The sequence below is a fragment of the Nomascus leucogenys genome, chromosome 18 (genome assembly GCF_006542625.1).
Source record: "Nomascus leucogenys isolate Asia chromosome 18, Asia_NLE_v1, whole genome shotgun sequence".
Taxonomy (NCBI): domain Eukaryota; kingdom Metazoa; phylum Chordata; class Mammalia; order Primates; family Hylobatidae; genus Nomascus; species Nomascus leucogenys.
The window spans coordinates 45,582,816-45,726,994 of NC_044398.1; positions in this window are offsets into that span (position 1 = coordinate 45,582,816).

Here is a 144,179-nt window from a genome sequence, read left to right on the forward strand (position 1 = left end):
TTCAAGATCATGAAAAGCTTCATACAGTATATGTGGGATTAGATATTGAAAGAGTCAAATCCCAAGGGCTTATGGTATTAACATTTCCATTTAAGGGGAAATATGATATTAAACTTTAAGTAAATTAGAGATTTGCCATGCTTCTTTTCAGAATGAGACAGCACTATCTTTCATCAAAAGGGCCTTATTCTGAGAGATATTTATGAAAGAGAAAATATTTAAAATACTCTAGTATGCAGAATTTTCATTAGAAAGATTAAATTTAGGCCATGGGGAGAAGAGACTGAAAAATTTAACCACCTAAAAATCCAAAATAAGTGCACAGATAAAATAAGATAAAACAAAATGCAAAACATGAAACTGTGCCAAAAAACTCCACATGAAACAAAAGAAAAACACTATTAGTAAATAAAAAGAGGGATAACAAAATGTTTTTAAAAAATCAAAACTCATGTCATAAAGGACTAATGTCTAACAAGTTCTAATGTATGACAAGCTCTAAAAATTTGGAAGAAGGAGGAACCCTACGCAAAAATAAGTAGAGATCAGGATAAATAATTTTCCAGAAAAAGAACCGACATTTGAAACATGTAAAAAATATGCTCAAACTTTTTTTATAAGTTTAGCTAAACTTATCAAAACTAAACTATGATGAAAAACTAAAACTAATAGTTTTAAACTAACACTATAATTTTTTCATATATCAATAATTTAAATGTTTGATAAAACAGAAAACTAGGGAGGGAGAGCATTGGGATAAATAACTAATGCATGCTGGGCTTAATAGGTAGGCGATGGGTTGATAAGTGCAGCAAACCACAATGGCACATGTTTACCTATGTAACAAACTTGCACATCCTGTACACGTATCCCAGAACTTAAACAAACAAACACACAAACAAAAAAACAGAACACCAATATAAAGAAGGAAAACATGATTTTATTTCTGGTGGTATTACAAAATGTTAAAATCAGTAAAGGATAACATTTTTCAAAATTATTAATGGATTTACTCTTTCACCCAGCAATCCCACTCCTAGGAATTTATCATAAATGCATAATTTCAAATATACAAATTAACATTTGCACGAGGTTATCATGGAAGAATTGGGTGTACAAAATATTGTAAAGGAATTGTCTTCCTTTATATGACTACATAAACTACAGTCTTTCCACACACAGAAATATACGCAGTCATCGAGATAACTGAAGTTCTCCATATACTTACAGGGAAAGATCTATAGGAGCTGCAAGGTGCCTATAGATGGTAAGCTATCATTTATGTAAAACAGGTAGAAAACAAGAACACATGTTCATGTGTATTTATAACTGCAAAAAGAAAAGTGAAAATATACACACAAAACTAACAAGGGAAATTTCTTATATGGCAAGAGGTATAATGGGATAGACAGATACAAGAATGAAAGCTGGAGTTTTGGCTGGGCATGGTGGCTCACGCCTGTAATCTCAGCACTTTGGGAGGCCAAGGCGGGAGGATCACGAGGTCAGGAAATCGAGACCATCCTGGCTAACATGGTGAAACTCCATCTCTACTAAAAATACAAAAAAAAAAAAAAAAAAAAATTAGCCGGACACGGTGGCAGCGCCCTGTAGTTCCAGCTACTCGGGAGGCTGAGGCAGGAGAATGGCGTGAACCCAGGAGGCGGAGCTTGCAGTGAGCCGAGATCAGGCCACTGCACTCCAGCCTGGGTGACAGAGCGAGACTCCATCTCAAAAACAAACAAACAAACAAACAAACAAACAAACAAAAAGAATGAAAGCAGGAGTTTAAAAAAACTCCCTTCTACACTTTGGGAGGCTGAGGCGGGCAGATTACCTGAGGTTGGGAGTTTGAGACCAGCCTGACCAACATGGAGAAACCCCGTCTCTACTAAAAATACAAAATTAGCTGGGTGTGGTGGCACATGACTATAATCCCAGCTACTCGGGAGGCTGAGGCAGGAGAATGGCTTTAACCTGGGAAACAGAGGTTGCAGTGAGCCGAGATTGTGCCATTGCACTCCAGCCTGGGCAACAAGAGCGAAAATCCATCTCAAAAACAAAAAAACAAACAAAAAAGCAAACAAAAGCAAATGCTTCTATATAGTTTTCTTTGGGTAACAAATATTTCATAAAAATGAAATATTACCTATTCAAAAATGAAATTAGGCTAGGCATGGTGGCTCACACCTGTAACCCCAGTGATTTGGGAAGCCAAGGTGGGAGGATTGTGTGAGGCTAGGAGTTCAAGTCCAGCCTGAGTAACATAACATTCATCTCTACTAAAAACAAACAAAAAAACACACAAAAAACTACAACAACAACAACAACAAAACTGGGCATGGTGGTGCATGCCTGTAGTCCCAGCTACTCAAGAGGCTGAGGAGGGAGGATCGCTTGAGGCCAGGAATTAGAGGACACAGTGAGCCATGATCACGCCACTGCACTCCAGCCTGGGCACAGAGCAAGACCCTTTAAATAAATAAATAAATACATACATACATACGTACATAAAATTAACTAAAAAAGCAACAGTATAATGCACATTTCAAAGGAAAAACAAGAGCACCTACTTGATGTGGATTAATTCTACAAGTCAGGTTTTCTCCAAATCAAACTTTTTCATTATAGTATTTGCCAGTGTATTTTCCTGCTGGATATCACATTATTCCAATAGGTAGAATGATAGATGAGAGAGAGAGAGAGAGAGAGAGAGAAAAGAGAATGAGAATACCAGATTGATTCTTCTTTTTAAGTTTATAAATATCATGAGGCCAACAGGTATCATATTATTTTGTAAATATTCCTTTTATTATTCCAAATGAAACCACATATACAGCACACACATTATTTCTAGTGGGAAAATGTTATGAGTATCTTACTAATGTATCTTTGGCTGGTAAGATAGTGGCTTTTCTACTTAGTACTTTAGAGAACTTTAAAAAGTATTATCAGTAATGTGCATTAATTTTATAGTTAGAAAAAGTCAATAACAGTTGCTGTCAACATTTTATTTCATTGCCAACCAACCTGATTCAAAGGAAAACCATTAGTCTATGGCAAATGCAATTACCCTGAGTGTGTAAATGTCATGTGGAGTGAAATCTACGACGACCATATGAGCATCAGCTTTCTTATGGTGCAGAAGGTGGCACACTCTCCTAGCAACATCTAGAAGCTAAACCAGCCCTGCCAGCACCATTAAAATACTGGATTGTTTGTAAAATGAGAGAAATTTCCCAGAAACAAGGAATACTGTGGGCCCACCAGTCAAAGCTGAATTCTGAGTCCTCTATTGTACTCTTTGCTGATGATATAGGCTGCCCATTTCCTTAACAAGCTGGATTTGTTCATTGGAAAATGTAACAAATAATTTCAAGGTTATGTCACTGTTGGCAAGTGCAGTAATGCTGGTGAAAAAAGGAAGTTTTCAGAACAAGGCAGAGACTGAATCTTGTTTGGAACCACCAGCCTACAAAGCCTGCAGTAGGGCCATGTTCAAATTCACAGGACTGTCTGATGCTCACAGATATGGAATATCAACTGGCTTTTATAATGACATAAATTAAAAGAGATTAATTTGTTCAAATTCAGCTTCTATGAGTAAGGAAATAGCTTTGAAATACACATTTTATCTAGTGTCTCTATCCTTTAAATATTTGCTTGCTAAAGGATTCATTGCTTTGCTTCCAGTCACAGCCAACTTTTGATTATTCAGCAGATGATCCTTTGCGTGCTTTTGAGTTGTTTCCTTTCTCTTGTCTACTTTTGTAATTTTATAGTTTATTAGTCCTTCCTCCATTAAATAGACAAAGAAAGAGAAATTGAGGTAAGCAAAAACAATTGGTTATAGGCCAATTTTATGCAAATGTGCTGTTCCCTGCCCATGGATAATTACTATTGCTTTTCGGTCAAATTTTATGATGACTTCTATGGAAATACTTTTTTTTTTTTTTTTTTTTTTTGTAGACAAGAGAAAGCAGAAAGGTCTTGCGCAATGTCCTGAGCCATCTGATTCTGCCCTCCCTTTTGCCTGTGTTTTGCTTGGTGACCCTGGACAAACTATGTGTTTCCCTGTCCCCTTATGTTTTAGAAGATAGTGACACTGCTGATATTTAAAAACACTTTCAGAGAATTGAGGAAAATAATTTAAAATGCCTATGAAATATACCCAAGAACACTTAAACATGAATTTAAGGACACATACAAGCAGATTCATTTCTTCCAAGGAATTTTAAACTCTGATCCTTGTGCACAACCACCAGCCTATTAGCAATGCAAGTAAACCACAGCTTGCTCTATTACCAAAAAAAAATCCATTTTTCTAAGCCTCTGTCAGGGCATATTATTCTGACAGATAAAATCACATTACAATCAACTCTAATTATGTACAAAATATGATTGTTTATGCTTTCGATTGTAATCGGGACTTGGGAATTATTTTTTAGAGACTTTTTCTGTTCATAGGGTATTCTGTAATTTGACCACTGCTGGCTTAATTATAACGGCATTTGCCAGAAACATTTGGACTAGAGTGACTTCCTATATCTACACCCTAAATGAATACATGACCTCCCTTGGCTAAGAGGAACCATCAAATGCATGATTTTGACAAGAGAAATAAATGTTTTCACTTTAAAATTTAGCGTTAGCCAAGGGGAAAAAATATTAATTTTCTTTTTCTAGTCTTGGCAAGAAACGGGGAAGGGAAACACGTGCCTAAAAAAGATGGAAAAAAATACTATCTTTGTTCCTTTGGCCTACATGTCCTCATGCAATAAGACATCCTGACATCATTAGTGAGGATCGGTGGCTGACACAGGGGACAGGAGGGGGTTTCACCAGAAAACAAAAGAAAAGAAGGAAAAGAAGAGGCTAACAAAAACCTAACAATTTGTTTTTTGTTTTTGCTTGGGTTTTTTTTACACTCAAGACTCAGATATCTGTGGATGTGGAGCAGTTTGAGGTAACTAAACAATAAATCCTGTCTCTTCACATTATGTCTGTTTCTGACTAACACCTCTTACTTCCTAGATGAGTAATTTTGTGAATATTTTAGAGAAAACTTAGCTGTGGAAATCTGGATAGGCTTCTTTTTTTTTTTTTTTTTTTTTTTTTTTTAGATGGAGTCTTGCTCTGTCACCCAGGCTGGAGTGCAGTGGTGCCATCTTGGCTCACTGCAACCTCGGCCCCCTGGGTCAAGCAATTCCCCTGCCTCAGCCTCCTGAGTAGCTAGGAACACAGGCCCACACAACCACGCCCGGCTAAATTGTTTTTTTTTTTTTTTTTTGGTATTTTTAGTAGAGACTAGGTTTCACCATGTTGGCCAGGCTGGTCTCGAACTCCTGACCTCAGGCGATCCGCCCGCCTCGGCCTCCCAAAGTGCTGGGATTACAAACGTGAGCCACTGCACCCGGCGGCTGGATAGGCTTCTTAATGGACTACATCAGCTAAGAATCTATTTCAGAAATCGGCTGGCTTGGTAATTGAATAATAGCTTTCACTGGTGATCCATGAATGTATGGAACTCTTTATAGCTTCTGGAGGAGGAGTTTGGAGGAAAAAGGAAATCAAGCCTAGGAATACTAAAAAAAAAGTTATATTTATATAACTGCATAATCCTATTAAGGAAAATATTAAAATTTGAAACAATGTAAAACTCGGAAAAATCTAAGGCAACTAAGACACTGTTGCAAAATGGGCTGGAGGATTATACAGAAAACCCTATTGAACATACACAGGCATACATCATTGATACGGGTTTGGTTCCAGACCACATGAGACAGTGAATGTCACAATATAGCAAGTCACACATATTCTTTGTTTTTCTGTGCATATAAAAGTTATGTTTATACCATATCATAGTCTATTAAGCTATTGAGTGTGCAATGCCATTATATCTGTAAAGAGATGCATGTATCTTAATTTAAAAATACTTTATTGCTAAATAATGCCGGTGATCATCTAAGCCTTTACAAGTCATAACCTTTTTGCTTCTGGAGGATCTCGCCTCAGTTTTGATGGCTGCTGCCTGATCAGGGTGGTGGTTGCAGAAGGCAGGGGTGGCTGTGACAATTTCTTAAAATAAGACGACAATGAAATTTACCTCATCAATTGAGTCTTCCTTTCACAAAATATTTCTCTGGAGCATGTGATGCTCTTTGATTGCATTTAATCCACAGTAGAGCTTCTTTCAAATTTGGAGTCAGTTCTCCCAAACCCCACTGCTGCTTTGTCAATTGAGTTTATGTCATATTTCAAATCCTTTGTTGTCATTTCAACAGTGTTCACAGCGTCTTCACCAGGAGTAGTTTCGATCTCAAGAAAACATTTTATTTGCTCATTGTGAAAAGCAGCTACTCATGCATTCAAGTTTTATGAGATGTCAGCAATTCAGTCACATCTTTAGGCTGCACCTCTATTCTAATTCTCTTGCTATTTCTACCATATCTGCAATGACTTCCTCCACTGAAGTCTTGAACCCCTATGAATCATCTATGAAGGTTAGAATCAACTTTTCCAAACTCCTATCAATCTTGATATTTTGGCCCCCCCTCTCATGGATCACAAATATTCTTAATGGCATCTACAATGGTTGATCCTTTCCAGAATGTTCAATTTACCTTACCCAAATCAATCAGAGGATTGCAATCTATGGCAGTTATAGCCTTAAAAAACGTGTTTCTTAAATAACAAGACTTGAAAGTTGAAATGACTCTTCTATTCATAGAGCTGCAGAATAGATGTCATGTTAGCAGGTATAAAAACAACATTAATCTCCTTATTCACCTCCATAAGAGCTCTTGGATGATCAGATCCATTGTCAATAAGCAGTAGTATTTTAAAGAGAATCCTATTTTTCTGAGCAGTAGGTCTCAATTGTGGGCTTAAACCATTCAGTAAACCATGCTGTGAACAGATGTGCTGCCATTCAGGCTTTGTTCCACTTGAGGAGCACAGGCAGAGTTGATTTAGAGAATTCTTAAAGGCTGTAGGAGTTTTGGAATGGTAAATCAACACTGGCTTCAACTCAAAGTCACCTGCTGCATTAGCACTTTACAAGAGAGTCAGCCTGTCTTTCAAATCCAGGCATTGACTTCTCCTTGTTATAAGAGTTATTTAAGTCCTAGATGGTGTATTGTTTCAATAGAAGGTGGTTTCGTCTACATTGAAAATATGTGTAGTGTAGCCACCTTCACCAATGATCTTTGCTAGATCTTCTGAATAACTTGGTGCAGCTTCTCCATCAGCACTTGTTACTTCACCTTGTGCTATGCTATGGAGAAGGCTTCTTTCCTTGAACCTCATGAACCAAACTCTTCTGGCACACAGCTTTACTTCTGTAACTTCCACATCTTTCTCACCCTTTATAGAAGAAGAGAGTTAGAGCCTTGCTCTGGATTAGGGTTTGGCTTAAGGGAATGGTGTAGCTGGTTTTTTATTCATGTATCATTAAAATTGTCTTGTATTTATCAATAGCCATTAGAGTTTCTGAAGCCTCAGTGTTTTCCTCTTTTTATACGATATACATTTTCTTATATGTTTATATAATGTTATCATATATGTTTTATATAAATAACATATTTCACAGGAATGCATATTAGATAACCTTAATTTTTTAAATATCTAGGGTCTGTGTCATGCACGACACAGACTTTCTCCATCAAACTTTCTCCATACCAGCAATGAGGCTGTTTTACTTTCTTACGATTCCTGTGTTGACTGGAGTAGCACATTCAGTTCCCTTCAAGAATTGTTCCTTTGTGTTCACAACTTTACTAACTGGTGCAGGAGACTAGCTTTCCATCTTGTCTCAGCTTTCAACATGCCTTTTTCACCAAACTTAATCATTTCTAGCTTTTGACTGAAAGTGAAAGACGTGTTTCTCTTCCTTTCACTTGAACACTTAGAGGCCATTGTAGGGTTGTTAACTGGCCTAATTTTAATATTTTTGTGTCTTAGGGTATAAGGAGACCTAAGAAGAAGGACGCTGAAAGGGAGAGAGGGTTGGTAGAGCAATCAGAACACACAGCCTTTACCAATTAAGTTTGCCATCTTTCATGGGTGCAGTTCATGGAATCCAAAACAATCACGATAGTAACATCAAAGAACACTGAGCACAGATCACCGTAACAGATATAATGATAAAATATTATGAAAGAATAAAATGTAATAAAAAAAAAGCTTGAAACATTATGAGACTTACCAAAATGTGATACAGACACACAAAGTGAGCAAGTGCTTACTGGAAAACGGCCCCATGAGATTTGATGGACACAGGATTGCTGTAAACCTCCAATTTGTGAAAAACCTAATATCTGCAAAGCACAAAACAGTGAAGTGTAATAAAACAATGTATACCTGTACTTTACTTCTGAATTATTATATACATTTCATATTTCTATGGCTATCTATATTTCATATTCAGAATGCTGTTAAACTCACACATGGTTTACACTTTAAGTAAAACTCACTACCTGAGTAAGATCTCTCTGGCCCCTCGTTTCCCAGGATATGAGGTATACTGACATTTATCTCTGGTAATATTAGCAGAAGATGTGCTAAGAATATAAAGTAGTATTTAAAGGACTATTTTATATGTTGACCCTCTTATAATGAATTACAAAGTAATATGAGCCCCTTTAGGTGGAAATTTTTCATTGTAGTGATTTCTATTTTCTGTTTCATTTATCTTTTCCTATTTTTCTGTCTTAATACTTGAGGATTGTATGTTTAGGCTAAGCAATGAACATATTTTAACCATACTGGAAGTTTTTCAAAATTACCCTTCAGTCTGTATCTAGAAAATAAGAGTCAACATGCATGACACAGACCTCAGATATTTAAAAAATTTAGGTTATCTAATATACATTCCTGTGAAAAATGTTATTTATGTAAAACATATATGATAACATTATATAAACATATCAGAAAATTTATATCATATAAAAAGAGGAAAACACTGAGGCTTCAGAAACTCTAATGGCTGTTGATAAATACAAGAAAATTTTAATGATACATGAACAATGAAAGCTGAGCTCCTTGGAAAAAAAAGAATACATGGGTCTAGTATATGCTCACAGACATACATGTGTGCCTCAACCTCAATGCAGCTTTTATACAGTCATGCACTACATAATATCATTTCAGTCAACAGCATGTTGTATATATGATGATGGTCCCATAAGATTTTAATTTTTTTTTTTTTCTTTTTGAGACGGAGTCTCACTCTGTCGCCCAGGCTGGAGTGCAGTGGCCCGATCTTGGCTCACTGCAAGCTCCGCCTCCTGGGTTCACGACGTTCTCCTGCCTCAGCCTCCTCAGTAGGTGGGACTACAGGCGCCCACCACCACACTCGCCTAATTTTTTTGTACTTTTAGTAGAGACAGGGTTTCACCGTGTTAGCCAGGATGGTCTCGATCTCCTGACCTCATGATCCACCCGCCTCGGCCTCCCAAAGTGCTGGGATTACAGGTGTGAGCCACTGCGCCTGGCCAGATTTTAATATTTTTACTATACATTTCCTGTGCTTAGATATATTTAGATACACGAATACTTGCCATTGCATTACAATTGCCCATGCAGTAACAGGCCAGGTTTGTAGTTTAGGAGCAGTAGGTTATATTGTATAGCCGAAGTGTGCACGAGGCTAGACCAGCTAGGCTTGTGTAAATGCACTGTTTGATGTTCATGCAACGATAAAATTGCCTCACAGCACATTTCTCAGAACGTATCCCTATTTTTAAATGACACATGACTGTACATAAATATACATACATGCGGACAAAAACAAAAGGGTATCATTTCAGGATAAAAACTTGGGGAAAAGGCACATTACACATAACCAGGAGATCACTCATTAAACAAGTTGTTGCACAGAGACTTTAAGAGGTTAAATCCAAGAACATGAGGAAGATTCTTTTTAGTGAAGGCAGACTAGGTAAATGAAACCTGTGGGCATTAACTTTGAACTCTCTATACTAAACATTTCAAAAATTTGAACTGACTGGACACATTCGTATGTCACATCAACTGTACAAGGAGACTCATCAAAGCTGCTACTTTGTATACAATAAATGATGAGTGAAGGAGGAGGTAAAGAGAGCTACTTTTAAAATTAACGTTAAAGATGCTGGCAATAGTTTCCACATTCATTCATAGACCTTACAGCTAGGCTTACTGCTCCACAGATATTTGAAATAAGATCTTTATAAGAAAAGTGAGGATCTTTGACTGCTTGAGTTTTGGTTTTCTATCCATATGGTATGTATTCCTCTCCTTTCCATCACCCTGCACTGAGGCCTGAGTCACAGACACACGGCACTATGTGGCTACAGCAGCTGCAGCCAAATCACTCACCTGCTTGAGCTCAATTTTCTCACACTGAAATGAGAACATTAAATAGATGCTTTCAATGAGTTTTTAAAATGCAGAATGCATTTAATCTATACCATGGAGTAAACTGGGGCATAACAAAGAGCAACTGTAAAACTGAGAAAAATTTTTGATGAATATGCAAAAGCTATAAATATGAATGAGTGCTATTATAAAAATAATACTAATACTACAAATAAGTAGTATTAAGTGGCCAAACCTAAGTGGTTCTAACCTTATGCTATAGATTATTCCAAGGTTGTACATATCAATGTACTTGTACATACTTGTACATATACTTGTACATATCAATGCTCATAAAAATCTCATGAGGTTGACAAACACATGAGACGCAGAGATGCTACGTCACTTTCAGAGAGTCACATATATTGTACGTGGCAGAGCTGAGAGTCAAACCCGGGCAGTCAGACTGCAGAGTATATGCATGAACCCCGGGTTCTCCTGCCCCACCCAGTAGTCAGCCCAAGCAATTCCATACCTGTTCCAAGCTTTGTCCTTCTGGGATGAATTGAGCCATGTTTCTGGTACACTTGCTTACCTACGTTGCCTCTAGGCACGTCAGAATCTCCTTCCCAAACTCAACTCCGCCAGATTCTAATTACCCTTCAGGACTCTATTCTAGTTCAACCCCTCCCTCAAACCTTTCTCCATGCAGCCACAAGACATAGCAGTTAGAGTTGGTGCTTTTTTCTGAAGTCAGACATATGTGGTTCTCTTCCATCTCTATGTCTTTGCAATGAGAAGCAGAACAGTAATTACTACTCGGTTTGTCATTAGAATTTTATCCAAATACACCTTAGTGCAGTGCCAAGTGAGGAAACAGCACGCAAAGCACATTGGCTATCTTTTCTGATTCTACCCATTCAGAATAAACTCTTCCACCTTTGTAGGGTTACAGAATTACTAGTATGCAAAGGCAAGTCCTATGGGTTATAAACTAGTTATTCTTTTTTTTTTTGGACAAACTTCCTTGAGGAACTGGACTCTGAAGAAGGGAAGCATAAAACATATCCTTGGTGTATGCTCGCAGTCTGATTGAGGAGACAAACAATAAACGGTGATCATAGGATAATGTTATACACGCTATGAGAGACATAAGAACAAAAGTCTGGCAGCAGCAAAGTCATTTATTGAGATGGAAGAAACAGCATACTGAAGCTCGTCATACCTGAATCACATTCTGCACCTGTCCGTTTCTAACCAATGGTGGAAAATTAAAATTTCATGGAGGCTTCAGCTTCTTCATCAATAGAAGTATTTTTTTGTATATTCAAGATGAAAATTAGATTTGGAGTACAATAGGCAAGCATTCATGGTAGCTAAAAGGATCACCAGCCTGATTCAGGACTGATACCTGATGGAGGCTTTTGTCCTCCAACAACATCCAGCCCATGGGAGACCCTCAATACATGAGTGGACGCATGCACTTTTGTGTCAATTTACCTAACCCACGTCTGTCCCGCACTTTATCAATGTTTATAGCCTCCTATGATAAAGAGGAATTGTTTTGTTCTCTCTCCGGCATCACAGATGGAATTTCTCCTTGTTGGAAACCATGGCTTTCTATTTGTATTATATCTAGGTAAGTCATCCCAGGTGAGGGAAAGTGGAGATGCTAAAGGAGTTTTAAAAGTCCTGTCATTCATTTCTCCCATCGTAAGAAGCCTTCAACATGAGTACTGGAAAATCCATGAATGACCCATAATAAGGAGGGAACGTAAAGTAAGAGAGATGAGAAAGAACTTAATCAGCAGCTCTGTTGTTTACCTGTGGCTAATTTTTCCACAGGGCCCTTGCTAGAAGTTATTTATCCCTGCCCAGAATGATACTGCTCAGCCAGTGGAGGGAAGAGAATCAGAACATTAAGACCTGAAATTCAGGGAAAATCTAAGGGATGCATTGGTCCAGAACAAAACCACTTAGTTGATGGTGATATGAACCAATGTAACCAATAAGATAAGTACATTAAAAAATAAGTGATCATCAGTAAAATTAGTAATGCTAATAGGGAACCCAAAAGAAGAGCTGGTAGAACTTGGCAAGGACGTTACTAACCCTGGGCTCTGAAGTCTAAGACTGGAGTCCATTGGAACACTAGAAAATTTATTGTTCAGCAAGTGGCCACAAAGGCCACATGACCTGGAGAGTAGCAGCACATCATATAGCAGGAAGGAAAGATATTAAGGACTAAAGAACACAGACGGTAAGAGAAAAATGCAACAGTAGCAGATATAGCAGCAGTGATAACAGTAGAGAAAATGTATGGTAAAACATCAAGTTCTAGCTTTGTAACAGTTGGATGTTGAATTTATACAAATCATTATGAAAAAGAGGATAACCAAATGGAAAAACTGGCAAAGATTAAGCAAGCACTTAACAGAAGAAGACATCCCAAGGGCCAAAAGGTATATGGATAGGTTCTCAACATCATTAGTCATTAGAAAAATATGAACTCGAACCAAAACGAAATGCCACTAAGTACCCAAAAGAATGAGTAAAACTAAAACAAAACAAAATCCGATAATACCAAGTATTGGTGAGGATGTGGACCAACCAGATTAAACAATTTTAGCAGCATGTTTTAAAGCTAAACTTATGCCTACACTGAGACTGAACAAGTCTACTTCCAGGGAAATACCTCCCCAAAATGAGCACACCTGGCTATCAAAAAGGAATTTGAGGAATCTTTATGCCAACTTTATTCTAAATAGCTCAAAACTCAAGAAAACCCAAATGTCTATCAACAGCACACTGGATAAAAACCTTGCAGCATGTTGATATGTAGAATTACTGCACAGGAACACGAAAGAATGAACACGTGTACACAACATGGCTGGACAAACAAATAAAAAGTACCTATTATTTTATATGATTCCACCAACATGACTTTTAACAACAAGCAAAACTATTCTACAATGGGGTTAACAGAATGGTAGTTTTCATTACGGAGTATTGATGGAACAAAGGAAGCTGCCTGGGATCTTGGCAGTATTTTATGTATTGATCTGGGTGATGATGGCAAAGGTATATACAGGTGTCATGTAGAATTAAACATTTATTTAGATGTAGACTTAAGATTTATGTATTTTACCTTAGGTATGTTATATCTTAAAGGATTTTTTTTTTTTTTTGAGACAGAGTCTTGCTCTGTCGCCCAGGCTGGAGTGCCGTGGCGCAATCTCGGCTCACTGCAAGCTCTGCCTCCCGGGTTCACGCCATTCTCCTGCCTCAGCCTCTCGAGTAGCTGGAACTACAGGCGCCTGCCACCACTCCCGGCTAATTTTTTGTATTTTTAGTAGAGACGGGGTTTCACCGTGTTAGCCAGGATGGTCTCGATCTCCTGACCTCGTGATTCGCCCGCCTCGGCCTCCCAAAGTGCGGGATTACAAGCGTGAGCCACCGCGCCCGGCCCTTAAAGGATTTTTAAAAACCCAAACAAAAAGGAAACAATTTTAATCAAGAAGTCACTTCTGACACAGGAGCAGAAAAAAAGCAAGTCTGAAGGCAATGGCAACTCACAGGAGAACTGAGCTGTGTGAAACTTACTCTAGGCATGCCCGGTTAGAAGAGTTTCCCATTGCCTAAGGGAAGGTAATAAACAAAACCACACCTCCCGCAAGTCATTATCACACCTAGGTCCAAAATAAACAGTTTCACCTCTAAGAGTTTAGGTAAATCTTAACTAACTTATTTTTCTTTTTAAAAGTTTTTAAACTTCTAGGTAATTGAAACGTGGCATTAAACTCTGATGACCTATTTGATGATTCTTTGAATAGGCAGTCTGCATTTCTAATTGCCTCTGTTTCCAATTCTCATGGTAGTTCTCTCAATTAAAAAATATAAACTTTGTCAGAATTATTTAAGTAAATAGCTACATAGGGTAAGCTCCTTCCAGAAATGAAAGACAAATGACCAAATCATTTATTCTGCCTCCAAAATGACTAATTAGCAACTATTACCATTAGATATCTTCGGGTGACCTAGGCAAGCTGGGTGCACAGAGAGCACTGTGAGTCCACGATTGAATCAATTCACCTTGCCTCATGTAATAGCAATGAGAGGTTTTCTCCTATGAGACTTTAATTCCTCTGAGAACAGAAACCATTTCTTATTCACTACCTCATTCCCTTCAGTTTCTAGATCATGTGTTTTCTTCATTTAGCCTCATTCCAGACACGATTTAAAACAGCTTGCAGTGATATGCCCATAACTGTAGATACAGAGGATATAGTTGAATTTTTAAAGGAGAGGAACGAGAAAATACAAGGGTGAGTATACAAAATGGAGTCAACGTGAGACTGAACAGGCAAATGCTGAAATGCTATGTACTTTCTAGGGTCTGCTCAGAAATTCGGCTGAGTTTTCTAGCAGCCAGCTCCGATGCTGGGCACTTGATTGGTGCCCACTTCATGTTTAGTGTTGTTGAACGAACGTCAGGATGGAGACACCATCAGGTGTAACTACACATCAACACCCAGACTCTTCCCTGGCAGGGCTTTTGATTCCTCTGTTTATAGTCTCTTTTGAGTGGGGAGCTTAAACTGTTCTGCTAAAATAAGCCATTTTGCTTCTGATCTTCTGGCTTCCTGCTTCCAATTTGTCCAGAGCCCTCACTTCCACTTCCGGTTTGTTTTTATTATTTGTATCTAATAAATTGGCTTTGAAATTATTGATTCTAATGAATAAATATTGACAACCTTCTGTCCATTAGCAAATAAACTGTATCTTAAAACTTAGTGCAAACATACAATTTAATATTAGTTTCATATGCCATGCCAAAGTGGCTTTTTAAATAATGGTAACAAAAATAAACCTGCTAAAATAATTTATGACCTGGCTTCTGTTACTTTGTGCAAAATTATGTGAAGAATGGACATGATAACATGATAATCTGTATAATTTTTACTCTAAATAATGTGGGTTGATTAGATATGGGGAGAAAAAAAAGAGAGAATGAATTGCTAGTTGTGCACACCAGAATTTTAACAATGTGACACTCCTTATCTGACAGGTAGGAGTGGAGGAAATTAATATTTTCTTTCTTCTCGTGCATTTTATACATTTTTACAAGGAACTTGATTTTTTTGTGATAAAAAACACGTATTATATAACAACTATAACCATCGGTAAGCATAACTACCCAAAAAGAAATACCTTTGACATGTAAATCTTCCATTTTTATGAATTATCTAGAAACCTAGCTTTATTTTATTGTTACTGCTTTATTAGAGTCCAAAAAGAATAAGTAAAAACAATATACTAAAAATGTCATAAATGAATAGACCAGCCAGCATATTTCTGCTAATTTTTAGCCCAATTCACAAAATTGTGCACATCCACGTGCCCCCGGGTGCAGAACCATATCTGACTCTCTTGTCCATGCTGTTTACTTATGTAATAAAATTGTATTTTATGTTTGTCAGGTGAGGAGTTAGCATTCAAGTGCAGCAGTGCCTAATGTAGCTGCCCTTTAATGTTTTATTCTAGGCAACTCAGCTAAGATTTAAAAAGAAAAAAAGAAGGACAAAAGAAAAAAAAAAACAACTAAGAGCCCCATTCTTCCATTGATATAGCAGGATTTAGAGGACAAGTCCCTATTAGTGTTAATGGTAGTTATGTGTCTGAATTTTCCCAACGTTCCCCAAGCTAAATGGGAAAATCTGGCAGCCTCCTCCCGAAAACATATACAGCTGCAATAATCTTGTCTTTTCAGATTTTTCTACAGTAAGTTCCCCCAAATCCTATATTTAATGTATTTCACTCATTAAATTTGATTAGAGCAGAGTTGAATGATTTTTTAAAAAACTCTCAACTAATTGTTGCTTAATTAAGTTGGGTAATTTGTGATTCAAAAAGGATGTTAGATTTCTAGTCAGGTAGGGCTCAACTCACAGTTACTGATGGAAGAAGAGTAAGATACAGAATTGAGTTTCAGAAATCAATGCTAAGTAATAAAAAATTAAAAGGGAGAAGCAGTCTATCAATAGTACTGCTGTAACAAAGGGGATGCTTGTTTTATATTGATCAGCTGCTGTTAAATAATGCATCACTGCTTCCCAACAGTGCAGGATCTTGCGGGGTTGTTTATTGCAAGGGGTGGTTGGACAGAACCGGGCAATCAATATTGGAGCTGTAAGCATACTTGCAAATGCACTTCTGCAGCTCACCATCAAGAGTGATTTCCAGACCATTAAAAGCTCAAGAGCCTGGAAGAAAATAAGGAGACCACAGCTGTACACAATTCTTCACAGGACCTTTTAGAGAACACTAAGATTTGGCTCTTGTTAAGATGGAGCTAACTTGAGAGGTTATTTCTGAATGCTTTCTTACCCTTCATTTACTACATTACATCTACAGGTTTCACAGCTTAAATGAATTATGTGGAATTTACTGGCCCCTTAGATTTATCAGATGCACATCCCTACTATTCAATTATCAACTACGTTGGCAGTCATTTACTAGAAAAATCACCTTGCAATAGGACCTTAACTCTAGGATTCTTCTCCATTTTATTATTTTATAATGAAAAAACAACAATGTCTATTGGAACTGTAGATCCAGGTACATTATTATTATCTTCAGCATCACAAATCCTAGCAGTGCTTAAAATTTAGCAGGAGTAAATGTTTTTACCTCCCATGAAAAATAACTGCACTGGAAAACAGTTATCTGCCCTCTCCAAGACAAGAGCCTTAAGAATTGTCATTTGTTCTGTGGGATCTTGATGGCATAAAAGCAGGGCAGAGCATGCGCTACTTATAAGTTCCATGATGTTAGGTAAAGTCTGCAGCCTTTTGAGGCATCTTTATCCATAAAATGAGGGCAGGAGTGTCTTCCCTTTTTTTCTTTTTAAACTCATAGGGCTTTGGAGACATAAAGAAGCTAATGTACACAGTAGGTTTATAAACTACTTTATTATTTTATGAAGAAAGAGCTAAATAAAAGAACAAGGAAATTCCTCATGGGAACCCATTCCCCCAGGAGTTATTACTAGCGAAACCAATGATAAAAGTTATATTTAGGCCAAGTATCACAGAAATCATATATTTTTTTTTTTTTCTTTTTGAGACGGAGTCTCGCTCTGTCGCCCAGGCTGGAGTGCAGTGGCACAATCTCGGCTCACTGCAAGCTCCGCCTCCCGGGTTCACGCCATTCTCCTGCCTCAGCCTCCCGAGTAGCTGGGACTACGGGTGCCCGCTACCACGCCCGGCTAATTTTTTGTATTTTTAGTAGAGACGGGGTTTCACCGTGTTAGCCAGGATGGTCTCGATCTCCTGACCTCATGATACTCCCACCTCGGCCTCCCAAAGTGCTGGGATGACAGGAGTGAGCCACTGCGCCCGGCCAGAAATCATGTCTTAAAAGAATCCTCCTACTAATAAGTTAATGTCGTCTGGTATTTTATTATTTTATCTTATTTCAGAAATAATGTCAGTTGGTTTAGATATATATAAACTCTAGTGGGTAAATTGTGTTAAAATGGTTTGAACAACCAAAAAAAAAAAAAAAGGCAGAGATAAATGTGGGACCAGCAAAATGCATAAAGTACATATGATCAAAGCATAAATACAATAGATGGGCTTAGTGGTACACTGGAGGAGATTCTCAGCCGCTCTCAAAGGGTAACTGTGCAGATCTTCCTGACTTCACATCTAATGATATTGTGTTGGTAACTTGATATCAGCCATAGTGGGATAATATATGCCTCATAAACCGGCAGATGCTACAAACCAGAACTTTTCTTTTTCCCCATAGCCAGCTGTGAAACATTTACCAGCCCCAAGGATCAGCTGGATGCTTGGCTGTAGACTCCACAGCACCCAAAGAAAAAGGGATATGTCTTCTACACAGCTCAATGTCATAGGATAATCTGAATCTGATCTATGAGGGGAATTTGTGACTGTTTTTGTTACTAAGCGTAGGTATTTCTTGCTTCAGGTTCTCACAAAGAAAATACTTATATGAGGTAGTGGAAAACCCTTTCCAACTTCCTGGTTTTCACCAAGTTCAGCAAAAACAATTGCATTAAAAGTGGGTACATTTTAATATCATGCTTTTAAATTGCCTTTGTATCACCAGTCAAGAGAAATTATTACCTAATTTCTATTACCTAATTATTTTCATTGAAGAGCAAAAGTTATTTTTATTTTTAAAGCACACTGTTATCCAAAACAATCCAAAAGGAAGTCTAGTAACAGTAGGAAATTAAGTAATCTCCATATAGAAAGGAATTGCCAAAGAAGGGAAGAAAATAGAAGGCATTACTCATGAGTACCACCATCTCTCAGAACCTAGGCATGTTTCCTAACTGAATGGCTATCTGAGGTTATTAATTTGATGTGCATTATATCTAGTGAGCCTCAACTTCTATCTTCTGTTAGTGTCAGCAAATTTCAAAGTACCTATGCTTGCTCCATATATGCTAGTTTTAACATAATGGGTATAATTTTAAAAAAATGGTTTTTCTTCTTCTTTCCAGAAATGATAATCTGTGTTCAAAAAAATTATTTTATCTGTGCCTGTGTATTTGTGTGTGTGTGTGTGCACATCTCCAGATTTGTCTGCCCCTATAGCACAATATTGTATGTGCTTTGCATTGAATCATCTTTTATAAAAGTGTAGAGACAGAAGGAAAAAAATAAATTCCATGATATTGGCAGATCTCCACCTTATCATATAAACTAATTTATTTTAGCTAAACAAGTTTAGTCTATTCTTCTTTTTCCTATCTTTAATATAAGTATTATTTGCCTCTACAAGGGTGTCAGCATCATTGGAATTTCAGAAAATGAAAAACACTTGTCAACACTTTTACTTTCCTTCATCTCACTCTTTTATGCATTACAAATGCATCCACTGGAACACAAACACAGACACACCTATCTTCCCTGCCACTCACATGTAACACTCAATTTCCAACTGCATCCTTTAACATCCTGCTAGCCGCTAAGCTGCAGTCCATTCACGCTCTTGATGAAAGAGCTCTGCTTAAAATATTGGCCAACCAACTCTACCTCTTTTACATTACAAAGAAGAATGAGCAAGGGAAGAGATTATCTTTCAGGAGTTTGCCAAGTACATTACTAATTAAAGGGATACAATATATATTTTAATAGCATTATTGGCTCTGGAAAAACAATACGTGCTCATTATAAGACATGTTTAAAAGGAGGAATGTACAAAAAAATAGCTGGAAACTAAAATTATACCCCCAAAAACATAATAACTGCTAATGCTTGAAGACTAATCATCCAAATATCTCTATACATACACACAAAAATATACCTTCAATTTTGCTAAATACAATTATTAAAAATGTTACTTTGCAAAAGTGTTTCAGTGGACGATATTTTGTAGGCATTTCTGCATATTATTGGTTTTAGATTTTATTTTTTGGTTGTTATTGATGATGACATCTCAGGGCTTATTACTATGTAAATAAGGAGAAAATTCGTACATGTTTTAGTAAAGATAAACATAATGATCATGATTAGGAAATTTCAAATTCCTTTATCATTCAAAACATTGCTGGACTGTCTACTTGGTGGTAGAAACAAGGTTGGATCAGAGGATAGCTGGCCTTGTATGGTTCAGATCTCACGAAATAGATACATTTGTAAATGTTAAATCACTACATAGCAGAGTAAGTGGCATGAAGTCCTCTCTCTCTCTCTCGCACTATATATATGTATACATATATATATATATATATATATATATATATATATATATATATGCAACCTTTCAACAAATGGTGGATTGAGTTTACACTAGTGTAAGTGTAAGGGATCTAAGTGCTGAAGAATAAAAAATAAATAAAGTCCTTGCCTTCAAAGAACTTACAGATAAGTAGGGAGATAAATGCAAAAATAGAAAATTTAAAATAAAGGAAAAATGGAATCAAAACCCTTTTAATAAAATTGAGAAAACTTGATGGTTGATTTGGTGAAGAGTTTTTAAAAACTAAGTTTAAGGCCAGGTGCAGTGGCTCACACCTGTAATCCCAGCACTTTGGGAGGCTGAGGCGGGAGGATTGCCTGAGCTCAGGAGTTTGAGACCAGCCTGGCCAACATGGTTAGAACACATTCATCTCTACAAAAATTACAAAAATTATCTGGGCATGGTGGCATGAGCCTGTAGTCCCAGCTACTTGGGAGGCTAAGCCATGAGACTTGCTTCAACCCAGGAGGCAGAGGTTGCAGTGAGCCGAGATCGTGCCACTGCACTCCAGCCAGGGTGACAGAGCAAGACTCCATCTAAAAACAACTAAATTTGAGGTTTCCAGCTTTAGAGGCTCAATGGATGAATGAATAATGCAGGTAGAAATGGAGTGGATCTGGTGGGAAGAATAAAACTTTGGCCTACGTAAGTTTAAGGTGCGTATGGGAGATCCAGGAGGAAAGATGCAGTAGATAATTTAGGAATATAGTTCTAGATTTCAAGAAAGTGTTCAGACCTGGAGTTATATATTTAGACTGTAGCATTCATGTGTTAAAATGTAATGGCTAATGTGATAGTATTAAGAGGTGGGGCCTTAGGAGGTGATTAAGTCATGAGGATGGACCCCTCATGAATGGGCTGGCATTTTGATCTTGAACTTCCCAGCCTCCAAAACCCTGAGAAATAAATATATATTATTAATAAATTACCCAGTCTCAGGTATTCTATTATACCAGTACAAAGGGATTATGACCATATATAACATAATTTTAATAAAATATTTTATACCTCAGTTTTGGAAGAGAAAATAGGTTATTTCTAGATCTTCAGAATGCAAAACCCCTTTCTGGGTATAAATTAGAAGATATAAAATTCTTTTAAAAAATCAAGGTTTTTCAATTTTGAAATAGATTACTGTGAGAGTGAAGTCTCTGTCACTAGAAGAATTCAATTAGTCTTTTATGAAATCTCCACCATGCAGTTATGGGAAATGACCATATTTTTTCTCTAAACTTCTCTATAACTATGGGATCTTACAGTCTAATATTTTTTCCCAGAATTCAAAACAATTAATTTGTTATCCTTATTGTGGAATAGTTCTTAGTGACTCACTTCATGAATGCCGGCATACTATGAGGAAATACTAAAGAAAGAATATGTGTAAGATTGTATTTCCTATACGTGAACAGGGTTCCAGACTCTAAATCAATAACTATGTAGGAAATCTCTGATTACCCAGCTGTGCTACCTGCCCAAATTCATGGTCAATGTACAAAGCTTCCTTCATCAAACTTATAGTCAAGTATAGAATACAGAGAGGCAAATGGTAATTGGAATACAGAAAAAGAAATGAGGAAATAAGGATGCTGTGAAAATAGAAGGTCATCGAACCCAGGTACAACTGGCATTTGGGAGGTCAGAGCACTGCCCCAAGCTATGCTGCTTAGACTGGCGTGGAAAGGATCAGCAGAACTAGGTCGACGACCGTGGGAAGCAGGAAGAGCACCCATCTAGAGGCAGCTGGTGCACAGGCTGGGCAGCTAGAGCTCAAAAATCAGTGTACCTGGAGTACATTGATAAGAAGCAAGTGGCAGAAGACCTGCTCAGCCATTAGATCATGACTGGGCTGAACTTCATCCAAGGAAAAAGGAGACTTTGAAATATTATAACCCCACAATGAACATAAGCAGATGTTAAGAGAAATTGTTTGACTTCTGCCTGGAGAATCAATGGGTCAGATGATAGGAGGTGGGAAATCAATTAAGATACCCCGCTACATTAATCTGGGAGAGAGATCATCACTGTGAGTGAGTTAGGAACAGAGGCATGGAAACAGCTGGACTGGCTCAAAAGGTAGTGACAGTTTGTCGAGAAAAACCATGGACTTCCCTAAGTTCATTTTTTTAATCAATTGAAATATTGGGCCCAAATACAAGTTTTCTAAGTAAAAAGTGGTTACTGTTCTCAATATATTGTAGTTTCCTATATGCCAGCCCGAAACTATTTATCAACCAAATTTACTAACTCTCTTAGGAGTTACTGTCTTTACCAATTACACAGCTTATCTCTCAAAGCATTGGAAAAGCAAGAAAAAAAGGCCTGATTCCAGGACTTATCCAAACCCAGAATCTGAGATGCTCTTTCAGAATGTTTAAATTCAGGGTATTCCCCAAAATGCCATAGAGTCGTTGTCATGTCTTCTGTCCTCGTGTCCAGAAAGGAAGCTGTATTGCGTACCCTTGCTTCTTTCTGCAAGGATTCCCAGACCACTGGAGAGATGACCAAAAGAATCACATCATCTCTGCATACTTTTAATGAAGGATGTATAAGTCTTGTGACCGATACAATTTACCATCACATGGCATAAGGCCAACAAAATATGAGGCAAGTTTCCAACAACAGATTTCAGGGACTTCTGAAAACTGTTGAATTAGAAGCATAAGATTATGGAAATAATTTCCATTGTCAAATTGTGAAGTGGCAAACATTGGGAGCTGTCAGTGTAGTTTTACAATTACAACTTGGCTGAGCTGTTGTAAATGAGCAATTGTAGCCTTTTAAAATACCATCCAAAATTGTGATTTCACCTTCTGACTCCACCTGTCTCCTGTAGCCATTGCCTCGCTCCCAGAACTTCTCACAGCACCTCCTTCCTCAAGCAGCAGCCCTCCTTTGCTATTTCTCTTCACTTTCAAATTTCAGTTTCTCAGCAGATCTGACGGTAGTTTAGACTTACAGGGGAAATGACTATTTTATCTCTTTGGGGTCATTTGTATTGGGCTCAGAACAACTTTGTTTTCTGGAACAAGTCATCTAGTGGATAATTTACACGAGAGAGGGAGAGAGAGAGAGAGAGAGAGAGAGAGAGAGAGAGAGAGAGAGAGAAAGGCTATGCAAACACGGAGCTCTTCTTGAAAATCAGAATCTGTGATTACCACGATCCCGTATCTAGGATAACGCTAAGTTACAAAGAATATATACAATAAAGTTCCCTGGTTTTTAAAAAGAACAGATTTACTGACTCCAAGGAATTAGTTATTTAATCTTAGGGTTTCACCCTCTGTGGGAAGGAGATCTTTTGAAGGCCCACAAAATAATTCAATCTTGTACCTATATTCTGTATGCACATAAGGTCATCTCTGATTTAAACACACACACACACACACACACACACACACACACACACACACACACCCTTCAGTTTGACAGGCCTTCTAGGAATGCAGTCCAGGGGATGTGTGAGTGAGTTGTGGGTGTACAGTTTCTACCCATTAGAGAAGGAGGCTCCCTTCTAGATGTTAGGGGAAGGCCAATGTTTAATACAGACAGGACCCAGTTCTCGTGAAGACAAGCTAGATAAACATCTAGTTGCATAAACAGACACACTGAAATGTAGGCAATTGTTAATGTAGGGGTGTCTGGAGATTGTGAATCTATTATTGAGTTTGATGAAAGATATGGGAGGTATCCAGTTTAGGGCCTGATTATTGATGTGTCAAGAAGTTAGAAATATAACCACATGTCTAGGGCAGTTTGGAAACAAGAAACAGGGACTGCATGTATTAAACAGGTTACTTAGTGTTAAACAATGTGGCCCATTTTTTTTATGTGAAGAGAGGTCTGACTGAGAATTTTAAATGCACATTTGTTTTTCAGAAATACATTTTCCTAATGCATATGTGTTTATGTTTTAAGCCACTTAGAATAAAGCTTTACATCCTATAATAAAAAAGGAAATGAACCAGAGGCCCGGGTGACACTGCTGTCAACTAATCAACCTGAGACTTTTTTTTATGTGGGCTTCTGTCTACAACACCTTATTTCATAAATATGGTGGATCCATTCACATTGATCTCACAACAGCAGTATAACTCTGCCTGAAGGAAGCTCATCTAAGACACATTTTCTCCTTGAGGCACGTCACAGCCTTCCTGTGCTTTGGAACATGAGGCAACATTTCAGGACTGTGCTCAGGGGCCATTTAAACAATGATATCACCACAAAAACACCAAACTCCCACACATACACACACACACACACACACACACAAAATGTAAGAAAAGGGACACTCAACAGACAGTGAGAAGGACACCTGTTTATAGTATGAGTGAAACAAGAAAGCAGACTGGCTCCTTGTTGGATCTCAGCTGGGAACGTGTGTGTTGGGCAATTTAAATATTTCAGCTCCCTGGGCGTGGCTGCAAATGATGCAAAAGTTCCCCGAGTATTGACTTTTGAGATTATAAATATATTTTACCAAGTAGTAAAGTGGAATTCCCAAATAATGAGGTTCAACTGGATGTGAATAACCTCTGGTCAGACATTGAACATCATGCAACAAAAAGAGACAGGAAACAAAAGGACAGGCTCATTTTCCGGAGGCAGTTTGCAGGCTGGGAAGCAGAGAGAGACAACCCAAAAAGAGTTGGTCTTGCTGAGTTGAGGAGGCAGAGTTCAGTTCACTGAAGCTGATGCGGCTAGAAATTATGAGACAGAATACCAGAGAACAGCGAGAGAGAGAGAATGAGATTCACAGGTCTGTTGAGGAAGCCTCTGAATCTCTGACTGGGTACTAACCTAAGCAGATGTTGGGGAAATCTTTGAAGGAACATCCAAGACTGCATCAGATGACAGGAACAGAAGGAACATCCACATAGCAGTCGACCAAACAATTCTTAAACCTAACCTATGGATGGGAATAATTTGTGATTTCTTGTAGAACTGGAGGCATTAGGCAGAGTTCTGGAAAGTGTGTAGCCACTGTAGTGAACAAAGCTAGCTCAACGGCAGAGACTGCTATGCACCTGCAAACCCCAAACTAGAAAGAAAGCCTTGACAAGATCCAATTAATCTGCAAATAAGTGCATGCCAGTGCAAAATGTATCGCTTCTTAATAAAATGAAACAAAATCCAGCACTCAACAATACAATGTACTATGTATGGTAATCAGTAGGAACTTAGAAGGCATACAAACTGAAACATAGGGCTTCTAACAGGAGAAAAAGCAATCAGCAGAAACCGACAAGAAGAGATTATAAGACAAAGATCTGAAACAGCTACTAAAAACATTACAAATGCACTCAAGAATGTAAAGTAAAATATGAACAGAATGAGAAAAAATAATTCAAATAGAACTTTCAGGGATAAAAATTCAAAATTCAGTAGAATTTATACTGTAAACATAATAGACTTTTCAATATTCTTCCTTCGGTAGCTGATAGGACGAGTAGACGAATACATACACAAAATCTGTAGGACTAGAGCACTGAAACTATTAAAGCAATTACACTCATAGTTTAAAAATATTCCACAAAGAAAATTCCAAGTTCAAGTAGCTTAACTGGTGAACTCTATAAAATATTTAAGAAAAATGTTGCCTGGCGTGGTGGCTCACTCCTGTAATCCCAGCACTTTGGGAGGCCAAGGTGGGTGGATCGAGGTCAGGAGACTGAGACCACCCTGGCTAACACAGTGAAACCCCGTCTCTACTAAAAATATAAAAAATTAGCCAGGCATGGTGGCATGCGCCTGTGGTCCCAGCTACTGGGGAGGCTGAGGCAGGAGAATCGCTTGAACCCAGGAGGCGGAGGTTGCAGCAGTGAGCGAAATTGCGCCACTGTGCTCCAGCCTGGGCGACAGAGCAAGACTCTATCTCAAAAAAAAAAAAAAAAAAAAAAAAAAAACAACAAAAAAAAACAACAAGAAAAAAGAAAAAGGTATATGAGGTTTATAGACACTCCTTCAGAAAACACATTTGGAGGGAACACCTCCCAATTTGTTTAATGTAGCTAGCCTTACCCTACTAGGGAAACCAGCAAAAAAGACATAACAGGAAAAGAAAAGTGCAGACCAATAAACTTCAACACATAGGGTACAAAAATGTGTAACAAAATATTAACAAATCAAATGCAGCAATGTATAAAATAAATAGTATAACATGTCTAAGGTAGCTTTGTACCAGGAATTTAACGTTAGTTTAATATTCAAAAATAAAACAATTTACTATAGAATACAAAGAAATACTGTATGATAATCTCTTAAGTGCATAAAAGCATTGAAGAAAATTCCAACACTTACTCATAATTCTTAGCAAAATATGAATAGAAGAGAACTTCACTAAAATTAGTAAAGCAGTCTTTATATAAAATCTGTAGCTAATATCGTACTTAATAGTGAAATATTGGGTGCTTCTTTCTCTAGGATGGAGAGCAAAGTAATGGTGTTCACTCCTTTCTTCTCTTTCCACAACTGTGCTAGAGGGCTCAGACAGCCAAACAAAGCAATGAATGGACACCAAAGGATACAGATGGTAAAGGAAGAAGTAAAACTTCTGTATCTGGAAACAATGTTAGTGTCTACCTAGAATACACAAGGAATTTTCAAATCAACTATTAAGACTGATAGGTGAGCTTAGCAAGGTCACTGGATACAAAAATCAATTAATTTTCATACATTAGGGGAAAAAAACTGAAGTTCAGTAAATGATACTATTTATAATAACACAAAAATGAAATTCTTAAATATAAATCTAACAAAATTTACATTAAGACTTACTTATATACTGAAAACTACAAAACATTCCTGAGAGGAATTAAAGAAGGCCTAACTAAGTAGAGGGATATAACATGTTAATTAAACTGGATATTAAACATTTCTAAGATGTCATCTCCCTAAAATTGATCTATTGATTTAACACAACCACAATCATAATATCATCAGAAAATATGACAAGCTTATTTTAAATTTTTATGGAAACTAATAGAAGTTAGAGTACCTGGAAAAAATTTGGGAAAGAACAAAGCTGGAAAAATTCCAGTACCTACTTTCAAGACTTACTAGAATGCAACAAAAATCAATACAGTGTGGTACTGATGTAAGAATAAACAAATAGACTAATGGAGCAAAACAGAGTCAAGAAACAGACCTGCACTTACATAGTCAATTGATTTTTTAAAATCTTTTGTTTTATGTTCAGGGGTTATGCCCAGGTTTGTTACGTGAATAAATTGTGTGTCACAGGGGTTTAGTGTACAGATTATAGTGTACAGATTATTAGTGTACAGATTATCACCCAGGTAATAAGCATAGTACCTGATAGGTACTATGGTACACTCCATCCTCAAGTACACATGTATCCATTTGTACTCAACGTTTAGCTCCCACTTCAAAATGAGAATACGTGGTATTTGGTTTTCTGTTCTGGTGTTGGTTTGCTAAGGATAATGGCCTCCAGCTGCATCCATGTTGCTATAAAGGACATGATCTCATTTTTTATGGCTGTGTAGTATTCCATGGTGTATATGTACCACACTTTCTTTATCCAGTCTACCACTGATGGGCATTTCGGTTGATTCCATGTCTTTGCTACTGTGAATAGGGCTACAATGAACATACATGTGCATGTGTTTTTATGGTAGAATGATTTATACTCCTTTGGGCATATACCCAACAGTGGGATCGCTAGGTTAAATGGTAATAATGTTTGAAGTTCTTTGAGAAATTACCACATTGCTTTCCATAGTGGTTGAACTAATTTACATTCCCACCAGCAGTGCATAAGCATTCCCTTTTCTCCATAACCTTGCTAGTATCTGTTATTTTTTGACTTTTTAATAATAGTCATTCTGATTGATGTGAGACAGTACTTCATTATTGTTTTGATTGGTATTTATCTAATGATTAGTGATGTTGAACTTTTTGTCATATGCTTGTTGGCCACCTGTATGTCTTCTTTTGAAAAGTGTCTGTTCATGTCTTTGGCCACTTTTTAATGGGGTTGTTTTTTGCTTGTTAATTTGTTTAAGTTCCTTTTAAATTCTGGATATTAGATCTCTATCAGGTGTACAGTTTGCAAATATTTTCTCCCATTTTGTAGGTTGTCTATTTAGTCTGTTGAGTTTCTTTTGCTGCACAGAAGCTCTTTAGTTTAACTGGGTCCCACTTGTAAGTTTTTGTTTTTGTTGCAATTGCTTTTGGCATCTTTGTCATGAAATATTTGCCAAGACCCATGTCCAGAATAGAGTTTCCTAGGTTGTCCTCCAGGGTTTTTATAGCTTTAGATTTCACATTTAAGTTTTTAATCCATCTTGAGTTGATTTTTGTTTATGGTATAAGGAAGGGGTTCAGTTTTAATCTTTTGCATATGGCTAGCCAGTTATCCCAACACAATTTACTGAGTAGGGAGTCCTTTCCCCATTGCTTGTTTGTGTTGACATTGTCAAAGATCAGATGCTTGTAGGTGTGTGGCTTTATTTCTGGACTCTCCATTCTGTTCCATTTGTCTATGTGTCTGTTTTCATGATTTGACATAGACTTTAAAGTACTTCAACAGAGAAAGAGAAGTATTTCAGTAAATAATACTGGAACAACTGAGTATCTATATGCGCAAAGAAAAGAAAAGGAAAGAAAAAAATCTCAAATATTACTTTTTGCCAGAAAAACTAAAAACATCAATAAATAAATCATAAGTCATGCTATTGTGATTGATCATATACCTAAATGTAAGAGCTAAAACTATGAGACTTCTATAAGAAAACATGAGAAAATGTTGGGGATCTTGAGTTAGATAATGATTTCTCATAGGACACAAAAAGCTATTGCTGGCCAGACACAAAAAGCTATTGCTGGTGGTTCATGCCTGTAATCCCAGCATTTTAGGAGGCTGAGGCAGGCGGATGGCCTGAGGTCAGGAGTTTGAGACCAGCTTGGCCAACATGGTGAAACCCCGTCTATACTAAAAATACAAAAAATTAGCCAGATATAGTGCCGGGCACCTGTAATCCCAGCTACTCAGGAGGCCGAGGCAGAAGAATCGCTTGAACTGGGAAGCCAGAGGTTGCTGTGAGCCTAGATTGCACCACTGCCCTCCAGTCGGGGCAACACAGCAAGACTCTGTCTCAAAAAAAAAAAAATTTAAAAAGCTAGTACTTATATTAAAACATTCATAAATTGGACTTTAGCAAAATTAAAACCTTTGCACTGTAGAAGACAATGCTAAGAAAATGGAAAATGCAAGGCACAGATGTGGAGAAAATATTTGCCAAAATATGCACCTGAGAATGGACTTGTATCCAGACTATATAAGAACACTGTTAATGGAAAAATGACTCTGACACATGCTGAAACAGTGAGGAAGACTTTATTCAGGATGATTGTAATAAGTGTCAGAATTATCATAATGGGGAGAGAGATCAGGCTCAACTCTGAATACAAACAAGACAGCAGATATTACAGCCAATGGGCAGAGTGAGGGCTCAGTGGATGGACAAAGATTAAGAGGAGGCACCATAATCACGGGTAGGGGGTTTCTAGCTAAAGGCAGACTAAGGGCTCAAATATTAAGGATCTGGAATGAGACATGTGATCAGGTATCACGAGTGGGGGATTCTCTCTAAACTGACTCAGCAGGATTCCTGGTAAACTGGGCAGGCCAAAACCTGGGCTAAACTGGGATACAGCTAAACTGGGCATGCCAAAAACAGGGGCCAAGGAAGAGGCTAAGAGGAAAAGAGAGTACAGGGGAGCCTGTCTAAAGTTTGGTCAAGGAGAGAGTTTTGTCAAAACTTACAATTCAATATTAAGAAGACAAGTAATTGAGAGGCCAAGACGGGAAGATTGCTTGAGCCCAGGTAATCAAGACAAGCCTGGGCAACACGGTGAGACACCCATCTCTACCAAAAAAAAAAAAAAATTAGGCGTGATGGTGTGCACCTGTAGCCCCAGCTACTCAGGAGGCTGAAGCAGGAGGATCGCTTTAGCTCAAGAAATGAGGCAGCAATGAGTTATGATGGTGCCACTGCACTCCAACCTAGGTGACAGAACAAGATGTAGTCTCAAAAAAAAAAAAAAAAAAAAGAAAGAAAGAAAAGAAAAAAAGGAAAATTAACCAGTTTTTTTTAAAAAAAGATGTGAACAGAAACTTAAAAAAAGAAGGTACAACATGTCAAGTAAGAACATAAAAAAGATGTTCAACATCATCATTCCTTAAAAAATGTAAATTAAGCCCACAAGGAGATAACCACTTTATACATGCTAGAGTGGCATTAATTATTGGACATAGATGTGGAGCAACTGTGACACTCATACTGTGCTTTTGGAAGTGCAAAGCGGTAGCCAATATGCAAAATATTTTGTCAGTTTCTTAAAAAATTAAATATATGGCCGGGCGTGGTGGCTCACGCTTGTAATCCCAGCACTTTGTGAGGCCGAGGCGGGCGGATCACGAGGTCAGGAGATCAAGACCATGGTGAAACTCCGTCTCTACTAAAAATACAAAAAATTAGCCGGGCGTGGTGGTGGGCGCCTGTAGTCCCAGCTACTCGGAGAGGCTGAGGCAGGAGAATGGCGTGAACCCGGGAGGCAGAGCTTGCAGTGAGCCGAGATTGCACCACTGCACTCCAGCCTGGGCGACAGAGCGAGACACCATCTCAAAAAAAAAAAAAAATTAAACATATACTTATTCTGTGGCCTAGCAATCCCACACCTAGATGTTTACCAACTATGTTCACGCAAAGAAATACTCATTTATTGTTTAAGGTAGCTTAATTAGCCCAATTCTGGAAACGACCGAAATACCATGGACTGGTGAATGGATAAATACATTGTGGCAGTGTATCCATAAAACAGAATACTATGCAACAAGGAAAAGGAATCCATTTGTTTGAAGACAATTCTCCATGGGGTTTCTACATGTCTTATGACAGCTTTTGTCTGGGACTATCTTTTCTTGGATGTTTGTATGAAAAACAGCCTGTGAGGACAGACAGAGTGACTGTACTGTGGCACTCTGTTTCCTGACTAAATGTCTTCCTCTTAACCTTAACGCTAGGTAGATTCAACGGCAGCCCCTTATCAGCCTGGTGGAATGATAAACCCAGGCTTCCTCAGTTATGACACAGACCCTATGAGTGTGCCACATTTCAGGGCTACTTGGGGACTTGGAGGACAAAGGGAACATGATGAAACACACGCTTCCTGCTGGGTCATGAACAACAAAGTCCCTCATCTCTGACCCAATGATCTAGGGTCTTCTGCCAGAATCCATGAAACAGTGGCAGGCTCACTTGTCAGCATGTGAGCAGTGTAAAATTTCAAACCCTTCGCAGTCCTGTGCAGAACTACAGATAAATGCAATGGCATGGATGAATTTCAAAAGTATGCTCTGTTTTTGTCACGTTTGTCAAAGATCAGATGGTAGTAGATGTGTGGTATTATTTCTCAGGGCTCTGTTCTGTTCCATTGGTCTATATCTGTTTTGGTACCAGTACCATGCTGTTTTGGTTACTGTAGCCTTGTAGTATAGTTTGAAGTCAGGTAGCGTGATGCCTCCAGCTTTGTTCTTTTGGCTTAGGATTGTCTTGGCAATGTGGGCTCTTTTTTGGTTCCATATGAACTTTAAAGTAGTTTTTTCCAATTCTGTGAAGAAAGTCATTGGTAGCTTGATGGGGATGGCATTAAATCTATAAATTACCTTGGGCAGTATGGCCATTTTCATGATATTGATTTTTCCCATCCATGAGCATGGAATGTTTTTCCATTTGTTTGTGTCTTCTTTTATTTCGTTGAGCAGTGGTTTGTAGTTCTCCTTGAAAAATGGGATCTAATTAAACTAAAGAGCTTCTGCACAGCAAAAGAAACTACCATCAAAGTGAACAGGCAACCTACAGAATAGGTGAAAATTTTTGCAATCTACTCATGTGACAAAGGGCTAATATCCAGAATCTACAAAGAACTCAAACAAATTTACAAGAAAAAAACAACCCTATCAAAAAGTGGGTGAAGGATATGAACAGACACTTCTCAAAAGAAGACATTTATGCAGCCAACAGACACATGAAAAAATGTTCGTCATCACTGACCATCAGAGAAATGCAAACCAAAACCACAATGAGATACCATCTCACACCAGTTAGAATGGCGATCATTAAAAAAATCAGGAAACAACAGGTGCTGAAGACGATGTGGATAAATAGGAACACTTTTACACTGTTAGTGGGACTGTGAACTAGTTCAACCATTGTGGAAGTCAGTGTGGCGATTCCTCAGGGATCTAGAACTAGAAATACCATTTGATCCAGCCATCCCCTTACTGGGTAGATACCCAAAGGATTATAAATCATGCTGCTATAAAGACACATGCACACGTATGTTTATTGTGGCACTATTCACAACAGCAAAGACTTGGAACCAACCCAAATGTCCATCAATGATAGATTGGATTAAGAAAATGTGGCACATATACACCATGGAATACTATGCAGCCATAAAAAAGGATGAGTTCATGTTCTTTGTAGGGACATGGATGAAGCTGGAAACCGTCATTCTCAGCAAACTATTGCAAGGACAAAAAAACAAACACCGCATGTTCTCTCTCATAGGTGGGCACTGAACAATGAGAACACATGGACACAGGAAGGGGAACATCACACACCAGGGCCTGTTGTGGGGTGGGGGTGGGGAGGGATAGCATTAGGAGATATACCTAATGTAAATGATGAGTTAATGGGTGCAGCACACCAACATGGCACATGTATACATATGTAACAAACCTGCACGTTGTGCACATGTACCCTAGAACTTAAAGTATATATATATAAAAGTATGCTCTGTGACAGAAGCCACATAAATGACTATGTACTGTATGCTCCCTCTACTATGAAAATCTAGAAAAGGACAAACAGTAGTGATGAGGAACAGATCAGTGGTTCCCTAGGTCCGGGGTGAAGCAGAAGGATTGGCTACAAAATGGCAGGAAGGAATTTTTAGGGGTGAAGGAAATATTCTATATCTTGCTGGTGCTGGTAGTTTTACAGCTCTATTTTTTTTCATCAAAACTCATCTAACTATACACTTAAAGTGGTGAACTTTATTATCTTTAATTTATACTTTAATACATTTGACAAAAATATTAACAAAGATAAAGCTAGAATATCAATCTTGATATTCTGAATTAACTTTTACCATATCTTATGCTTTTTCGCTCCATTTTGGATCAACTTCTAATTCATCCCCCAAACTCAATGTTAAGTATTAGGATAAGTTAAATAGAGTAAAACATATGAGCATTATGTACATATTTTTGAGGACACATCCATTTTGAAAATATCTGTCCTTCTATAGATGCTCTTTAAATCAGCTTTCTCCTTGGCAATTTAATTTTAAGCACAACTTGGGTGGGTGGGAATTTCAATCTCAGTCACTTTGGGTTTTTTTTCTCTATCTTCACAATATTTTTTAAATCCACATGTGCAAAGTAGAGCAGAACCTAAAAAAAGAATTCTTCGATCTCTGGACCATGTTGATCACTTCTGCTAGGTCTCTTGTGCAAGCCTGCAAGGCCCAGCACTCCTGCTGATACTGTAGGACATTGGCCACTGGAATTTTTGCTGAGGCTGAGTCCAAGTGCCTTGGGACCACCCTTCCTAGATGCATCACGTGACCAACCCTTGTGGACCAGCACATAAAAGTGGTGTCGCGTAGAAACCCAGGTGTTCAACACTTGAGGAACCCGCAGACATCGGCCCTCATTCTGGTCTTGGGAACATCGCCTCTCTCTCCTGCTGTCACCTCCTATCCTTCAAAAGCACTCCCTCTTTTTCACTCACATACACTTTACATAATGTGCCTATGATTTCACAGGAAGATAAACACTTTTTATGCCCTATTAATGTGTAAGAGGCAAAGAAATAAAAGGTCCTGAAAGTTTTCTTGAAGTGGAGATATCAAAATATAGAAAAAAGTACAAATAACTTTTATTCTTAATTCAATGGGAATGAAAAGAAAGTAAATGTTAACATCTCAAAAACTTTTCCCACCACATTCTCATAGTTTCTATTTTGGTCTTCAATAAGAGAACTTATTGGATCTGAATTCTTGGTCCTAGGTCCTAGTACATTTCTCTGAAACCTTCTCATTACGTAATTCCTGAATTAAGTATTCCTTTTCCCGCCCTATGAATTGTATATTGTAAGAGGAATAAATTATTTTGATTTTGTAACATTGCAAAGCCAAGTATGCAGAGATTAGAAGATTCTTAAAAAATTAGAAGTATTTTAAGATATATTTGGTTAACAGAATAACTCAAGCTTCCTTCTCAAACTTGGCATTTGCTCATCCTTCACAAACCACGGCTCTTAAATTATACACTCTGCATAACAGTCATGGTTATAATTGATGGTCAATCACAGCAGACCAAAACAGATCTGCCCAAACAACGTATTGCATTCAAGGCATTCTTCTCTGTTTATGACAAACAGAAATTGTGGCTGCATATGACCATTTCTGAGTTTTCCCATATATTGATATTGGTTTAAAAAATAGTTTTTAAAGATAGCTACAGTAATAGTAATGCAATATAATTTGATTTTACGTGGCATACTTAGAAACTAAATTATAGTAACTCTACTTTTAATTTGTGGGGTAGAGAAGCTATGTGCAACTTTCCAAATAAAACCAATAGACCAAATCCTGCCACAAGATCTTGGCCTCTCTCGATACAGTGCCAACTCTCCAGCACATGGCTCCTTTTAGGGTGGCACTGATAATGAGACATGTCAAATTCTAGCAATGGAACATTATCAGAAGAAAACCCATGCTATGATTGGATGACAGTGGTCTGCCTCTGTGTCTGTAACATTTTATGGCTCATATACAAATGGCAATATGATGTTATAGAGAATATATGAGTGGAGCTTAGAAAAGCTGAGTGCTGAGATGGGGCCACCCACCAGCTAGCTGTGGACTTCGCAAGTCTCTGCACTCTCCATGACCTTATTTTTCTCATCTGTAGAAGTAGAGGATAAGACTAGAAAATGCCCAAGCTTCCTTCCAATACTAAAACTATGAGGAACAAAATGATTAATGGTTTCATTTAGTCAATTACTATCCTTACCTTAGAATAATACATTTACCCCTATAATAAAAACAATTTATTATATATTTATCTTAATAAGTGTGGTCAAGAATTTACAGAATCATGATTGTTATGTTTTCGAGGTTGGGATTGCCTATATAAGGGTAATAACAAACATGATAAGACAGGCATCGTTCTAGCATTTTACATATATAAACTCATTTAATCCTCAGAACCACCCTGTAAGGTAGTCAGTATTGTTACTACTCTTTTACAGATAAACAAAAATATTATAATAAACCTTCCCATTAGAAAGTAGACCCGCCGAACATATGATGCTTTATTGGTATTACCTTAGGACCCTCACATTCCCCTCCTTCCCAACCCACCCCAGCCTCAGCCCTCTTCCTTACTCTTCACACAGCCCCAACAGATAGAGTGATCCCTTGCATCACTAAAACTCAGGTGGAGGTGCATTTGGACAGTGACTAAAATTCAGATGAGAGATGGAGATTATTGGTAGAGATTTTAGAATTCTCAGCTTCCCGGGAGGTTTCAGATCCTGGTTATTGATAAACTCTACCAAATGGAACATACACATAAGAAAAGAGGAAAGCCAAGGCAGGAAACACCAACAATTGCCAAGTGGAAAAAAGAAGAGTGTGCAGATGGTCATCTTCATCACTAATGTCCGCTTTCCATCCACTCCCAGGAAGAGGCCTGTCTTTACCTGCACTAGGGGAGTAGGCTTGGTTATATGACTAGCTTTGACCAATGAAATGAGGTGGCAGAAGCTTCAGGGCCAGATTTGTTCTTTGCTGGGTTTACTTTTTCCTCTGCCACCGTGACCAGCACGGTTCAGAGAGGTCGCCCTGGTTGAGGGGCTACCAGACAAAAACGAGACAACACAATAAATATACAGCATAACGGAAATCAGTCTTTGTTCTCTTAAGCTACTGAGAAATTAATACATTGAGGAGAATAAGGAGGAGGGCCCAGAAAGGCACATGCTGAACAAGTAGAGAGCAGTGCCACCAAAGTCTAAATCAGAGCATGGGGAGAAAAGTCAAGAGCGTCAAATGCTAAAAGAGGTAGAGTTACAGGACAATGGGACCCTCTATTTGATCTTATTGAAAGCACTTTCAATGCAAGAGTAGGGACTACAGCCAGACTGCAGTGGTTAGTGTCAGTGCGAATGCAAGGAAATGAAAATAGTAATGCAGAGAATTCTTTTTAAAAATTAAAGGATTAAGAGAGAGAAGGTTACATAGGGAGATAGAGGGAGAGTTGAGTAACACTCAGTTGCACAGGGGAAGTGGCAGGACATCCCATATTTACTGGACAAGCATCCTAAGGAGCTGGGGCAATTAGGAGTATGACATGCAACCATGAAAAATGATGGGGTTACCTGTGTCCATGTGTAGTCCACAATAAATTATTTTTTTTCTGAGCACACATCTCTCTTCCAGTGAGTTACGTAAATTCGTAAATGCTCCCCTGATACCCAGGTAACGCTCTCATATTTTTTAATGGGCTTATAGATAGACATATGTGTGCACAGACACATGAGGCTATAAGGTAATAAGTATGGTATGATATAAATATATTTGCTTTTTTTGATATCTGAATTAAAATTGAGTCCAAGAGGATCTTAAGCCACAAGCCAGTTCCCAGCCTGGAGTTTGAATCCACATTACAAAATTCAGTATTTTGTGCCGTGGGTGAAGTTAATTAACATCTTTGAGCTTCTATTTATTACCTAACCTTAACCAACACACACACACACACACACACACACAGGCACACGTACACACACATTGTAATTATATAGTCCAATTAAAAAATTTAAAGCATATTAATTTACATGTAATCATCACATTTTGGGAGGCTAAGGGCAAGAGGATCATTTGAGGCCAGGAGTTCAAGACCAGCCTGGGCAACACAGACCCCATTTCTAAAAAAAATTTAGCCAGGCATGATGGTACACATCTGATGTCCCAGCTACCCAGGAGGCTGAAGCAAGAGGATCACTTGAGCCTAGGAGTTTGAGGGTACAGTGAGCTATGACTGAGACCCTACACTGCAGCCCGGGTGACAGAGTGAGATCCTATCTAGAAAAGTAAAATAAAATAAAATAAAATCATTTGTTTATTGTTTCTAGAAGGTAGAAAACAACGGAAGAAACTTACTGAAAATGCAAGTGATACTGGACACAGGCAGCAATCAGTGGTGAAGACTCCTAACCCGGCAAGTGTCCAAAGAAAACACATGGAAGGGAATAAATGGGCCAGTTTTTAAAATTCCTTAATTGAAAACTCATATAAAACATGATGAAAAATTGTTCTTACAATTATTATGCTAACGTCATTATAATCATTATAGATTGCAAATCCCCAGTAACGATTTCTAAGTTTTATGGCATTCTTCATTTTTCTAAAAACTATTATATGACTAATTCTAAATATATGCGAATTTAAGAAACTTTTCATGTAAAGTGTCCGATTCCTGAAATATATGCAATCAAAGATGAGGAGAACAACAGCTTCTTAAACTTGCCAAATGTATATGATACTAAGAAAGGAAATACCTGGGTTTATCTTAATGGTTGAGAACTGAAACTGACTCTTAAATTATTTTGTTGCAATGTCCCAAAGATTATCATTAAAATTTGAATTTAATAATAGCTACAACAGTGTTTTGGACACTGCATATGTCATAGAATCATTACAATAATTTTAATGGGGAGGGACTTCAGAAATTATTCAGTCCCTTGCATAGTAAGTTACTGAGGCCTAGAAAGAGTAAATGACTTAGTCAAAGTCATGCATCTTAGAAAAAAAATCCATTAGCATCAAATTTGAGATAAATGACTACAAATAATAGTTCTAAAATTCTTATAGTCTCATTAATGTGCATCTCATAAGTGGGCTGCATTTATAGTCCAGCTGTAGTTTTCAATTATAGCTTTTTCAGTTCAGTCCCTTGAGCTTAAGAGTTGATTCAGATTCACATTAAAGATTACACCCTTTTGTTCTGTGATATTCCCTCCTTTTGGCAGGCATGAGTCCCTCACAGATGTAACAGGAGAATGCATACATTTGATGCATTGAGAAGGGGGCTCTTATGTCACCCAATTTTTATTGGATCATAATTGATAGATGATTATTTTAAGAAATGGCACAATAATTAAACATACATGTAACTAAACTTACCCACCAGTACACAAAGCACTGAAGAAGCAATCAGAGTGGGTGGAGGCCTAAGGGGACCACCATAAATGAGTCCCCAAAGTTTTCTTGCAGAAAGCATAAAAAGGAGAATGCATATAGCCATAAAAATCTCTGCTGAAATGTCTGCAGAGACATTTAGAAATATATGCATATATACATTCTCTTTTTTAGTTTCTGCAAGCAAAACTTACATTAATAAAACATATTCAACATATTTGCTCTCCTCTAAATTCATCCAAAGCGTGAAACTCCAATTACAAAGAACTATTTTTTTTTCTTAAACATTATAAAGGGTAGCCAGTATAGAAATGGGAGGTGACAAGATGGCATTTGATCTACCAGTCCATCCTCTGAAAAGGAAAATGTCCAGAAAGAAGTCATTGAAGGTGTGTGTGTGTCCTTTGTTACTTAGAGTATATTTCACTCCAAATGAAATGAAATGCTGAGGCTCATAGGCTGCTCGAGTGTCCCTCATAGACGCCAATTAGCACTGGTGCCCAGTGGCAGCCCGGCTGAAGCGCCGTCTACAGGTGCTCACCCATTACACACAGCGGGAAGTTGCATTGCTCTAAAACCACAAGCCACTGCTTTGATGGTTCAGGAGACCTTGGCCTTTTAAACGTATAAACAACCTTTCTTTTCTAATCTGGGCCATTAGAGGGAAATGCTGTGAAAGCCTGTATTCTGAAATAACCAGGTTTGCTCAGAGTCATGACAGTTTTCAATCTTGCTGCCTGTAATAGAAGAATAGCATTCAACTAAAAATAACATGGGTGCGGGATGTGCCTTGGGCACCTACTGAGGCCTACAGGGTTTCAGATTAATTTGAAATTGAGCAAAGGTGGATTTTTCTCTCTGCTTTGGCCCTTTTGTGGGTGTTGTAATCATGGGGAAAATTTGTCCACCTAATGAGCTCTAGGCACAGAAAGAAGAGAAACTGTAGTCAAGATGAAAACACTCATCAGACAAGCCTATGGCTTTTCTTTTCCAAATTATAATTATAATTATTAATAAGCATATATTGATTCTGTGCCATTCCTTAGTAATAGTTATTTTCATCTACAAAATACTCATGTGCAATCAAGTACTATAATTAAAATAAATGAATAAATAATTATGGACTGTGTTTCAACACTTTGAAAGGTGCTAATAAAATTAAAGACAGGCTAAAAGAACCACATTTTGCATACCTTAGGACACAGAAAAGTTTATCATAGTCAATGCAGTTGTAAGTTTTAGATTCATTTTAATTCTTTTGGGGGCAATTGATTGAACTGGTAAGATGCTAATTCAAACATTCCAATAAGTCTTTGAATGTTCTAAAAACTCGTGAAATTTCAGATGTTATAACCATTTTTCACAAATCAGAGCTATATCTTAATTCTCATGTCACTCTCAGGTGTTCCACTTTATAACTTCTGTACCTACCAGAGCCTTGGCTCTGTGTATGCTGATAAATGAGAACAAAAAAAGAGGCCACCCTATGTCCTCCTGAAAACAGAATGAAGCGTAACTCAAAACATGACTTTTAGGTTTGGGTACAGATTGAGGATTCAGGAAGAGAGGAAAGGAGACAACACAGAAAAAGAGCATGCAAAAGGAAATCTATATCTTTTGGCTAAATATGAAACTTTGATACCCTTCCTCCCCATAATTCAAAGCAAGCTCTTGGGCAGGACAATGGGAGAACGAAGGGTGGCCCTAGTAGATCAGGAAAACGAATTAGCAGTGCATGAGACATAATGGATGAATCTACAGGGAAAAGTACTCCTGCTGTCTAGGTCCAAACATCCCTTAAGTGGAAAGGTAGATATTTCGTAGCTTTATTGAGGTGGCCATTTTAGTACTGGTCATTTCATTTGTTAGTTCCCCTTTTAGAAATTCTCTCTCTTCAGAAGAGAAATGTCAAAAGAATCTAGGACACCAAAGGGGCTAATATATATAATTTGTTTTATGACATTAAATATACTACTGCAGATGGCTTGAGATTTTAAGAATATATTCAAAGATGACTCCTCAATGTATGTTATAGAAAATGTTTACCTAAATGCTTAGAAAATAAAATGGCCTAATTAACCGAGAGCTAAACATGAAACTGTTTTGCTTGTGTCATGGTGGATAAATCTTTCTCAAACACTAATGAATACATAGTGCAATGTCTTAATCGTCTTTGCATATATGGAGTTCAGTACTGTACTGGCAAACACCACGTACTTGATAATAGTATGTTGAGTTAAGTAATTCAATCTTTCTGTTAAATAAGATTTGTGAAATGCCCGAGAATACATACCTACTTACATTTTCATATTTTATACACTAGAAAAGATTTCATATCTAAATCTGACTTTTTCCATATCATTATTTATTCTTATAACAACCCCTATAAGTAGGAAGGATAAGTTTTACTATTCTATTTCGTATCTGTTGATCACATACATTCATACAAGTAGTCATTTGCACTGATTTTATAATGAGAAGACTTTTGACATTAGCTTATTTGTTTCATTATTTCCATTTTCCTTCTAAATTTGATCAAAGAAAACACAGGCCAGTTAACTGACAGCCCTCACTATTTCCTTCTAGTTGAGAGTTTACTGTGCATACCACCCACATGCACACACTCTAACTACAATAGTAATTCTAGAACTTTTTGGTCTCAGGTTCCCTTAGCATTCCCAAGAATTATTAAGGACCACGAGCTTGAGTTTATGCAGGTCATATCAAGCAATATTTAAATATTAGAAATTAAAGTGGATAATTTTTAAAAATTGCAGTAATGCATTTAAGAATAAGAACAATAAATGCATTCTACATTAACATAAATGTTATTAAAAATAACTGTATTCTTCAAAACCAAAAAATAGTAAGATGTGTGATACCGCTTTACATCTTTACAAATCTCTTAATGCCTTGCTTAATGGAAGACACCTAGGTTCTCATATCTGTTTCTGTATTCAATATGTTATCAAATATCCTTTTGTTTCAAACATAGGAAGAAAACCCAGCTTCACACATATACGTATATATGTAATTTTAACAGGGAAGAACATCTTAATTGCCTATTAAAAATTCTGTATGAAAATTCTTCTTTGAAATTGCTCTAAAACTTGACAAATGGTAGTTTTTTTTAATGTTAATTGAAAAGTGGGACTGAAACCTTTTCAATTAGCTTTTTCTCTCCCATATTAAACTGCAATGGTCTATCTTACGCTTTGAAGACATCTGTTAACTTACAAATAATTCTGTAACATCATTCATTTGCAATTTGGAAAATGTTGCTTTGCTAAGTTATACGGATCTTCCAAATGTTGACATATTTCACTATTTAATATTTAAAAATTACGGTTGTTAATATTGCCATTGATCTCATCAAAATAGTATTGGGAAGCTATGAAGCTTACAGTGGCAGATACAATTTTTCCAAAATTTTAATTTTCACTTGGAATCTTTAAGTTCATGATTGGACACAAATACTGTCAGTTGTTTTTCTTAAGTAACAGGCTTATTTTTTTTAGTGCCCCCCCCAAATGGCCAGGAAATACTCTAGTGGAACAACCATAGTTTACCTATCAAGTCAGTTTCTAGAGTAAAATAATGTTCTATGTTAAAAATAAACTGGCTAGTTCAGCTGACAACTGACAACTCAGTCACTCAAATGCTTTTCCTGAAGAAAACCATCATTCTGCTAGGGCAGCATATGTATTTTATGGGTAATTTCCATTTGATCAAACAGAATAGTACAAAGATGTACAGCCAAAGGTTGAGATTTCAATCAAATTTATAATTTTTGCTGGTTTGCCAAAGACGTTTGTAAATGAACCAGGCTTTTTACCCCCTGTGAGTATGTGATGGTGAAAATGCAATGAGTACTATGACGGTTTGGTGCTGCTGCCCCAATTCTTGCTTAGGATCATGCCTCCGTTTTCCTACATTGCTTTTGCATCATCATTGCAAATGTCAGCACAGTGAAAAATACAAATTAAAATTTTATATTATTGTAAAGATAGTTTTGACCTGATGGAACCACTGTAAAGGGCTCTGCAGACCACATTTGGGGAACCACTGGTCTACAAAAACAAAAAAGTCATCATGAAGGCAACATAATATAGTTGAAAGAATTTGCAATCATATTGACCTGAATTTGAGGCCCAGCAGTGTTTATAACTACTTAGGTAACTTGGGATGTGTTTCTAAATATTCTTAGACTTAGTTATTTCATCTGTCAAATGGAATTGCAAATGTAACTGATAGAAGGGGTTGGTAAACCACTACCCATCAGTCAAAGCACCTGCACCACTTCTATTTTAGGCTCAGTGACAATGATTCAATCTGGATTTACTGTGAATCTTCATAATTTTTAGTACTATGCCATTTAAAAATATAAATGCATATTTCAAAGCTAGACAATTAAAAGAGAGAAAAATGAGACTATCTTCTAGAGGTGTTTTGTTTATTACAGTACTTACTAGTTACTTGTGGCTATTGAACAGTTGAAATGTGAATAGTTTGAATTGAGATGTGCTTTTTGGGAGAAGCTAATATTTCCATATAGCTCTGTGTGTGTTGCTTTCTTATTATCCTTTCAATTTGAGGAACTCTGTTTAGCATTTCTTGTAGAGCATGTCTAATGATAATAAATTCTCTCCACTTTTGATTATCTTGGAAAGTCTTAATTTCTCCTTTGTATTTGCAGGACAGTTTTGCTGAATAAAATATTCTTCAATGATGTTTTTTTCTTCCCACACCTGGAATATATTATCCACTCCCACTGGCATGCAAAGTTTATCCTGAGAAAGCCACTGGTAATCTCATGGAAGTTCATTGTATAGGATTAATTGCTTCTTTTCTTGATGCTTTCAAGAATGTCTCTTCATCGAGTTTAAGCAGTTTGATTATAATGTCTTGTGGTGTGGTTCTTGTTGAATTTATCCAAATTGAAATTTCTTGAGATTCTTAAATCTGTGTATTTGTTTCTTTTTTCTTTGCCTGCCTGCCTGCCTGCCTTCCTTCCTTCCTTCCTTCCTTCCTTCCTTCTTTCCTTCCTTCCCTCCTTCCTTCCTTCCCTCCTTCCTTTTTTTTTTTTTTTTTTTTTTTTACAGAGTTTCATTCTTGTCTCCCAGGCTGGAGTGCAATGGCACATTCTCGGCTCACTGCAACCTCTGCCTCTCGGGTTCAAGCCATTCTCCTGACTCAGCCTCCCGAGTAGCTGAGATTACAGGCATCTGCCACCACACCCGGCTAATTTTTTTGTCTTTTTAGTAGAGATGGGGTTTCACCATGTTGGTCAGGCTGGTCTTAAACTCCTGTCTTCAGGTGATCCACCTGCCTTGCCCTCCCAAAGTGCCGGGATTACAGGCATGAGCGACCACGCCCAGACTGTGTATTTGTTTCTTTCCTCAGATTTGGGAAATCTGGGATCAATATTTCTTCAAATAAGCTCTGTGTCCCTTTTTTTTTCCCTTTCCAAGACTCCCATAAAGTGTATACTGTCCCATAAGAACCTTTGGTTGTCTTTGGCTTTTTTCATTCATATATCCATTTGCTTCTCTAATTCAATGATTTTATATGACCTGTCATTAAGCTTGCTGATTCTTCTGCCTAATCAATCTGCTGTTGAACCCTTCTAATAAATTTTTTTTGTGTCAGTTATTTTATTTTTCAGCTCTGGAATTACGGTTTGGTTCATTTTTCTAGTTTCTATCTCTGTTGATATTTTCTTTTTGTTCATAAGGCATTTTTCTGATTTCATTTAGATATTTATCTGTGTTCTTTTTTTTAGCTAATTGAACATCAATTTGACAGTAATTTAAAATTTTTTGTCAGGCAGCTCGTAAATCTCTGTTTCTTTATGAATCTTTCTGGAGTTTTATTCTGTTCTTTTGACTGGGCCACATTTCCCTGTTTCTTTGTATGCTTTGTAATTTTTCACCTGGAGTGGGGTGTTTGAAGAAACAAACCACCTCTCCCTATCTTTCTGTACTGGCTTCCTGCAGGAAAAGACCATGAATCAGCCCAGTTGACAGTTTTAAGATCTCTCAAACCTTGCCTGATCTCTTTTAAACCCTGAAGTGTACCTGTGGAACTACAGCCCTAGTGTGCTGCCTGCTGACTTCTGTTGTCAGCAGCTTCCAAACTCTGACACTAGTCCCATCAACACAAGTCAGGCAAGTCCCTCAGACTGCCCCCAGACAAGGCAGAATGGTGGATACATGGTCTATACTTTTGTTTCCTTCTCCGTGTATGAGGGTATTTCCTCTAGTTTATTTTGTACTGTGCCATGTAAGGGAAGGAGCACAAACAGGAATGGCAAGTGACATGAACTTTTCTATCCCTTTCATTGGAATATCTTCTTGATTTTACAGTGGCCTGGTTGCTCTAGCTTCTCAACTGGTCCCTAGAGTTCCCACAGAGGTATTCTGATCCATATTTATTAACTCAGTGTTTTTGTGTGAGTCAGGAGGGCCTGTAGCTTCCTACTTCACTGTCTTGCTGACATCATCCCTTCACCATTTATTTTTGTAAATCAAGTTTTATTGGAATACGTCCATATTCATTGATTCATCCAGGGTCTATGGCTGTTTTTGTACTGCAGTTGCAGGGTTGTGCAGTTGTGACAGAAACTGTCTGTCCTGCAAAATTTAGATATCTGGCCACTCACGGAGAAAGTTGTCAGTGCTTGACAAATACGGTAGACTTCTCATCGCATCCAAAGTAAAAGCGCCAGTCTTTTCCATGCACCACAAAGCCTTCTAAAGTCTGGTTTATATTATGTTTCTGACCATATTATTTAGTCTTCTCCAGTTTACTCTGTCCACCCTAAGCCACACAAGTGTTCCTGTTGTTCCAGGCGTACTCCTACCTCAGGCCCTTGGAACATGCTGTCCCACTTCCTGGGATGCCCTTTCCACAAATATCTGTGGCTAGCTAGCTCCAATGCCTTTAGATCTTTACTCAATTAAAGTAAAGTGACTAGCCACCAAATCTTCTCAGTGACTAGCCACCAAATCAAAATTTCAAGTCCCATTCTTGGTATTTTATGTCTTCTTCTGTGCTTTATTTTTCCCCCTCAATACTATTTATTTATTATCTTTCCCACTCTCTTTTTAAAAAGTTTTCTATCTCTCCCTCTAGAATGCAAAAAGGATGCTTACATGTTTATTTTACTATGGTATTCCTAACAATAAAAAACACTGTTTGGTATATAGTAGGTGCTACCAAAAATATTGAAGTAATGAATGAATTAATGTGAAAATCATCCATGTCATTAAAGCAGATAAAAAAATTAGGTTACTTATTTACTATGTGCTTCATAAAAAGACACCTTACATAAAAAGAGGTTCACTACATACGGGAGCATGTGAAAGCCCAGGAAAAGCACAAATTTAATGTTAAGTTTTACTTCATTTTGAAGTAAAGGTACTCATGTATCCTATTCACAATTTCAAATCCTGTAATCACAGCCCTATAAAATGGAGGAAATTTATTTGGGTTTCTCTTTTTATTTATCCAAAATTAAGAGCTTAACACAAATGGGTAAAATAAAATCTAACCAAAGGCTGTAATTTAATTATGTAATTTGGATACGATCTTTCTTTTGTTTTCTGCACTTTCTAATGCTGTCTTTGGCATCTGAAATGGTTGGATTTGTTAGGATTTTTGAGAGTTTCAACAAAGCAATGAACATTCGATTCTTTTTTCTCAAAATATCACAGTGTTCACAGCTGAGCTCCAAGTCCACATCCTGTAATCCATTTACCTCAGATCTCAGAGGGCCAACTATGTTGTGTGTGGCTTCTCTTATAACCCAGCCATTAAACTTCAATAGGTTTTTCCATTCTTTTTTAATTATATGGTACAGGTTTAATTTCTTTTTAATTTTTTATGCACCTTGGATTCTGTAGGAACAGCGTCACTTCTAAGGTGTATCCATCCTCTCTTTTTATAAGGAGAACATATTTTTATAAAGGAGAAGAAGTATTCAAAATTACACTTGGCATTTGGAGCACAGCAAAAGGTAGCTGTGGTCCTGTTTTATTGTACAACAATCATGTAAACTCCAGCTGTCAAGTCGTCTGATCAGTTCTTCAATAGGAAAAAGGGGCTCAGCTAAATCCTGCCCACATGCTGATGTACACCCGCCTAATAACTGTGTTTTTCCCTCTTTATGAATTTCATTTACAATTACTCTGGGACTTTCAAGGAATATCTTGAAAGAAAGACGTGACTAGAATAGCTGAGTAATTTTATTTTCTGTTTGCAGTGATGGGGGCGTGAAGAGAATACAATCTGTTTTAATTTATACTGAAGCAAAGTGATGAAACTCACTGGCTGCTCCCAGAGTAGTTTTCCAACTTAGTCCACAAAAGTCTTCCCTGTCTTTGAATGTCTGCAATAAAGATCTGTTGGAGACTGATCTTAATCCATCGACAGAGGATGGCGGACAAATAGACCTAGAGGATGACAGCTTTGCGAATTATTACTAAAGAAATTCTCATTAAGTGAAAAACAGAAACATAGAGCTCAAATCGTTTGCTCAAGATTCTCCAGCATCTGCTACTTTTTCTCCCGAAAGCAAGCATCAGAAGCCAGTTCTTGAAAATTCCAATTCAGGTCCAGCTCCTTGGATTCTACACACACACACACACACACACACACACACACGACAAAAATATTTTTATCATGGGAGTGAGAAATGAACTGGAAAAGAAAGTATTGCTGCTTCTGCTGCTACTATTACTGTTGTTACTATTATTAAGGGATAAATATTCTGAAGGGAAAAATCTCCATATCACCGCAAATTGAGAACATCTTCAGATAAAAGACCCAAGTCTTGTTCACTTTTGTATACACAGAGGCTGCCATATCTGACCCATAGTAGGTGGTGAGTACATGTGAATGGATGATGGATTTTTAAAATCATTACAAACTTAGGAAATATAGCCAAATTCAGATTCAGTAGGGATGTTTTACTTTTTTCCTCATCATGCATTTGTCTTCCTGATTTATCACAAAACATTTTCTATGGATTTTATAGGTTCTAACCCAACTAAGCTGTTGCCTGGGCTCAGATTATGAGCATTTTTATCATTAATGTTGTCATGCAATTATTTTACCGATATTCATTAAACTGGGCTCAGCAGGAGAGTGAAGCAAGCTTTTCACTTATAAATTATTCTTAAAGGAAGTGGGGTGATACTTATGTAGGAGCCAAAGCCACGTACATATAGCCTATCAATAAAGAAATCCATGTCAGTATAAGAGATTACTACAGGTAGAGATAAATAAGCAATTGGAAAGACACTTAATATATTATTTGGACAACTCTTTTCAAAGAGTTCATCAAACTATCCATCTGTTTAAAAGGCAGTATTATTTAGTTTCATTTAGCTAAAATAATTTTAGATTATGAAATCTGACTAAAGCAGTAAGGCTGACTCCACAAAAAAAAATTCATCTTGTTATTTTTCATTTAGACTACAAAGGTTTGGATGCAATACTCTTATTCCCAGATATGCCATACTGGTTTTTAAAGTTTCTTATGAAATTGCCTTTTGGAATTCCTAGAACTCTGTGGTTAACAAAATCTAAACGTAAAAGGTTGTCTCAATAACCAATTGCTAAGAGCAAGTAACTCACATTTTTATACTGAGTTTCATATTTTAACTTATGTTTTATCAATAGCCACCTGGACTATGAGATTTTAAAATAGTGCTCTCTGAGATACCCCTAGGATATGGGAACTGTGAAATCAACACACAAATTAGTTACTCCTGCATGATTTCCAGATTGTGTCATAATTAAATCCTCATTACCAGGGCCTTTGTTTCATAATGTATTGAGTTCACTACTGTATGAAACATGTCATGTCATGTAAAAGCAGCCATAAGGTGAGTTGTGTTATAGCAGATAAAATCCCACAGAGATGGCCTCATCTTTGGGTCTTGATTTAAAATAGACTCAGTAAAACCCAAAAGTATTCATCTAAAAAGAATAAATAGCTTTTTAAATATGAAAACTTTATGGATCCCCATCATCATTCAACAATGATTTTTTTCCAGTATTTTGATCATGCTAATATTTATACACATTTAAACATTATGCCAATTGTAAACTGTATCAAATCACATACATCAGTCCTAGGATCGTAAGTAGAAATGTCTCCAACATGATCCCAAGGACTTAAAAACCACTTAGAAGAAACACATAAACCTCACGGATTTGTAAAACAAAGGAATTTCTGCCTAGAATAGTTTTCGGTTATTTAATTTCTGAAACACAATTGATTCAATTAATAGAAAAATTATTTTGTTTCCAGTAGAATGGTACTGATAATGGCTTGAAAGTAGAAAAATTAGTTCAGAATCCCCTCTCACAGATGACTGATTAAAATTTATTTCATAGTATTTATAGAGGTTTAGGTTCTTTAGAGAAGGCCAGCTTAATTTAAAGAAAACTTGCTGATACATATTAGATAGCCAAGGATTCATAGATTTAATAAATATATGATATGCAAACTTCCAATTTGGAAAAATTAAATTGAAGACAAAGGACTACCTTAAGTATAGATATGATTAAGCTCAGATATAAGGATTTATGTGCCAAAAGGCCTAGTGTATTACAGTTGAGTCCATCTCTGTCTGCATTAAAATCTTATAATAAGCCTTCCTCAGATTTACTTTGAGTTTGTTTTTTGTAAAAACTATAGACAATAAATAAACTGAGAAGAATAAGAACTAAAGAAACAGCAGCAGCCATTACAACAATGGCAAAACATTGGTACTACTCCCCTCAATGAAGAATAAAATGCCCAGAGATGGGAGTTAGGCACAGTGACTCTATTTGAAGCTCTTTCTTTGGCAATGTATTTCAGAAACATCTTTTGGATGTTTTTATACCTGTGAAAAGAAGGGAGGAATGAGTTAAAAAAAAAGTGGCTGAGAAAGTGGAACATAAAAAATAGGCAGAATAATCAAAAACGACCCACTTAAAAAATGGTAAAAATGGAAAAATAATACACATGCACATTGTGTATTTTCTATTTTTCTGAGTGTTTTAGGATTTATTTTGGGTTGAGTTTAGATCAAGTAAATATTAAGCAAACTTCGAGACTGGTCTTAAGGCAGCACTTTTTCAAATCTGCTGCTGATTAATGCATGTGCAAAATTCAAATAAAAATTATTTTCAGTGAAAATTGGTTCTACTGCAGCAAACAATTAGTGGTTGCTTTTGCCAGAAGAAGCAAGTGTGGATTCTAACACTGCACAAATACATTTCTACATCCCAGGTGGTATTTGCTTAATTCATTTATCACCTTCATTAGAACCATACCTTGTCTCACAGGGTAATGTCAAAACTTGAATGCCTCTTGTTCTACTATCCCTCACATATTCACAAAGGCAAGGTGTTGACATAAATAATTAAGAACTGATTGAACATAATTAATAACAATTGTTGTATGACTTCTCAATTAATATCTTAAATCTTTCATCAACTTTTAAAAAATATGTAAAGAAATAGTAAAAGAAACTGATTTGACTTTTTATCTCTCCATTGCTTGAAATCTGACAGATGAATAAAGGCATAAAAATCAAAAGATGTGTAATGGGGAGACAGGAAAAAAGGGCAGTAAATAAACAAGGTAGCACACGTATCAATAAGGCCTGCACATGTATGGATAAGGTTGCACGTGTATAGATAAGGCCAGCGGTGTGAGTAATCCACAATAAAAAAAAAAAAAAACACTGGATATGAGAATCACCCTTCTCATGGAAAGTTTTAGATAGGCCAAAAACTATAACATTCTGACCAAGAGAGAAATAATTTTTTAAAAAGCTAAGAAGAAAAAGACTGACGATTTTTTTTGATAGGATGTTAAGTAGTTCTACCAAGAGATGCTTTGATGACTTAAGAAAAAACTCATTAAATGTCAGGTATAATGTTTTTACTTCTTGAAGACATTTACATTTAAGGATGAATGGTATCTGGAAAACAAATGTGGGTTCTTCCCAACCCAACATATTTAGATAATTCATTAAAAGATTAAATCAATAATTTAACTTTCTTACTTTAATAAAGGGCCTGATTAAGTAAAACTTTTTACAATTTTAATTCAAACTGTTTTAAAAACCGATTTTTAAACCATTTTTTGTAATGTTTACTAATGCAGAAAAAAATCTATGAGTATGACACTATTGCATCATGTTTACCACTCATCATTGAGTGAACTTGTATCTGGGTTTAGTATGGTTTCCCAATTATTATTATAAAAATTACTTTAGGCATATATTGTTCACTTCGAGAAACTTAAAAGAGTTAAGAATTGACTTTGGAGATAGATATATAACGGAAACCAAGATTAAGTACTCACAGGAATTTCACAAAGTGAAGGGGAAAAAAATGGAGGAAAAAAGCAAAATATTAAATTTATTTCCCCTAAGACTCTATTAGAAAAACAAAGTGTTCTGTTGCATAGATTATTTGCAATTTAAAAGAGGACTACAAAGAAAAGACAATGCTTTCCCAAGAGAAGTGAGTTGCTAAAGGTAGAAGTGCAGATATCCATATAAGAACATTTCACTCTGGCTTAGGCCACCTGTACACAGATGTGAACCTAGTTAGATCTCAATGCTTAGAATAGAATGGAATGCAAATAAAATTCTCACTGGTTTGTTTAACTGCAGGCAGACTATCTGGGCTTCCTGTGGATGCACTAAATAAGTACTGAATCAAACCAACAAATTTTTCTTTTGTTACCAGGCTGTTAAGCTGTAACACTCTCGCTTTCAAGGCGCCCACTGTTGTGCTGCTTATTTATTCTGACGCATATTTCTTGTCTCACACATACCCAGTTTGTTAAAATTTCTGCCTTTTTTTTTTGACAAGATCTCGCTCTATCACCCAGGCTAGTGTACAGGATTGCAGTGGTGTGATCTTGGCTCACTGCGACCTCCACCTCCTGGGTTCAAGTCATTCTCCCACCTCAGCCTCCTGAGTAGCTGGGACTACAGGCATGCACCACCACGCCCAGCTAATATATATATTTTTGTATATGTTATAGAAAAAGGGTTTCATCACATTGCCCAGGCTGGTCTTGAACTTGTGAGCTCAAGTGATCCCTGGCCATGGCCTCCCAAAGTGTAGGGATTAAAGACATAAGCTACTGTGCCAGGCCTCTGGCTTTCTTTTCAAGAAAATTCTGATTGTTTAAGAAAAATGTAGCTAGAATTTATGTATCCTATCGTCTGAGACAAATTTACCTCTACTTTTTATTTGTCATTAATTAAAACGCTACTTTCCAAAAAATGATGAACTACACAGCGTTAAGCACTCACACTTGAAAGTCACATGGACATGAAATGCTATCCTGGCTGGGCACAGTGGCTCACGCTCATAATCCCAACACTTTGGGAGGCAAGGGTGGAAGGATGCCTTGAAGCCAGGAGTTCACGACAAGCCTGGGCAACAAAGCAAGATCTTTGTTTCTCTAAAAAAGAAAAATTAATTTGAAAAAAAAAATAGTCATGCACAGTGGCATTTGCCTGTATTCTCAGCTACTTAGGAGGCTGAGGTGGTAGGATCCCTTGAACCAAGGAATTCAGAGGCTGCAGTGAGCTATGATAACACCAGCCTGGGTGAAAAAAAAAACAAAGAAGAAGAAAAAGAAATCTTCTCCTCACCTCACATTGATTCCAATATTGGTGACATGGTTTGGCTCTGTGTCCCCACCCAAATCTCATCTTGTAGCTCCTATAATTCCTATGTGTTGTGGGAGGGGGCCCAGTGGGAGATGATTGAATCATGGGGGCGGGTCTTTCCCATGCTGTTCTCATGATAGTGAGTGTGTCTCAGGAGATCTGATGGTTTTTAAAAATGGGGTTTGCATGCACAAGCTCTTTTTTTTTTGCCTGCCACCATCCACATAAGATGTGACTTGCTCCTCCTTGCCTTCCGCCATGATTGTGAGGCCTCCCCAGCCATGTGGAACTGTAAGTCCAATTAAACCTCTTTCCCTGGTAAATTGCCTAGTCTCCAGTGTGTCTTTATCAGCAGAGTGAAAACAGACAAATACAATTGGTCACCTTGGAAAATTTACTGAATTCCTCAGAATCTCAGTTTATAGGGTTGTTCTGAGTATTGAATTAAATTATCCAAAACACTCAGCCCTCAGTCCTTTTTTGGAACATTGTGAGTTAACATGAAATGTTAACTATTATTGTTATTAAAAAATAATGAAGGAAATACCTAAATAAATGCATTAAGCAACCAACAAATTTAAAATGCCAGCCACATAGCACAATATAGCTCAGGGATCCAAAAACTAAATGTGTGGGCCAATCTGGTCCATTGCCTATTTTTGTAAATATCTTTTAAGGTACTGTCTATGGCCACTTTTACACTACAGTGTCAGAGTTGAGTGGTTGTAACAGACACTCTATGACCCTACAAAGGCAAAAATATTTACTGTTTGGCCTCTTATAGGATAAATTTGCTGACATATGGCATCATTCATTACCAACCATCAGAGTCAAAACCATCCAAATCATAAGTCATGAACATTGGTTGCACCAGAGCTATTCTTTTGTACATCTTAACCCCCCTCATTTTTTACTCTGAATTTATTTCTCAATATTTGAAGCCCTGAATATGGCCAATAAATAGCATAACTTTATTTGTGCTATGATCCAATTGATAGATGAAAAAGAAAGCAGATTCTCAAATATCATCATTAATATTAGTAGTAATAATGTTGATATTAGGAAAAATGAATTATATTTGTTTGGAAGTAGACTTTCTAATACTAACAACCAGAATTAGATAGATGTACCTCTGTCACAAACAGCTGGACTAGGGCAAATTTCCTGTTACAGGGTAGAGATGTCCAGTCAAAATTAATCATGGTGTACAAGAGAAGAACTTGTGCTCTAGGTAGGCATCCTGACTCCCAAGAATGAAGGAGAAGGAGAAGAAGATAGGAAAAAGCTCATGCACACCTACCAAGTCCCTATTCTAAACTTTCCAATAAGGCAACTGACTTCACCAATATGAAATGAGGTAAAGGGCTAGAGGATAGGAAATTTACACTAGCTGAGTTACAGCTACATGAAAACATGCATCTGAAGTTGGGAAGAAACAATTTTTTTTTTTTTTTTGAGATGGAGTCTCGCTCTGTCGCCCAGGCTGGAGTGCAGTGGCACAATCTCGGCTCACTGCAAGCTCTGCCTCCAGGGTTCACGCCATTCTCCTGCCTCAGCCTCTCCGAGTAGCTGGGACTACAGGCGCCCGCCACCACGCCTGGCTAATTTTTTGTATTTTTAGTAGAGACGGGGTTTCACCGTGGTCTCGATCTCCTGACCTCGTGATCCGCCCGCCTCGGCCTCCCAAAGTGCTGGGATTACAAGCGTGAGCCATGGCGCCCGGCCAGGGGAAGAAACAATTCTAACAATGAATACGACAAAATCATTGTAAAACCTTAAAAAGGGACCCAAAGTAATTACTACACTTTAAAATGTTTTCAGAAAAAAGTTATTTCCAGAGGTCAATAAGGATGAGCATATAAAACTTATGTTACCACATAAAAATTAGGTGTGTTGGAAAATGACACCACATGCCAATCTGTCACTCAAAATGTATAATTTAATATTGTGGATTACTAAATCATACTCAAAATTTAGCCAAATATTAAAGATATTCTTAATACTTAATGTTCTTAATATTCTTAATATCTGATATATATGCTAAATATTCAGAATTAAACTGGACTGTTTACCTTTTTGTTTCTTACAGATTGAATTGCTTACCCTTCCAATGAAGAATAACGACTCAATGAGGGACAGAACAAAATGGTGGAGTAGTACTCCCAGTGATTATCCATCTGAAAAAAACATCAAATCAAACAAGTATCCACTCATGAAAATACCTTCATAAGAGCTAACGAAACCAGGTGGCAGATCACAGTACCTAGTTGTAGCACAGTAATAAGAAAAGACACATCAAAGAGGGTAGAAAGGATAGTTTTGTATTACTCACATCACATGTGATTAATCCCCAGGCAGCAAAGCATGGAGAAAGATATTGTCCAATTTGGGGGAAAGAGAGAGAAGCATGCACAGAATGTTAAGCCCCAACACCAGGCTCACCACAGTAAAACACACAACTGGGGAGACCCTCAGAGCATAACAGTCCAGGCCAGTACTCATGGACTGAGCCTCTAGACCCACCCTAGCATAAGTGGACCATACAGCCCCAGGCTTCAGGCTTGCATGCTGAACTCTGTCACGCATCACAAATAAGTCCAGTCACTGACCCTGGGGTTCTGGACAGCCCTCAAGGGCAGACAGTCCTTAGTGGCCATGGGGTTCTGAAGTGTCACTAAGCTGCTCTAGCCACATCTGTCTTAGGCTTCTGGACCACCCTAACACTAACACTGCACCAGCCTTAGTGGGCCCCAGACTTCTAGCAACACTGTTATGGCCACAGCTTTCCAAGGTTTCTGGTACACCCCAGTACTGTGCCTGCTGCAGAGGTTTCCCAGACAAAACCAGTCTGCAAAGAATTGAATAAATACCTACTACTTCAGATGCACAGACACTGATGCATGATCACAAGGATCGAAAATATCAGGAAAACATAACATCACCAAAATGGACAAAACAGTGAGATAGTGACTAACTCTAAAGAAACAGACATTTATGAACTATCTGACAAAGATTTTAAAGGAACTATTTTAAGAAACCTCAGACTATTTTAATAAAATACAGAAAAAATTCAATAAAATGGGGAAAACAATAAATGGGCAGGAAGAAAAATTTAGTAGAGAGATTGAAATAATTGACAAAAAAAGAAGCACTGGAGCTGGAAAATAAATAAAATTTTAAAATTCAATTGAGAGAGGTGGAACAAATGGCCAAACAGAAGTCTCCACCAGTCATCCTCTCCCCCACAAAAACACCAGTTTAAAAATATCTTCAGAAGAACCAAAAATCAGGTGGGTACCCGCATACCTGGTTTTAACTGCATATGGCTGAAAAAGGCACAGAAGAGGGGGAAAGGCAGTCTTGAATTACCAATACCTTTTCTCCCCCATCCCCCACAACAGCCACATGGTACAGAGAAAGAATCTGCACACTTGAGAGAGGGAAAGCACAGGGATTGGGAAACGTGTTGAACTCAGTGCTCAGCAGAAAGCAAAACTAGGTTGAACTCAGCTGAAGCCTGCCCATGGAGGAAGTATTGAAACCAGTTCTAGTCAGAGGAGAATTGCCCATCCCAGAGGTCAGAATTTGAGTTCCTGCAAGCTCTACACCACAAGCTAAAGTGCTCTTGGGACCTAAAGAAACTTGAAAGAGAGTCTAGGCCACAAGGACTCCAACTCCCAGACAAGTCCTACTACCAAACTGGGCTCACAGTGGACTTCCAGGGCAGCCAAGTGAGTGCTTGCACCCCTTCTCCTCAACCTCAGGATGTAGTTTCTTGCTCCAGAAGAGACCCCTTCCTTTTACTTGAGGGGAGGAGAGGGAAGAGTCAAGAGGACTTAGTCTGGCATCTTGGATACCAGCTCAGCCACAACATGATGGGACACTAGTCAGAGTCGTGAGGTCCAAGCTCCCAGATGACATTTCTAGACACATCTTGGGACAGAAAGAAACAGGCTGCCTGAAGCTAAGGACCCATTCCCAGCAAGACCCATCACCTGCTGACTAAAAAGGTCTTGGACCCTGAATAATAGGCAACAATACCCAGTAGTACACCATAAGCCTTAGGTGAGACTCTGAGACTAACTGGCTTCAGGTAGGACTCAGCATATTCTTAACTGTGGTGGCTATGGGGAGAGGTTCCTTCTGCTTGAGAAAAGCAGAGACAAATGTAAATTAATTAAAGCCTTGCACCTTAGGTACCAGTTCAGCTATGGGAGAGGGTAGAGCTTTAAACAAGTTCTTGGAATTTCCAATTCTAGGCCTTGGCTCTTGAGTGGCATTCCTGGATCTTCCCTGGGCCATGGAGAAACCCATTGCCCTAAAGGGTGAGTCCCAGGCCAGGCAACATTCATCACAAGCTGACCAAAGAGCCTTTGGACCTTAAGGGAATATCAGCAGTAGCCTCACAGTACTCCCTGTAGGCCTGTGGTGCTGATGGCCATGGGCTGAGGCTTCTCTGTCTATGGAATGGGGTGTGGGGGAGCGGAGGAAGAATAGGAAGGACTACCTCTTGTGGTTTGAATGCCAGCTTAGCTTCAATATAATAGAATACCAGGTAGATGTCTAAGGCTTTTGACTCTATTATCTGGCTCCTAGACAGCATATCTGGCTCTCCCAGGGCCTAGGAGAGCTCAACACCCTGAAGGAAAGGACATAAGCCTGATTATTTTCACCACCTACTGATTATAGAGCCCTAAGTCCTTCAGGGAACATAGGTGGTAGCCAGGTAGTGGTTACAGAAGACCTTGGGAGAGACCCACTGCTGCGGTGGCTTCAGGTCTGACCCAACAGAATCCCACTGATGATGTACACAGAAGTACTCATGCCACCCAACCCTTAGCTGCAAGCAGTTCAGAACAGAGAGAGAGGGGGAGAGAGACACTCCATTTGTTTCAGGGAAAGTAAGGGAAGAGAACAAGGGTCTTTGGCTCATAATCCAGAGAATTCTTCCAGATATTATCCAAGATTATCAAGGCAGTACTTTTGTGAGTCTGCAAGAACCACAGCATTACTGGGCTTTTGGGCCCCCTAATGCAGATATGGCTTAGGTCACAATACCCAAATCCTGTTGATACCTGAAAAGCCTTCCCAAGAAAGAAGGGTACAAACAAGCCCAGACTGCAAATATTACACTGAATACCTAATGTTTCAGTTCCTAGACATTGAAGAACATCCGTATCAACTCCAAATGGGAAAACATGACCTCGCCCAACAAACTAAATAAGGCATCAGGGCCCACTCTTGAAGAAACAGAGATATGTGACCTTTCGAATAGAGAATTCAAAATAGCTGTTTTGAGGAAACTCAAAGAGATTCAAGATAACACAGAGAAGGAATTCAGAATGCTATCAGATAAACTGAACAAAGAGATTGAAATAATTGAAAAGAATCAAGCAGAAATTCTGAAGTTAAAAAATGCAATAAACATACTAAAGCATGCATCAGAATCTTTTAACAGCAGAATTGATCAAGCAGAAAAATTAGTGAGCTTGAAGACAGATACTTGCAAATATGCAGTCAGAGGAGATAGAAGAAAAAAATTAAAAAGAATAAACATACCGAATCTGAAAAACAGCCTCAAAAGGGCAAATCTAAGAGTTATTGGCCTTAAAGAGGAGGTAGAGAAAGAAGTGTAGGAAGTTTACTCAAATGGATAATAACAGAGAACTTCTCAAACCTAAAGAAATACATTAATATTAATACTCTAGTACAAGAAGGTTATAGAACACCAAACAGATCTAACCCAAATAAGACTACCTCAAGGTATTTAATAATCAAACTCCCAAAGATCAAGAATAAAGAAAGGACCCAAAAAGCAGCAAAGAAAAGAAACAAATAGCATACAATGGAGCTGCAATATGTTTGGCAGCAGACTTTTCAGCAGAAACCTTACAGGAGAGGAGAGAGTCATGTGACAGACATACTTAAAAGTGCTAAAGGAAAAAACCTTTTACCCTAGAATAGTATATCCCGTGAAATTATCCCTCAAACATGAAGGAGAAATAAAGAGTTGCCAAGACAAGCAAAAGCTGGGGGATTTTATCAATATCAGACCTGTCCTACAGGAAATGTTAAAGAGAATACTTCAATCCAAAAGAAAAAGGATGTTAATGAGCAATAAGAAATCATCTGAAGTTACAAAAAGTCACTGGTACTAGTAATTACACAGAAAAACACAGAACATTATGAGTGTAGCTGTTGTGTGTAAACTACTGTTTTTGTTTTTTTGAGACAGAGCCTCACTCTGGCACCCAGGCTGGAGTGCAGTAGTGCAATCTTGGCTCATTGTAACCTCTGCCTCCCTGGTTCAAGCAATTCTCCCTGCCTCAGCCTCCCAAGTAGCTGGGATTACAGAAGCCTGCCACCATGCCTGGCTAATTTTTGTATTTTTAGTAGAGATGGGGTTTTGCCATGTTGGTCAGGCTGGTCTCGAACTCCTGACCTCAGGTGATTTGCCCACCTCGGGCTCCCAAAGTGCTGGGATTACAGGCATAAGCCACTGAGCCTGGCCATGTAACTACTCTTAAGTAGAAAGACTAAATGATGAACCAACCAAAAATAATATCTAAAACAACTTTTCAAGACAGTACAAGGAGATATAAATAGAAACAACAAAAAGTTTAAGAGTGGAGGAATAAAAAGTGCAGAATTTTTACTAGTTGTCTGTCTCATTGTTTATTTGTTTATGCAAACAATTTTAAGTTGTTATCAGCTTAAAATAATGGATTATAAGATAGTATGTAGTGGGTAATTTCAAATCAAAATCATACAATGGAGACTGAAAAAATAAAAAGCAAGAAACTAAATTATATCACCAGAGAAAATTACCTTCACTAACAGGAAGACAGGAGGAAAGGAAAGAAGAAAGAAAAGACTACCAAATAACCAAAAAACAAATAACAAAATGGCAGGAGTAAGTCCTTACTTATCAAGAATAACATTGAATGTAAATAGTCTACAGTCTTCAATCAAAAGACATAGAGTGGTTGAAAGGATTGAAAAAACAAGACCCATTGATCTGTTGCCTACAGGAAGCATTCTTCACCTATAAAGACACACATAGGCTGAAAATAAAGTGATAGAAAAATATATTCCATATCAATGGAAACCAAAAGAAAGCAAGAGTAGCTATATTTATATCAGACAAAATAGATTTCAAGACAAAAACTATAAGAAGAGACAAAGAAGGTCACTACATAATGATAAAGGGATGAATTCAGCAAGAGGATATAATAATTGTAAATACATATGCACCCAACACTGTAGCACTCAGATATATAAAGCAAATATTATTAGAGCTAAAGAGAGAGATAGACCTCAATACGGTAATAGCCGGAGACTCATTTTCAGCATTGGACAGATCTTCCAGACAGAAAATCAACAAAGAAATATTGGATTTAATCTGCAGTATAAACCAATTGGATCTAATATATAATTACAGAACATTTCATCCAAGAGCTAAAAAATACACATTCTTTTCCTCAGCACATGGATCTCTCTGAAGGATTGATCATAGCTTAGATCACAAAACAAGCCTTCAAACATTCAAAAAAAGTGGAAATAATATCAAGTACCTTCTCTGACCACAATGAAATAAAACTAGGAATCAATGACACAGAGAATTTTGAAAACTATACAAATGCATGGAAATTAAACAATATGCTTCTAAATGACCAGTGGATCAATGAAGAAATTAAGAGGAAATCTGGCTGGGTGTGGTGGCTCATGCCTGTAATCCCAGCACTTTGGGTGGCTGAAGCAGGAGGATCACGAGGTCAGGAGATCGAGACCATCCTGGCCAACATGGTGAAACCCTGTCTCTACTGAAACACAAAAAATTAGCTGGATGTGGTGGTGCGCTCCTGTAGTCACAGCTGCTCTGAAGGCTGAGGCAGAGGAACCACTTGAACCTGGGGAGGTGGAGATTGCAGTGAGCCAAGATAGCGCCACTGCACTCCAGCTTGGCAACAGAGTGAGAAAGAAAGAAAAAAAGAAAGAAAGAAAGAAAGAAAGAAAGAAAGAAAGAAAGAAAGAAAGAAAGAAAGGAAGGAAGGAAGGAAGGAAGGAAGGAAGGAAGGAAACAGAGAGAAATGAAGAGAAAAATTAAAAATTTCTTGAAAAATAAAAGAGTATGGAAACAGAACATACGCAAACCAGTGGGATACAGCAAAAGCAGTACAAGAGAGAAGTTTATAGCTATAAGTGCCTACATCAAAAAAGAAGAAAAATTTCAAATAAACAACATAATGTTGCATCTGAAAGAACTAGAAAAACAAAGGCAAATCAAACCCAAAATAGATAGATGAAAAGAAATAATAGCAATAAGAGCAGAAATCAATAAATTTGAAATGAATAAAACAATACAAAAGATAAACACACACAAAGTTGGACTTTTGAAAAGATAAAAAATGACAAATAATTAGCCAGATTAAGAAAAAAAGACTTAAATAAATAAAATCAAAGATGAAAAAGGAGATATTACAAAGACACTGCAGAAATTCACAGGATTAGTGTTACCATGAGCAACTATATGCCAATAAACTGGAAAATTTGGAAGAAATGAACAAATTCCTGGGCACATAAAACCTACCAATATTGTACCATTAGGAAATGAAAAACATGAACAGACCAGTAACAAGTGACAAGATAAAAACCATAATAAAATGTCTCTCAGCAAAAGAAACCCTGTAACCCAATGGTTTAAATGCTGAATTTTACCAAATACTTTAAGAAGAATTAATAATCCCACTCAAACTATTCCAAAAAGTAGAGGAAGAGGAATAACTTCCAAACTTATACTATGAAGCCAGGATTACTGTCATACAAAAACCAGAAAGAGACACATTTAAAAAAGGAGAAAACTATAGGCCAATATCACTGATGAATATTTATGTAAAACTCCTCAAGAAAATACTAGTAAACTGAATTCAACAACAAATTAAATTAAGATCATTCATCATGACCCAGTGGGATTTACCACAGAGATGAAAGAATGCTTCAACATGTACAAATCAATTAATGTGATACATTAGGTCAACAGAATGAAGGGCAAAAGTCATATGATTATTTCAATTGATGCTGAAAATGCATTTGATAAAATTCAACATCCCTTCATGATAAAACCTCAAAAACTGGGTATATGTGTACAGAATAAACATACCTCAGCATAACAAAAGCCAGATATGACAGACCCACAGCTAGTATCACACTGAATGGGGAAAATCTAAAAGCCTTTTTGCTAAGATTGGAAACATGAAAAGGATGCCCACTTTCACCACTATTATTCAACATAGTACTGGAAGTCCTAGCTAGAGCAATCAGAAAAGAGAAAGAAATGAAGAGCATCTGAATTGGAAGGAAAGAAGTCAAATTATATTGTTTGCAGATGTTATACTTTTATATTTGGAAAAACCTGAGGACCCCATCAAAACACTATTAGAGCTGATACACAAATTCAGAAAAGTTGCAGGATACAAATTCATCATACAAAAAACAGTAGCATTTCTGTATGCCAATAGCAGACAATTTGAAAAAGTAATCAAGAAAGTAATTCCATTTGCAGTAGCTACAAATAAAATTAAATACTAAGGAATTAACTTAACCAAAGAAGTGAAAGATCTCTACAATAAAAACTACAAAACATTAACAAAAGAAATTGCAAAGGATGCAAAAAATGGAAAGATATTGCATCTTTATGGTTTGGAAGAATAAATATTGTGAAAATGCCCCTAATACCCACAGCAATCTACAGATTCAATGCAATTCCTATCAAAATACCAATGTCATTCTTCATAGAAATAGAAAAAAATCCTAAAATATCTATAGAATGACAGAAGACCCAAATAGCCAAAGTCATCCTAAGCAAAAAACAAAATCAAAAACAGAAACACCCACCGAAACTAGATGAATCACATTACCTGACTTCAAATTTTACTACAGAGCGATAGTATCCAAAATGGCATTGTGCTGGCATAAAAATAGATACATAGACCAATGAAAGAGAACCCAGAAATAAATCCACACACCTATAGTAAAATGTTTTCAAAGGTGCAAAGAACATACAATGGGAACGAATGCTTCTTCAATAAATGATGCTTGGAAAACTGGGTATCTATATGCAGAAGAATGAAACTAGATCCCTATCTCTCACCATTTACAAAAATGAAATCAAAAGGGATTAAAGACTTGAATATAAGACCTCAAACTATTAAACTACTACAAGAAAACAGTAATGAAACTCTTCCAGACATTGGACTAGGCAAAGATTTGAGCAACACTTCACAAGCAGAGGCAACCAAAGAAAAAAAATGAACAAATGGGATCATATCTAGTTAAGAACCTTCTGTGCAAAAAGGGAACAACCAAAAAAGTGAAGAGACAACCCACAGAATGAGAGAAAATATTTGCAAACTATCCATCTGACAAAGGATTAATAACTGGAATATACAAGGACGTCAAACAACTCTATAGGAAAAAAATCTAACAATCTAATTTAAAAATGGGCAAAAGATTTGAATAGCTGTTTCTCAAAAGAATACGTATAAATGGCAAACAGGCATATGAAAAGGTGCTCAACATCATTGATTATCAGAGAAATGCAAATCAAAATTGTGAGATACTACCTTACCCCAGTTAAAATGGATTTTATCCAAAGGACAGGCACTAACAAATGCTAATGGGTATTTGAAGAAAAGGGAACCCAAGTACACTGTTGGTAGGGATGTAAATTAGTACAACCATTATGGAGAACAGTTTGGAGGTTCTGCAAAAAAATCTAAAAATAGAGGCTACCATGTGATCAGCAAGCTCACTCCTAGGTATATACACCCAATAAAGGAAATCAGTATATGGAAGAGATATCTGCACTCCCATGTTTATTGCAGGACTATTTACAATAGCCAAGATTTAGAAGCAACCTAACCTAAGTGTCCATCAGATGAATGGATAAATGAAATGTGGTATGTATACACAAAGAGTATTATTTAGTCATAAAAAATGAGATTGTGTCATTTGCAACAACATATATGGAACTGAAGTTCATTATATTAATTGAAATAAGCCAGGCACTGAAAGACAAACTTCATATGTCCTCACTTATTTGTGGGGGCTAAAAAATTAAACAATTGAATGCATGGAGATAGAGAGTAGAAGGATGGTTACCAGAGGATGGGAATGAGAATCAGGTGGGTGAGTGGAGATGGCTAATGGGTAGAAAAAAAGTAGTTAGAAAGAATGAATAAGACCTAGTATTTGCTAGAACAACAGGGTGACTATAGTGAAAAATAATTTTGTTGTGCATTTAAAAATAACCAAAAGTGTATAATTGGATTGTTATTAACATGAAGGATAAATGCTTGAAGTGAGGGATACCCCACTTACCCTCATGTGATTATTATTCATTGCATGGCAGTATAAAATATCACATATAATCCATAAAGATATATACCTACCATGTACCCACAAAAATTATGGCACAGCCTCAAAAGGGCAAAGTTTCATTTATAGGAGTTGAAAAAGGAGGAGAGAAAAATAAAGGAATCAAAAGATTATTTAAAAATAGTAACAGAAAACTTTCTAAACTTGGTGAAAGATATAAATATGTGTATAGCAGAAGTCTTGCTAACTGTATACATCTTGGCAGAAACCTTATAGGCCAAAGGGAGTGAGATGATATGGTCAAGGTGCTGAAGGAGAAAAAAATGTGCAACCAAATATTTTATACCCAGCAAAACTGTCATTCAAAATTGTAAAGACTTTCTCACACAAACAAAAGGAGAGGGTGTTCATCACCACCAGATCTGTTTTGTAAGAAATGCTAAAGGGAGTTCTTCATGCTAAAAGAAAAAACCCTAATGAGTTGCATAAAAAACTTCTGAATGTACAAAACTTACTGGTAAAAGTAAATACACAGTCAAATTCAGAATAATACTGTAACAGTGATATATAAATTATATCTATCTTTAGTTTAAAAGCTGAAAGACAAAACTATTAAAAATAATAACTAAAATAACTTATTAATGCATATGCCATGTAAGAACATGTAAATTGTGACATGAAAAACTTTTAATGTGGGGGAGAATGGAGTGGAAGTACAGCATTTTTTGGATCAAAGTTGGGTTGTTATGAGTTTAAAAGAAAGTATCATAACTGTAAAATGTTTTTTGTAAACCTAATTATAACCATAAAGCAAAAACCAGTAGATTCCCCAAAACTACAAAGCAATGTATCAAAACATAAGGTTAGAAAAAAATCACTTAGCAACAAAACAAGACAGGAAAAAAGGAACAAAGGATCTATTTTACAAAACTAGAAAACAGGTAACAAATTGTCAGTCATATGCCCTTACCTATTCAAGCCAACATAGTGAAGCCCCTTCTCTACTAAAAACACAAAAATTAGCTGGGCATGGCGGTGGGTGCCTGTAATCACTGCTACTCAGGAGGCTGAGGCAGGAGAATCACTTGAACCCGGGAGGTGCAGTTTGCAGTGAGCTGAAAGTCCACTACACTCCAGTCTGGGTGACAGAGTGAGAGTCCATCTCAAAAAAAAATAAAAATTAAATGTAAATAGATCAAATTATCCATTTAAAATACACCCAGAAGCTTAATGGATTTTTTTTTTAAAAGATTCAACTGTATGCTGCCTATAAGAGACTCACTTCACTTGTAAGGACTTACACAGACTGAATGAATAAATAGAAAAATACATTCCATAAAAATGGAAACCAAGGCTGGGCACAGTGGCTCACGCCTGTAATCCCAGCACTTTGGGAGGCCAAGGCAGGCGGATCATGAGGTCAGGAGATCGAGACCATCCTGGCTAACACAGTGAAACCCCGTCTCTACTAAAAATACAAAAAATTAGCTGGGCATGGTGCCAGGTGCCTGTAGTCCCAGCTGCTTGAGAGGCTGAGGCAGAAGAATGGCGTGAACCCAGGAGGTGGAGCTTACAGTGAACCGAGATAGCTCCACTGCACTCCGGCCTGGGCGAAAGAGCGAGACTCTGTCTCAAAAAAATAAAAATAAAAAAATAAAAAATAAAAAAGGAAACCAAAAGAGAGCAGAAAAAGTAGCATTTATATCACATTAGACATACTTTAAGTCAAAACTTTAAAAAGAGACAAAGCAGATCATTATATAATGACAAAATGGTCACTCTAACATATATCTATCTATCTATATATATATATAGATAATATATATGACAGAGCTTAGTAATCAAAACAGCATGATACTGGCATAAAAATAGACATATTGACCCATGGAACATACTTGAGAGCTCAGAAATAAATCTCCACATTTAAAGCAGACTGATTTTCAACAGTCACCAATGAAGAAAGGCAAATCCCTTCAATAAATGGCACTGGGAAAACAGGATATCCACATGCAGAATGAAATTAGACCCTATCGTATGCAGTATCTTACACCATATATAAAAATCAACCCAGAATAGATTAAAAACTTAAAAACTAAAACTATGAAACTACTAGAAGAAAACATACAGGGAAAGCTCCATGACATTGGTGTGGTAAATGATCTTTTGAATTTGACTCCAAAAGCACAGGCAATAAAAGAAAAAACAGACAAATAGGATTACATCAAACTAAAAAACTTTTGCACAGCAACATTATCAATCAACAGAATGAAGAGACAACCTACAGAGTTGTATATACACACAACAGAATATGTTCAGCCAAGGGCAATAAAGAAAGAAATTAATTCTATCATTTGTGACAACATGGATGAATCTGGAGGACATTCTGTTAAGTGAAATAAGCCAGAAACAGAAAGACAAATAGTGAGTCATCTCACTCATATGTGAAGTATGGAAGAGCTGATCTCATAGAAGTAAAGATTATAATGGCGGTCACCAGAGACTCGGTGGGGAGGTTGGAGGAGGGTATGGAGAAGGAGATGATGAAAGAATGCAAAATTTTAGTTAGAGAGGAGGAATAAGTTCAAGAGATCTATTGTATAACATGGTGACTAAAGTTAATATATTGCTTTCTTAAAAAATGCTGAAAATGGATGTAAAGTGTTTTCATCGCAAAAATGATAACTATGTCAGGTGATGCATAAATTAATTAGATAATTTTATCATTCCACAATGCATATATATTTTGAAAAATGTTGTACATAGCAGATACATATAATTTTATACATCAATTTCAAAATTTTAATAATAAAAATAATGACTCGTTTTATTCATGTAAAAAAAGCATCTATTTTTAGTTTATTAGCAATTTTTAAAGTAGAAGTAGATATAAATTTTTATAAATTTTGAAATATTTTCTGTGGGTATGTAGTTCATTTTGCTAATATTGAAACAGTCTTCCATTCCAAAAATACAATCTTACTAAACATAGCTTCTTATTACTATTAATATACTATTTTTGTTTTAACCTTTAAATATTTTTCCATCCTATTTATTTTAATTTCTTTTGAAGGAGTATTACCCATAAATTTTAATTGCACAGTTTGCCTCTATATCTCCTCAAGTCTGTTATTTTTTCCCCATTTCTTAGTCTTTTCTCCATAATGGAAGATTCCCTATAGGTTAGTTTCTGAATTGCTGACTTTATTTTCTGCAAAGTCAATTGGCTTTGTAAATTGACTCCTTCTAATGCATTTTAAATTTACATTTACTCCTATTTTATTTTAAACCATTCTTTCTTTATAACCATGAACTCTTTACAAATTATTTTTGACTTGTTTCTAACCCAGCTAATATTATCACCATCTGTATTGTTACCATCTCATCGTTTATATGTTTCCCAATAAAAATCATGTTTTCTTAAATTTAAATAAGAATTTAATTACTTTGCTTCTGCTTTTGAATCAGAAAATTGTATTTTTTATAATTTCAACAATCTTTGACCGTGGGTTGGGCAGTCACCACAACCGACAATGACTAAGGGATTAAAATAATATTGTCCCAGTGAGGGTGATAATCCCCATCGGCATTCAGCCTTTACTCCTACAGGGAGGATGACTGTGAGTTCCAGGATCTTTCTAACATCTCAGTGAAAAACTATACCACTCTCTCCAACAGAAAACTTTCAAATTGGCCCTCCAGTCTTTAATGTCTCATTAGTGTTATAAGTAGGAGAAAGTCCCCCAAAATGCTGATATTTTAATAATTTTCTTCTCCAGCTTCTAGACCAATTCAGGTTTTTCCTCATTTTCCACTGTCAAAGTTAGCTCATGAAGAGTGGAATGGAAGATAAAACCGTGTGAATCAAACATAATGTCTTTTTTTTTTTTTTCCCAGGAGACCTCTGGCCCACCATTTATTTTTATTTACAATCCCAGTAGAAGGGACCAGGGTCACAAGTGGGCCTGCATATCTCCAAAACACCATCCGGGTCACCTTAAGGTATGAAGCCTCCCTTGGGTGTACCTGCCAACAAGCCAATCGCTAGTTTTGCTAGAAGGCTTCACCTTGATCATGGCTCCCTGATGGTCATTAATAAAACCCTTTTGATATCACAAGTTTCGCGTTCGAACTTCACAAGACTTGTATTTCACCCATCTGACACACGGGTTGACACTGAAAGGCACACACTGACACCTGTCCACCCAGGGAAATCGGGAGCTCTCTATCTTGGTGAGGGGGTGACATGTAGGCCAGTAATTCTCTAACCAGAGCGTTTCTCTCCACTCACTCATCCTGCGTGGAAGCCCGTCCGCCCCTGCATGCCCTGTGGGGTCCATGCCCACATGCTCGGGAGACCCTGAGAGGTGAATCTCCCTGAACCCATGTGGGAGGAAGGATGCCCCCACACATCACCACCCTCCGTGAAAAGCTCCTTGGTGACTCCTCTGTGCTTGCCTTCCCGTATCTCCTGGGTCTGGGACTGTGAGGAGTGGGCAGTTGACTCAGGTTCACAACCCAGGCCTCTCACACGCCCCTCCCCACCATCAGCACCCACGGCGAGGCTCATAATGTCTTCATAATGCAGGAAGCAGGGCTAGATCATCTTTTGTCTTTTGATAATTTGAATTTTCTCATCAAGAAAGCTTCAGTTTTCTTTACCTGGTTTTCTCTCCCAAATATAAAATTATCATACTTGACTTTGGCCATGCCATTGTATCCTGTGTACATTCCACCATTGTCTAAAGAGGACAGTGACTAAATGACCACTGTCCACCAACTGACCATAGAGCTGTCCACTCTGAGAAACTTGGAGCATCTTAAAGCAGATACCAATGCACCACTTTTTCCTATTACAGCTGTGTGTCTTCAGTTAGGCAAGTGGGAATTGGGTTGGCAGTAAAGCTCCAAGTTTTAGAGACAAAACTTTCTTCCCTCACATGTTGTCCTTCAGTATCTTTCAATTCCAACACCATCAGTTTGTGGGGCTTCCCATCATGGGAGCATTTCTGGAGCACGGAGATCCCTGCTGTTGTGGAGAGGAATTGAGCCCCATACACACAACCCAGAGAAGAGGCCCATGCAACTCTTTGCTTGCCACATTCTATCATTTACTGGCTGAGATTTACACTCAAACAAATCACCAGCCACTGGAATAATTTATTATCCAACACCGAGGCAGAAACATGAGCCACAGGGGCCTCTGATCATGCCAGAGGGCAAGGAAGGTTGCAGAGCCCTGGGAGGGCAGGGTCCTCTGTGGTCTCTGGAAACTGCTAGAATGACCTAATATATTCATGCAAGTCAAGTATATTTTCTATGATTATTCTGTATTCCTGAAGTTGCTACTAGTTTTGTGCCAGTTTTTTTTTTTTGTTGTTGTTGTTTGCTTTTTTTTTGAGAAGGAGGGCAGTGGTGTGATCTCAGCTCACTGCAAGCTCCGCCTCCCGGGTTCACGCTATTCTCCTGCCTCAGCCTCCCGAGTAGCTGGGACTACAGGCATCCACCACCACGCCCAGCTAATTTTTTGTATTTTTAGTAGAGAGGGGGTTTCACTGTGTTAGCCAGGATGGTCTCGATTTCCTGACCTCATGATCCACCCGCTTTGGCCTCCCAAAGTCCTTGGATTACAGGAATGAGCCATCGCGCCTGGCCTGTAGCCAGTTTTAAGAGTCAGAAAGAGTCTGGGGTTTGCAGTCACTTGTAAGGGAGGCTCAAGTCAGCTGACAGTTTTCTCATCAGTAAAATAAGGATGATAAAATAAATCTTGCCAAACTTTCATGAGCTTATTAGCAATTTATCTGAAGCTCCTCACATAATGCCCTGCATTGGCAGGTGCTGAAATAAAATGACTGTGTTTCCTCTGTCACCACCACTGTGCTTGCACTGCCACTGTTAATGAAACTGAACAAAACTATACGAGTAATATAGGTCACACTTGAAAAAATACATGTAACCCTAAATGTTTGAACCGTGGAAGCAACTCCAAATGTATCAACAAGAGTACACTTGGTACATTTCAGATTACAAATGGGATCCGAAGTCAGCACTTAGCAAAGTGACAAAACCCAACAGCCCACTTGGATGACTGTGGTTGGAAGGATTGATGCACGTGTCTTACTTGTGTAATCACTTGGTGTGAGGTCTGTGAACTGAAACTGCCTTCTCTGAACCTTACCAGTTGAGCATTCCCCAAAGCAAAGGGGTTTGGTTTAATTCCAGCACAAGCAACTGAGAAATGGCCTCAGTATAAAGTCTCTGAATTGAATGTATTTGGATTAGTTTAGACTAATTTATAGGGAAATAGAGTGAACTGGATCTAGTCACTGTCCACAAGGCTAAAGGTTGATTCTCTGTTAGAGCTTATCCTAGGCAAAGATCAGGCTGATTTATATCCTGTCTCAAATGTATCCGTCTTATCAGTGGGTGATCCTGCTGCCCCAGGGTTCATGGAATGCAGACGTTGTACATAGACCAAAGGGAAGAACGAGGGTGCACTAAGCCAGAAAATCCAGTGTAAACAAGTCTTTAAGTTCTTTGAGCAGTTATATGTAGGTAACATTGAAGAAAATACGTAAGACTTGTAGTATTTGACTGACAAGTACATAATTTCATGTTCCAAGCCTGCAGAAATATAGGTATTTTAGTATATTCTTATGAGTCTGTATCAGACTTAATATAATGTGTTTCCATTTATATATGCTTCATTATAAGTCATTGTACTCTTTAACACATTATATTCCTATTGTTTGCACTTTAAAAATATTTAGCACTATTTTATTCTGTTTAGAGTATAATTTCTTAAATTCCTAAAATTTAACATTTGCAAAGTAATTTATGCATGTTATCTATTTATTTTGAAGAGATAATCTTGTGAAATTTGTAGGACAGGTAGTTATTTTTTCTATGAACAGAAGAAGAAATAGGCTGTCAGCGGGCAAGTGAGTCATTTGTTCAAGGTCACCAGCTTGTGGTAGCGAAAGGGTCTAGAGATGATTGTCAGGACTCCCCATTCAGGAGACTTTCCACTCCACCCTATGCCTTCGCAGAGACTAGATTACCCAGAGTAAATTCTGGATATGCAGTCAGTTAATCTGCACTGAGGATGAAGTAGTTATCTGCTATATCACTGAGTTTTATATTCCAATGCGGCAGCATTGCGAAAGAAGAGTCTTTAGTGGCACTATTTCCCCAAGAATGATGTAAAATTCTCTTCTTCAAACACAGAAACACAGTACTGTTTGATAATATCCTGGGGTGTCAGTAAATGAACTGTAGATGTAGTCCCAAGGCTGACTTGACTCTCTGAGTCAGAGCTGTGGCTCAGAGTCCCCAGGAACTGCCTTGGGTCTGCACACAGGAACTAATGCCCACCCTGTCCTAATGGGCATGGCGGGCCCAGCAAGCCCGTGAGCAAAGGAGGACCAGGACTGAGGGCAAACGTACACATGCCCCATAGTCTTCTTGAGATGCAGCAACCCCCTGCTGAGATATTTACTTAAAATGGTGTCCTTAGGAAGACCAGGTCCATTCATACAGGCCTGATTCTAGGTGTCCTCTCCTGACCTCGAGGACAGACAGAGGCCAGAGCTTTACTCCTCATTCCAAAATAAAAATGCCCCTAATATGGATCTGTTCTTTTGCATCGTGAATACCTCCCATGAAGCACCCTGACTCTGAGGCCACATTCCAACACCTCAGCGCCTTTGGTTACATTCCTTGGGGAGGGGCTAGGGCTTCACATGCCACATATGATTCATACCAGAGTAGTATGTTTTCATTATCTGAAGCTGAACAGATTAATATACATTTATAAAACCCATTTGTTTCCTGCAAACTTGGCTCAAGGGGATCTTAATAATCCCTCTGGAAAGTGGCTGAAATGACCAACAGCAGCATCTGTGCATCAGGAAGCCAGGCAGCACAGCAGAGAAAAACAAAGGAAGAAAGAAATGCCAGCAAGTGGACAGAGCTTTCTCTATTTTGGTGTAGGGGCTTTCTTTGAACAGTTGCTCAGTGTCACATTTTTAACTAAACAAGTAGCCCTCACATGCTGTTTTGTGGAGCATAAGAACTGCTATACTCCAGGCAGACAGAATGCACTTAAAAATGGTGATGAAGCGTAATATCAGATCTTGCTAATTTCCAGTGGCTTAATAGCTGAAGTGAGGAAATGATGAGATGTTTTCACAGACTCCTTCAAAAACCAGGGTATGTAGGAAATTTTCACCAGAATAGGTGGGGAGATGGGAATGAGGAGAATAAAAATGGGAGAACACAAGCAGAAAAATCATTTAAAACTCTCTCTGAAATTTCTAGATAATTTTTTAGACAAATTGAATCTGGTGAAGCATAGGAGAATCTGTAAGTTGGTAAAAATATCTCCTTAGTAATTGGAAGAAAAGACTGCTATGCCTAATAATATGTGTCATGATGATAGCCTCTAAATTTGAATGAAATACATGGTTTGATAAATAAGTTTTTTTCTGATTTGTGGGATAAATATTGTAACCCTGTGAAAAAGTAAATCGCCTTTAGTTCTGAACTATATAAATCATCTTTATAAAAAAAAGATATTACATTAAATTAGGACTGTTCCCAAAAGTTCATTGTGAACTTTCAATATGAGAAGAGTATAAGATGTGTATTATATTAACTTCAAACAAAATTGCACACTTTGGATTTTTTTGATTATATGAAGCTTTGCTCCGGTGTCTGAATTCTACTCCTGATCTCTTCTCAATTGTTGACAGAGAAAGAATGGGGGCATTAAGATGGGAAGCATAGTGAGGGCCTCCTAAAACATATATGCAATCCTCTTTTGTGATGGTCAGGAGCAAGGCTGCCTGCATTCTACATCAGTATGCTCAACAATCTAGTCAAACCGAGGCTACATTTTCCCTTGCCTTAGTTTCTTCTTTTGTGAATGAAGGGATTGATTTTGTTCATCTTAAGCTCCTCTTCTATGATTTTATAACTGAGCTCACACTGTAGGAGTTGGAAATTCAAATCTTTGGTGGCCAGCTTCTGCATCCTTTGTAGATTTGGGTCTAATTCCCTTTGTTCAGGTAATCAAAAGGGCAGGTCAGGCCTAAAGGGACTCCCCCCACCATTTTGTTCCTCTGAGGTATTTTTGTTATCCAGAAGAAAATGTGAAAAACAAATATGTAATACAAGCTGTTTGTACTATCAATAAAAAGGGGATTATTTGAAAATTTTATTAAATTTTAGTAGGAAATATCTATTATGTTACTCAAAGATCTTGATAAGGCTGCACAAAAAATTTATGTTTGTGTTAAAGTAAGAAAAAAAGTTTCTGCAGACAAAGGTACATTCATTTGTCTGTCAGGAAGTAGAATCTATGCAACATGACATGTTTTCCCTTTAACTTAGCAGCCAGAAAACTGAAAGCCAGATTCAGTGATGAATTATATGAATTCTACCATCTTAAATGTATAGTGGTATCATTCCTCTCTGCTTCCTTTAAACTATCTCTATCGATTGCTCTATTTTATTACTAATTGTCTTTTTATTTTTGACACTTAATTTTAATAATTTCAAATACATTTTTGGAAGGAGACAAACATCAACCATAATAACAATAATATGATTAGTTGAACAAAGTATATAGTCAAATCTTCCAGTAAACTCAAACATAATACTGGTTGGTATTTAAATATTCAGAATATCATGTCATGGGAGAAAATACCCTGAAAAGCATAATTCATCTTTATAAAGGTATTCTACCGTGAATCTTTAAGCCACAATGACCAGAAGGGAGACACAAGAATCATTGCTGGACTTAAGCCTAAGTTCCAGAGCACTTTAGATCACCTAAGAACAACACCGAACTCAGAAAAACTGGATACCCCAATTCTAGCCAGGAAGGCAGCACAGCAAGTTAAGTATAAACACAACTCAGGAACAATTCAGCCAAGTGACTTGCTGGAAACGCCAAAAAAATGTGAAAACTCTGGAATTTCCCAGATATCATTGAACTAAGGCAGAATTACAATGATTCAGGCTCATTTAAATCTCATTTAGAGAACTGGGAACCAGAAGTGTCAGAAAACACTGAGTGTTGCATGCTGATAGCACAGGATGGAGAATGATAGGGCTGCAGTTATTTTTTTATATAAAAAAAAATCTTATGAGTGAATAACACAGTCTTAAAGGCTGATTTAAGAACTACAATTTATAAGAACTGGAATAATCATCGAAACCTAGAGGGAAAATAGTTTAAACCCACCTTCTCTGACAAGAAGCCATTTATTGAATAAATTTTTGCTCTGCTGACATGAAATGGAAATCTTGCCCAGAAAAAATTTAAGAAAGTAAAAGTAGTACACAGAGTACATAGGAGTCTAAAAATTGTCTCCCTGAAAATGAAATCCTTGTATACAACCCTTTTAAGTTAACCTTCCTAAAATGCAATTCTTATTGATTATTATTATGTTCATTCGAACATTTTTCAAAGCATTTAATTAAATATCATAGGAAGAAACAAAGGCAGTTGAGACATAGCACTGTCCCCTGCAACCAAATTCAATTTATGGATTTTGCTTCGTGCATGTCCAAATTCCTTAACTGCATACAAGGGTTTTTTTTTCTATCTCCCCCTTTCTCCCATTCTCTCCCTCTTTCTCTCTCTGTCTTTCTTCTTTCTTTCTCTTTTTTCTTTCATTCTTTCTTTCCCTCTTTCTCTCTCTCTTTTCTCCTTCTCCCTTCCTCCCTGCCTTCCTCCTTTCCTTACTTCTTTCTTTCCTTTCTTCCTCCTTTTCTTTCTTCTTTCCTTTCTCCACTCTCCTCTTCTCCTTTTCTCTTTCTTGGTGCCTTCATTTTGATGTTTGTTTTCTTTATCCCAACCAACCCTCTTAAGGACCCTACAACTCCTCAAAGTGATTTTGTGTTTCAACAAGCTAAATTATTTTCTCTCAACTTTAGAACTGTATTCACATGATCTTCACAAATGCAAACCAATCTCCCCAGACCATCTATCTCTACATGCCAAAACCGCATCCATCTTCCAGAGTCCAACTCAAATCCTTCCCTACATTGGAGCTTGACATGTGACCAATGACATTCAAACCATGCCCCTGTCACTGCCCACCTGTGTGACCTTAGACGACTTACTTCACTTCTCCTCAGCCTCTGTTTCCTCCTCTGTAAAATGGGGATAACACTTACCTCAGAAACTTATCCTAAAGATTACATGAGATAATACTGCATGAGGAAATACCTTAGCACATTATGGTACAGAATTAAAGGCCTACACATGTTTGCTAGCATCATGCTATTTTTGTTAATAATTCTGAAAATGAAATGACCACTTCCTCCACAGAAAACCACAGAATATGTGTTCCTTTCTAATGGCTTTTATTAGAGTTATTTTTAACCTCTTATTTCTTCCACCACATTATACTCCCTAAATGTGTCTTGCATATTGTCAAATATGATCCACAGATATGCAATGAGTATTTTATTTTATTCATTTCTCCTAAAAACAAAACAAAACAAAACAAAATGGGATACATGTGCAGACTGCACAGATTTGTTACATAGGTATATGTGTGTCATGGTGGTTTGCTGCACCTATTGACCCGTCCTCTAAGTTCCCTCCCCCTACTCTCCACCTCCCAACAGGTCCTGGTGTGTATTGTTCCCCTCTCTGTGTCCATGTGTTCTCAATGTTCAACTCCCACTTATGAGTGAGAACATGCAGTGTTTGGTTTTCTGTTCTTGTGTTAGTTGGCTGAGGATGATGGCTTCCATCTTCATCCATGTCCCTGCAAAGCACATGATCTCGTTCCTTTTTTATGGCTGCATAGTATTCCATGGTGTATATGTACCACATTTTGTTTATCTAGTCTATCATTGATGGGCATTTGGGTTGGTTCCATGTTTTTGCTATTGTAAATAGTGCTGCAGTAAACATGCATGTGCATGTGTCTTTATGTAGAATGATTTCTATTCCTTTCGATATATACCCAGTAATGAGATTGCTGGGTCAAATGGTATTTCTGATTCTAGATCCTTGAGGAATCGCCAGACTGTCTTCCATGATGGTTGAACTAATTTACATCCCCACTAACAGTGTAAAAGCATTCCTATTTCTCCACAGCCCTGCCACCATCTGTTGTTTCCTGACTTTTTAATAACCCTCATTCTGACTGGCATGAGATGGTATCTCATTGTGGTTCTGATTTGCATTTCTTTTAAGATCAGTGATGTTGAGCTTTTTTTCATGTTTGTTGGCCATGTAAATGTCTTCTTTTGAGAAGTGTCTGTTCATATCCTTTGCCCACTTTTTGATGAGGTGGTTTTTTCCTTGTAAATATGTTTAAGTTCCTTGTAAATTCTGAATATTAGACCTTTGTCAGATAGATAGATTGCAAAAATTTTTTCCCATTCTGTAGGTTGCCTGCTCACTCTGATGATAGTTTCTTTTGCTGTGCAGAAGCTCTTTAGTTTAATTAGATCCCATTTGTCAATTTTGGCTTCTGTTGCAGTTGGTTTTGGTGTTTTTGTCATGAAGTCTTTGCCCATGTATATGTCCTGAATGGTATTGCCTAGGTTTTCTTCTAGGGTTTTTATAGTTTTGGGTTTTAATGTAAGTCTTTAATCCATCTTGAGTTAATTCTTGTATAAGGTATAAGGAAGGGGTCCAGTTTCAGTTTTCTGCATATGGCTAGCCAGTTTACCCAGCACCATTTACTTAATAGGAGATCCTTTCCCCATTGCTTGTTTTTGTCAGGTTTGTCTAAGATTAGATGGTTGTAGATGTGTGGTGTTATTTCTGAGGCCTCTGTTCTGTTCCATTGGTCCGTATGTCTGTTTTGGTACCAGTACCATGCTGCTTTTGTTATTGTAGCCTTGTAGTATAGTTTGAAGTCAGGTAGCGTGATGCCTCCAGCTTTGTTCTTTTTCCTTAGGATTGTCTTGGCTATACAGGGTCTTCTTTGATTCCATGTGAAATTTAACATAGTTTTTTTTCTAATTCTGTGAAGAATGTCAATGGTAGTTTGATGGGAATAGCATTGAATCTATAAATTACTTTGGGCAGTGTGGTCATTTTCATGATAGTGATTCTTCCTATCCATGAGGATGGAATGTTTTTCCACTTGTTTGTGTCCTCTCTTATTTCCCTCAGCAGTGGTTTGTAGTTCTCCTTGAAGAGGTTCTTCACATCCCTTGTTCTCTGTATTCCTAGCTATTTTATTCTCTTTGTAGCAACTGTGGATGGGAGTTCATTCATGATTTTGCTCTCTGCTTGCCTATTGTTGGTTTAAAAAAATGCTTGTGATTTTTGCCCATTGATTTTGTATCCTGAGACTTTGCTGAAGTTTATCAGTTCAAGAAGTTTTGGGGCTGGGATTGGGATGTTAGACTCCGGTGGCATGGGTTCGTGAGTGGGATCTCCTGATCTTTGGGTTGCCCAGTTCCATGGAGAAAGCACAGTTTCCCCCACTGGGTAGTGTGCTCACTCGCTGCCTCCCTTGGCTGTGGGGAGGGGGTCCCCCTTCCCCGTGTGGCTCTCAGGCAGGCCGCCACGCAGCAGTGTTCTTCCTTCTCTCTGTGGGTCATGCCAACCTTCTAGTCAGTTTTGATGAGAGAACCTGGATACCTTGGTTGCTGGTGAAGGATTCACACGCTTATTACGGTTTTTTTGGATGGGAGCCTCCGAACGCTGTTGCTTCTAGTCAGCCATCTTGGCCCCACCCTGTACAATATGTATGAGTATTTTAATGCTTTTTTCAAAAATTATTATTTTTTATCTTGAAAGAAGTCTGATGCATGATTTATTAGGAGCCTGCGTGTTTTGGTTTCTACCTTCCAGAAACACTCACTTTGTGCTGCCTCACCAAACTCTCCCACTTATCAATCCCCAGCTCGAATTCATCCATCTTCTATACACAGCCTTTGTAGGTGTAATTTCTCACTTCGTTGAGTATTCATAGATCTTTGGTCTTAAGACACCTTGTCATATTCTTTTTCACTTTATAGTTATGTGTGGATATTTTTCGTATGCTCCACATCCATTATAAACTCCTTAAGGCTGGGCAATACTTCTTAGTTTTTAACCTCTTCATTTTTAAGCCCTTGCATTTCATAGTTTTTCCATAAAATAATCCATTCCTGAATTCTTCCCCTGATTCCTCCCCCATGCTCACAGGGCACTGACAGCTGAGGGCTGGCAGTCACTGAGCTCCACTGCAGAGTACAGGTGGGAAGAAGGCAAGCAGCATGTGAGTCCTGCTTTGACACTCTGTCTGTTGCTTCATATTCTCTGACATTGGCTCCTCAACTGTATATGTTTTTATGTAGGTTGGATTATACATACAAATATAAAAATGTTAGAGAATTGCCTGGCAGAAGTACTGTGGATGCGAAGTCAATGTCAATATTTTTCACTTATTTTCACCAGGAAATCATTTACTAGGAGATGGAACCCCCAGGAATGATGTACTCAAAGTAAACTATACTTTGGTGAGCATTCTGAATAATGGCACACGCTGTAGTGTATGTCCCTGGAACAGACCTTAAAACCTTTGTAAAGGTAGCCTTGGGAGGGGAAACAAAAAACCAAAGAGTGACGAAGCTGAAAAGGAAAATGCAGCATACATCAACTCTCCTGTGGGAAACTCTTCATTGTCGCTTTTAATTCTTTTTGTTTTATAATGAAAAAGAGTAAGTTGCTTATTCCAACATACTTGGATTCCGATAAAATAGGATTTCCTTCCCGTGACCTGAGGCTGGCTGTATTCTTCATATATCCTAATGTCAGACTGCATTTTCTAATTTCTGCTGGAACATTTTTTTGGTGGCCTGAAGGAAACCTGAATTTCCCTCTTTTCTTTCTGTTTGCTGTGTCAGCAGAGTTGGCTACACCAGAATCGCATGTGAAGTCAAGTGTTGCTTGATCCAGGGCCTCCAGAATCAAACTCATCTATCAAATGGCGAGCAGAGCACACATTTGCTCTCTGTTTTTCCAATCTAGAATATAAGCAAACCTATAGGTAGCCTGACTGCTGCCAAGATTATCTGCAGAATCTATCAATTTCATAGAATTTTCTACTTCATGTTTTGGTGACTCAATATTAACATGGGAAAACCTCAAAACCTGATTCTATTGTTAAAGTTTCAAAATCTACTGTTCTCTTTATAGGTATGTAAATAACTTTATTTACTAGTTATTTGTTGATTTGCTTATATATAGAGATGGGGATCTCACTCTATTGCCCAGGCTGGTTAAATCACTTTAGGAAAAAGAACTTGGTATAACAGTAAAAGTTCATACTTTATTTTTCATATTTTTGGTAAAAAAAAAAGAATAAAAAACATTTAAATGTAAAGCACCCATCTGATTTTATTTAGAAGCTAGAGTTCCACAAATACCGGTTCACTGCTTCTTTTCACATGGGAAACAAGATATACACATCAGTAAATTTGGTCTGTCTTTATCACCCCGCACCAGGTTGTAAATCTGAACAGTTTTCAGACTTTATAAAGTGCCACTCCTCCATCATGTCTTCACTCATTGAAATTCTGTTGGTTTGATACAATTATACTATTAGAGTTAATATCTAATTCATAACCTGCCATGGTCTGGTAAGAATATTTTATTCTTCTATTTTCTTCTACAGTTTTAACATTCTTTTTCTTAATAATTTCTTCTGAGGAGCATAAGTCTGTAACTTTATGTAGTTTAATTTCTCATTTTTTTCTTCTTTTGTTGACTACTTCTTTCTGTGCCTTTCACAATATTTGCCAACATTATAGTCATGAAGATATTATTTTATATTTTCTTCCAGAGGCTTTATAACTTCAGTTTTTATATTTTGGTCTATAATCTAGGTTGAGTGAATTATGTTTGTAGTAGAGGTAAACTTTTAGCTCATTTTTTCCCCCAAATGTATATCTAGTTGTTCTAGCACCATTTGTTGAAAGAACTTTCATTATAGAACTGCCTTGATGACTTTGCTGAAAATCAATTAAACTATACTTGTAAGTCTACTTACGGACTACATGTTCTGTTCCCTTTGAATTCTTGATCACCCTTACCCCAGTACCACACTGCCTTGATTACTGTAGCTTTATAGTAAATCTTAAAGTCATGTATTTTGTATCTTTCAAAGTTGTTTTAATTTTTAAGACTCTTTTAGCTATTCTAAGTCCCTTGTTTTCTGTATAAATTTTTAAATCAGCTCATCAATTTTTATAAAAGAAATTCTAGGATCACGATTGTTGCTGAATCAGTGAATCTATAAATTTGAGGAGAATTGATATATTAACAACATTGAATTTTCTTATTCATGAACGTGGTTTTTTTATTTAGTATTCTTTATTTTCTCTCATCAGGTTTTATATTTATTTTAGAGGTCTTGCTCTGTTCTTGCTAGATTTATTTCTCAGTATTTTATGCTTTCTAAGAGTATTAGAAATGGCATTTAAAAATCTAATTATAGGATTCAAGTTTTAAAAATACAATTGATTTTTATTTGTCAACATGTTATCTTTCCATTGGCTAAATTTACTTACTACTTTAGTAATTGCTTTGTAGATCCCTTACAATTTTCTATGTAAACAATCAGATCTCTTGAGAATAGAGAGAGCTTTGCTTCTTCTCTTCCAATCTGCATTATTTGATTTTATTCTTTGCTTCATTGCACTGACCAGGACCTCCATTTCAATACTTAGTGCCTATTCCCAGTCTTAGTGGGAAAATGTTCAGACCTTGATCATTTAGTTTGATGTTAATTATAGATGGTTTCCTTTAGCTGATAGTATTGAAGATGTTCCCTTCTATTCTTAGTTTTCTAATTAAAAAAATTAATGATTTTTTTGGTCAAATGCTTTTTCTGCACCTATCGAAATTATTTTCTTCTTTTGTCTATTAATAATATGAATTATATTGATTGATTTTAAAGTGTTAAACCAAATTTGCATTTCTTGCATATACTCCATAAGATCATAGTGCTTCTATTTTTATATATTTTTGGATTAATTTGCTAACATTTTTTAAAGGACTTTTGCTTCTATGTCCATGAGAGGTATTTTTTTCTTTTTTTCTTGTAGTAGCTTTGTCAGGTTTTGATATCAAGGTTGTCATGGTAAATTACATGTGAGCATCTCTACCAAAATCCCTATCCTGTACATAAATGTCACCACCACAACCACCAAGAGTTTCAGTCTCTTTCCCTTCCCCTTCAGCCTGGGTTAGTCTTGTAAGTTGCTGTGACCAGTAGAATGTGGTAACACTTGGCAGTTCTCTGCCCACATGTTACAGGGCTGACAGCTTCCACTTTAGGTCTGGTAGGATCCAATGTGAGCAATTCAATGATAAGGGAACACATAAAGACAGAAATAGCACAGTCTTCTAATGATCTCTCCCAGTGCCCCAGGCATGTGGGAAGACTAAAGTCCTCCAGCCCTGCCCATCTAATATCTGAATACAGCAATATGAGTGACACCAGCTGACACAGCAAGGAGAAATGTACCACACAGCTGAGACCAGCCAACTACATAGAACCCTAGAAATAATAAATTTTTGTGTTTTAAACCACCGGTTTTTGTGGCAGTTCATTAAACAGCAGTAGAAAAGTGATATAATTATGCTAGCCTCATAAAACAAAATGGGAAGTGATTCTATAACCCCCTATTTTTTTCTAAAAGAGATTGTAAAAATGCAACCATATGGGCTTGGAGTGTTCTGTATGGGAGGATTTTTTTATAATAATAAATTTAATTATTTATTAAATATAGGATTATTTGGATTCCTAATTCATCTTATTAATTTTTATGAGTTGTTTTATATGTCTTTTTCTATTTCATTTATATTTTTGCAATTATTAGCAAGAAATTTATCTTAGTATTACCTTTTTTCTTTTTAATATATGAAAGATTTTCAGGAATATACTCACTTTCATTCTGATTGGTATTTTGTGAGGATTTTTGCTTCAATGATTTTTTTGTAATTTGGTTTTTGTTTTAATTAATTATTGTTTCTATCCTTATTACATCCTTGCATCAACTATTTTGGTTAAGTTTGCTCTTCTAGCTACTTAAGGAAAAAATTTAGACTATTTATTTTTCTTTTTTAATATAGGAATATAAAGCTATAATTTTCTTTATAAATATCACTTTCCTTAAACATGTCCTTCCAGCAGCTTCCCAAGAAAGGATAAGAAATATACCTTCTTGGTTTAAGTTTTTGCATGCTGAAAATATGTGTTTAATCTCTCCTCATCTCTGATTAACTTTTTTCTGAAAAAAGAGTTGTAGATTGGAAATAATTTTTTTCCCAGAATTTTGAAGTCATTAGTTCTTTGTTTTCTAGCTTTTGCAGTTACAGGAAAAAAGTTGAATACCATTTTGATTCTCTTTCTTTTGTGTGTGAATTATTTTTTCCCAAAATATTGTCTAGGATTTTTCTCTTACAATAAGGCTCCTTGCTGTGGGCATTTTTACATTTGCAGTGCCAGTACCTGGTATTTTTCAATCAGGAGGAGATGGATGGCATTCGATTCTGGGAATTGTTTTCAGTCATTCATTGATAATTTCTTTCTATTTTTTTTCCCTGTTTTCTCTTTCTGAAATGTCTATTAATTGAATTCTGGACCTTCTTGTCAATTTCTAACTTTACTTATTCTAAACTGTTTACTATCTTTTTATTTGTTCTTATTCATTGGGGGGTATTATCAGCTTCGTCTTTTGATCTTACTCTTTAAAGTTCTTGTTTCTGAAATATTATTAATGTTTCTTTTTCTTACGTTTTAAGGACATCTTTTTTAGAATATTTTCATTTTTTTCTTTTTTACTGTCATGTTCAAAGACATACAAATGGTCAACAGAGATGTGAAAAGGTGCACATCACTAATCATTGGGAAAATGTTAAACGAAATGACAATATCACCTCACACCTGTTAGGATGGCTATTGAAAAACAAATGTGCTGTTGAGAATGTGCAGAAACTAGAATCCCTGTATACTCTTGATGGGAATGTGGAGCGACCACTATGAAAAATAGTATAGCAGTTCTTCAAAAAAATTAAAATAGAATTACTCTATGGTATAGCAATAGTTTGTTTTCTGCTCCCTCAGTAACCTGTTTCCTTCCTTCCTTTCTTCCTTCCCTCCTTCCTTTTTCCTTCCTTTCATTTCTTAATTTGTTTGAGTTTTACAGCTTAGATGTCTGGTGATCTGTGTGGTCATCTCATATCTTAGAAGGGGACAGTAAGAGCAGGTTAGAAGTCCCATGTATGAGAACAGGAGTTATTGGATGGAGTTTTCTTTAGGGCAATCAAGCCTTTTCATAGGGCAAAAAAGCGCTGGTCTTTTCCCGGAGGGCACCCCAAATATCTCTGATGAGGTTTTACATATTTGTTGTTTTCTTGTTTAACCAGTTTCTCCACAGTAGAATTCCCCAGGTTTCTGTCTGTGGAAGTAAGTATTGTAAGTCCAGGTGAGAAAAGGAAGTTCCTCTTACTCACTCTTTTCTATTTTTAGCCCCACACAGAATCTCTACCTTCCCTTGTATCTCGTATCACCAAGGCTGGAGCCTCTTTAGCTTGTCTCCTGCAGAAAAGAAGACCGTGGTCTGTGACAGATGTCAGGGCCAGGGCCAATCCTTGCCTCGGCAGGATGGGGAAAAACTGCCTACTTGAAAACCAATTTCAATCCATGTTTTGTTTACAGCTGCCTCCTCTGAGGCCAGTGCCTTTGAATGATGACCCTTTATAGTTTCTATGGAGCAAATTGACACAACTTCATTGGTATTGTGAACTCCACAGCCTCTCAAGTTATAATTTGTATAATTTCTCCTGCTTTGCTAAGTCACACATCACTCCCAAACTCTGTCTTTCCAAAATTAGCATAAATGTTTTGCCTGCTGCAATCTTCCCATTACATTTATGGGTTAGTATGCTTTTTGGAAAAATTCCTTTACTGTTATTTTTATTTGGGTTTTAGGAGAAAGAGGAGATAAACACATACCAATCAATATTCCATGTTTAACTCATATTCTTTGTTTGAACTTGAACTGATTTAATACCTAGCAATATTATTATGTTAATTTAGCTACCTCTCCAGAGAGCACAATGAAGTACTTAGTCCAGGTATTTTGATGTTGCAGTTAATGAAGATGAATTCCAAATGAGAAATATGTATTTATAAATTGATTACCTATGTCCATCAATGTAAAGCATAACATATTTCTTTATATAAATTCAGAGAATAATAATGCATTTCTCTTTTTATTACTTATTATAGATTTCAAATATTATCTCAGCCACCTAGATGTGAGATGAACAAATAGGTGATAGACTAGATAGGCAGATAGATAGATAGATAGATGAATAGATAGATAGATAGATGATAGATAATGTGTGTGTTCCCACTCCTGCTGAGATTTTTAAAATGCAGCAGTGCTATTCGTAAAGAACATGAACAAAATTGCAGATAGGTGAATAAATTCTTGTCACTGCTGTCAGTTTCTTATTGGTAGATGATAAAGAGAGCCTAGAAATTAAGTTGTTAGGAAACTCACTCCTCTCTACCAGTTGAGCTGAAAATGGAAGGCTGTCATAAACTAAAAACAGTAAATGGAGGCGTAGATGGACTTGGAACTATGAGATTCCTTCAGTGGATTGTGCAGCAGTTTCATTCCAAACCCAAAACATAGAGGACACTGGATACATAATTATGTTTGCATTTGGCTCCTTTCTACTTGTGTTATTTTTCTTGGCTTAAGACTGTTTAAGTGTTAGAATGTCTTCAGTGTTTTATTTACTTATGATGTTCAGAACCGGCAGACTTTGTGGATTTAGGACTGTAGAACAAACCCTAGATTAACTGAGCTTTTGAATGTCCTTTTGTTAGAATATAAAGGATTCTATTCGGCCCATCAAAACAGATATTAGGTACATTCTTTGCATTAAAGCACGCCCACATCTTTCAGTAAGGAGGCACAATTAGGAATCAAATTCATGATCCTCTTGTTGCAAAAGCAATATTTACTCCAAGACATTTTGATGTTAGTAATATTTAAAGTAGATTTCCAAAAAAAAGTCCATTAAAGTATAGGATAAAAAAGATTCAGAGATAAATAAACTTCCAAGATACATTTCTATAATAACTGGACATTCAATTCAGAACTATATAACCATCAGCTCAGATAACTGAGTTATCTACAAGCCACAGTGAATACAGAAAATGGAGCTACTCTCCAAGACCGTTGTCTTAGAACTTGTGGCAAGATATAACCCAAAATTCATTTTTTAAATTGGCATATAGCTTTTTTAGTTCATATAAACAGACCGCTTAAGTTTGGTTTTAATATTGAAACATATTATCATAGAGGCTGTCCTGAAGGGTTCTTTTTCTCTCAGATCAGTTCCGAACATCATGAGGCTATTTTCCAAGTAAATACTCCACTAGTGCTTACAGTTCAAGTGACTCCGCACAGGAAAACAGAAAATTTTCTCTATGGCTATTGGAGAAATTGATCTTTAAAGTCCTTATAATCTGGGAGCTATGCTCATGGAGTTAATGGAGAAGATATTCTTTTGTGAAAATTTTTCCTTAAGCGTTCACAAAGTTCAGGCTTACATGACATTTTTTGTTTGCTATTGTGGGGTTTTTTAAAAAAATCAAAACAACAAATGCACATAAAAATAAAGAAAACTATGAAATCTTTGATCCAGTGTTTGTTTCCCACCAAAATATGTTGCATGATATATTCTACTACATTTTAATCAAATCACTGTGGGAAAATATCAGGGGTACATAAGAAAGTTTATACAATGGAAAAATAATTTTAAAAAAATACAAATATGAAAGTCATTAAAATAGTCAACATCTGATTTTCATCTTCTGGGAATTACTCAAAATTCATTAAAATATTATTTTATCCTAATGTTTTTCCAGAAACCTAGTGATGGATATTTCAGAACTTTGTACTATTATTCCGTATTCGATCCAGCAAATGTCAAAGATTTTGTGGGAGAACTAACTGTCCACAAGGTTCACTCTGTTCTCCAAAGTGTCCTATCCTGACTCTGAAACACACTGTTCTATCAAGATTCTCCCTGGCTACTTTCACCCATGATTAGAAAACCCCAAAGAGTTAAAAATCATGGCATTTTTATATATAACTTTTCAAATATTGAAAGGGGTTTCAAATGAGTACAGAGCAGCTTCCAGTTTGTGAACTACAGAATAACAGTCATATATTGTCCACTTGCAGCCAAAGTTCCTTTCAATTGATTAAAATTCTGTCTGCTCAACCATGATTTAAATTCGATTTGCTAAGTGAGCAAAAACCTGTGAAAGTGATGACTATGTGAAACAAGTTCAGTATCATCCAAAAATTAATAGAGAAGCTTAATGTTTTAGTTAATGATACTGAATAATTGTTACTGTGCTGCAGGATAATTGGAGATAAGTGGGAGAGGTCAACTACATAAAGAACTCTCCATCAGGCTTGAGCTCAAATCTCAGCTCTGTTCCTGACAAACTGCTTGATTTGAACATGTTTCTTAACCTCTCTATGACTCAGTTTCACAGAAAACAGGAGGTAAATGCAGCACCATGTTATGGGGTTGCTAAGAGAATCATATGAAATGATTCAATAGAGAGCTTAGCCCAGATGTCTCCAGCATCTGACAGATATTGGTACCATTATTATTATAACTATAATTAATATTAATTTACATTAAGAAATTAAGTCTTATGAAGTCATATGGAGGAAAGGAATTGAGCAAAAGCTTACCTTTCTCAGGTCCCCTGAACTTTTCCTCCTTTCTATGGTTTGGATGTTTTTGTCCCCTCCAAAACTTGTTAATCTCCAAACTTAATTCTTAAGGCAACAGCATTGGAAGCTGAGACCTAATGGAAGGGGTTCAGGTCATGAGTGATCTTCTCTTGTGAATGGATTAATGCTGCTATAAAAAGGACTTGCAAGTGTGGGGGTTTTCTCCTGCTCTCCTGCCATGTGAGGATAAAATAGTCCTCCTCTCCAGAGAATGCATGATTCAAATCTCTATCTGGAAAGCAGACAGACCAGGCCCTAGGGCCCTAACCTGCCTGTGCCTTAATTTTGGACTTCCCAGCTCCCAGAATTTTGAAAGAATAAATTTCTGCTCTCTATAAATTACCCAGTCTATGATATTTTGTCATAGCAGCATAAAATGAACTAAGACACCCCCCTCTTTAGAGATCTTTAATGGGACAGGTGTGAGGCTCAAATTTGAAATGTACTCAAACAGAGGAAATCATCCATACATTAAAAGTAAGAGAGAATATCTACAAGAATCAGATTAATCCTGTTATTACATCTCAGGAATTGGCACCAGCTACTGCCATCTCCCTGGATGATTTTCAAAGGCCAAGAGTTTCTGCCCAATAGCCCCGTCGTTAGTCAAGAACCCTCACCGTTCCCATCCCCTATCCATGTACTGATCCTTCTTTCCCAACAAGTCCATCCCCCAGATCTAAATGTACTTTTCCTTTTTTACAAATTAACCATACTTAGATTGTTTAGATAAATTGTCTGTGAATTGTCTGCAAAGGTGGACTGAAGCTCAATCCTTCTGGGGTTAAGCTACTTTCCAGTCTTCTCTATTCACCATCTTTTGAGAATATCAGATTGTGTGCATGCCAATCTGTCAACCTAACCCCACTTTATTTATCTACCCTGGAGATTCCTCTTTATCCTTAAGTACACAGTTAAAGTTTCACCTTTCCTCTAAAGTATGCCAGGATGCCCCAAGCAAAGTTAGTCACTTCTCCTCTTTCTATAGCCCTTTGTTTTCTTATTTAAAATCATAGTATTTATTGATTTATTTGTTAACATATGTATCTCCCCCCTTAGACAATAGGCCAGGGGCTGTCTTATTCTTTTTTGTAGCTTTTTATATACCTAGCCCAAGCCTATAATACAACAGGTCCCCAACAAGTGCTATGTGGACAACTATCATTGATGATTCTATTCTAAAATGAATACATTTGACTTTGGACCTGGAAAATATTCACCAAGTATATTATTTTCTCCCCAATTCAGAATGGATATAAATGAACTTAAAATCTCCTCACGTTTGAAACTGTGAGGTGTGTTTTTAAGTTTCATCTCTTTGTGGATCTACTGTAGGAAAACAGCAATATAAAGAGAATGAGACAGAAGCTTTGACATCAGAAAGACTAGGTTCAAGCATTGACCACAGTCTGACATCTAACAGCCAAGGAGCCTTGCACATGCCACTTTCCTTGCTAAGCTTTAGTTTTATCTCATATAAAAATGAGAAAATCATCATACCTTCTCTATGGAGATGTTGTGAGCATTAATTGAAATGATGCATCAAAAGAGCTGAGCAAAGGCTGGCACATGACAATGCTGAGTAAATGCAGTGATTGCTGCTTAGTCCATCTGTGCTGTAACAAAATATTCAAGACTAAGCCATTTATAAGTAACAGAAATTTATTTCTCACAGTTCTGGAGGCTGGGAAGTCCAATATCAAGACACTACCAGGTTTGGTTGTCTGGTGAAGGCTCATCTCTGTTTCTAAGATGGTGCCTTGTTGCATCTTCCAGAGGGGAGGAACACTGTCTTCTCACATGCAGAAGGCAGGAGGGCAAGAAGGCTGAATGCTGTATGAAGCTTCTTTTGTAAGGGTTTTAACCCTATTCATGAGAGAGGGTTCTCTTGGCCTAGACATCGCTTAAAGACCTCACTTCTTAATGTTATCCCATTGGCCATTAAGTTTTAACATCTGAATTTTGTAGGGGATGCATTCAAACTATAGCAGCTGCTAAGACCCCTCATTCTCCAGAAGCTTGGCTATGGGGCTGGGGGAATACCTGGTGTGGGAGAAAGATGGAGCCAAAAATGTATAACACTAACAGGGGTGTAAAAAAGGTTTGCACGTGGACATTAATTAAGAAAAGATATGCCCTCAATCCTCAATTTCTAATTATCCCAAATGAATGATTTCCTAAATATATCAATTAGTTACCAGTTATGGGTATGAATATTGCAAATAGATGTTCCATTGATAAACTACATTTTGTAGTGATTGATAATTTATTTATATCATTTTTGTGATACTTAGTCTGGAACTAAAAATAAATTTTAGTAGTATATTTATTTTTAAGTAAACACCCTGCAAGCATAAAAAATATTTTAAAGATATAAGTAGCACTATGGTTAAGGAAATAGAATTCTATATTTACCTCATCATTATGAAACTTCTGAGTCTTACTTTCTACATTAGTGAAGTTGGACAATGACTGTCCTATCAGGGGATGTTATGGAGATGAAAAAGGTTTTAAATGCAAAAATATTTGAAAACATTTCAAAGTATACAAAATAAAAATAATGGTGGTAATGATAAGATAAAGAGTCAATCATCTTATTTTGGGAGTCAAATTCAAAGCTAAATACTTCTGTTAAATCAAATTTGGCCTAAATCTGCCTTCCCACTTTGAGTCCTCCCATGGCAAACTACAGTCTAACTCAGTGTGTAAACAAACTGCAGCCTAACTGAAGAGTTGATTCCTGTAACAAACAGGTGAGTCTTGGCCAATCACAGACTGTCAGCTGATCAGACCATGTCAGTGTAAGGTAAATGCTTTACCACACCATCCCTAAATAAGGCAAATTCCAAGCTGTAACCAACCATGCTGTTTCTGTAGAACATTTCTTTTCTATAAATACTGCCCCGCCTCCACATTGCTGGGTGGAGCTCCCAGTACCTTTCCTAGTTCTGATTACTGTCCAATTCTTGAATCATTCTTTTCTCAAATAAACATGCTAAATTTAATTTATCAAAAATTTTTCTTTTAACACTTTATTTTTTTTAATTTTGAGGTTCAGGGTTATATGTCCTAGTTTATTATATAGGTCAACTGTGTGTCACAGGCATTTGGTGAGCAGATAATTTTGTCACCCAGGTAATAAGCATAGTACCTGATAGGTATTTTTTTCTGATCCTCTTCTTCCTCCCATTCTTCACACTCAAGTAGGCCCCAGTATGTATTGTTTCCTTCTTTGTGTCCATGAATTTTCATTGTTCAGCTCCCATTTATAAGTAAGAACATGCGGTATCTGATTTTATGTTCCTGCATTCTTTTGGTTAGGATAATGGCCTCCAGCTCCACCCATGTTGCTGCAAAGGACATGATCTCATTCTTTTTCATGGATGCATAGTAGTCCATGGTGTATCTATTCCACATTTTCTTTATCCAGTCTACCCTAATGGGCATTTAGGCTAATTCCATGTCTTTGTTATTGTGAATAGTACTGCAATGAACATACACATGCATGTGTCTTTATGGTATAATTATTTATATTCCTTTGGGTATATACCCAATGATGAGATTGCTGAGTCAAATAGTAATTCCGTTTTAAGTTCTTTGAGGAATCACCACACTGCTTTCCACCATGGCTGAACTAATTCATATTCCCACCAGCAGTGTGTATAAGCACTTCCTTTTGTCCACAACAGCACCAGCATCTGTTGTTTTTTGACTTTTTAATAATAGCCATTCTGTCTGGTGTAAGATGGTATCTCACACTCCCTATTCAACAAATGGTACTAAGACAACTGACTAGGCATATGTGGAAGATTGAAACTGGACGTTTTCTTTATACCATATACAAAAGTCAACTCAGGATGGATTCAAGACTTAAAAGTGAAACCTAAAATTATAAAAACTGTGGAAGATAGCTTAGGAGATACCATTCTGGACATAAAACCCTGGCAAAGATTTTATGACAAAGATACCAAAAGCAATTGCAACAAAAACAAAAATTGACATATGGGACCTAACTAGACTAAAGAGCTTCTGCACAGTGAAAGGTACTACCAACAGAGTAAACAGACAACCTACAAATGGGAGAAAATATTTGGAAACTACAGATCCAACAAAGGTCTAACATTTGGAATCTATAAGGAACTTAAAGAAATTTCTAAAAAAAACCAAGCAACCCCACTAAAAAAAAATGGCCAAAGAACATGAACAGATAGTTTTCAAAATTAGACATACATGCGGCCCTAATAAACATATGAAAAAATGTTCAACATCACTGATCACTAGAGAAATGCAAAACACTTCATTTTACTTAAAAGCTACACATTGATGGCATCTAGGCTATATGTTATGTGTTTTGTTTTATTTTTATTTTGTTTAACGTCCAGAAAAGATAACTTTTTTTTTTTTTTGAGACGGAGTTTTGCTTTTGTTACCCAGGCTGGAGTGCAATGGCGTGATCTTGGCTCACTACAACCTCTGCCTCCCGGGTTCAAGCGATTATCCTGCAACAACCTCCCAAGTAGCTGAGATTACAGGTGCCCGCCACCATGCCTGGCTAATTTTTTAATTTTTAATAGAGACAGGGTTTCTCAATGTTGGTCATGCTGGTCTCGAACTCCTGACCTCAGGAGATCCACCTGCCTTGGCCTCCCAAAGGGCTGGGATTACAGGCGTGAGCCACCATGCCCGGCCCCAGAAGAGATATCTTTACTTTGTCTTCTGTAAATGTTAACAACTTTTGGCTATCCAGCTTCAGAAAGGGCATAGCACAATAATATAATTATTTTACATGAGTCTCACAACAACCTATATTTTTAAGCAAAGAAATTACTATAGGATTAAATGGTTACTATGAAAAGAAAAAAATTAGAAAAAATATCTATCATGAAAAAGCAAATTTTATCAGAGTCATCTTAGTTGTTATACAATCAATAAATGCTCTTAATCACAAGCATTTTTTCATGCCATATGGTGCAGCCTGGTGATTTATTATGTCTTCTTGAGAATCACTGATTGATTCTACTGTCTTTGAGGATAATGGTTCTTCACAAGAAGGTTTAGTGGTGTGTACTGTTTCATATCCTCCACGTCACACACCACCCATGTCCCTTTACCATGCCCAGTAAAGTAACTCTTCACTTGGTAAACAGTGTAGCCAGAGTGTGAGGCCAGCTGGAGTCCTGTGTCAATGAGGCCTGGGTCATGGGTCTGACTCCCATAGGGATCAGTGGGCTTGCATTCTGCCCCACACCCAGACTTTACCCCTAGTTTGACTATGTGTCAAAGAGAGGGTGGTTGGAAGAGGAGGCTTGGATTGGTGCACACAGGTTGACCCCATAGGAAAAGCTGCTCAAAGCATGTGCCTTGCTAAAGGATATCTAGGAGACTTATTTCAAATTACAGGCCAATACAACATCATAATATTCATTTACTGCACTGATTATCATGAAATCATCTATGTAAGAATTTATCACCACCCACAGCAGAAAAAGCCACGCTGAAAGAGTGCCAATGTTCAATTTTACAATCATAATGATTAAAATTCTAAACATTGTTCTTAGAGATACCTCCTAAAGTCAAGCTAGAGTTCTTTCCTTCCTCCTGGAATCATTAGAAAATGATTCTCAGTCTCAGACTCTGTGAAAGAAATCTTGCTGCGTTCATGATGAGATGGCTTTAAATACCTGTCCTTTGATTAGGAATTAACATTGCACCTACTTAAGTGACCTCAGGTTAGAATACCAAGTTTTATGCACTGATTAAAATTTTTCATTGAAGCATGTTGCTGTTGGCCAGTTTCCCATGAAATCATTTATTTATGTAGTCAGCCAGCCAACCAACACATTTATTGAGCACCTATTATGAGCCAGTCACTCTTCTAGGTGCTGGACACTTAAAGCAGCTCTTAAACTTCAGTGGGGGGTCTTGTTGTAACAGAGATTCTGATTCAGGAAATCCAGAGTGGGGCCCAAGATCCTGAATTTCCAAGAAACTCTTGCTGCTCCAAGGACCACCAAAATTATTGTATGAATTTCAAGAAAGATGGCTCTTGAGAACCAGTTTAAATTCTGCATTCCTAAGAGAATGGAGTTAACTCTAAATAGGGTCAGATTTTCAACTAAAGTTTGGATTTCCTATGCATATTTAACTAATTAGACATAATTATTGAAAAAAGAACTGAATTAAATTAGCAAAAAAGTCTTAAAGGAGTTTTATGTTTTAGGCTGCACAGAATCTAATGGCTGACAAAGTAATACCCAGTGACGATCTTCTTATATTTGACTACATGAAGAGATAAGATGTACTCTAATTATCCTCTTATATCCCACTGCATTTAGATAAGCTTTACTTGCAAAGTGACTAAAAGGTTTGGGTAGTGCTTAAAATGCTGAAATAATGCTTCCTTCCTAAAAATCGCATACAGCTGTTAAAAGGTTTTTTCTATTGGCATATTTGGAAAAGCTATTGTATTTTCTGAACTGCTCTTTGAAAGCACAAATCCACTTACCAGAAGTTTCACAAGTAGGGTTTTTCATCTCAAAAGTGAAGTATGACAAGCAAAATCCCAGAGAAGATAGCATGGGAGAATTCAAGAGGTTCCTAATTTATTACGTAAGTTTCCATGTCTGGGGAAAATTTTGTTGGAAATTGTACAACCTTAAAATGAATGCTGAGTAGAGCAAAGTGGTTTCCAGGTTTTTTGTGGCTCTGTAAAACTAGGAAACCACAATTTATCAAGATAGAGCTCTTTGTCACAATCACAACTGCATTTCAGTTTGATGAGTGATGCCTTTTTCCCCCCACCGAACACTCCCAAGCACTCTGTGTTCTGTATCACTAAAATCCATGTTTTGCACAACTCTTGTATGGAAATGTAAAAACTTGAGGGGCCAATAGCTAACCTGTCCCTGATATTAAAAATCAAATGATTTTCATTTATGTCTATATGATAGAATTTTTTACATGATTATCTACACTGAAAACACTCAGTTACACATGCTATCTAAAATACACACACTATCTAAAATTTCATAGCAACCCCAAATTTGGAATTGTGTTTTTAACTATTAAGCCTATAGATGACTTCTCAATCAAAGAGTATGCTTTCTCTTCCTTAAATACTGCTTTTGGACATCTAGTGGCACCTTTAAAGCATACACCCTACAAATATTTTCTTACTTATCAAGGGGTGCTATTAGACAGCTATCTCTATCTCCAAAGAAATAGAATAAAGGCTTCTCCTCCTCAAATACCAGCTTTCATGAAGCTCCATAAAATGTAAAGCACAGCCAAGCTTGCTGTTCCCTTGGCAAATGCTTAGCAAAATTGCCTAATGTCTGAGAGCAATTTTAAAATATGCTAAAAACGATATGGCCACATTTGCCTGTATTCATTCTTGAGAGGGAAAAGTAGCTGAACATTCTTAGCCAGCCTCTTCAATCTGACTGTAAGAATTCCCTTGTGTTGTGGGTTCATTCAAAGCCAGCAGTATCGCTTTACACAGTTTTTCATTGCACTCAAGGGAAGTTTATGGAAATGTTACAGAAATAAGCTACAAATGGGAATCTGGCCTTCTGCCAAACTGCATCTCTCTCTCCTAACAACACATTTTTTTTCCTTTGGCACTTAATGTTCTATGTCATATTTAACATTTATATAAGACTAGTTTCAGAAATACAGAATACAGGTTGAGAGTATCCCTTATATGCTTGGGACCAGAAGCATTTCAAATTTCGATGGTTTTGGATTCTGGAATATTTGTATATGTGGTCATGTGTCATGTAATGGCGGGGATACATTTTAGGAAATCGTCATTAGGAGATCTTATCATTGTGAAAACATCATACAGTTACTTATACAAACCTAGACGGGTTAGCAAACTAATACCGTGTGTATGTGTGTGTGTTTGCACATGCATGTGTGTATGTGTATGTATATATGTTATGTGTTAATTAATAATGAATACATTCTTAGAAATGTGTCCTTAGGTGGTTTTGTCTTTCTGCAAACATCATAGAGTGAACTTACACAAATCTAGATGGTAGAGGCCACTACACACTAAGCTGTATAGTACAGCCCATTCATCTTAGGCTACAAACCTGTGCAGCATGCGAGTATACTGAATACTATAGGCAACTGGAGCACAATGGTAAGTATTTGTGTATCTAAATGTATTAGAAATAGAAAAAGTACAGTGAAAATACGGTATTATAATCTTATGGGGCCACCATTGAATAAGCAGTCCATCATTGACTGAAACTTCATTGTATGGTGCATGACTGTGAATAACGAGATATCTTGGGGATGGGACCCAAATCTAAACACAAAATTCAGTTATGTTTCATATGCAGTTTACACACATAGCATGAAGGAAATTTTATACAATATTTTTAATAAACTTGTGCACAAAACAGTTTTGACTGTGACCTATCACATGATGTCAGCTGTGGAGGGTTCAACCTGTGGTGTCATGCTGGTGCTCAAAAAGTGTCAGACTTTGGAGCATTTTGGGTTTCAGATTTTGCTTTATTAGGGATGCTCAATCTGTATGACAATTATACCTCAAATAATTTTAGTAACTGATAATTGTGTCCCGTAACTGTGTGCCAGGCACCTTTCTAAGTCATGTATGGACAAACTCACTAAATCCTTGCAATAATCCATGAGGTGAACACTACTATTATTCATATTTTACAGATGAGAACATTGAAGCACCAAAAGGTTAAAAGATTTTCCCAGAGTCACTTGGCATATCAGTGGCAGAAGTGGAACTGAAACAGCTTCCTAGCACCAGAATCTAGGCTCCTAATCATTCTACCTATCCTAGAATCATTGCCTAGGTCTTGCACTATACATTTTTAAGCAATTGTGGTGCAATTTATCTTTCAAAAATGGGTAAGCATTCTCTTATATTTTTGATTTACACAATATGACAAACCAGCACATATTATAAAATTGTGTTTAAAAATACAAAGTGTGACATTTATTTGGTTAGGCTAGGATGCCTTTCATTTTATAATCACAATAATTTTTTAAAAGGTTAGGCTTTGTGGACTGAAATTCTTAAAAAAAAAGAGATAAGATGAAGAGAAAAAAGCAATGGATGGTAAACAGATTTTTCAAAATTCTGATCCACATGAATGAATGACATTGTAAATGGATATGTGATTCTTACTAGGGTACACTCACTCATAAAATTGAGATTGAAAAAAGAAATTCTCACGAGATTACTGGGCCTTCCAGGTTTGATAGGAACCGTAAAAACAGTAATATATTCCCAATATGCTTTTTCCTTATGAGTTACTTTTGTTGAACAGAAGATTCACAGCCAAAAATTCCTGAGTAGTACTCCCAGTCCTGACACTAACTTGTTCAGTGACCTTGGCAAGCTGCCAGGCCACTGTGATTTCATTTCCTCCTCTGCAAAATTAGCAGAACACTTACCTACATCCCAGATGTTGGAAGACTTAATTAATGTCAACGTTTGTGTAAAAATGAAATGCTGTTTACCCAATAAATGCCTCATAATCCAGATTTTTTACTCACACTTTTGGCAGGCACCATAGAGTAGAGAAGAAAAAACATTAACTTACTAAAATAGTTGTTATATCAGGGACTCTTGAAACTTTCCTTACAGTTTATTAAAATTGTGCAATAATAATAGTACTCATTAAAAATCGTTTGTTAACCCCCCATATGGGAATGGTTTCCTGCATATAGTTTACCAAATTTTACATAAGTTACAGTTGTTAAAAATTGATAGCTTCATGTTAACACTAGTCTCCTTACAGAGATGTGCTAATAAGGATAAGGTCATGGGTTTTAGCACCAGTGAAACTACTGTCCCATTCTGTTCCAAGGTCACAGACAATACAACTACACCATCAACCTGACATCTCAGAAATGCATATTGTGAATCACAGAAAAACTAAAATCAGTGGATCAACATGACTCCATCCACGTTTTTAAGTAAACAACCTAGTGTTCTTGTCTTATTTTTGCCTATCTTATGTCTACCAACACATGTAATTAATCGGTCTTCAATCATACATTTAAATCATCATTTATTGAGTGCACTATATGTGAGGCACTGCACTAAGCACTAGAAACATAGTGGTTGACAAGACCAAAGCAGTCCTCAGCATCACAAAATATACTCAAAAAAAGCATACAGGCATTAAGCAAGTATGTATGGTAAAATGTTGAATGATCATGATGGAGAAAGTTCAGGGAGACCTAACATTTTTATAGAAACCAGCGAATGTCTCTCTAAGGAGGCGTCATTTCAGCTGTGATTGGATGGTGTAGAAGAGTGTGGTCCAGGCACAGAGAATAGATGCACAATAAACCATGTAAATGAGAGAAGGCATAAGGTTCAACTTGGTTAGATCTCATGGGGAGGTAGTGTCAGGAAGAAGAAGCACTTTATCCTAAAGATATTGAGGAGTTATAGAAATTTTTTTTTATGCAATGATGTGAAATGACTCTTTTTAAAATCTCTGTAAAGGGTTTTGGAGACCAGATGGGAGGAGAACACTACGAGCAGAAGTGTAAGTTAGGAGGTCATCAAAATCATTTCATAAGAGTAAAGGGTAGCCTGATGAGGGTGGTAGCAGAGGGAATGTAGAGAAACGGATGGATTGACAAGGGTTTATAAAATAGAACCAGCTGAACATAGATCCTTATTGGGTATTTGGAAAGGGAGTGAAGAAAAGGGGCTGATAAAGGAAAGTAAGAATGAAGGAATATTCTCGGGTCTAGACCCTATTCAGGGTCTATTAACAGAGCTAGGGAAAGCTGAGGGTAAAACAGCTTCGGAAGGAAGATGAGTGTCGTTTCAGACTCCTTCAGTTTTCAATGCCTGAAAGACATCCTAGGGAAGACAGTCCAGAGGATATTTAACATATGGGTCCCAAGAGTATTCAGGCTGGAGATAAAGATTTGGGAGTCTTCAATATACAGATTGAAAATAAAGCCAAAACAGTAGGTGACATTGCACAGGGAAAGCGTGTAGAGTGAGAACATAAGGTCCTGGACGGAGACTGAAAAACATCAATGGTTGATGAAAGAAGAAGCAGGAACAACAGAAGAGACTGAACAGGAGAAGGAAAGGAAAGAAGAGGAAAGCCAGGACGGTCATCATCTGAAGCATGAGAGTGTGAGAACCAGATCCTCTCCTCCACTACTTATAGGAAAGAATGCCAGAATAATTTCCATGGCAAGCAATTTGTCAATGTCGGTTAATATTAAGAATTCTCATATCCTTCAACTCAGGATTTAACTATTCAGAAATTACTCCCTCTATACATAAGCCTACAAACATGAAATGACATATGGACACCAACTTTTTTTGCATTAATGTTTTCATTAATATGAGACTGAAAGAAACCTATAATAAATGGCATATAATATGCAACTGGCAAGATAAATTATAGTACACTTATGCAAAGGAATATATCGTAGCTTTTAAAAACTACTTTTTAAATATATTGCCTCCAAGATATTGTTAAGTGAAAAAGGCAAGCTACATTTCAAGTATAGTAGGTCACCATGCCTACATATTATATGTATTTATATATGGTATGTGTATATATATAAAATATGGTATGTATATATTATATGGTATATAAAATAAATATATATTATATATAATATATATAATATAAAATGGAGATGAGTATAGAAAGCCTTTTGTAGAACGTGACTATGAAAGGAAGGTGACCAGTGTGGGGAACAGTTGTTGATAATACAGAATCGAGGGCAGCTGGGCTGAGATGATGGACAAGCATATTCAATTTTAATAGGAAGGAGGCAATTGTGGAGGAAAAGTTGTGGACAGAGCACAGCACGGGGTTGATGGTGGAACTAGGCCATAAGGAAGTAGAAGGGCATGAGGTCTTGGGCATTAAGGAATGATTACCTAAGAGAAGAGGAAAGAATCCTTTTCCAAATGTAACACATGCAAGGAAGAAAAGAGTAAGTGTGCATTCAAGCAAAGTATAGATTTTGTGATGAGAAGTTTCTAAAATTGCTTTTAATGTGTTCTATGTTCTTTCTTTAGAAGACCTAGACTGCTTGGGAGGTGATAAGTCAGAAGGCCAAGGAACTGAAGAATATTTAAAATTGTAAATAGAACAAATAGGAAACCTAACTGATTTGGGTAATCTGGAAGGATTGCTGTATGGTGTCAATGTTGAAGATTTCCAATAATATTTATCCTCCTTTTATTTATGACACCAAAATCCTACTTATGACAGTTCAAGAAGGTTGACCAGCCATGCCTGTTTACTTCCCTTCCAATTTCTTACTGAAACAGTAATATTTACAAAAGGAAAATTTTTCCTACAGTGCTGATGATATCAATTATAAGTAAACGAGATTTTGATAAATTTCTGATTGAGGAGCTATAGAATAAGGTACTTTAAGCAGCCACAGGACAGAATAAATATGTAAGAGGCTGCAGCAAAGGGTGTAGGGAGTATTGGAAAGGCACTTTTGCTGAACAGGAGAGTCCAAAGAGTAATTAGGACAGTAAACAAGGAAACTGACTGGGAAGTGCTTCAACAATGACAGGACACAGAGAAATAAGGAAGATGATGTAAGCTGGTAGAGAGAATATGTTAGGAACAATGAAATAAATTAGATAGTTATAAAATTTCTCATCAGCAACACTACAAGTTAAAAGAAGATGGAAAAATGCCTTAAAAGTCCTGATAGCAAAAATTTTTAACCTAAAATTTTGTATTCCATGACATTGTCAAGTATTAAAAGTACTTTCAAAAGTGCAAAAATAAGATTCCTAAAAATAAATTCTTTCTGAATAAAAACACAAACTTACAACATTTACCAGGAAAATAAATACAGTACCCAAGAAAAAGTAGATTTAATTCATGGTTGCAAAGAATAGTAATTTCAGGTTGGCAGTCGTCAATTAACCTAAATCCAAGCAAAATATCTTCAAGAAGAATTACTTTAGTAAATGCTATATTTAGAAATTTGAATGATTTTAGCGGTATAGCGAAGTCATAAAACATCTTTTATCAATAAGAAAATAACAAAAGGCATTGAAAACACCAGGCAAACCAGAAATCTAAGAAATCATGGCACAAATAAAAAACGGGTTAAAGTGGCATCGAAAAGCACCACTGAAAATCGATAGATCAAGAAAAATAAGTTTAAAAGTAACATTTATAATACCAAAAGTTATTACTAATAGAAGTACTAAAAATATGGTATTAACAAAAATTAAGAGAAATAATGGGCAAGCGGAGATGGAAAATAATTTATGTACGTAGTAAATTAAAATTCTTAATCTGTCATAGCAAAACTTCCTTTCTTTTGTGATATATGCAACATACGACCGTAAAAGTTCATACCTTTTAGCTTTCTTTTTCTTGTACTAGTATAAAGAAAATAGCAAACATAGCCAAGGGTGGTTGCTCACGTCTGTAATCCCAGCACTTTGGGAGGCTGCGGGGGGCAGATCACCTGAGGTCAGGAGTTCGAGACCAGCCTGACCAACATGGAGAAACCTCATCTCTACTAAAAATACAAAATTAGCTGGGCGTGGTGGCGCATGCCTGTAATTCCACCTACTCGGGAGGCTGAGGCAGGAGGATTGCTTGTACCAAGGAGGTGAAGATTGCAGTGAACCAAGATCACACCATTGCACTCCAGCCTGGGCAACAAGAGCAAAACTCCATCTCAAAAAAAAAAAAAAAAAAAAATAGAGAGACAGAAAGAAAAAGAAAATAGAAAACAGTTTGGAATAAACAGAATAGGGTTAAATCCTATATCTGTTACTTATAAACTGTGTGTCCAAGGGCAATTTACTTAAGCTGTCTGAACGTTACTTGGGGAAATAAATTACAGATGAATCGGAGAGCCCAGCATAGTGTTTTGCACATAGTAGATTCTTTATGAATAAGTATTAGTATAGCTATTATTACATATGGAATCTTGAAACAAGAACTTAGCATCTGGTAAGGTTGATTACTACCTATAAACCTGGGATGTAGCTTCATTTAGAAAGTTTCAGAATGGGAAGATCTGTTGTTTTACATTCATATTTAATGTAATTAATTGCTTGAGTAAAAGAACAAAAAATGATTTAGTGTCTCAGTGGATGGAGAGGGAAACAGTGGTTTCCAATCCATGCTATCATAATCCCTGGAGAGCCCCAAAAGTAATAATTGGTATCTCAGACCCAGATGAAATATTTCAAAAATGTAAATGATATTTTACCGGAAGCTAAATAATAAACCAAATTTCTTTGCTTTTGCTTGATGCAAAACCATGATTACTTTTGCACGAACCTAATAATGCTAACTCATTTGTGAGTTAATATTTGTGAGTTAGTATGGGTTAGTTTTTGCTCAATTGGCAGTTAGTTTTATATGCCTTGAAAAATTAAAATTGGAAATTATTTTTACTGCTTAAAAGATGAAGTTCCTTTGGTAGAAAGAGTTCTTTCATAAGATGAAGCCTGCATAAGAAAAATAATTGAAGTAGCCCTTTAGCATTATTTATTCCCTGTACCTCTGGTTAACATAATGAAGGGTTTCCTTGAGCACCCCGGCCCCTTGCTCAACCCTTAGATCTTCCAGGGAAGCAATGGGCCACGAGCTTTGCGCCTAGGTTGGGGCTGGATAGCATAGCTTTGCTGCTTCTGCTTCTCTTTCCTGTGCAGGTGGAGAGCCCGTGATCAGCTGTTCTACTAGCGTCCTAAGTGGTACAAGGAGAGGGCTCAGCCACTGGGCGCAGCCCGGTGCAAATGGGTAAATTCAGTTTGGGTGTTCAGAATGCTCACTTTATTGACACAATACATGCAAGCTGGGATTTTCTAATCCCAGTTTTTATCAATCAAAGCTTTAAACTGCATCCGCCTACCTGCTGCCTTCTCTCTCTCTCTCTCTCTCATTCTCTCTTCTTTTAACTAAGGAGGGAGAAAGGGGACCGATTTCCTGAGCTTTCTAAAATTGCAACATAGTTCTAGTTGGGAACAACTGTATTTGAGCTTTGGATGTCATAGAAGCAACTTGTTAAGTAATTACACACCCACTGAAAGAGATGAACAGAAATATGAAACATATTTGAAATGTAAAGAGCTGGCTACCTTCTGAGACAACACATGTAACACATAATTAACACAATTAGGCATCTCTAATAAAATTGTATTGAGAGATAAATTGACATGTTTTTATTTTTAGCAACCCATCTTAGTCTCCAAAAAGTGATGTATTCAGCAATGAGGCCCCAAATGTCTTTCCTCACCTTCTTGCCCTGAATTGTGAAACTTTAGTACTTACGGGGATCAATCCATATGTTTCTCATTATCATGAATTTAACAACAGATTTGTAGCTGCTGTTTTTTAAAAATAATTCTTGCAAAGTCTTTCCATTTTGACCTGTGAAACAAAGAATTGGATGGAGCAAATAAAAAGATAATATAAAGGAATGTATAGCCAGGTTCAGGCTACTATAACATTTGAGGATCAAAATATATACTACATATTAATGTTAATACTGATCTTAATACTCAACAAAGCTTAATTTTTCTTTTTAATAAAATTAAATAGGTTAGTAATATATAACTACTCCTAGATGTCTTCCTAAAGTCTAAGTTAACAGCTTCTTAATTGAAAATGCTTTTGATAATTAAAATAATGACAGGATGATTCTATTTGGTGTAGTATAAGTTGATTTTATTCTTTGAAAAAAAGCATTTTAAAAAAATGTTTGAGATGTTAGTAAAACCATCCTGCAAACATATTTCTAAAACCAGCCATAGGCTATAGGACCTCACAAAAGAAAAGAAGAAGGGAAGGAATGAAGGAATGGAGGAAAGGAAGGGAAGGAAAGAAGGAAGGAAGAGAAGGGAAGGGAGGGAAAGCAAAGGAGGGAAGAAGAGGAGAGGGAAGGGGAGGGGAAGGCAGAGGAGGGGAGAGGAGCGGAGGGAAAGGGAGGGGAGGGGAGGGATGGAAGGAGGAAGAGAGGAAAGAAGGAAGGAAGGGAGGAAGGAAAGAAAAAAAGGAGAAGCCTTTAAGATCAATCTTTAAAAAAGAGTTTTAAAAAGGTGTTAAAACCACTCTACAGTTATATCAATAGCTATAGGCTCTGTTATTCAAATTCTTTACTCTGGGAATCAGCAATTTTGTTTTAGTTTTTATGAAAGATATTAAATATGTGGTTAGGATCTAGGTATCTAAATCATTTTTAATGGGAAAGAATTCCTTCAACAAAAAAATGGTGTGTTAGGATACATGACTTGATATAGAGGCACCTTCATATTATTCTTTAATTTTAGTCAAATCCATAAATAATTAATTGGTTAATTATGGGTCAATGCCTATTTACAACTAATAACTCAGTTTCTCATAATAATTATAAAATTATTGAGCATTTGCTATTATTTTCAGTTGATACTTAACATGCAAACCAGATTAGAAGACTCCCTTTTAAAAAATAATTTCAGTTAAATATTCTATTATGTGGGAGAGAAATATACCAAGGTTGAAGTTAAATAACTTAAATGTCTTTATTATTTAAAAAAAAATAGCCTTACTAATACAGTGACTTTGCAATATCAAGGTGGTTTTACCAATTGCAAACCCATTCAGATAAGTTACAGAAGTCAAATACAGTTGATATTTTTATTTGGTTTCTTTGTTCTAAGTTGCTGAGTTTGCATCTTTCTTGATGTTTTACCCGTGGGGTGACTTGACCGATGTGGCAGCTGGGCCAGTTTCCTGTCCACACAACTCCTAATGTCTGCACTCTAGGTATTCCTCTGCTCCAGTAATTTAAAATGCAGACAGTTAGGGTCCCTAAATTAGACCTTAGTTTATGTAAAGTTCTGCTCACAAAAAAATCATTCATTTGTCCCACAAGGTGTATTTGAGTCTCATTTAAAAAAATGAAAGAATGAAAAAAACCCGTTTTAAAAGTCAAAATGTGTAACTGTATGTCATATTGACAACCCAAGTCAACTAAATTTTCATATTCACGGAAATTTCACATTAATATTTGGATGCTGTAGAATTTCCTAGATATTTAAAGTTTCTGGAATGGAAACCATCTTAGTTTGTCTCTAGATTACATCAAAACAGCCTATGTAGAAGCCAATAATTCCAACAAGCTTTCTGGTCGCACACCAATAAACTGTGAGCCTATTTAAACTGTACTTAGTCAAATTATTTTGCATTAAAAAATCAGCATGTATAAATATTTTCAGATTGGAAATATTAAGGCTTCCTTTAGGATAATATGCCTATTATTACATTTTAAAATTCCTTAATTATCAGTTATCCAAATTCAGTACTGGATGTGATTGCAGAGTATTTTAATGATGAAAAGCAGACATACATTTTAAATACAATATTTAAAATTTGTAAATACCTTAGAAGTACAAACCACTTAGGATAGCATAATGGCATTGTTATAAGTGGAAGAAAGTACGATTTAATTGGGATAGATGAAGATGAAGATTTAATCCTGTCCATTTTTCTAATGTTTAGATTCATAAAAATATTCAGTAGTGGATAATGAATTAAAATTTTGTTTTTCAAAGCAGCTTTTTCAGCCTGCAGAGATGTATATTGCCTCACTGGGCATTGCCAGGCATTCATTAGTGAGCAAATATAAACTTTTCACCTCCCACCTCCATGGGACAAGAAACCATTCATAAACATAGGAGGCTCCCACAGATGCAAAGGTGAACTTACCTAGTTTTTGCTGCACATCAGAAATCATACAAATTTTTTTCAAATTTTTGGAAGAAATCCTGTTAGTTTAGAAACCCTCAGGAAGAAAAATCAATTGGCTTTTGAACCCATAATGTATGTCCATTAAAAAAAATTTTTAAATATTTATATCCCTGCCTACAAAATACAAAAAAAAAAAGGCAGCTCAATTATTTAATTAAAAGTTTTAAGGTGGGAAGTATGCTACCAGTGTTCTGGAGGGAAAAAAAGCCTATTACTAAAACATAAACTCGGTGTTTACACATGTGAACCTATTTCATGGAGTAAGAAAAGAATGAAACAAAATACAAATGAGGAGGAAAGAAATTGAATAAAACAACGAATAAATTACTGGTTTGATCCAATTTTGTGTTTCCCTTAATGGTTGTGTTGGCATCATATAGACACAGACTGTGTTTGTGACAGTTATATGACTTCTCTATGGCTAAAAACATTTTTTAGTGTAAAATTTTAAAAAGTCATCTATTAATAATTCCACAGTGCCCCAAGTGTCCGAAAAGGCAGATTCACAATGAATTCCTGGTTTGTGCAAAACACTACCCAGCACACAAGTTCTTATATATTTCACAAGGCTTCAACTTTAAATAGGGAAGAATACCAGTGGGTCTTACAATATGAGAAATTTGCTTGAAAAAAAATACTACTCTTCTTTGTTACTTTCTTTTTTTTTTTTTTTGTTTGACAGAGTCTCACTCTGTCGCCCAGGCTGGAGTGCAGTGGTGTGATCTCTGCACACTGCAACCTATGTCTCCTAGGTTCAAGCAATTCTCCTGTCTCAGCCTCCTGAGTAGCTGCGACTACAAGTGCACTCCATGATGCCTAGCTAATTTTTTTGTGAAGAATACTATTTTAACAAAACATTCTAAAGGTTAGTCAGTTACACAAAATAATGAACCATTACGCATATACATATAATGACCTTATCATAAGATCTTATTATGATCTTCTGATTTTCTTAAAACAAATCCAAAATTAATCTCAATGGTTCATTCTCTATTCTACTTCCCCATAACTTTCATACAGAGGCCCTGTTGCAATGTCATCTTATTGGTCATTTCATTACTGGGGAAAGAAAATAATATGAAGTAGATTCCAAGTGTCTTGTTGGCAGATACTAGCCCACCTTATTCCTGTGACTTGTCTGACAGACTTGTACCTTTACCATCTTCCTCTTGCCAACCTTCAGATTCAGCACAATTTTAAATGTATTGCCAAATGGCTTTATTTTTTATTTGCAGATATTTAGGGGTTACAAGTGCAGATTTCTTACTTGCATATATTGCATAGTAGTGAAGTCTGGGCTTCTTGTGTAACTTTCACCCAAATAGTGAACATTGTACCCAGTAGGTAATTTTTCAGCCTTCACCCTCTCCCACCCTCCCACCTTTTGGAGTCTCCAGTGTCTATTATTCCACTCTGTGTGTCTGTGTGTACCCAGTGTTTAGCTCTCACTTATAAGTGAGGATATGTGTATTTGCCTTTCTGTTTCTGAGTTACTTCATTTAGGATCATGGCCCCAGTGCCATCCATGTTGCTGCAAAAAACATGACTTTATTATTTTCATGGCTGAATAATATTCCATGGTGTGTATACCATATTGCCTTTATCTAATCCTCTGTTGATGGACACTTACCTTGATTCCATATCTTTGCATTTGTGAATAGTGCTGCAATACACATAGGAGTGCAGGTATCTTCTTGATATGATATCTTTCCCTTTGGGTAGATACCCAGTAGTGGGACTGCTGGGTCGAATGGTAGTTCTATTTTTAGTTCTCTAATAAACCTCTACACTGTTTTCCATAAAAGTTGTACTAATTTACCTTCTCACGAACAGTGGATAAGCATTCTCTTTTCCGGGCATCTTCATCAACATTTGTTGTCTTTTGACTTTTTAATAATAGCCATTCTGCCTCATGTGAGATGGTTTCTCATTGGTTTTGATTTGCATTTCTCTGATGAATGGTGATGAGCATTTTTTCATGTTTGTTGGCTGCTTGTATGTCTCCTTTTGAAAACTGTCTATTCATGTCTTTTGCCGACTTTTTAATGGGGTTATTTGTTTTTTTCTTGTTGAGCTATTTGAGGTTTGTAGGTTCTGGATATTAGCTTTTTACTGGACTTGTAGTTTGTGAATATTTTTTCCTATTCTGTAGGTTGTCTGTTTACTCTGTTGATGGTTTTTTTTTTTTTTGAAATGGAGTCTTGCTTTGTCACCCAGGCTGGAGTGCAGTGGCACGATCTTGGCTCACTGCAACCTCCACCTCCCAGGTTCAAGTGATTCTCCTGCTTCAGCCTCCCAAGTAGCTGGGACTCAGGCACAAGCCACCACACTCAGCTAATTTTCGTATTTTTAGTAGAGGTGGGATTTCACCATATTGGTCAGGCTGGTCTTGAACTCCTGACCTTGTGATCTGCCCACCTCAGCCTCCCAAACTGCTGGGATTACAGGTGTGAGCCACCACACTGGGCTGATTTTTTCTTTCTTTCTCTTTTTTTTTCCCATTTGTTTGTGTCCTCTCTTACTTCCTTGAGCAGTGGTTTGTGGTTCTCCATGATGAGGTCCTTCACATCCCTTGTAAGTTGTATTCCTAGGTATTTTATTTTCTTTGTAGCAATTGTGAATGGGAGTTCGCTCATAATTTGGCTCTCCCATTTCCTCAGCCCTCCCTCTCCATCTGTCCCTTTCCTTTACAGCCCCGAGCTTTCATAGGGTTGGCTTCAGGGCTCCATATCTCTTAAACTAACCCTGATCCCAACCCACCTTTCCCCACCCTAGCTGAGTAACATCCACTTCAGATTTAAGCAAGATGATTATCATTTCCTCTTATCCCTCCCTCTGACCCTGAGGGCAGTGGTTCTCAAACTCTATGGCTGCAAGACCTCTATAAAACCTTAAGTATGTCAACTCTGATTTCTTTGAGCAGTAGTTTGCAGTTCTCCTTGTAGAGATCTTTTACCTCCCTAGTTAGCTGTATTCCAAGTTATTTTATTCTTTTTGTGGCAATTGTGAATGGGAGTTTTTTCATGATTTGGCTCTCAGCTTGGCTCTTGTTGGTGTTTAGGAATGCCAGTGATTTTTGCATATTGATTTTGTATGCTGAGACTTTGCTGAAGTTGTTCATCAGCTTAAGAAGGTTTTGGGCTGAGACAATGGGATTTTCTAGACATAGGATTTTGTCATCTACAAACAGAGATAGTTTGATTTTCTCTCTTCCTATTTGAGTGCCTTTATTTATTTCTCTTGCCTGATTGCCCTGGCCAGAACTTTCAACACTATGTTGAATAGGAGTGATGAGAGAGGGCAATCTTGTCTTGTGCTGGTTTTCAAGGGGAATGCTTCCAGCTTTTGCCCATTCAATTTGATGTTGGCTGTGGGTTTGTCATATATGGCTTTTATTATTTTGAGGTATGTTTCTGCAATACCTAGTTTATTAAGCGTTTTTAACATAAATGGATGTGAATTTCATCAAAAGCCTTTCCAGCATCTATTGAGATAACCATGTGGTTTTTGTCTTTAGTCCTGCTTATGCAATAAATCACAATTATTGATTTGTGTATGTTGAACCAGCCTTGTGTTCCAGGAATGAAGCCTACTTGGCCTTAGTGGATAAGCTTTTTGATGTGCTACTGGATTCAGTTTCCCGGTATTTTGTTGAGGATTTTTGCATCAATGTTCATCACGGATTTAGGCCTGAACTTTTTATTGCTGTTGTTGTTGTTGTTGTACCTCTGCTAGGTTTTGGTATCAGAATGATGCTGGCCCCATAGAATGACTTAGGAAGGAATCCCTCCTCCTCAATTTTTTGGAGTAGTTTCAGGAGGAATAGTACCAGCTCTACTTTGTACATCTGGTAGAATTCAGCTGTGAATCTGTCTGGTCCTGGGCTTTTTGTTTGTTTGTTTGTTTTAGGTTATTTATTACTGTCCCCATTTCAGAGCTTGTTATTGGTCCATTCAGGGATTCAAGTTCTTCCTGGTTCAGTCTTGGGAGGGGGTATGTGTCCAGAAATTCATCCATTTCTTGTAGATTTTCTAGTTTATGTACACAGAGGTGTTTATAATATTCTGTAATTGTTGTTTGTATTTCTGTGGAGTCAGTGGTAATATCCCCCTTGTTGTTTCTGATTGTGTTTATTTGAATCTTCTCTCTTTTCTTCTTTATTAGTCTAGCTAATGGTCTATTTTATTAATATTTTCAAAACACTAGTTCTTGGATTTATTGATCTTTTGATGTTTTTTCATGTCTCAATATCCTTCAGTTCAGCTCTGATTTTGGTTATTTCTTGTCTTCTGCTAGCTTAATTAATACCATTAAAATGGCCATACTTCCCAAAGCAATTTATAGATTCAATGCTATTCCTATTAAACTACAATTGACATTCTTTACAGAACAAGAAAAAAACTATTTTACAATTCATATGGAACCAAAAAAAGGAGCCTGAATAGCTAAGGCAATCCTAAATTAAAAGAACAAAGCTGAGGCCTCATGCTACCAGACTTCAAACTATACTACAGGGCTACAGTAACCAAAGCCACATGGTAGTGTTACAAAAACAGATACATAGAGCAATGAAATGGAATAGAGAACCCAGAAATAAGACCACACACCTACAACTATCTGATCTTCAACAAACCTGACAAAAGCAAGCAATGGAGAAATGATTCCCTATTTAATTAATGGTGCCAGAATAACTGGTTAGCCATATGCAGAAGTTTGAAACCGGACTCCTTCCTTACACCATATACAAATATTAACTTGAAATGGATTAAAGACTTAAATGTAAAACCTAATAATATAAAAAGTCTGGAAGACAACTTGGCAGTATGATTTGGGACTTAGGCATGGGCAAAGATTTCATTAAGGAGATGCCAAAAGCAATTGCAACAAAATCAAAAATTGACAAATAATATCTAATTAAACTAAAGAGCTTCTGCACAGCAAACAAAACTATCAGCAGAGAAAACATACAACCTATGGAATGGGAGAACATTTTCGCAAACTATGCATCTGATAAGGGTCTAATATCCAGCATCTACAAGAAATGTAAAAAATTTTAAAGAAAAAAATCCCATTAAAAAATGGGCAAAGGACATGAACAGACATGAACAGACACTTTTCAAAAGCAGACATACATGTGGCCAAGCATATGGAAAGAAGTTCAACATCACTGATCATTAGAGAAATGTAAATCAAAACCGGAATGAGATACCGTCTCACACCAGTCAGAATGGCTATTGTTAAAAAGTCAAAAGACAACAGATGCTGGTACGATTTTGGAGAAAAAGAAATGCTTATGCACTGTTGGTGAGAGTGTAAATTAGTTCAACCATGTGGAAGAATTCTATTATAAAGACACATGCATGCATATGTTCATTGCAGCACTATTCACAATAGCAAAGACATGGAATCAACCTACAGGCTCATCAATGATAGACTGGATAAAGAAAATGTGATACATGTACACTGTGGAATACTATGCAGTCATAAAAAAGGATGAGTCATGTCCTTTGCAGGGGCGTGGATGTAACTGGAGGCCCTTATCCTTAACAAACTAACACAGGAACAGAAAACAAAATATCATATGTTCTCAGTTACAAGTGGGAGCTAAATAATGAGACCACACGGACACAAAGAGGGGAAGAACACACACTGGGGCCTATTGAAGGGTGGAGGACAGGAGGAAGGAGAGGAATAGGGAAAATAAATAATGTGTACTAGGCTTAATGCCTGGGTGATGAAATAACCTGTACAACAAACCCCTGTAAAAATGCAAGTTTATCTATGTAACAAAACTGCCCATGTACCTCTGGATTTAAACTAAATTTTAACTAAAGTTAAAAAAAAATTTCATATGACTGAGGACCCTAAAGAGCTTTTGCTTATGTGAGTTACAGTTGTCAGTATTTACGGTATTAGAAATTAAGATAGAAAATTTTTAAATATTTATTTACATAGAAATGACAATGCTAAGCCCCCAATAATAAATATATTAATGTAGGTAACATTTTATAAATAACTGCATTTTTTGAAACAAAAAAGTAGAAAATGGCATTGTTTTACACTTTTGTGGATCTTTTTTTTTTTTTTTTTTTGACAGTCTCGCTCTGTCACTCATTGCAAGCTCCACGTACTGGGTTGGTGCCATTCTCCTGCCTCAGCCTCCCGAGTAGCTGGGACTACAGGCGCCACACCCGACTAAGTTTTTGTATTTTTAGTAGAGACAGCGTTTCATCATGCTAGCCAGGATGGTCTCAATCTCCTGAACTCGTGATCTGCCCACCTCGGCCTCCCAAAGTGCTGGGATTACAGGCGTGAGCCACCGCGCCTGGCTGCGACTCTTTTTAATGTATGACTTTTTTTTTTTATACTTAATAGGAAAAAGCTGAATTCTCATATCTGCTTCTGCATTCAATCTGTTGTGATACACAGTGTGAGTTGAAGTACAGTATATTAAAACTTGGTCTTACAAAGATATGTGGTTAGAAAATGAGGGCTGGTATTTTAATAGTCTTTCCAATAATGATGGCTGTTCTTTAGTAATACAATAAAACTTGACAAATGGTAGTTCCTAAAAGTTAGTCACTATATGTAATCTGAAACACATCAATGCAATTTTTATATCTGTTTTTACATCAAAATCTTTTGGTCATGCACTTTGAAAGAATATTTTACCTATGCATGGCTTGTGGTATTGGTCATAAGGAACATTTATCGGTTTGCTAAGTTATGCATCTCTTTCAGATGTTAACACATTTCATTATGTAATATAAAAAATCACACTCATTAATATCATCACGGATCTTGACAGAAAAGTCTTGAAGTATCAAGAAGCTGTTAAGATCCTGGTGGTGAATACAAGTTTTTAAAAATTCCAATTTTTATTCAAAAAGCTCAAATTTTATCACAGGCAACAAACACTATCGGTTGTTTTCCTTGAAGTGACAGATTCTTGTTCATCTTCAAGAAAATGTCTGCCAAATATCCATGTATGCATAACCGTATTTAGTCTGTCAGGCATTCTTTCAAATAAAAAGATACATAGAGCGTTGAGTCAGCTTGTCATTCTAACAATTACACAGGTGCTTTTCCTGGGGATATCACCCGTACTTCGGTGGCGGCAGAAGTGTGTAAAAGCCCATTTTATCACACAGAATATTACAAATACACGAACTTAAGTGTTGATATTTTAAAAAATTAATACTTCACCCAGGATATTCTTTACCCAGAGAAACTGTCCCCCGCCCCCGCCACTGAGATGTGTGCTGGGGAAGAAGACTGCTAATAGAGTGTGGTGTCTGACTCAGGCTCCTGTAGTTTTGCCCTCCTTTGCTTTTGTATCATCAGTGCAAAGATACACAGTGAAAGATACATCTTGGTACCACTGCGCAAACAGCTTCACCTCATGCCAGGATTTCAGAGACTCCCAGGGGTCCATGGACCAGTCATTGAGAATGCTTGGTCTAGGGTTTTCATGCTTCAACCTTTCTCAGGGTGAAAAAAAAATTGGAGAAGAGAGACTTTTCCAGGGAGGAGTAGCAGGTAAGGACGATCCCAGGGGAAATCTGGAAAGTTGAAAGGTTTTAATCAGATGATCCAGGAGGGGCCAAATCCTGAGACATAGAAGGGGAGGTGGGGAATTGTGGGCTGATTGGAAGTTGGTTCTGATACCTTCAACTTTCAAACTACATGGTAAACTATGGCGAAAGTGTCAGGGCTGAAGGGAAAGGTGGAGAAGGCCACTGATGCCTAGCACAGCCACCACCTCTCCTAAACAAATTCAGGGAAATCTCAGCGTGGGTGCTAATGTGGTAATAGTTCTCCTAGCTCAGCACCTCTCTAGGCAGCATATTCAACTGTGACCTTTCAGAAACCACCATGCTCTAACCTGGGAATTGACTATTTTTTTCTGTGAAGGCCGAAGAGTAAATATTTTATATTTTGTGGGCTATACTGTCTCTGTGCAACTAATCAACTCTGTTGTTGTGACACATAAGTCTCCACGAATATATGTATGGACCATGAAATTTGGATTTCGTAGAATTTTCCTGTGTCACAAAATGTTCTTCTCTTGATTTTTTTTTCAGCCACTTAAAATTTTTAAAAACATTCTTAGATTATAGGCCGTAAAAAAACAAAACAAAACAAAACAACAACAACAACAGGAACTGGGCTGCATATGGACCATGGGTGGAAATTAGCAAACCTCTGTTGTAATTCAAACTTAATGGCAAAAATTTGGAGTACCATGAAGGGTAACTTGGATAAATGAAGGTCTTGTAATATTCCTCCATTTATACCTCCATTTCAGGCTGGCCTTTTGTGGAGTACAGGCTACATTGTTGTTATTTTATTGTGTTTTATTTTATATTTTAGAGCTAGGTCGTGCTATGTTGCCCAGGCTGGTCTCAAACTCCTGGCCTCAAGTGATCCTCCAGCCTCAGCCTCCTGAGTAGCTGGGATTACATGTGGATGCCACTGTACCTGGCTTTGCATTGCTTTTAGAACATGGGTGATAAAATTCACAAGGTATTGAGACAAAAGGTCATGAAACATAAATTATACAGCATAACATAGCATAACACATTGTAATATATTGTGATACAAACACGGGTGATGTATTTATTAATTTTGCCAGTTCTCATCCACAGAGATAGTCCACAAAATGGTATTTGCACCAAAAAAAGGGAAAACGACTAAACAGATGACTCCCCTCCGCTTTTGGTCCCAGGAAGAATTTGTTTTACAAATCTGAAAGCAGAAACATGACTTTCCCTAAGCAACTCAGTTCTGCCAGATCCAACCTGTTAAATAATGCTGTTGTGAAAGCTCAGATTAAGTAACTGGATTTTCTTTATCCCAAGAAGGCCTTCCCTGCCATTTCAGAGTTTAGCAGCTCTGTAAGCCCCAGTTCAAATCTTACGTTCTCTATAAAGGCGTCCCTTGTCTAAGTCATCTCATATCTGAATTCCTAGGCATTCATTTATGATACTATTTATTTAACAACCATAGACTGATTTATAGGGTCTTTTCTGGTGTTTTCTTAAACAAAATTTTTTGATTCTTGAATAGTTAACTGTAAACTCCTTGAGAATTACAATCCTCTTCTAGTTTCTTGTATTTTCTATGGCCCCTCGCATAATGTCTCACTCATAGTAAGAGCAACTCAATAAGTACTCGGTTAAAAGCAAACACAAGTAAAAGAATACAATTTTTGGCTTATTATTCTTCAGGACTTCTCCATTCTATTTCTTCTCTAGTCTAATTTCTCAGTTAGTATGCATCTTGCTCTAGACTTTTTAATCTACTCAAGAATTTTTTAAATCTAACATGGAATTTATAGACTTGTTAGTTTATTTGCTTTTTCAGCACATTGATAACCCTTGACTGAAAGCACTGGTTCTCCAACATTCTGTTGAAATTGATTTGGTGCTCCATGAGTCGAAGCTAGTGAAACCTCATGACAGTGGATTTCCCTGCAAAAGTTCTTGTTTGCTCGTAATGAGCCAGTATTAATGTTTCACAACTTCTTGTGCTCAAATTAGATCTTCATAATGGTATAACAGAAAAAAATGGCTCATTGGCCTAACACACAAAAATAAAACCAGAAAGGTTAAATAATGAAAACCATACAGACCACTATGGTAGAGCCACAAAGTATCTCTCATATTTTTGACAAATGCAGCTATTACTGTTGGCTAATCATGACTGCTTTTCTGGATTTTTCTTTTCAAATTATTCATCTAAACTACATTGAGGTGTCATTTTGATGTGGACAGAGGCTTTCTGTCATGCTTAGCTTGGTTCTTACCATGAACCAGTTTGATTAGAGCCCTCACCTTCAAAAAGCTTCTGGAGTTGAATCTGGAAAATGGGTATAGACTTAGAATGCAGGTACAGAGTTAGCACTGGAGAAATGGTGCTGGGAAACTATATCAATTTTTAAAGGAAAATTGGCAAATCTATTGCAATTTTATTTTACTCACTGTATTACCTGTAGGCCATTAATAAAATAAAATTTACCTGGCAACTTCTCTTTGATAATCAGTGATGTGACTGAAAACTGAAGTTGGAAACTGTGCTTCTAAAGCATGTTGTTTTGTGGTGTCATATTTTTTCATTTCTATTGTCTTCCAATATAGTCAACTCTTTTTTAAACAGTAAATAAAATTCCTCACCATTCTGTGACTCTGATGACTAAATTCATGGATCCAGCAATTATCTAATCTAAATTGGAAGAAACAACAGGAAGAAAGGATTTGTTTTAATTTTGCCTACGTAGGTAGTCTCTTATCATGTCTTTAGGAACTGAATACCAACTTTTTTGTTACCTATCATTTTTATTCTGAAATAAGGATAAAAACACAAATTTTATATAGCCAGATAGTTATTATAAAACTAAGCCAATATCTTTGTCTTTCTTCTTCTTTTTATTTTATTTTACTTTATTTTATTTTATTGTGGTAATAACACTTAATGTGAGATCTACCCTCTTAACAAATTTTACATGTGTAATACATATTGTTAATTATAGAGATAATGCTGTACAGCAGATCTCTAGAATTTATTCATCTTGCATAATTGACACTTTATGCCCATCAATTAGCAATTCCCATGTTCCCCTCCCCCCACCCCTGGCAAGCACTATTCTACTCTCTGATTCTATGAGTTTGACTCTATGAGATACCTTATATATTATAATCATGCAGTATTTGTTCTTTTTTAACTGGCTTATTTCACTTAGCATAATATCCTCAAGATTTCTCCATGTTGTAACATTTTCAGTATTTCCTTCCTTTTTAAGGCTAAATAATATACCACAGTATTTATACACCACACTTTCTTTATCCATTCATCCTTCAGCAGACATTTAGGTTGTTTCTACATCTTGGCTATTGTAAATAGTGCTTTAATGAACATTGGAGTGCTAATATATCCTCAAGATTCTGATTTCCATTCTTTGAGATATGTATGCAGAAGTGGGTTTGCTGGATCAGATTTATTCTATTTTTAATTTTTTGAAGAATCCCTATATTTTCCGTATCAACTTCACTATTTAGCATTCCCACCAAATACGTACAAAGGGTTCCAATTTCTCAACATCTTTGTCAACACTTCAGTATTTTGATTTTTGATAATAGACATCCTAACAGTGTGAGGTAACACAAAATAGGATATTACATAGATATTACATATATTGTAATATCTATGTAATATATTATAATATTACATATATTATAATATATTATAATTATCTCATGGTTTCAATTTGCCTTTCCTTGGTTATTAGTGATATTGAGCATTTTTTTCATATGCCTGGCCATTTGTATGTCTTCCTGGGAGAAATGTCTATTCAAGCCTATAACCCATTTTTTAAAAAATTTTTGTTATTGAGTTGTGAGGATTTCTTATGACTTTTGGAAATAAACTTCTTATCTGATAAATAGTTTAAAAATATTTTTTTCCCATTCAAAAAGTTGACATTTTAAATATGGAGTGTTTCCTTTGGTATGTACAGACTTTTTGGTTTGATGCAGTCCAACTAATCAATTTTTGCTTGTTACCTTGTGCTTTTAGGGTTAGATCTATGTAATCACTGCAAAGACCAACATCATCAAGCTTTTTTTCATGTTTTCTTCTGAAAGTTTATGGTTTCAGGTCTTCTGTTTAAATCTTTAATCCATTTAAAGATGATTTTGTGTGTGATATAACAGGACAATTTCATCCTTTGCACATGGATATTTAGCTTTCCCAACAAAATTTGTTGAAGAGAATATTCTTTACCCACTGTATATTCTTACACTCTTGTTGAAGATCAGTTGACCAAAAATGTACAGATTGATTTCTGGTCTCCTTAATCTATTCTATTGGTCTATATGTCTGTCCTTATGCCCAGTACCACAATGTTTTAATTACTATAGAATTGTAATATATTTTTAAATTAGGAAGTGTGATGTCTCCAGATTTGTTCTTCTTGCTCAAGGTTGTTTTGTCTGTTCAGAGTCGTTTTTGGTTCCATATGAATTTTAGTGTCTTTTATCCTATTTTGTAAAAATATGCCCTAAGGATTTTGATAGGAATTGCATTAAATTTAGAGATTACTTTGGAAAGTGTGGACATTTTAACAATATTAAGTCCTCCAATCCATGAATATAGGTTATCTTTCCTTTTGCTCATGACTTTTAAAATGTCTTTTATCAATGTTTTATAGTTTTCAGTTTAATAGTCTTTTACTTTCTTAGTTAAGTTTATTCCTAAGTATTATTTTTTGATAGTATTTTGTGAACATATAGAATTGTAACTGGTTTTTTATGTTGTTTTTTATTCCATAACTTTACTGAATTCATTTATGTTCTAACAGGTTTTTGTATTAGTTCAGTGCAAAAGTAATTGTGGTTTTTGCCATTACTTTTAAATGGCAAACACTGCAATTACTTTTGCACCAACCTAATAGTGTATTTAGGGTTTTCTGTAAATAAGATCACGTCATCTGCAAACAGGGACAATTTTACATCTTCATTTCTTATTTGAGTGCCTTTTATTTCTTCTTCTTGCCTAATTGCTTTGGATAGGAATTCCAGTACTATGTTGAATAGAAGTTGTGAGAATAGGCATTCTTCTCTATTCCTGATCTTAGAGTAAAGGCCTTCAACTTTTCAACTTTGAGTATTATGTTAGCTGGGGGCTTTTCATGTTGAGGTAATTTCTGCCTATTCTTAGTTTGTTGAGAATTTTTGTCATGAAAGGGTGTTGAATTTTATCAAATGCCTCTTCTGTATCTGTTGAGAAGATCAAGTGATTTTAGCCTTCATTCTGTTGAAGTAGTGTGTCACATTAATTGATGTGCATGTGTTTAACCATCCTTGCATCCCATCTCACTTGGTCATGGTGTATGATCCTTGTAATCTGCTGTTTAATTCTGTTTACTAATGTTTTGATGAGGATTTTTGAATCTATGTTCATCAGAGATATTGGGCTATAATTTCCTTTTTGTGTAGTGTTTTTGTCTGGCTTTGTTATCAGGGTGATGTGGTTTGGCTGTGTTCCCACCCAAATTTCATCTTGAATTGTAGTTCCATAATCACCGTGTCCTGGGAAGGACCCTGTGGGAGGTAATTGAATCATGGAAGCAGTTACCCCCATGCTGCTGTTCTCATGATAGCATGTGAGTTCTCATGAGATCTGATGGCATTATAAGGGGCTTTTCCCCCTTTGCTCAGCACTTCTCTCTCCTGCCACCATGTGAAGAAGGATGTGTTTGCTTCCCTTTCTGCCATGATTCTAAGTTTCCTGAGGCCTCCCCAGCCATGTGGAACTGTGAGCCAATTAAACCTCTTTCCTTTATAAATTACTCAGTCTTGGGCAGTTCTTTATAGCAGCATAAGAACGGACTAATACACATGGTAATGCTGGCCTCACAAAACTACTTTAGAAATGTTCTTTACTCTTCCTTTGTTTGGAAAGAATTTGAGTAAGATTGGGGTTAATTCTTCTTTTAATGTTTGATAGAGTTTACCCATACAGCCATCTGGTCCTGGGCTTTCTTTTGTTGTTGAGAGTTTTTTTTTTTTTTTGAGATGGAGTCTCGCTGTGTCACCCAGGCTGGAGTGCAGTGGCATGATCTCTGCTGACTGCAAGCTCTGCCTCCCGAGTTCACTCCATTCTCCTGCCTCAGCCTCCCCAGTAGCTGGGACCACAGGAGCCTGCTACCTCGCCCGGCTAATTTTTTTTTTTTTTTGTATTTTTAGTAGAGACGAGGTTTCACCACATTAGCCAGGATGGTCTCAATCTCCTGACTTCATGATCCACCTGCCTCAGCCTCCCAAAGTGCTGGGATTACACGAGTGAGCCACCACACCCGACCGAGAGGTTTTTAATTACTTTTTCTATCTCCTTAACAGTTAAAGGTCTATTCAGACTTTCTATTCCATCGTGATTCAATCTTAGTAAGTTTTATGTTTCTAGGAATTTATCCATTTCTTCTAGGTTATCCAATTTGTTAGCATATAATTATTCACAGTAGTATGATCCTTTTTATTTCTGTGGCATCAATTTCTGTTTTTCCTCTTTCATTCTGATTTTATTTGAGTTGTTCCATTTTTTGTTAGTCCAAAAGTTTGTCACTTTTGCTTAGCTTTTCACAAACCAACTCTTAGTTTCATTGAATTTTTTCTGTTATCTATTTTTTATTTTTTAAATTTACACTCTAATCTGTATTTTTTCTTTCTGCTAACTTCATTCTTAGTTTCTTCTTTTTTGCTAGTTTCCTGAAGTGTAAAATTGGGTACTTATTTGAGGTCTTCTTTTTTAATATAGGTATTTATCACTATAAATCTCCTTCCTAGAAGATGGCCGAATAGGAACAGCTCCGGTCTACAGCTCCCAGTGTGAGCGACACAGAAGACGGGGGATTTCTGCATTTCCATTTGAGGTACCGGGTTCATCTCACTAGGGAGTGCCTAACAGTCGGTGCAGGACAGTCAGTGCGGTGCACTGTGTGCGAGCCTAAGCAGGGCAAGGCACTGCCTCACTCGGGAAGCACAAGGGGTCAGGGAGTTCCCTTTCCTAGTCAAAGAAAGGGGTAACAGACGGCACTTGGAAAATCGGGTCAGTCCCACCCTAATACTGCACTTTTCCAACGGGCTTGGAAAACGGCACACCAGGAGATTGTGTCTCTCACCTGGCCCAGAGGGTCCTATATCCACGGAATCTCGCTGATTGCTAGCACAGCAGTCTGAGATCTAACTGCAAGGCGGCAGCGAGGCTGGGGGAGGGGCGCCCGCCATTGCCCAGGCTTGCTTAGGTAAACAAAGCAGCCAGGAAGCTCAAACTGGGTGGGGCCCACCACAGCTCAAGGAGGCCTGCCTGCCTCTGTAGGCTCCACCTCTGGGGGCAGGGCACAGACAAACAAAAAGTCAGCAGGAACCTCTGCAGACTTAAATGTCCCTGTCTGACAGCTTTGAAGAGAGTAGTGGTTCTCCCAGCATGCAGCTGGAGATCTGAGAATGGACAGACTGCCTCCTAAAGTGGGTCCCTGACCCCCGAGCAGCCTAACTGGGAGGCACCCCCCAGTAGCAACAGACTGACACCTCACTTGGCCGGGTACTCCTCTGAGACAAAACATCCAGAGGAACTATCAGACAGCTGAATTTGTGGTCTCACGAAAATCCGCTGTTCTGCAGCCACCGCTGCTGACATCCAGCCAAACAGGGTCTGGAGTGGATGTCTAGCAAACTCCAACAGACCTGCAGCTGAGGGTCCTATCTGGTAGAAGGAAAACTAACAAACAGAAAGGACATCCACACCAAAAACCCATCTGTACATCACCATCATCAAAGACCAAAAGTAGATAAAACCACAAAGATGGGGAAAAAACAGAGCAGAAAAACTGGAAACCCTAAAAAGCAGAGCACCTCTCCTCCTCCAAAGGAACGCAGTTCCTCACCAGCAATGGAACAAAGCTGGACGGAGAATGACTTTGACGAGTTGAGAGAAGAAGGCTTCAGACAATCAAACTACTCTGAGCTACGGGAGGAAAATTCAAAACAATAGCAAAGAAGTTAAAAACTTCAAAAAAAAATTAGACGAATGGATAACTAGAATAACCAATGGAGAGAAGGGCTTAAAGGAGCTGATGGAGCTGAAAGCCAAGTTTTGAGAACTACGCGAAGATTGCAGAAGCCTCAGTAGCCGATGCAATCAACTGGAAGAAAGGGTATCAGTGATGGAAGATGAAATGAATGAAATGAAGTGAGAAGGGAAGTTTAGAGAAAAAAGAATAAAAAGAAATGAACAAAGCCTCCAAGAAATTTGGGACTATGTGAAAAGACCAAACCTACGTCTGATTGGTGTACCTGAAAGTGACAGGGAGAATGGAACCAAGTTGGAAAACACTCTGCAAGATATTATCCAGGAGAACTTCCCCAATCTGGCAAGGCAGGCCAACATTCAGATTCAGGAAATACAGAGAATGCCACAAAGATACTCCTCGAGAAGAGCAACTCCAAGACACAAAATTGTCAGATTCACCAAAGTTGAAATGAAGGATAAAATGTTAAGGGCAGCCAGAGAGAAAGGTCGGGTTACCCACAAAGGGAAGCCCATCAGACTAACAGCTGATCTCTCTGCAGAAACTCTACAAGCCAGAAGAGAGTGGGGGCCAATATTCAACATTCTTAAAGAAAAGAATTTTCAACCAGAATTTCATATCCAGCCAAACTAAGCTTCATAAGTGAAGGAGAAATAAAATACTTTACAGACAAGCAAATGCTGAGTGATTTTGTCACCACCAGGCCTGCCCTAAAAGAGCTCCTGAAGGAAGCACTAAACATGGAAAGGAACAACCGGTACCGGCCGCTGCAAAAACATGCCAAATTGTAAAGACCATCGAGGCTAGGAAGAAACTGCATCAACTAACGAGCAAAACAACCAACTAACATCATAATGACAGGATCAAATTCATACATAACAATATTAACTTTAAATGTAAATGGGCTAAATGCTCCAATTAAAAGACACAGACTGGCAAATTGGATAAGGAGTCAGGACCCATCAGTGTGCTGTATTCAGGAAACCCTTTCTTTGTTCTTAGCAGCCCCCAGGCATCCAGAGTGCACTAAGTCCTGTCAGCACTTCAAGAGAAGTGGTACTGAAGTCAGTTCCACGGACAGGCTCCAGAAAAGTTGGAACATTGGACACTCTGTCAAATTCTTTCTCTTCCCTGGAAGAATCTAAGATCTGGGGTTGTTTTTTTTTTTTTCCTCTGCTGATCCAGAGAAGGGACTATGAGAAGTAGATAAATGCTAGTTCGAACCGTCATCTGTGTCCTCACTGACCCCCAGCTGTGGCTCCCATCAGCACTCAAGACAGGTGAGATAGAAGTCGGTCCTCTGGGTAGTCCCAAGAAACTTGGGGTCATTGGACAGGGGAAAACATGTGATACTTATTTTCCCCTCCAGAAGAAGCTTGGAGGTGGGATCTTTTGTTTGCTGTCTCTGTGCTGAGGGGATATAGGGTTATGGTGACTGCAAGCCCACACTGCCATTTCTGTTCACCCTGACTTCAGTCAGACTAAAATATGCTGGGTCACATAAGCACTGTGGGATGGACTAGACAGAAACCAGTTATTTGGGAAGCCTCTGAAAGAGTTGAGGAATTGGAAATGCGGTCAACCTCTTTCTCTCCCTAGGGAGCAGCTTGGAGCTAGGACTTTACCTCCCAAGTCTATGGAGCTCTGAGAGAGGTAAGGCTTATGGCAAAAGGGTATATCAAATTTCCCTACTGCTCTCAGTGTGGGTAGTGTTGTGATCACCTGATTCAGAAATCCTCAGCTAGTTGCTGAATTTCTCACAGAATGAATTTGTCTGTGAATTGTTGAATCACTGTGGTCATGGAGGGAAGGAAGGTATGGGGCTTTATATTCTGCCATCTTGCTAGTGTTCTACCACAATTTTAAATGTAGGTTTTTTTTAACCCATCAGTTACACTTTTAGCATTTGATTCTATATATTTATAGAAGTAGGTCAAGATATATAAACAATAACGTTTATTATAATTTACAGTAGGAAAAATATGAAACAAATGTACATAAGAATGGAAATTGCTTAATAAAATATATTATTTTCATAAAATAAAGTACTGTGTTCATATTTAAAAATAAGATGGTTGTATATGATGATATTTAAAAATCTTTATGAATTACTATTTAATAGTTAAAAATTAAGGTGCAATATGGGATAATTTTATTTAAGATTAGTGTGATTTCATTTAAGAATACAAAAAGGATGTTACATTTATGGGTTTATGCTAAAATATTTTCACTGTCTCTGAGGATGCTTGTGAAATTGTTAACTGTGGTAATAGTTACTGAAAATGATTAGGAAATTAGATAAGAAGACATGCTTTTCATTGGGTGCCTCTGTTATACTATGTGCCTGATAAATACCTGCTATACATGTATTGTAAATATTAGATTTGAACTTGTAGCTGTCTTTGGCAAGTAGCAGATATTCAACAACCACCCATTTCCTTTACCTTACATGTATGTCAAGTCACAGAATCCATTCAATACTTCAACAGACTTTTTTTCCAAAAATGTTTATTTCAACTTAGAAAATGCATAAACTATGAAAAATCATCAAATCTATATTGCTATTCCGTGTATTTAATTTGCACAGCTAGCATTTGTATTACCTGCACATATATTTTATTGTTTGTTTTGTTTTCAAGATTCATTTGAGGTGCTAAAAATATAATAAATCTGTATTTTAAAGATTTTTTCTCTTAAAACAATTTCAAGTTTAGACTGGAGAATATATTTCACACAGGAATTTTAAAAATCATCTTACTGATACTATTTCTTTAGGTAAAAACACAAAGTGACATGATGCCAATTCAGCATGACTAATGAGAAAATAACATCCCATCTCACCTCCTAATGGTCTAATTAATACAAAATAAGAGCGTCCTCACCAAATCCACACAGAAGAGGAAAGGAGAGGAGAGCAAGGAGAGAGGAGGGTGGATCAGTGGGGACTAAAAGGAGAAGAGTGGGGAAGGGAAAGGAGGCTGGAGGAGAGAGAGGGGAGAACAGAGGCCACCAAGATAGGCCAGAACAGAAGTCAGAAGTATGTTAAAGTATGATTCATCCCATCTGCATTAACTTTTGCTGTACATGAATTATCACCTTTCAACTTTAAGATATTTCCACTGATTTAAAAAATCAATTTTTAGTTATTTAGTCTGGCTTGGATCATCTGTCAGAAATAATGATCTAAACGACCTCATCTGGCCAGGCACGGTAGCTCACATCTGTAATCCCAGCTTCTGGGAGGCCGAGGTGGGCGGATCACCTGAGGTCAGGAGTTCAAGACCAACCTGGCCAACATGGTGAAACCCTGTCTCTACTCAAAATACAAAAATTACAAAAGTTAGCTGGGCATGGTGGTGCATGCCCGTAATCTCAGCCACTCAGGAGGCTGAGGCAGGAGAATTACTTGAACCTGGGAGGCGGAGGTTGCAGTGAGCTGAGATCACACCACTGCACTCCAGCCTGGGTGACAGAGTGAGACTCCATCTCAAAAAAAAAAAAAAAAAGAAAAGAAAAAAAACTCATCTCAGTGTATTTCTATAGCAGCCTCTGAAAACCAAATATTATTTAGCTTTAAGCTATTCCCACATGCTATGAAGAGAATCAGACTCTATAGCTGTGGACCATGATGCCATGTGTCTGCTGCCAGCTGCACTTCATGGCAACAAGGGAGGCACTGTTAAGGCAGCTTGGGTTCCTCAGGAGCAGGTCCATAGAATGCTTTTCTGGAATGCAGGTGGACAAGCCTTGTAAATACACAAGGCTTTAATAAAACCTGAAAGCTCCTTTGGGACCATGTACGGCTGGAAGTTTCATCTAAACCTACACTTAAGACATGCTTAGGTGAGGGGAACATTTACAAAGCAGTATGTTGAAACCCTTTTATACATGGACACAACCTGATATGGAAATATTACAGAAACCTACTTATATACTGTTAGAACTGGAGGGGAATAAAAGACCTACAAAGGAAACTTTAAACATAGCCCTTTCATTTAGTGATGGGTAAGCAAAGAGTTTTACTGACTTGCTTAAGTTGATACAACAAGTTGATATATCATATTTCAGAAAAGAACCTAGGTCTTATCACTCTCAAGGTAGTTGCATGAAATGAACAAAAGGATATCCATTAAAGAAAACATTTACTACTTGTAATAAACTACTTGTAATAAAGGTGACATGAACACTTAGAATAATCAAATGTAGAACCATCCTTAATCTCGTTTAGGCCATTTGACTCTCTCTCCCACCAATCATTCATTAGGGCCAAATTACTAACCTGAATTCACTCATCTTCTTTTCTTCATGAATTTAGCAAACTCTTAAGGAATAGAGAAGATTTTTAAAACACTAGAAGCTCATGGGCAAATGGCATGGTTGTAAGCCATGAAAATGGTAACTGCTGGAGGTATGTGTGGCTTGCTATTGCAACACGGCAGAGAAGAACCTTCATTTAGACAGGGGACGTCATAAAGGCTTCTTGGGAGGAACATTTTAGCACACCTTGAAGAGCAAGTAGGAAATAGCATTAGACCAGGGAGAAGGACACATTCAGTGAGAGGGAATAACATATGCAGTGACTTGGAGAAATGAGAAGTTTCATGAGAACAGACTGCAGCAGGAGTTGAGAAAGTGTAATCTTAAGTGACAGGGCTAGAAAGGCAGACACAGAACACACAGAGCTTTGGCTGCCATGCTGGATTTGAAGGTTGACTGGGAGACTTCTGAAACAGTCCCTCTGCAGCTGTGTGAAAGATGAAACAAAACAAGTACAAGGGCATCTTTCCAAAGACCACCAAAGATAAGTGAGACATTATCAGTACATGATCTGAGGCTATCCAGTAAGTGTGGTTAGAGAGGAATGGAGACATTTGAGAATTATGTAGGACAAAGAAAAACATGTGAGTAGCAATGAAGTCTTCTTGCTGTTAGCAATGCATTTCTGAAGTGGAATATAGTGACAGTGGCTAAGCCAACACTCTTAATTTTCCCTCCCTGTTTTCCCTTGGGATATAGAACTGAAAGAGTTGTTTTGCCTTGGCAATTTTCTGAGTCTAGTCATATCTACCATGTGATATTTACTCAAAGTTTACAGGGCTTATGAAATTTTGCATTTTAACACCTCTGTACATTTTTTAAGGAAAAGTCATGAAACAAAATTATTTCATTATCCAATTACCATTTTGATGTGAAAGTCATCATTTATATTTTTCTTAATCTTTTATTTTATTTTATTTAGATGAAGTCTTGCTCCCTCACCCAGACTAGAGTGCAGTGGGATGACCATAGCTCCCTGCAGCTATGATCATAGCTCAAACTCCTGGGCTCAAGCAATCCTCTCACCTCAGCCTCTCAAGTAGGTAGGGCTACAGGCATAGCACCACCATGTCTGGCTAATTTCTAATTATTTTTATTTTTATTTTTTATTTTTTGGTACAGACAAAGCCTCATTGTGTTGTCCAGGTGGTCCTGAAATCCTGGCTTCAGGAGATCCTCCTGACTTGGCTTCCTAAAGCACTGAGATTATAGGCATGAGCCACCATGCCCAGCCATATTTTCCCTAACCGTTCCTAGTACCCCCTGTTGAATCTTATTTTAAGTGCCTATTTTCTGGACAAAAATCTGAGAGGAATTTACATTTCTAGCATAGCACCTTAGATAATGTATTACCTTCTTTTTTTGGAGGGAATGTTTGTTGGGACATGAAGATCCTGGCAATATGTTCCTTCCAAACCTCTCTACTAGGAAAATAGCTACATGTAAAGCATAAAAGTTTTATACCTGAGAGATTTTCTCTGATCCTCAGCCATCAGGAAGCCCAGAGCAATGGTGTGATCCACCTTTATGCACTGGGTAGAGCCGTGGGGTAGATATTTGTGTGTATTAATTTTCACATTAATTGACCTTCATTTTCATTCATTCAAGTTCATTTCTATTTTTTAGAAAAATCCTTTCATGTTTACGTAAGTTATCTAAAATCCTTTCTGGATGCAGTAGGGTATAAATTATGAGATGGACTCCATAAACTGTAGCAGTCAATAGATGTTATAAATATTCATTGTTATAATCACAGAATATGTAGACAGTGCCCAACAGGAATAAGAGCAAGGGTGACGAACTTCGGTCACGTTGCTGTGTTGGGCATCCACTGTGCTATTAGAGGAAGCGCTTCTTCCCATTCTGCTTCACGGAAATAATGAGATGCCAGTATTGAAGTATCTTCCAAGGAAATCTTCTAGACTGAATGGAATAATTAAATTAGCTGAGTTTGCTGAGGTTATCCAGGCTTCCCTAATTAGTAACACATCTGCTCTTCTCCTTAATGTCTAAACCTGTCTCAGTTTCATAGGGTTACAAGTGTTATCAATAGGCTTTCTCTCTTGAGTTCATATGAAAATAAAATTTATCCTCTGCCAAATCAGAGTGTAAATAACTAATTCCTATGCTACTATGAGGGCTGGTTGAGGAACTAGAGGCAAGGGATAAACTGATATTGCACTTTTCAAAAAATGAAAAGAGTATTAAAAATTAGTATATTTGCCTGCTGAGATAAAGAATCCTGGAAGAGCCTTTTCGGAATCACCAAAGCTCTAACTTGAAAATGAAACAATTAGCTGGAGTTTTTTTCTCCTTCTCTTCCCCCTACCCTACTTTCCTCCTTTTAAAACTCAATTACTTTCTCTAGTGGATGATGCGGTATAGCATAAAGATGTCCCCCCTCCAGAATTGAGGTATTCATTTTCCCAGCTACTTAGCATGCTGAGGCTGAGGCTCTGAGCTGAGCACCTCTTCAGGAATTGGGCTCAGCTGAAAACTTCTCAAAGGCACAGTAGCAGCCAGGAGAAATGGAACCGTATGCTCAAAGTGCTGAAAGCAAATAACTGTCAAACTAGAATCCTACAACCTGCTACATGATCATTCAAGGATGGGAAAAACTGAAGAATTTCAGATAAGCAAAGAGTAACAGAAGTTGCAATTAATAGACACTCACTGAAAAAAAACTACAAAAGAAGATATTTCAAGGAAAAGGAAATTGAACCCAGAAAAAGGAGTGAGATGCAAGAAAGAATGAATGGTAACAAACATGTTGGAGAATCCATACAACGCAGTAATTGTTAACAACCCATTACAGCATAGGGAAATGCAGCAGATGTGCTGAGCAGCAGCGTCACACAAAATGATGGAAGGTGATGAGACAAAGTACTCTGAGATCCCTGAGTCAATTGGGAGGTGGAAAGAGGATATGAGTAACTTCAGACCTATGTACATTAAAACCATAAGGATAACCACTAAAAAATACTGAATGTGTAACTTTCAGACCAGTAGTGGAAAATAAAACGGACCTTGATTAATCCATCACAGAGTATTAAGAAGAAGACACAGATAGAAGGATAACATAAAGGCTGTGATGAGCCCTGGGAACCCCCTTCATGACTGAGCTATTCATTGTGGGACCAGGAATGTTGGCCATTGATGGCCAGTCCTTGAAAGGAGATACTGTGTTCAGGTTTACACCCTCTCTCTGGTGACAGCCACCTCCAGTGACTGGTCAAAGCAGGTGGGTGATTGCAGAGCTTCCTTGCCTCAAGATGAAATATCTCTTCAGAGCCATCTGAGCTCTTGAGCTTCCGCATGGGAGAAGCTGAGACTTTTGCTGCAAATGCCTCATAGTTCAGTTCTTCTCTTTGCCCAGTCCTGCCTCCTTAAGTCTTTTACATGTATTGATCATGAGAGCATCCCCCAATATAGCTCCTGCATATAAGTTTCTATCCCCCAAATATAACTCCTGCATGTAAGTTTCTATCTTAGATTTTTTTTTTTACCCAAGAGCCTGGTCTAAGACAGTTATCTCATACATGCTAGGCAACAGAATAAAAGCATGAGCAGAAAATAGGGTATAGCAAAGGAATTTCAAAGCTAATGTCAGAAAATGGCTGTAGATTCTGAAGTGAGACTTGACACTTACACCAATGTGGCCTTAGATAAACTCCTTGAGCCTCAGTTTTTTTCATCTGCAGAATAAGATCGATGGGGTAGTTAAATAGGAAATGCTCAATGGTGTTAGATAATATTATTCACTGCTTGTGAAAATATAATACTGAGAATATCAAAAGAGAAAAAAGCTAAAAGTGCAATGGCTTTGTTTTGCCTAAAAGACTTTGAAAGAGGTGATATTGAAAAATGAGTAGGACAGTGTCAAACAGGAAAGAGTTGGAATATGCCAAGTAGAAGAATGACTATGAGCCAAATCATGAATGTGTGGGAAATTAAATAATTTGCTTGGGATGATGTATAGATAGAAGTGGCAGGAACTGGAGCTGGAAAGATTGGAGCTAGCCTATGCAGCTTGGATTTTATTCTGACTTATGCAATAGGAGATCCCAATGCCTTTATAAATAAATGTGTGATGTAATCAGATTTAAATTGTTTAAAGATGGTATCCTGACCCCAGTGGCAAGGATATATTGAGAAGCTAAGGAGAATCTAGAAGCCAAAAAACATAAATGGAGCCTATTGCATTGGTCCAAGCTAAAGATGGGAACTGGCTGAACTAGGGCAATGGCAGAAGAAATTGAGACTGGAAGACAGACTTTTAAAAACTCCAGAGGCAAAATGAAAGGCATTTAGGATGCATAGGTGAAAAGAAAGAAAGAAAGAGGAGTCAAGGACAGTCTCTGAGTGTGTTAACATAAGTACGAGATTGAGAAAAGGGAAAGACAAATTTTATCTACAGCATGATCAGTTTTAGATATTAGATTAGCAAAGAATTATATAAGGAGACTGGAGTGAAAGAGGCTAAATACAACTTCAAACAGAACAATACTGGAACAGTGGGGTCATTGTGCATAGAGAAACAGTCATCTGTCAGTGTGTCTGCAAAATGATTTTCTACCTGGTTAGGTTAGCATATGGAAAATGTGTGCTTCCTTTCCCATGGAAAAAGAACACTTAGACACCACATAACTAGTCATACTGCTTCATTCTGAATACCTGAATGTCGGTTTTCAATGGACAATTCAGACTGGTTTTCATGCACTGTTCACTGATAATTTATAATATGCACAAATAGTCTTCTCGATTAGATTTATATCCATGCATTTAAATTAAGATCCACTTAGACTGATGCCTCTGAGTCTAGCTGAAAAGATGCCAAAAGTAAGGCTTTTAAGTTTTCAGACTTTGGGGGATTAATTCATCCACCAGAAGCACAGTAATTCTATATGTCCAAGTTTGGATGTATTTGCTCCTTCAGAAAGAAACAATGATGACACTATGCTGACTTTGAAAATGAATCAAATAGAAGGAAAAGCATCATGCAAAGCCAAATTGAGATTCATTTGCACATATTTGGGACTTAAAAGATTTTTGCCATCATTTAACTGGAGCCCTGTTGGAAACTATTTATGAGTCATTTCTAGTGGGCTTTTTAAGGGATACTCAGCTTTGAATTGCACAGAGCCCTGTTTTGCTTTCCCTGATCCTGAAACAGACGCCTGTCTTTCTGTAATTGTCTCTGTCTCTGTAGCCCCTGTGAGCAGGACAACTGCAAAGCCATCTTCAAATCCAGTGAAAGCATGAAGCCCAAGATGAAATTTAGCACGTGAACTCTCAACTCAAATGGCTCGATGTAAAAGAAGGCAGACTAGAAAGAAATTTTAAAATTTCAACTGGATACGAAATCATTCATTCTTAACAGCTTAAAATGGCTGCCTGTGAGAAATTGTACCACTAAAATTGTTAATAGTATTCTTAAATATCAAATAGTTCCAGTGGCAAATTTACAGAAAATTTTAATGGTATTTCATGACCAAAAAAATGAGCATAACTGTCAAATTGTATTTCTTACTATCTTCCGCTCATTCAGCAATTGCCCACCTTCTGGAAAGGTCGGGCTGTGAGTCTGTGTTGAGGTTTCTCCAACTAATCAGCAAATATTCACTGAGGTCCTAGGGTGCTGAAATGTTCTTGATCAAAGGAAAGTAAAATGTTTTTATCATAAATGTATTGACACTTACGTTTCAAGAACAGCAGACCGTGTCACATAAAGACACTGTAAAAGATGAAGCCATGTGGAACTATACACCTCAATCTTTGTATACCTGGCCCAAAGTGAGTCTCCAAGGACCAATATGTGCAACTGCTAGTGCTGTTTTTAGCAATTCTAATTGTCCATTTTAAGCTTCTAAACAAACTTCTTTTATTCTATATTTCTCTAAGTTTAAAAGTCTAGAATGAACAGCATCATATCAGTGCATCTGTGAGGTTTGAAACCTGTCCCCAAACTTTTTAAACATTTTTCCCATTGCGAGATGGTGCTAAAGTCTCTCCTAGAATCTGAGTTCTCATTACCCGACCAACATGATACCAGTGGAGGTGGTGCTGTGCCAGTTTCTAGGCCCAGGCATTATGACCCTGGAAGCTTCCACTTACTGTTTGTTGGCACACTTTTTCTTAGAGCTCAGCCACAATGGTGTGAAGAAGCCAAGCTGCCCCATGGAGATGCACATATGGAGGAAAACCCACAGGAAGCCACTGTCCAGGGGAGTAAACATGAGCTCTTCTCACTGAGCCCTCTAAATTGAGATTCGTGAGGAAAAGACAATCAAAATATCAAAATTATCAAAGACATTAAACCAAAACAAATTCTAGAGTTATATGTATATAATTGATGTACATGCAATATATAAACATATATTATATATGCATACATAATTACATTATATGCGATATATATAATATATATTATATATACATGCCCTATAGTGAAATGTAAAACCCAGTGAAGGAATTAATTAGCTGCTTAGATAAAATTGAAGAGAGGTTTCTTTTTTCTCTTGAGATGGAGTCTCGCTCTGTCGCCCAGGCTGGAGTGCAGTGGCGCAATCTCAGCTCACTGCAAGCTCCGCCTCCCGGGTTCACACCATTCTCCTGCTTCAGCCTCTCCGAGTAGCTGGGACTACAGGCACCTGCCACCACGCCCGGCTAATTTTTTTTGTATTTTTTAGTAGAGACGGGGTTTCACCGTGGTCTCGATCTCCTGACCTCGTGATCCGCCTGCCTCGGCCTCCCAAAGTGCTGGGATTACAAGCGTGAGCCACCGTGCCCGGCCGAGAGGTTTCAAAAACAAGAAATTAACTGGAAAAATTGCATCAAATATAACATAAAAGCAAAGATGGATAGAAAACATGAAGGAAAGGTAAAGAAAAAGATGTATTATGAGAAATGAGGAACAAACAACATTTGAATTGGTAATGGCTGAAACATCTAGATTTAAGAAAGGCACATATTCTCCATTAACAAGTTCAAAGTGTTAATCCCAGCCATTTGGGAAGCTGAGGTGGAAGGCTCACCTAAAGCCAGGAGTTCACGTCCAAACTGGGCAACGTAGCAAGACTCTATCTCTTTTTTTATTTTTTATTTTTTTTTATTAAATTTTTTTGCACACAAAAACAATAAACATTTTCTAAAAATATATACAAACAAAAAGATGCATATCAAACATATTAGGAAGGTTGCACATGGGAAGTCGGGGAATAGAAATGGGGGGTGGGAATTAAAATAAATGAGAGAGGGACTTTATATGGATCAGTGATAATAACTCAATCCTCTATTTGACAAAGAAGAAGGAGAAGGAAGAGGAAGAAAAAGAAAGTGGGATAAAGGATCAGAAAGGGAGGAAAATAGAAAAAATTAGAGTATGACTCCAGGGTAGACCTGTTTTGTTGTCACTGAGTTGGTTGGTTGGTTTGTCTGTTGTATTTTTCATATGTTTCGCCATGTTGGCCAGACTGGTCTCGAACTCCTAGCCTGAAGTGATCAACCCACCTCGGCCCCCCAGAGTGCCGGGACCACAGGCGTGAGCCACCACGTCCAGCCCCCACATTGCTTCTGGCCTCCGTGGTAGACCTCCCAGACGGGGCGGTCGGGCAGAGGCACTCCCCACATCCCAGACGGGGCGGCCGGGCAGAGGTGCTCCTCACTTCCCAGACGGGGCGGCCAGGCAGAGGCGCTCCTCACTTCTTCCCAGACGGGGCGGCCGGGCAGAGGCGCTCCTCACTTCCCAGACGGGGCGGCCGGGCAGAGGCGCTCCTCACTTCCCAGACGGGGCGACCGGGTAGACGCATTGCTCATTTCTTCCCAGACGGGGCGGCTGGGCAGAGATGCTCCTAACTTCTTCTCAGACAGGGTGGCCGGGCAGAGGCGCTCCTCACTTCCCAGACGATGGGTGGCCGGGCAGAGGCGCTCCTCACTTCTTCCCGGACGGGGCGGCCGGGCAGAGGCGCTCCTCACTTCTTCCCGGACGGGGCACCCGGGCAGAGGCGCTCCTCACTTCTTCCCAGACGATGGGTGGCCGGGCAGAGGCGCTCCTCACTTCCCAGACGATGGGTGGCCGGGCAGAGGCGCTCCTCACTTCCCAGACGATGGCTGGCCGGGCAGAGGTGCTCCTCACTTCCCAGACGATGGGTGGCCGGGCAGAGGCGCTCCTCACTTCCCAGATGGGGAGGCCGGGCAGAGGGGCGGCCGAGCAGAGATGCTCCCCACCTCCCAGACGGGGCGGCGGCGGGGCAGGGGCTGCAATCCCAGCACCCTGGTAGGCCAAGGCAGGCGGCTGGGGGGCGGAGGCTGCCGCGAGCCAAGACCACGCCACCGCACTCCAGCCCGGGCAACACCGAGCACCCAGTGAGCGAGACTCCGTCTGCAGTCCCAGCACCTCGGGAGGCTGAGGCGGGCAGAGCACTCGGGGTCAGGAGCTGGAGAGCAGCGTGGCCAACATGGCGAAACCGCGCCTGCAGCCAAAGGAGAAAAAGCAGGCAGCGGTGGTGGCGCGCGCCGGCAGTCCCAGGCAGTCCGTGGTGTGGGGTAGCAGCGAGCCGAGTAGATTGCAGCCTGGGCCACAGAGGGAAAAAAGAAAAGAAAAGAAAGGAAGGAAGGAAGGAAGGAGGAGGGAGGGAGGGAAGGAAGGAAGGAGGAGGGAGGGAGGGAGGGAAGGAAGGAAGGAAGGAAGGAAGGAAGGAAGGAAGGAAGGAAGGAAGGAAGGACTCTATCTCTTAAAAAATAAAAAGGCCAAAGTATTGAAAGCAGGATAAATCAAAGGAAGTCCATCCAGAATATATTAGTTTAAGTGCAAGCCATGAAAAACAAAACGGAAATCTTAAAAATAGCCAGAAGGAAAACACAGTTGACCTACAAATGAACTGAAATTAGCTGACAACCTATTTCTCAACGTCTCAACAACAGCAATGAAAGACAAAAGATAGTGGTCAAGTATCTTCCACATACTGAGAGAAAAAAACTTTCTGTCTAGAATTGCATTCTCAAAAACAGTAATTCCAAAACTAAAAGTAATTTTAGGTAAACAAAAACAGAGAAGGTGTATTATGAAGGAGAATACTACTTTCTCACTTGCAATATATCATTCATGGTAGGTTCCTCTAAAGGAAGATAAATTAGTATAATTCTAGGCTTTCCTTTGTCTCTTAAATTAAGAAAATTGGCCAGGCATGGTAGCTCAACCCTGTAATTCCAGCACTTTGGGAGGCCGAGGCACATGGATCACCTGAGGTCGGGAGCTCAAGGCTAGCCTGACCAACATGGAGAAACCCCATCTCTACTAAAAACACAAAATTAGCCAGGCATGGTGGCGGGCGCCTGTAATTCCAGGTACTCAGGCAACTGAGGCAGGAGAATCGTTTGAACCCAGGAGGAGGAGGTTGCGGTGAGCCGAGATCATGCCATTGCACTCCAGCCTGGGCAACAAGAGTGAAACTCCATCTAAAAAAATAAATAAATAAATAAATAAGAAAATTTAGGCAAGTCCAAGGAAAACAGCTTTACAAGGAGAGTTCTTCTTTATACTTGGGAGGGAACTGCTCACAGAAAGCATTTTTTTTTTTCAGCTCATCCAAGGACAGCACATCTGCCAACCATCGCACAGCCTCGCAGTAAAGGAAATATTGTGCCCATTACATTTACCCAGGATTTATTTTTCATCTCTGAGAACATGGGCAAGGAAAAGGATGCAAATCACTAGGAACCTTTGGAAAACTCCAGCCACCTACAGATCCTCACTAAAATAACATGGAAGGGATAGACACAAAAAAGAAAAATGAGCCCAGAAGGGCCGGGGGTGGCGGCTCATGCCTGTAATCCTAGCACTTTGGGAGGCTGAGGCAGGCGGATCACGAGGTCAGGAGACCGAGACCAACCTGGCTAACACCGTGAAACCCCATCTCTACTAAAAAAAATACAAACAAATTAGCCTGGTGTGGTGGCAGGAACCTGTAGTCCCAGCTACTAGGGAGGCTGAGGCAGGAGAATGGCGTGAACCTGGGAGGCAGAGCTTGCAGTGAGCCGAGATCACTGCCACTACACTCCAGCCTGGGAGACAGAGCAAGACTTCATTTCCAAAAAAAAAAAAAAAGAAAGAAAAATGGGCCTAGGAAACGCTTGGATTCCAGAAAAACTGTGATTAAATTATTAAAATGTAGGTAAGAATAAACAAATATTGACTGTATAAATCAATGTTATCAATAATAATATTTAAAAATCTCCATAGATTTTAAGTCTAGACAATATTAGCAGCATAAAGTCTTTATATTGTTGAGAGCAAATATTCTGTCTAATTTAGATTTTATTAAGTATGTATTATAATGCCAATGGCCAAGACCAAAAGAATTTTTTAAATAAATTTTATCTTCCAAAGAATAGTGAAAAACAGAATGAGGAAAAAAAAAACAATAAATCTAACCAAAGGCAAGAGAAAAAAATTAAGCAGAGAAAAAAGGGATGAGCAGAAAATACAAAATAAAAGGTAGGATGAATATTGAATATTATAAACATTGAAAATCTTCAACTATCATAACAGAAATACACTAGAATCAGATAAATACCCAATATATGTGAAAATTAGAAAATATTTTGAACCAAATGAAAATGAAAGCACAAAACATCAAAATTTGTAGATGGCCACAGAGGCACTGAAGAGAAGCACCAGGAGAAGAAGGGTACCAAGAAAATGGAGGCAAAGATCAAAGCCCCTGCAAACTCCAAATCCCCAGGATCCTCAGGACCATGAAGAGCTAAGACAGACACAAGGGTATCTCTCAGAGCCTCCAGGAGATGCCGACCCACGCTGCTGACACCTTGACTTCAGATTCTCACCTCCTGAATGCAGTTGAGCCAGCTTTGGTATAATCAGCCTGGGCAGCAAGAGCAAAACTCCGTCTCAAAATAAAAGTATTAATATCAAAAATTAAAGTGGAAATATTACTACAGAGACTAAAGACATTAAAAGAATGACAAGAGAATGCCTGAGACAACTCTGTGTCCGGAAATTAGACATCTCAATTGAAATGGATCAGTTCTTCTGAAAACGTAAGTTATAAAAACTAATTCAAGAAGAAACAGATAATCTGCCTATACCTGTGCCTATTTACATAAATTGAAATTGTAGTTAAACTTCCTCACACTTCAAACAACACTTCTGGGCTGGTGTTGCCGGAGAATTTTACAGAACATTTAAGAAAGGAATAATATAAATTCTACACAATCACTTCCAGAAATTAGATAAGAAAGCAAAACTTTCCAACCTATTTTATAAGGCCACCTTTATTCTAATACCAGTATCTACCAAAGACATCACAAGAAAACTTTGGACACAGTTTCCTCATTTACACAGATACAAAACTGAACATTAACAAATCACATTCAGCAGCATATAATAAGAATTCTGCATTATGACTAAGTTGGGATTATTTTGGGAATCCAGGGCTGCTTTAATATTGGCTAATTAATGTAATTTTATATAGCAGCGTGCTAAAGGATGGAAACTAAATAATCCTCCCAATGAAAGAGAAAAAGCACTTGAGAAAACTCAACATCCATTCATGACAAATACTGTCAACAAAGTCAGAATTAGAGAGAATGCTCTTAACGTGATCAAGGGCTGCTACCAAGAATCTATAGCTAAGATTATAAAATCAAGAACAAGGCAAATATATCAACTCTCACATTTTATTCACTATCTCACTGGAATTCCTAAGAAGTGTCAAAATGCAGTAAAAACAAATGAAAGACATATAGATTTAAAAAGAAAAAATAAAATTTTCTCCATTCACAGAAGATAGGATTGTCTATGTGGACAGTCCCAGAGAATCTCCAAGAAAGCACCTGGAACTTATAATTGAGTTTAGCAAAGTCACAGGATACCAGGTAAATAGACAAAAATGAACTCTAATATTGTATAATAGCAATAAACAATTGAAGTCAAAAATTTTAAAACAGTACCATTTGCAAAGCATAAAAATATAAAATACTCAGATATAAATCTAAGAAACATTGCACATATAGCAGAGGTTAAAACAATAATATCATTTAATGATGATGATGACAACAATAATGATAATAATAGAATCAGCTAACATTTAGGTAGTGTTCACTCTATACTCACAGAATTCTATGTAATTTACATAGATTAGCTCATGTAATTCACACATCCTTGTGCAGTAAATAGTATTATTCAACCAAGTGCTCTATTCTTGATTTACTGCTAAATCCTCCTTGAATCTTTAGATTTCATAAAGACTATCATGAAATTTTTGGGGTAGAAAATGTAGCCCATTTCTTACCATCTCCATTTTATAAGTAAACATACAAAGACACTAGAAAATATATGCGATGTGCCTGATGTTAAACAGTAAGAGTGAAACCAAGCTTTGAACACAAGCACTCTGATTATTCTCTCTGCTCTTATTCAGTATGCTATGCTGTCTTCATACAGTAAGAGTGAAACCAAGCTTTGAACACAAGCACTCTGATTATTCTCTCTGCTCTTATTCAGTATGCTATGCTGTCTTCATACAGTCACCTTATCTGTCTTCTTAACCTTGCCCACATGGCTTCGAATAATATCTTCATTCAGATCTCTTCATTTAAATCAAATTAACGAATGTTATTTTGTGCCAGAACCCTGAATAATACATTTCAACAGGAGTGGCTCTTTGAAATCAAGTAGCCGAAGAATACTCCCAGTATGATATAATTTTTACAAATTTAAAAACACGAAATTAAATAATACATTGTGTGATTAAATAATCATATGGGGTAAAATTACAAAGAAAATGCAGGCAATGTTTTAAAAAGTATCAATTCAGGAGTATACTCACATAAAGGTGAGGGTGGGCGAGTGGGATAAGGGTGCGTGAGGACCTTCAATGTTAATAATCCATTTCTGGCCGTGCACAGTGGCCCACACCTGTAATATCAGCACTTTGGGAGGCTGAGGTGGGTGGATCATGAGGCCAGGAGATTGAGATCATCCTGGCAAATACGGTGAAACCTCATCTCTACTAAAAATACAAAAAAAAAAAAAAAATTAGCCAAGCGTGGTGGCAGGCGCCTGTAATCCCAGCTACTCGGGAGGCTGAGGCAGGGGAATCACTTGAACCCAGGAGGCGGAGGTTGCAGTGAGTCAAGATTGCGCCACTGTGCCACGGCACTCCAGCCTGGGCAACACAGCGAGACTCCATCTCAAAAAAAAAATAATAATAATAATCCATTTCTTCAACTGGGTGATGGAAGGTTCTACTTTCATCTCTTTATTTTATAACATACTATTATATAAGTATCATGAATCTGTACTACGTAATAAAAGTAGAAAACACCCACATCCCAGATGTGATATAATTTTTAAGTTAACAGTATAAAATTAAGGTAAAGATGACTAGTTCATTGATTAAATAAATATTGATTGAGTATCTACTCTGTCCTATGCATGGTTCTAGGTACTGAGGATTCAGCATTCTGGGGTGGGGGACACACAAAACAATAAACAATAAATAAGTAAATTATACAGTGTAACAGATGGTAGTAAGTGCTATGGAAAAAATAAAGCAAAGGGACAGAGTCCCTACTGGTGATGTATAATCATGTTTTAAAGACAGGTAAATAAAAAATTATTAACTTAGATGAATAACAAGGGCAAGAATAAACTCAATCTGTAAAGACAAAGCTATTAATTTTGTATATTTATTTGGAACCATTCACTTTACTACACAGGCTTATTTTTGCTAGTGGTTTTTCACCCCATTTTCTTAAGAGAATATAAAATCACTAGCAAATAATATGTGTCACAAATTGAGGTGTAGCGGGTCAAAGTGAGACAAAAATCAATATTTTTATGGGTTATTCCCAAAGGCATAGGTAGGAATCACTGACCTAACAAGTGTCTGTTGATGGTTGTTGTACATGAGGCCCTGTGATACGCACTGAAGATAAAGTGACGCAGCAAAAATTGCAGTCTCAGACCTCAAAACACTTACCTTCAAATGGTGGTGTGAGACATTGGTTAAGTAATTACATCCAAATGCAAAAATGTATGGAGAAGTACATTCGGCTAAGACGGCATATGATCGCAAGAGTACCTAATCAGGGAAGACAAGGAAGGCTTTCCTGTAGCAGGGACACTGGACCTGAGGTCCTGTGAAAGGGTAGAAAGAAGGAGATGGTGGAGCAGGACCAGGGGAAGGGACTGAAAGCTTCCCCTGTGCACGGGACGAGGGGTGCTCAAAGTCAGGCTGGAGATGTGGACAGAGGATCCTGCACTATTCAACGTGAGCACCAAGAGTGCAAAGGCCCTGCCTAAAACAGCGTAGGGCACAAACAGGCACTCCATGAATAGTCATCAAGTAAGTGAAGGGTCACACAGAACTCTGAACCCTTGACTCATGAGGGTTTTTCCTTTATTCTAATAGAAAGGGGCTTGGGGAAGGGAAGGGATAGGATCAGATTTGCTTTTCCCAAAGACTACCCTGGTGTGGTGTGGAGAATAAATTGGAAACAGGCCTGAGAGCACAGATCTTGAGTCCTCCACAGGCTCCCCCTGAGTCCAGATAAGTGACAAAGTGGCAACATTGTAGTGGAGGCACAGTGAAGAGAAGTGGACAGACACAAAGACACGCAGATCAAGTGGGCAGAATTTAAGGATGAATTTGTACTATCCATCAACCATAAAACCTAGGAGGAAGGACCTTTTCTCAGCACCACACATACCCAATATCTTATTAGCACAATAAAGGTTAATTTTTAAAAACAGGAAAAGAAAGGGAGAAAAAAAGAAATCAAGGTAGTATGAAATGGTAATTCACAGAAAAATGCTTGGTGGCCTTACAAGTCTTGCTGAAGCAGAACTCCTTCTAGACTCCACAATTACATTACACTGAACAAGCACCTTCAATAGATAGCTTATATCGGCCTGGCACGGTGGCTCAAGCCTGTAATCCCAGCACTTTGGGAGGCCGAGGGGGGCGGATCACAAGGTCAGGAGATTGAGACCCTCCTGGCTAACATGGTGAAACCCCGTCTCTACTAAAAATACAAAAATTAGCCGGGCGTGGTGGCAGGCCCCTGTAGTCCCAGCTACGTGGGAGGCTGAGGCAGGAGAATGGCGTGAACCCGGGAGGCGGAGCTTGCAGTGAGCCGAGATTGTGCCACTGCACTCCAGCCTGGGCGACAGAGCAAGACTCCGTCTCAAAAAAAAAAAAAAAAAAAAATAGATAGCTTATTACTCACCAAAATTTGTGACACTATCTTGTCAAGTACTTTCTCCCTTCACCACATAACAAATCACCAGAAGATGAAAATTTCCCCACTTGGATGAGCATTCACAGTCAATGGCATCTTTTACCCATTCTGACCTATAGACTCCGTCTAATCCAATAGATGGCTCCCTCAAAAGTGAAAGCATATTTACTTCCAAGTGATAGGACTAGCACTCTAACCTCTGGGAAAATGAGCCCTTCACTTAAAACATTAGATAATACAAATCTGATTCATTAGTGGACAAAACAGACATACTTAGCAAAAGAGTGCAAAGCCCTGGTTTTTCACATCCTATTTCCAGCAGTCAAAACACATACACTTTGGTACTAATCTAATAACTTTCACCCAGGGGCTGACAATATATCTTACTGTGTTTCAAATAAATAGCAGACATAGTCCACAGGCTGTCACATCATGCTGCAGAGCAAACAGGGTTATGACTGTACTCAGAAAAATAAAATAGCACCCAAGGAATGAGTTTGCCAGCAGAGGCACCCGCAAGGGCAAATCTGTCAAAAGCCTCAGGAAGCACAAGTTCACAGTTATTATTTTATTGGGTTGACTATCTTGGGGTATTAGAGCTAAAAGCTTTATACATCCAGGTTTTCTAGCTTAAATCAAATGAAATTCCAAATAACCTTTTTAAAATTCAGAAAAAAGATTGTGTTGTCCTAATATTCAAAGTTATTTATCTAACAAAGCAATTATTACTCTGCTTCATGCAGACATTGGACTCTTTATTAATAACCAAATAGTTTCTCAAGAAATGTTAAAACTTAGAAAGCTGAATTCAACCAGCCTGACCAACATGGAGAAACCCCGTGTCTACTAAAAATACAAAATTAGCCTGGGTTGGTGGTGCATGTCTGTAATCCCAGCTACTCAGGAGGCTGAGGCAGGAGAATTGTTTGAACCTGGGAGGCGGAGGTTGTGGTGAGCCCAGATTTGCCATTGTACTCCAGCCTGGGCAACGAGAGCGAAACTCCGTCTGAAAAAAAAAAAAAAAAAAAAAAAAAAAAGCTGAATTCAATTGAGAATTATGCAGAAATGTTGATAATCCTAATTGACTACAGCCAAATGCAAATGCATGTGAGCTGAAACATGGTACTCTCATCTTTAGAGTTTTTATCTTGAAACAAATAAGGGGAGTAGGTCACGTCTGCATCTTTTGACTAGCAAGTGTTTAGATATAAACCATCATGCAGCCCTAGTGCCCAATCCTACCAATAATTCAATTACCTTTCTCTGGGATAGCTCATCAATATTTCTACAGCTAACATTACTTTCAATATTTAAGCCAATCAAGTTATAAAATATTTTCTCCCATGACCATATGACAATAAACAAGAAAAAGTGTGTAAAAGCTTTGCAATTTTCTATTTGTCTGGTCAACTTAGAAAACTGATAACTTTTTTCTGTTTTTGTTTGGTTGTTTGGTTTTCTTTCATGTCTTTAATTTTTTCTGTCCCTAACATAGGCTGTAATTCACAAGCACTGAATTATTCTCTACCTTTCTGGTGTTTTTTTCTCCAGCAAAGAGTGAATAATCCATATATAGTTAATTAAGGATTCCATAAATTATAATCTCATGATAGTTTTTGATATAATTGTTTTATTTATTTTTTCTTTCTTCAGAACACTAATGAATACAAATGATTGGCCAATATTTAGGGAGAAAGAAGCAGAAAACCATGGAAAACCAATATATTGAGGTCTAATTAATTCATACTAATTATTACAGGAAATGCAGTTTGAATGAGTAGAAAACATGAATTATGAAATATTTTCAAAAATATAAACTATTAGTTTTTGCAATTACATGTATTATTATTATTATTATTATTTTTTTTTTTTTTTGAGACGGAGTCTCCCTCTGTCGCCCAGGCTGGAGTGCAGTGGCGCATTCTCGGCTCACTGCAAGCTCCGCCTCCCGGGTTCACGCCATTCTCCTGCCTCAGCCTCTCCGAGTAGCTGGGACTACAGGCGCCCGCCACCACGCCCGGCTAATTGTTTTTGTATTTTTAGTAGAGACGGGGTTTCACCGTGGTCTCGATCTCCTGACCTCGTGATCCGCCCGCCTCAGCCTCCCAAAGTGCTGGGATTACAAGCGTGAGCCACCGCGCCCGGCCTACATGTTGTATTATTTTAAATCTGGTAACAAAATAGCACCTCTCTGATATTTTTGAGGATGACAGAACACTTTATAAAATTGACTAATGTAGGGGTTCCATAGGCTTGGAAACTACCTTTCTTGAGTTGTATCAGATATGGACCAGTATTACTACCTTGACCTTTTCCAGTTCTGTGGCTGGACAGATTCTGCAAATCAGTCTAGTCTTTGTGTTTTATGAATGAAGCAAATTATTTTACACATTAATACTAACTTTGGTTCTTTAACCGTTTGTAGGAGGGAAAATAAAATGAAAGACAAAAAGCAAAAGACTTTTAGCTTATCAGCCTAACAGAAACAGCAGGGCTGGATTTGGCCAGTGAGCCATAGTTTCCCAATAGATATCAACTTTTATGTATACATTTGTATACAGTTCTACCACAGTAGAAGCAAAAAAGACAAAAAAACACCCCAAGGGATTGAAAAAATGTGAAAGATGATATTTAATGGCTAAATATAAGTGTACAAATCAGAGCTGCTGAATTTTATTTAACATATGTGGATATTATTCAGATATTTGGTTATTTTTTGTATGAAGAAGATAAACACTTTCTTACCAGTTGTTGCAATTTTACCAAACTATTTTAATCCCTTAGAAACATTCCTACGCAGTATCTTTCTGATATACTTAGCATTTTCAAAGCAAAAAAAAAATTGCCTATTTTATACTTCATTCTATGAAACTCACTTTGATGGGGAATGTTATTAGTGTATTTTCACTCTGCTCTCCTCTGCAACCGTGACTCCCACCTTGAGTTTTGGCAGAACCAGTTGGGAAATGGCACAGCTCTGCCCCAAGAGGAGACGCTCAGGACTTTCCAATGGCTGTGTCTCACACACACACACACACACACACACACACACACGTATCTGGTCTGTTTTATTGAGCCTTGCTTTACAGGAGCAATAGGTAAGCCGCTCCCCAATACAAGTCTCTAGAATTTATAATCGCACATAGAATAGAAATGATTTCACAGAAATAATTGGTGTGTGGCATATGCGATAGAGCTGCATAAGCTACAGATTAAAACAGTCTTTGATGTTTTTTCACCTGAATAGCTCTACTCCCTCCACACACATACCCACCCACCCCCCCCACCACCCAACACACACACACAAGTTGTAAAAATGAAAACATTAGGCCGGGTGCGGTGCCTTATGCCTGTAACCCCAGCACTTTGGTAGGCCAAGGCAGGCAGATCACTTGAGGTCAGGAGTTTGAGACCAGCCTGGCCAACATGGTGAAAACCCGTCTCTACTAAAAACAAAAAAAATTAGCTGGACGTGTTCACTTGAACCCAGGAGGCAGATGTTGCAGTGACCTGAGATCATGCCACTACATTCCAGCTTGTGCAACAGAGCGAGACTCTGTCTCAAAAAAAAAAAAAAAAAAAAAGAAAATAAAAAGAAAGATAGGATGCTTGGAGATTAAGTGACTTGGCAAAGGTTATAAAATTAACAAGTGGCAGGGGCTGGGGGCACTTGAGTGTAGTGCTCTCCTGATCTGTGTCATGAAGACAGATTCTGAGCTTGAGCAGTCACTGGTGTTCACCCTCTAGATTTGCACTGGGTGACATAGGGTTATTCTGTGGGTCCCTTTCTTCACTTAACTTTGCAGTGACCTGTAGAACGCATGTTGATGAACTTTAATTCTTTTCAGGGCATTCATACAAATCTTGCTTTCCGATGCATCTTTGGGAAGACACCTGCAGTTGGAAGGTGCAAATCAATTTACTAAACCTTTAGCCAAATTTCTCCACTTCTTCCTGCATCACTGAAAAGAAATAAAAGCACTTTACAGCGTTATGGTGGCCCAGATGCGTTGAAATATCTTAAATTTTCAGCTATAGCTAGATGAAATACCTAGATTTCTAATTGCATCTGTCCCCTGAATGTTTACTCATGTGGTTATTAGCAGAAACATACTAGGCTTTAAATCAGGTGGTTGAGTAGAACCACTAATAAAATGCTGCTGATCTGTTACTACATCAAAGAAAATAAATTGAGCAGACTTTTGCTGGGCAAATGAATATATTCCAACAATACTGAATGCAACGTTGAACATGTCATGGGCGTATTATCTACAATAGAAAACAAAGGTATTTTTGTTTCCAATGTTTGTGGCATTGAGAGAATATCTTGATTATAAAAAATAAGAGTAGATAAAAAACAAGAAGAAGCTTCCTGTCATAGACCTCTGTATAGATTTAATTACTGGAAATTATCAGTAACATAATAGGTCATTTGAAGAAGCCAAAATGTATTATGTGCATTCATTTTTAAAGTCATCTAATGAGATAATTCTATTCAATAAGGAGATCGTTCTATGTCCCTGGGGTATTTGAGAGGCTAAAGCAAAATATTAACTACACAGTGAGGCTGAAATGGATTCAATTCCTATATCTACCTCTTACAATCTGAGCGGGAATGAGTTACTAAAAATCGGTTTGCTGAGTTTTCTTGTCTAGGAAGAGAATAATAAACCTACCTAAGATGAGTGTTGTGAGGGCTAGAGATATTAAATTTAATACAGTTGGACAATTAAAAAGCTCTCCATTAATGATAGCTGAATTTATTAAACAATGACTATGTGCCAGATGCTAAAATCTCATTTAATTCTTAATATAACACACTCAATTCTCACAATGATTCTACAAATTTAGATATAATTTTCATCCACATTTATAGGTGATGCTATGAGTATTGAATCTGAAGGGAGGTGGGGCTAGTACTTACTCAACTTAGTCGAGCAAGTGAAGGGTGAAGCCAAG